The following is a 144,179-nucleotide window of genomic DNA, read 5'->3' on the forward strand; positions in this document are numbered from 1 at the left end:
CTTCGGAAGCAGATTATTGTCGTGTGACGTAAATATTGCTATTTTAAAAATTAGTTAGGAAATAATCCGCGTTTTGTTTGAAATTGTACATTTTATTTTAATCATTTTTCGATCCTTTTATATTGATTCCTCTAAAAGTAATTTAAATGTCTCAAGGTATACTTGAATGAATTAGGATTAATTGCCTACACACTTCAATTTACTAAAATTAAGTAATTAACACTGTAAATATATATTTGTTTGTATGTGCTGTTTATCATGAATTTTCAACAACATTAATATTATATTAAATACAGTTGCTATTTTTTAAATTTATATGTTGAACATGTAATATGGAGAGAGTTTTTATAGTCTATGCCTGATGCTTAATCCTGTTCAAATCGTAAAGAACATTATGTTTAAATTTAAATCAAAATCAAAGTGTTGTACACATAAGAGAAGTAACATTAAGAATATATGAAACGTAGAGGATCTATCTTACTAAATAATATTGTAAAAATTGGATTAAAACAGATACATTGATCTATAATGTTTCATAGCAATACAAAACAACAAATATAATTTTATTTTACCTACGCATACTCACACGTCCCGAAAGATCAAATATTTCTTAACAAAGATCATTTTCTAGCAGGAAGCCATAGTTCCGCTAGGAAGAAAGAAGTAAGCATATTAGCATTTAAAGATTCCTGCGATGTAAGATATGGAAATTTTTCAGTGATGTAACTTAATAATAATAAACATGTAACTTGAAAGGACTTCAAAATCTTGTGGAAAAGGGAAAAACATAAAAAAGTTATCCATTCTGCTCCTTTGCTGATTGGTCAATTTTTCTTAATGCAAAATCATTATAATCAGCATGCAGCTATACAATATCTCAATAACTCTATAATAAAGGTACTGACTAACGGAGAAGTGGATTCATAATAAGGCAATTTAAAAAAAACAACAGACACGATGACATTCTATATATTTATTCTGTACATTTTGGTGATAATTTTTAGTAGACAATCTTCGATTCTTTGCTTGGATAGACGTTCCCAGCGTGCAGCAGTAAAACAACAGTACCAAAACATGGTGCAAATGACGGATTCCGTGAAAAGACTTACTTCAGACTCATTGATTTGTTGCTTAAATGCATGTCTTGACTCCTATGAATGTGTTACATTTTTCCACAACAAGAAAACTAGAGATTGCGTATTGCATTCAAAAGATTTTACATATTTGCCACCTAAAACTACAGAAGAAGGCTGGAAGTTCTATGTGACCCGCGATGGTGAGGCATTTTTTATGTATTATGTAATGCACTAATTAGGCCAACCAAATAGTGTAGGCAAACAAATATGCAATCTAGATATTGTAGGAAACTTTGTTTACTATATTTGCTACTAAAATGTTAGCAACACAACTTCTGATTGAAAAAAAGTTTCACATGATCATGCTCATCAAATCATTTTTTAGTAAGAAAAACGGTTGCTTCAACTTAAATCTGTGAACTAGTAGTCTTCTTTTGCATATCAAGGCTATAGAAAACATCTTGACAACATTAAAACCATTTCTAATGTTTACATGAGATATGTTTTAGCATTTTAAATATTTTCATTTCAAAATTATTGCAACAAATAAATAGTGTTCATGTTGATTTTCATGGTAACCATTTTCATTGGCAGATTTAAATTGAACTTAAACTTTAGTCTGTATAATGTCATTATAATTCTCAAATTGTTTTAATCTTGTTCTTTTTCTAAATTTGCAGATTTTACCAATTTTTACAATTTTTTGCTAAAAAATTGCAATTTTGAAAGCCCCGTTTCCATCGCAACAGACCTATTATTTGTCATTAAGTTGAATTTCTCCTGTAAATAATAAATAAACGGTTATGTAAGATTAAATAAGTTATTAGTTAACTTTTTCATTGCATTTTTTAATGTAAAAACTGATAAAAATTTGAAAATTTTACTTTTTTGTTTCCATGGTTACCGCTCTTGTAAACAAGATCCCCAAGAATTTTATTCCATATATCGAAACTTGCCTCAAAGGAAAATATAATGCCATTTTCCAACTTGGATGCGTAAGTTTGCTACACATCCTTAAAAAACTGTCTAAATTGGGTATTTTATATACCTGTTGAAGTCTTCCATGTATCCAAGGATCAAATCAGGGTAACATAAAATATTTTATCTTTATAAATTCAATCATTATATCAATTTGTAATGATATTCATATAAATTATAGGTATTTTTTCCAAAATAATGCCATTTAAGTGGATATTAATGCCTTAAGTAGACCTATTTCATAGTTGAAAAAGAGCAAATTTGAAGGTAAAATTAGAATATCCTGTTACCATGGCAACCATGGTCAATAGCAACAACATCAATATATATTTTTTTCATTTATACATAAAAGTGTATTAACTGACAAAGTTTGAAGCTTTTCTGAGACTATGCGTGCCACGACCTATATGTGGCATGGTTGATATTTACAGAGAATCCATGTTTAATCTTGACCACATTTAATGAGAAAACAATTCATTAAAACTTACTAAAAACTTAATTGGTGCATTTCGATTCAATTGGTTTTAATTGTTTATATTATTTTTCGGAGTCATTAATATGTTTTTTTTTAGTTGCACTTTATTTTTACAGTAACTGGTAGATGTCCTTACCCGTACATATATAACAAACGCCTGGGTTTCTGTTACAGTATAGGTACAACTAGAACACACCCGTGATATCACGGGTCCGTGACTGAATTAAAGTATACAACTATGCGCAAGCCTTATTTTAGTATTAGTATTTTAATCTGATAAAGTCATGTCGATTATAAGATACACAGTTTTTCTCTGCTTTCAAGTCTTTCTGTTTGAACCCGTTGCCGGAACTGGAACTTATCCATGTTATCAGTTATTGGTAATATTAATTATTTTGAAATCAAAAGGTCCTGGAATGGAGTATTTTTTAATCAACAGCATTGTCCTATATATGTTATAAATAAAGTTGAATTCTTTGCTTTGCTGTTTTACGTCATGCCCACTAACAAATTGAAAACTGTACCTATACACCTTATTTTTAGTCCAGATTTTTAGTATTCGTATTGTTATCTTAGAAATTCTTACTGATTAAAATACTACAATAGGTAACAATTTGACAATTTAGAAGTGTCAACCCTGTCAGGTTATGACCCGTGTATATAGCATATTAGTCCTGAATACAACGTTTGGTGGTGCGCCTGTCAGATGCGGAACGTACAGATAAGGTAATAGGTAACAGGTGAATATACTATTGGTATCGGTAGCGGACTCGACCCGGAACTTCTTAATTATTGGCAATATTAATTACGTGGAAAACAAAAGGGCCTGGAGTGGTGTAATTTTTAATCTACACCTTTGTACTATATTAGTTATATATAAAGTTGAATTCTGTGATTCGTCGTTTTTACGTGATGACGGCTGACAAATTGGACCTCGTAATTTTAGTATTATAGATAGATAAAATCAATTTCAATGCCATAAGGACCATGTGTGATCAGTCAGGCGGACGACTTGCTGCTGTAGAGTCATTTGTAAAGGAACAATACTTACTTCACATACATGGTAAGATTGTCTCGTGCATTGATACGAAGATAATTTCCGTTTTAGTTTTTTGGCCATATCACTGTACCAAATATTTTAAACTTGAGCTATACCATTATTATTGACATATAAACAAGTTGTAAACAGACATTTACTGAACTAGTTATGTATATAGTGTATAAATTAATCTTGATTGTAATGTCATCTTAATGGCGATTTACCAAATTTCATCCCAAATTTTTAAACAACCTTTTCATCAACTGTTCTTTCTCCGTTACTTGCTTTAATATTTGTGAATATGATTATAAATTATTATTCAATAATTGTTATTCTCTCTTTTCTCTGTTATAAATAATCTAGGAAATGGATAATTGTTTTTAAACCATCTGATGCCTTTGTAGGTTTTCGCTATATCAGTTGTAAAATTCATTGAAAGTAGCACTATTGTAACATTTTCGTAGACTATTTTTGTTCATTTTCGTTTTTATTTCTCATATCTAAATTGTGTTGTGCTAACTTAAATCTATTGTTGATATAAAACTTCTGTTTTAGCTGATCGACTGTATACCCGGATACCAATTGATGGTTCCAGAACTGGAGTTAACACCTGGACGTTGGAGGATGGAAGTAACCTGACATATTTGAACTGGGGCAACGGCCGACCTAAGAATCACCTTTGCCTGGAAATACACACAGACAATAAACTAATTGACTGTCCATGTTCATTTACCCATCCTGGGACATTTGTTTGTGAGAAATAAGTAATCTTTTTTTAAAATATTTTGATGACACATCTGAAGTTGCTTTTTCATAAGACAAAATTTTGGAAAGACGATATGAACAAACATAACAAATCAACCAAAATAAACTAAGAAATTGGAGAGACGGATTTATATAAGTTTTCTTCCAAACTGGTTTTCCGAATCCCATATTTGAATTTCATGTAACATTGTAATTCTTTATTGTTGTAATTTTTTCAATAATAAAGCTGTTTAAACTAAACTTATTATAAGAATTGTATCATTGTGTAAGCGCTCTATCAAATTAAGTTGAATATGGCCCTTAATTCTAGTTCTAATTTAAAAGTAGACTTGAATTACCTTTATTTCTATGTTTTATTGTTTAAAGAATGACAAAATAAGAAATATGTCTTTTTATTACGTATTCAAATGATTGTTTTTCTCTGTCATGAATTTGATTATTTACAAAATAGTGTTTTTTTCCTTTGTTTGTGAGACCGGAAACATATAGTGCATGTTGCCAAAAAATTCCTTTAACGGGAAAGGAAATGTGGTATTATTTTCATATATACCAAAGGTCAAAATACAAACATAATAAGGCACCTTTGTGGCACCGTTAAAGTCCGCAATTCCTCTAAAGTCCACAACACCGCTAAAGTCCACAACTACGCTAAAGTCCACAAACTTTTCGCTAAAATCCACAAAATGTCCTCCGCTAAAGTCCACAAGAAAACGCCGTTAAAGTCCACAATAAGAAGTTCCGCTAAAGTCCACAATAAGAAGTTCCGCTAAAGTCCACAAAACAGCACCGTTAAAGTCCAAACATTTTTTTTAAATATAAAAAAAATCAATTCGCTTTTTGTTTTACTCTCGATAGTATAGATCTAATAAAAAGCATGGACTTTTGTTCTTGGATAGTATTTCTTATCAGTTTGAATTATATTTTTGATCAATGGAAAGATTACAGTATCTGATTTTGATCCCTAAAAATCGGATCTTTGTATTGCGATTTTCTATCAATCAAACAGACAACATTTCTTAAAAGTTATCTAACTATGGTGCGCTTTTTGTATTCTTTAGTAAACATTTGTACATCCACAAGAAACTCCATTATAGCGTTCTTTTTATTTATATGCTAGAGACACTGACATATCTTGGAGCCTTTATTTAACATTGAAATTTTCTTTGCAAACATATGCAACATAAAAAAGAAATCCATTCAGTGTCTGTGAGGCTCCACAACAGCCAAAATGGTCCGTAAATCTCAAAATAGACTTTAAATCATGATTTTCTAATTATGTTTGAAATCAACATAATGATACATAATTCCACACATTCATGCGTTTTGTAGTGCTAATCAAATTTACATCACTCATTGGTTGCATGTTTGTTTTGTTTTCTAAAAGGAAAATGTATTTGTTTCAAAATGCGTTGAAGATGAATTGAATAAATTATACGCAGATGCGGTTCTGTATTATGTATTTCCCATGATGAGTACAAGTATAAAAGATTTGATTTTAACAATGCTACATGTATATATGTTCCAAATAATATGAGTACGCGTACTGTCCAGACCGTATAAGTAAACTCGAACGTATGCTCGGCCCGTATGAGTATACTCTTTCGGTCTAGGTACGAGCTCGATCATACATGTGTATTTGGACCACATGGGTTTATTTGTCACGGCAAATTTATAAGTAGTTTAGAAATGAAATAAAAACTTTATATGAATACAAAAGTGACGCTACATTTTAACTCTTTATAAGTTAATCTCCTGTATTAAATATGAAATTTTTATTCAAATGCTTACTGAAATTGATACTTTGATTCATTATTGTTATATTGATTTTCAGTTGGTCAGTTATTTTTTTAATTAATTACTGGCTTCAAGTAAAAAATATGTTTGCAACTTGACATAGCCATATTGTGATGACACGACTCTTAACCAACATCAATTAATCAATTTAATATATTCATAAGTTGGCATTAATCAGTGTGGCTGTTCTTTTTAAATTCTGCTCTCATTCGTAATATTGTTGATCAAAGTTATTGTATTTGACTTCTTAAATTATTGGTTTCTGATTACTCTTTGGGTATTTTTCCGAGATCAGTTAAAAATATTTATATACATGTATACGTTGGCAATAACCCGCGTTGCTGTTCTTTTTCATATTTTGTTTTCATTCGTTACAATGCTATTCAAAGTTTATGTATTTGATTTCTAAACTGATTGGTTTCTGATTCGGTGCATTACATTTGCGCGCATTAACATTACATTTGGCGCAAAAATCATTACGTTTGCGCGCAGCTTTTGATTACAATTGCGCGCATTTTTTTGACAGGTAAACTGAAGTAAAATACAGGTATTAATACTTATTTTTTTATAACTTGTTCAATTATTTACAAGAATAAGTACTAATTCCGTTAGTCTTAGTCCCCTGCTCACCAACGATGAGGTGGAACTGGGATTTCGAGCAAGATAAGTCCGCTTTATTATGCACAAGCACTAAATTCTAGAAATATATACAGATGATAATTTTAAAATGTTAAAACATAACTAATCTTTAATAAAGGTACAAGTATTGATAAATTCATTACTTTACATGTCGGTACGTGCCGAAACACTATGTTTGTACATTGGTGTAACTTCACACAAACTATTTAAATTATTTACTAATTTTAAAAACGAACACTATAATTTGAAACACTTTTCATCCTAAAATATTCACAATGAAGTTACATGTATGCCTTAAGCTATACTACGGAGTTTATAATGATCACTTTATAATTGGTTTTAGAATTCAATATGAACAATATATAATTTGAATTTAGAAATATTTTCAAAATTAATAATTGATAGTCATATTTATTATGAAAATAAAAATAATATACTTGATTTAATCTTTATTTATATTTTTACCTGAGTTTACCTGTAAATAGTAAAAAGTACCAGGATTATAATTTTATACGCCAGACGCGCGTTTCGTCTACATAAGACTCATCAGTGACGCTCAGATCAAAATAGTTAAAAAGCCAAATAAATACAAAGTTGAAGAGCATTGAGGATCAAAAATTCCTAAAAGTTGTGCCAAATATGGCTAAGGTAATCTACTACTGTAAAATGAATGCGTGCAAATGTAACCGAAAGCTGCGCGCAAACGTAAAACATTTTAATCCCCATATGCGCGCAAACGTAGTGCGCCCTTCTGATTACTGTTCTGGTATTTTTCATAGGTTGTTTTAATGGTTTATCTTTTTGTTTAATAGTACACTGTGTTTTAACGGGAAATGAGGTTGGAAGCAGTCAGCTAGAATTCAAACAAATATCTTTGTCTTTCATTTTTTTTATTTTCTTTTTTTATGATAGCAATTATTCTTATAACCGCGTTACAACATAGATTAATCTAAGAATTATTCACTTAAGAGCGGAATTGCGATATTAATGTGTATACTTTGTTCTACTGATAACTCATTTGTAAATTATGTCTTGATAAAACACCATCTGCTACAAAAGAAACATACGTTTAGGACACTAAAAACTTCGAAAAAATGCGCTGGTAAAAACCAAATGCTTTGTCCTCATTTCTAACCCGTCACAGTTGTTGTTTGCATTTTTTTTTTACCTTAGTCTTTAGCTAGCTTTTTTAGCTTGTTTTGATATCAAGTTATTAGTAATTATATTTTTTAAGTATGCTTATTTTGCATTAGGAAAAGAAGAACAATCAGCGAACTGTACGGAATGAGTGACTTTTGTTTGTGTTTCACCTCATTTGATAGATTACTCAGCTCTTTTAATTTGTAATTCTTTATTCAGAAGGATTTCTTAAATGTCTTTAACTTTTACGATGCAATCTTTGATTGATAATGTACATACGTTTTACATTCTGACGGATCTGCTTTCCTGCTAGAAAATTATCTTTGTTTTAATTTTTGAGACATGTATACGTAGGTATGCGCAAGTTACAAATCTTATATATTTTTTTATTTTGTTTTGTTTTGATACATTAGATTACTGTATCTCCCATTAATTCGATGTTTACAATATTATAAGTAAGGCAGTTCATTTATTGCTTATTTATTCATAGCTGTTTTTGTTAAATCCTCACGGATTTGTGGGTCTTCGATGCACTTTAACTCCATACTCTACTGGTCCTGTCGCATTTCTTTTTAAATTCAATGATTAGTCTTTTGTTGACGAAACGCTTGTCTGGCGTACAAATAAACTCATCATAGATACCAAGTTTACTTTGTACTTAGTTTACTTTTATAAATTGTTATTTGGATGGAGAGTTGTCTCACTGGCACTCACATCACATCTTCCTACATCTATAATATAATATGTAAATCATAGACACAAAGCACTGAAATAAGAGTACTAACAATAGATATTTAAATGAAAGTTTATTAAAATGTTCATAAACATGATAAAATAGCCATTTTATTGCTGTATTTCTCTTCATTGATAATTTTTGAGTTTTGTGTATATGTAGGTCAGATATCTGGGTTTTCATGGTCATCATTCAACAGATCAATACTGAACAGAAAACTTGGAAGATGATATTTTTCTCAACAGTGCGACTTTTTTTATTAATTTGAAATGGAACGTTTTTTCCTACATTTAATAGAAAAAGTAAATTTCAACATAATGACTATAAACAAAAAGGAGTCATATCATCACGATAATAGATGCTCAAGAACTTGATCATGTAAATGCAACAAAGTAATTATCAATTGAAAGAAGGAACGAATGAAAAAATATTAGTATATTGTTGTCCAAATAAACCTGCTTTGTGTTCTCATTTGAATCGCTCCATCCAATAAAGATGTACCGAGGAGGATCTTTGAAGAACAGATTGAAAAATGTTTTGTCTAAGAATTGCGGGAATATTCTAGTGGATGAAATAATTTATTGACTTGACTCTTATATAGTGGACTGAATAATTGTACATACCAAGCAGCGAAAAAGAAAACTAAAACTTTAACACAAAAAGTGTTTAAATTATAAATTTGCAAATATACCGGTAAGCATAATATTATGTACACCACAAAGGTATATAATTCAAATTGTTTGCATATTCATGTATTGCAATGAAACTATAACAAAGAAAACCTTACTTCATGAGAAGAGTAAACTATTCAGTCAGAATATGAAATATTTTTTTCAGTTCTATTCTTCATTATAAAATAAACAAGACAAAGATTTCAAAACAATATTTTTTCATTTATTTAAACATGTCATCATTTTGTTTCAGTGAAAGAACTTTACTCTTTGACCTTAAATTTTATTATACATACCAAAATCAGAATTATAATCTTTATTGTCATATTAACAAATAAAAAACATGTTTGTGACAAAATGAAAAAAAAATTAATATATATATATATATATAATAAAATATAAAAAAACTTGTATACATTTAAAACTTTTTACTATCAAACAGCATTCATTGCGACATACACATACTGTATATTTATATCTATATATTTATAATTTGAATCCCATAGGATTTTATTTTGTCCCATGGGGATAATAATAATCCCATGGGATTTTTTTTGTCCCATGGGACAACAAATATCCCATGGGACTACAATTATCCCATGGGACCCAAAAAAATCCCATGGGATTTAACCAAAATCCCATGGGATAATGGTAAATCCCATGGAATTTTGCCCTGTCCCATGGGATATTGAAAATCCCATGTTTTTATAAATCAAATAGCAAAGTAAATTTAATAGTAACAGTAGAAAACTAATGAAATTATTGAATCCCATGTAATTCCGCACATTTTGGTTATATACATGACACTGTAGCTCTTATTTGAGGCGGCGGCGGATTTGCAAATGAGTGTTTTGCAAATTTAAAGTGTCCAGTGTTTATTAACATCTTGAACTTAGAAAAAAGTTAACGGACGACTAGCAATGAACGACGACAAGATGCAAAGAGATAACAAAATCTTACATCGCCTTAAACATGTTAAAGGCCAGATTGAATTGAATTTAAAGGTCGACTTTCCAATTTTCAACCTAGTTTTCATTTTATATAATAGCAAAGATTGACTTGTATTCTAAATATATGGAGCATTGCATCATGCACGAATTCTCTTACATTGTTCTATTGAAGGAACCACAAAAATTCAATCAGATATCAATTATTTCAACTTTGTTATTGATCAATTCAAACAAAAAAAGATTTAATTTGTCCACATAACGTATTTTTTATATGTGAACGTTCAATTTGCAGATAATGTATAAAAGCGGTCAAGTGTACATGAATTATGAAACACACAGTTCTAACTGTTAAAGGTCAGTATATTTTATATTATAAATAAGTTTACATTTCTGGATAAGGTATCTTATGCACATTTTAGCCTAGAACTATCCATTTTATAGCAGAATAAGAACAAGAGATGTTTCCATGTCTTGCGTTCATTGAATCTAGACTATTAAATGAGAAGACCTCATGATGTGTGTTGCCTCTCTTCCTTCCAGAAGAAATTAATCATTATGTCATACCTCTGTGTCCTACATGTACCATACATAGTCGCATTTGTTATCATCTTATGCTTATGCCGTTTTGATATCTTACAAGGAAAACGAAAACAAAGCAGTCCAGATATTGTTTCGTCATCGGACAGACTTTTAAGTCAAAGACAAGACTTATGTTTAGGACTGTTTAAAATTATACCATTAAATCAGAAGACCTCATTTTTTGTATCGCTTCTCTTCTTTCCAAAAGCAATTTATCATCATACCCCTGTGTCCTATAAGTACCTAGTTGCATTTGTTATCCTTGGTTATGCTTATTCCATTTGGGATATCTTGGGAGAAAAACGACAATTAAGGAGTCCGGATATTGTTTTCGTCATTGGACAGACTTTTAAGTCAATACAAGACTTCGGTTTAGGTCTGTTTCTCTATATCATATACCAGTGACCACCGTGGATAGTAAACTTGGAATTGATAGTAAATAGCAAAGACACTCTTTTTCAAAAAGGGGGAGAGCTAAAAAAAAATGGTCCCGTCCTCAAGTACCTATGACTGTTGATACCTTTCATAAAATTCTCCGTCATAATCCTTTACAAAACTCATTCCTACATGCAAAAGCTTACATATACTTTCAACCACGCTCTAAAGACCTGCGGGTTTGTTCTAGTTATAATTATACATACACAGTTAAAGGATGTTGAATATAATTTTGACAATATCAATACAAGAAAAATAGCCAAAACGAGAAAAAGCTGACAGAAAGAGGTAGCTTCTTTTTCAATTCAGTAATGAAATAGTTGTTTTTAACTATTAAGAAAAAAATCCAATACCTAATCAGTATGATATTTAAATAAAAAGACAGAATTAAACTACACTACAGTATATTAATTGTTTGTAATTATCTCTTTACGACATTTTCTTCGATATTCGACAAGCATATCTTCTTACTTATTTTTTTTAACTTTTAAAACTTAATGACCCTATCCTCTTTAATGTTCAAGGTCGAAAGTTTGATAAATAAACTCATCATAGATACCAGGACTAACTTTTGTATATACGCCAGACGCGTGTTTCGTCTACAAAAGACTCATCAGTGACGCTCGAATCCAAAAAAGTTTTAAAAAAAAACTAGAGGCTCTCAAGAGCCTGTATCGCTCACCTGATTCTACTTTGGTTTTTGAAATCATATAAAAAAATATAAAATTTGGCTAAAAGTGACAACACAACCTCATTTATAAGGAAAGGAACATGTTAAATTCATTCAAAAGTCCCCCACTGGCGGCCATCTTGGATGACGGATCGGCTACAAAGTAACAACACTTGGTCAGCACCTCATAAGGAACATTCATGCCATGTTTGGTTTTATTCCATTCAGTGGTTCTCTAAAAGAAGTCATTTGTATGCATTTCCCATAGGGTCCTATGTTAAACTAAGTCCCCTGCTGGCGGCCATCTTGGATCATGGATCGGCTACAAAGTAACAACACTTGGTCAGCACCTCATAAGGAACATTCATGCAATGTTTGGTTTTATTCCATTCAGTGGTTCTCTAAAAGAAGTCATTTGTATGCATTTCCCATAGGGTCCTATGTTAAACTAAGTCCCCCGCTGGCGGCAATCTTGGATAATGGATCGGCTACAAAGTAACAACACTTGGTCAGCAACACATTAGGAACATTCATGCCATGTTTGATTTCATTCCATTCAGTGGTTCTTTAAAAGAAGTCATTTGTATGCATTTCCAATAGGGTCCTATGTTAAACTAAGTCCCCCGCTGGCGGCCATCTTGAATGATGGATCAGCTACAAAGTAACAACACTTTGTCAGCACCACATAAGGAACATTCATGCTATGTTTGGTTTCATTCCATTTAGTGGTTTCTCTAGAAGAAGTCATTTGTATGCATTTCCCATAGGGTCCTATGTTTAACTAAGTCCCCCGCTGGCGGCCATCTTGGATGATGGATCGGCTACAAAGTAACAACACTTGGTCAGCATCCCATAAAGAACATTCATGCTATGTTTGGTTTTATTCCATTCAGTGGTTCTTTAAAAGAAGTCATTTGTATGCATTTCCCATAGGGTCCTATGTTAAACTAAGTCCCCAGCTGGCGGCCATCTTGGATGATGGATCAGCAACAAAGTAACAACACTTGGTCAGCACCTCATAAGGAACATTCATGCCATGTTTGGTTTCATTCCATTCAGTGGTTCTCTAAAAGAAGTCATTTGTATGCATTTCCCATAGGGTCCTATGTTAAACTAAGTCCCCCGCTGGCGGCCATCTTGGATGATGGATCGGCTACAAAGTAACAACACTTGGTCAGCACCCCATAAGGAACATTCATGCTATGTTTGGTTTTATTCCATTCAGTGGTTCTCTAAAAGAAGTCATTTGTATGCATTTCCCATAGGGGCCTATGTTAAACTAAGTCCCCTGCTGGCGGCCATCTTTGATGATGAATCGGCTACAAAGTAACAACACTTGGTCAGCACCACATAAGGAACATGCATGCCATGTTTGGTTTCATTCCATTCAGTGGTTCTCTAAAAGAAGTCATTTGTATGCATTTCCCATAGGGTCCTATGTTAAACTAAGTCCCCCGCTGGCGGCCATCTTGGATGATGGATCAACTACAAAGTAACAACACTTGGTCAGCACCCCATAAGGAACATTCATGCTATGTTTGGTTTTATTCCATTCAGTGGTTCTCTAAAAGAAGTCATTTGTATGCATTTCCCATAGGGGCCTATGTTAAACTAAGTCCCCTGCTGGCGGCCATCTTTGATGATGAATCGGCTACAAAGTAACAACACTTGGTCAGCACCACATAAGGAACATGCATGCCATGTTTGGTTTCATTCCATTTAGTGGTTCACTAGAAGAAGTCATTTGTATGCATTTCCAATAGGGTCCTATGTTAAACTAAGTCCCCGCTGGTGGCCATCTTGGATAATGGATCAGCTACAAAGTAACAACACTTGGTCAGCACCTCATAAGGAACATTCATGCTATGTTTGGTTTCATTCCATTTAGTGGTTCTCTAGAAGAAGTCATTTGTATGCATTTCCCATAGGGTCCTATGTTAAACTAAGTCCCCCGCTGGCGGCCATCTTGGATGATGGATCGGCTACAAAGTAACAACACTTGGTCAGCACCACATAAGGAACATTCATGCTATGTTTGGTTTTATTCCATTCAGTGGTTCTCTAAAAGAAGTCATTTGTATGCATTTCCCATAGGGTCCTATGTTAAACTAAGTCCCCGGCTGGCGGCCATCTTGGATGATGGATCGGCAACAAAGTAACAACACTTGGTCAGCACCTCATAAGGAACATTCATGCTATGTTTGGTTTCATTCCATTTAGTGGTTCTCTAGAAGAAGTCATTTGTATGCATTTCCCATAGGGTCCTATGTTAAACTAAGTCCCCCGCTGGCGGCCATCTTGGATGATGGATCGGCTACAAAGTAACAACACTTGGTCAGCACCACATAAGGAACATTCATGCTATGTTTGGTTTTATTCCATTCAGTGGTTCTCTAAAAGAAGTCATTTGTATGCATTTCCCATAGCGTCCTATGTTAAACTAAGTCCCCGGCTGGCGGCCATCTTGGATGATGGATCGGCAACAAAGTAACAACATTTGGTCAGCACCTCATAAGGAACATTCATGCTATGTTTGGTTTCATTCCATTCAATGGTTCTCTAAAAGAAGTCATTTGTATGCATTTCCCATAGCGTCCTATGTTAAACTAAGTCCCCGCTGGCGGCCATCTTGGATGATGGATCGGCTACAAAGTAACAACACTTGGTCAGCACCTCATAAGGAACATTCATGCCATGTTTGGTTCCATTCCATTCAGTGGTTCTCTAGAAGAAGTTCAAAATGTAAATTGTTAACGACGACGACGACGGACGACGCCGGACGACGACGACGACGGACGACGTACGCCAAGTGGTGAGAAAAGCTCACTTGGCCCTTCGGGCCAGGTGAGCTAAAGAGAAAAAAAAGGCCAAATAAGGTACGAAGTTGAAGAGCATGATGTTTTAAATGTAGACATAATTACCTTTTATTTGATATGCAACAACATCATCTTCTACAAAGTTTGATGAATGCACTTGCCAACAGATTTTGGGAGGCAGCAATTATTTTACATGTACACAATGTGACCATTCGTTTGATATGTGACAACCTTAACTTCTAAAACAACTTTTTTGTGGTAATCAATTACCTCACCCAACCCATTTTTTTTAGGGGGAGGGGGTATTATAGACTTACATGTGTTATGCAACAATCTGACCACCTTAGAAACGTTTATGTTTGCTCTGAATGACCCCACCTCCTCTTTTGTAATGGAAAAGGGTTTCAAAAATAGATTTTAAAATAGAGTTCATTTTTTGTGTCCTTTGGTCGTTCAATTTGTCAATATGTCACATTACACCATTTGGTAAAGTTCAAAAAATAATGCAATATTAATTTGATAAATAGAACTTATGAAACTTTTCAAATAGGCAATGTAAAATATGAAAATGTCAAACTGCTTATTTTTCTGTGTTTTTATCATTTTTTGGATATTTATTTAAACATATTACCAAGTTGTAACCCTGAATTCGGAAACTTATCGGTAGCTGGCTGTTGTTGATTGCTGAATATATGCTGCCTAACAAATTTTCAAACTGCAATATCTCTAAAACGACAACAGATATCGGAAATATATCTGCTAAATGTAAAATGATGATCGACAGAGAAAATACACGGACAAAAACAAACAGGTAGCTTATCAAGCACACAATGACTATTGAAATACATCTTGCAAAACCGAACTTCATAAACCGAAGTTGTAAAGACATGGGACTACCACCATTCTACTTATGACAACAAAAGTTCACACGGTCTAGGTTATAGAAACCCTTAAAACTTAAAGGTAATATTTCATCATGACCTTGATATTGACACCAAATTGAAAGTCTTTTTTTGCATTTAAAGAAGATATATATAAAAAAGGAGATAAAGTATGATTTTCAATGAGATAAGATACCAGATGACATAGAAATTAACAGCTATAGGTAATCGTACGGCCTTCAACAATGAAAAAACTCCAACTGAATAGAAGGCTTTTAACTGGCCGGATATGATAAGTTGTAAAACAATTCAAACATGCAACTCACCGACCCTATTCATATACAAAACGATAAACAAAAATCAAATGATGTACACAACAACACACGGTCATTTAACGTTATAGAAATCGACATGGAAATAACTTCATACTAGTACACGATTAAGACATAAAAATTTGCATAAGGTTTAACGACAAACTCACGTGATTAAGATCAACCGGGGGGTTTTTATGTTAAAAGAAAGTGCCCATATAGCAGTTATATCATAGAATTGTGCATATAAGAAAATCAATGTGCAGGTACCTATCATATGAAACCAGATGTTCAATTTATTTTGTAAACCAAAGGTCGAAAACAGCTCCATTATTTCAAACAGAAGCTCAAAAGTCCAAGGTAACAATATATTTGTTAGCTTAATGTAATGAATGTTGTCACAAGACCCTAGAAGTAGCCTATATATATACAACTCGTCTAAACATCAACCCAACAATGTTAGATCTGTAAATTTGCTTTCGCAAATTTTTGGTTCTTCCCTCGCCGGGATTCGAACCCATGCTACTGTGATATCGTGACACCAAATCGCCTGCACTGCAGCCGTCCCGCTAGAACACACGACCACCTGGGCTATATAAAGTCTATAAGAATCTACCAACCAGATATATAGGTGCACTTGACTTTAATCTGAATTACTAAGATAGTTAGTTTTCCTACCGATGGGCGATGGATCTCTCAAGGCACATCGGCCTCCTCCACCAAAAAAACATTGCTATAAAAAATACGATTTTTTTCTTTACGAGATGATTTCAGCTTCCAAATGTTGAAGATATATACTCCATTAGCAGGAATGATAAAACATTGAAATTGCACATTTCAATGTTTTATCATTCCTGCTAATGGTGTATATATCTTCAAACTTATATGATATTCTTCAGTTTGTATTTCCTATGATAATTTCCTAGGTAGAGTGTTGCTGCTAACAAGAAATATATCTACTCAGGAGTTCTAAATGGTGAAAATAAAATCCTCCCTTTGAACATTTTACGACGCATCTCTAGTTGGTTGAGTGTTATGAAATTACAGACTGTCGTAAACATAATATCGTGCCCTTGTCATTTTTCTAAATGTCATCTCCGACATAGGATTTATCACTGGGTCTGTGAGTATATGAGTAACACGATGGGTACGAAATATAGAACAAGATATGCTTACCCTTCCGATACACCTGATATATTGGTTGGGTAAGATTTGTAAGTCTTTGATTTTCTATTTTTTGTTTTTGTATACTACATTGTTTTTTTTTTTTTATACTAATTTATTTTGATGTTTTCCATTTTTTGCCATTACATTGTCAATATGTATGCGAAAATTGACTTTGAATATCATTTTGATTTACCTCTCTTCTAAAAAGTCTTTACGATGGAGAACATATAGCTTAAATGTCATGAATTTTTATCATTTTTGTTGTCAAAGTTGATTTATATTTGTAGGGTTATAATTTAGCAACTTTTAACAATAAAGAATAGTATACTGTCCTTTCAAATTTTGACCATAAAAATACAGAAAATAGACACACCTGACTTAGTCCAGGCCTCAACGCTAAAAGTCATAAAAATGACGTCACCATACGAAGTGGTGAAAAGGCACACATTTGAATTTCTGAAAGAGCACAAAAATTACGTCACATTGGAAAAACTATATCTCAAAAATAAGATAGAATTAGGATTGATTTAAGATTATAATAGAACTAAATACTGATATAACTATATTGCAGCAGAAGAAAAATATAGATTTTAATTTACGAATAGCTTTTTTTTAATCAAACATAATTATTATATTGCCTTTAAATAACTGTTGAACCTCAGTCAATCGAAGATACATACTGGATTATATTGTATACGGTTTTGCTGTTTAAAAAAGGAAATATTCATACCTTAGATCCTGTGCAAAAACAGTAACCACCACATCGTTTTCGGCAATAAGATCATCATTTATCCCACAAATGTTTCCAGTATTTAAATAAAGGCAACAGTAGTATACCGCTGTTCAAAACTCGTATATATTTGGACAAAAAACAAAATCGGGGTAACAAACCAAAACCGAGGGAAACGTATTAAATATAAGAGGAGAACAACAAAACAACATTAAAATGTAACACACACAGAAACAGACTAAGCATTAGACAAAATCCGTTGAGAATAATAAATATAACATCAAAACCAAATACATAAATTTGGGATAGAAAAGTACCGTGACACGTCTTATAGTAATATGAATTCACACTAAAATATAAGAGAAAACAAACGAAACAACGAAAACACAACGTAAAAATGTTACACACACAGAAACGAACTATGATATAACAATGGCCATTTTCTTGACTTGGTACAGGACATTTTTAAAGAGAAAAATGGTGGGTTGAACCTGGTTTTGTGGCATGCCAAACCTCGCACTTCAATGGCAACTAATGTTAAATATAACATTAAAATGACAACATAATATTACAGGACTACAATACAAATAAATAGGAGAACGTATTAGGCAAAGAAACACATGAATAATAGATAACAAAAATCATCAGGTTTAAAATTTAATATGCCATAAACGCGCCTCGTCAACACAAGACTTACCAGATATAAAAGTTCGAAAGTCAAAAAAACATATAAGATAAGAACATCATTATTATTTAGAAGAATTTATGCTATTGCAAACAGTAAATTTTATCAAATGAATATAAAAGATATACATGATAAAACTGAAGTCTTAACTAATTACAGAAAACAAAACCCGAATACATAATACAAAGACCAAAAAATACAGAACATAGACACAACCGACTTAGTCCAGGCCTCAACGCTAAAAGTCATAAAATGACGTCACATACGAAGTGGTGAAAAGGCACACAAATTACGTCACATTTGAATTTCTGAAAGAGCACAAAAATGACGTCACATTTGAAAAACTATATCTCAGAAATAAGATAGAATTAGGATTGATTTAAGATTATAATAATTAAACACAATGCACACTGCAATACTTATTAATAGCAATTAACTATATTATATAGACACATGCTTTTTTAAAACCCTGTATATATATCAATGAAGATAAACCTTTAGATTGTCTATATGTAAAATAAAGGCAACGGTAGTATACCGCTGTTCGAAATTCATAAATCGATTGAGAAAAAACAAATTCGGGTTCCAAACTAAAACCGAAACACATCAAATATTAGAGGAGTACTACGACACAACAGAAACACAACATTAAAAAGTAACACACGCATAAACGAACTATAATATAACATTGGCCATTTTACTGACTTGGTACAGGACATTTTAAGAAAAAAATGGTGTGTTGAACCTGGTGTTGTGGCAAGCCAAACCTTCAGTTTTTACGACAATGTTAAATATAACATTTAAATGACAAAATTACATGACAGGACTACAATACAAATAAATGGGAGAACATATAGGACAGAGAAACACACGAATAATAGCTAACAAAAGGTATCAGGTTTAAAATTTTAATACGCTAGACGCGCGTCTCGATCACACAAGACCAATTAGTGACGTTCTGATGAATTAAGTTCGAAAGACAAAACAAGTACAAAGTTGAAGAGCATTGAAGACCAAAATTCAAAAAAGTTGTGCCTAATACGGCTAGGGTTTTTTGCCTGGGATAAAAACATCCTTATTATTTAGAATAATTTATACTTCTGCAAACAGTTAATTTTTATAAAATAACTATATAATAGATACACATGATAAAACCGAAGTGGTGACTAACTACAGAATTAGTAACATTTTTCTATTGTAACTTATATATGACATACACTAGAAATCATTTGAAAAATTAATCCAAAATGTATACTTTATTTTTCTTATTATGAGTCGCTCTACTCAATAAATCTTGAATTTGATCCCTATCTTTTAACTTTATGCATAATTTATTATAATATCCTACCACATTTTTATCATATTAAAACATGTATAAATTTCACAATCTAAAAAGAATTTTTAAAAATCATTTAAAAAAAAATCCATATATATTTTACAGGTTTACTTGAGACTCCAATTATGACTATTGGTTACAGCAAAAATAAAACTTTTAACAACGGATTATTCAATTTCGCTCTCTTAATGTCACAAGTTGTTTTAATAAAAAATGTAGTAAAAAATAGTGACATGTCACAATGGAATAAAATCGCAGGTATAGTCGTCCTGGGTTTATCCATCTTGCTACAAATTGTTTCGGGAATATTGGCTGTTTTGGTTGTATTTCATGAACAAGAGGGACATAAACGTAAAAAGTATCTTGCGCAAACTCCTGAAAATGTTGAGGAAGGTCAAGTTCCTCAAAGTGATGAGGAAAGAAAAAATCAGGAACAAAAACAAAAGACGTTAAGAAAGAAAACAAGCAAATATAGTAAATATGCACTAGTACTTTCATTTCTTATAACATGTTTATGTATTTTCATCGATGTATTTGAGCTGTCAAATTAGGACTCTAGTATATACCAGTGGTACTGTCGGGTAATTCTGATCATGGACATGTCATTATAATGATGATGTCATATTAGGACTTTGAACTGCAAATGTAATTATTCGATTTAGTTTGCCAATGAAGCATTTTACAATTATCGTAAAATATAAAATTGTCAATGAGTATACACGAAATGTGTGCTCCATTCAAAGATTATTTTAACGATTTATTTGTTTTCAAGTTTTATTTAGAAAAAATACCGCCATAACTAGATGATACAATTAGTTATCTAATTACTAACACAATTCTATATTATTATTCTTGTAATTGTTATAAAATACACCAAATGACATAGTTACAAACCGGATCTTGAACAGTATCAAAATTTGAAGAAATTTACCTGTGACGTTACTTTTGTAGCGTTGATCAATTCGTATGAAAGACAGTTCGTGGTCCTGTTATGCTGTTTTGTGTACTGTCATATGAAATGTGCATGTTCGGTTATTTAAAGAAAAAATATGTCAACATTTAAAGTGAAACCAAAGTATATAACTTTTATTTTATAATATAAAATTAATATCATGACCAAAAAAAATCGAAATGCACGAGTTCGCTTTCTATTTATACCTATATTTCTACGTATATCGCTTTATAACCATCAAAAGTCTTCGTAAGTCAACTTGATAGTTAATTATATGGCGTCAAGACTAAAATACACATGAATCGAAGCTAGAAATTATTTTTTTTATAATTTAGATAAATGTTTTACATGGGCATTAATAAAATTTGAGATTTTGAGTCAAATTGGTGAACGTGAATTCGACAGCTTTTGTCCCTTACAATGACAACAATTAATGCATTATCAAATGGCAAGATAATTTCTACGGTAACCCTGCCATATTGTAAAATATATAAAGAAATAATAGTTCAATTCTCGTAATCAAATATTTTGAGGTTGTCTGCCAAATAAAGCCTTTGACAGCAGACATTATAAGATTAAAAACATTTTTTCTAGAGGTTACTGATGTGTAAACCGGGTATCTTACTCACAAACTTGACATAAAAGTCCTTAGTTTGTGAGTTAATCGCCCAAGTTTACACTTCAATAACCTCTAGAAAAAATGTGTTTAATCCTTATAATTCTTCAGTTAAACATACGCGACTATTTCTTCACATTATTTGTTTGATGGCTACCATATTTACCCTCCAAACACAATGTCATGTCGTAACTAAGGAGTACGCCGCTATCTTGACTTTCTAAAAACCATAAATGTCCGATAAATGCATAAGAATCTAAAATGAAACAGCACTTATACAAAACTTTGAATTTTTCGAAAAACTAAGGATTTTCTTGTCCCAGGAATAGATTACCTTACCCGTATTTGGCCCAACTTTGTGGAATTTTGGATCCTGTATGCTCTTCAACTTTGTATTGATTGGCTTTATAACTATTTTGATATGAGCGTCACTGCTGAGTCTTATGTAGACGAAACGCGCGTCTTGCGTACTAAATTATAATCCTGGTACTTTTGATAACTATTTACACCACTGGGTCGATGCCACTGCTGGTGGACGTTTCGTCACCGGGAGTATCAACAGCCCCATACCAAACTATATCAGTCCTATTCAGGACCGATAACTCTGTCGATAAATATTATAGGGTATACAATAGTGTTGAAATCAGAGCAATCGTATTATAGGTCTCTGTTGAAATGTAAACAATAAAATATTTTTTACAAATGTTAACTTTTATATCGATTCATTGAATGCCTGGATTTAGCTTAAAACATTGAATTAAAAAAAAATTTAATCATATGCAATGAAATCTCGTTGAATTTCCTATAAAATAAAAAAACATCCATTTGAATTAAAATTTGAATCCTAATATTTCTTTAAAATAATTATGGAAAAATAAAAATATTTGAAAATCTTTTAAGCAAAAAATTATTTTCTTAAAGACATTTAATAATATTCATATTTTCTTAAAGGTTATTATGATAGATACTTCTTCTGATTTGAAACGAGAAATTAAGAGAAAGTTTATTTGTACATTTATGAAAACTTTTGTATATCGCAATATTTAAAGTCTGGTAATACATGTACACACAGGATGTTTAATGTCACCTGGTTGCTTTTGGTTTGCACGTCTACCTGACACTATATTGTTATGTAACATTACAACCCAAGTCAGAGTTCACCTTTTCTGTAAAGGGATGAAATTTTAAAGGTATAGAATATTTATCAATATTAATTTTCGGGCATTGGTTTTTTTTCTCATGGGATGAAAACATTTTTTGTTCTAAAAGGGATGTATAAATACATTTCTAAAGAAAGATAAAATATACAGAAAAACACCTTTAAAAAAAGAAGAGAATAATTTAATTTTAATTTTATTGTAAACTATTTTCTGGTAACAGTATATCCTGGATATCTGTCAAATAAATGTTCCCGTGTCACACTTAAAATATTTTTTTTATCAAGAAATTTTGAAATCAATCATATCGAAATATCACCAAAGAAAAGAACAGAAACATCAGAGATTCTGCATGGAAATATAAATATAATCTAGGAAAGTCTTATTATACAAATCCTTGATTTGATGCAACATTTCCATATTTATGGGATAGTCATCATCCGCCATTTTGCAAAAATTCGGAAAAATTCCATTTTTTAAATCGATATTTGACCGACTTTGACATGCAATAAACTGTTTTAAGTAGTATTTGTCGCCAGATATATGTTTTAATATACTTAATCGATTTGCAAAGTTTGTTTTTAATGTACGGAACTTCTTTATTTGTTGTACAAGTAGACATGGGTATCGGTAATTTAGCATGGAGGCAACTGAGAAATGACGAGAAAAGAGCATGTTTTTACAAGTCTAAAATGACCGACTTTAATCAAAAATTGAACTGTTAGGACCAACATTGTTTGATAAAAATATGTTTTAATATCAAGGATTGATTTGCAAAACTTAAAAAACTGGTCAGGTTTATGAGAAATAAACTTTATTGAAGCATCTATGCATTTTATATGGGAAAATATAATACAAAATGGCGGCCAGAATACGTCACAAAAGTCACGTAATGTCTAACTTATTTGGATATGCAGTAGTCAGCACTTCGGTGTTGACATGAATATCAATTATGTGATCATTTTTAAGGATTTTCTTGTCCCAGGAATAGATAACCTTAGTCGTATTTGGCACAACTTTTTGGAATTTTGGATCCTCTATGCTCTTTAACTTTGTATTGTTTGGCTTTATAACTATTTTTATATGAGCGTCACTGCTGAGTCTTATGTAGACGAAACGCGCTTCTGGCGTACTAAATTATAATCCTGGTACTTTTGATAACTATTTACCTAAAAAACTTCATTTTAATTAGATATTATCCGTATTTGAAGCGTACAAGTAACGAAACAATCTTTCGTCTGAAAGTTTTCAATCGTATGACGTCGTGTTTCGTCATTACGCAAATTCGCCAAATCATTCGTGAAATTTCCCGGAATTGTATACGAATCTGAATTTCATACATTTTCAAAACTTTAATGCATTATTTCATTTCTGTTATATATGCATTACTTTTATAAATTTTTATTTGGATGGAGAGTTGTCTCATTGGCACTCACACCACATATTCCTATATTTATTAAAATAGAAACAAGTCTACTGATATGTTTTTTTGCTTTTAGTCTCAATTTGCTGACAATACCGGGATCCCTTTATGTATGTGTGTTACGAATTAACAGATCACTGAAGTTTTTGAAAGTAGTTTTGGAAACATGGTTTATCGAAGTGTAAATCAAGGGGGGGGGGGGGAATGTGATTGACCAATCCCATTCAAGTATTTATAGGTATGCAAACCATATAAGAATTATCATCATATATCGTCTCTTAATTTTTGAATCATTAATTTGGTTAAATGTAAATGGATCTGCCTTTTTTCAGAAACGCGGAAAATAAAACATACATATGAAAGATGAAACCTGGAATACCTTTATAACTAACAAACACATAAACGAATAACCAAAGTCATCGAAGGTAAACTTTTCCTGACGGGATTGGAACCTTAGTTCAAAAATAATACATCAATTTATCAACTGATTCAAGTTGACAAAATGATATGAATCATATCAGGTCAAACAATAATAAAAGTTATAATCTAGGTAAATTTATGGAGGGGTTTAAGACGAATTTAACTTATAAAGTGTTATATTCATTTACTACTTGTACTAGATCGATGCCAAAAGGAATTCCACAAAAATTACTGGCGTGATTTCATGTATGACATACTGATTTATCGGCTATTTTGTCAAAGTTTATATCACATTATCGTGTTATAAAGCCAAATATATAAAAGGAATAAGTTATTAAAGAAGAACATGTTTCGTTACAAAAAATAAAATACTTTAAATACTGAATGTTTTATACCATACTATATTCCGTATTTGTGTTTTATATATTCCTGATTTGTCATGCATTATTTGATGTGTACTATTAATTTCCTCCTGCATATCTGTATTGTGTCTGATGATATAATTAAATCATGGAAAATATTGAAACTCTTGTTAATTGCCGTCTGACAACCAGCATAAAACAACTATCATTTTCACTAATTTATGAAGTTAACAAAATGGAGATGATCTCTTATTTATTTCATTCTTATCTCAAAAGAAGCTGACATAATATCAGGGAAATTGGTCATATACTGTGAAATAGATCACAACAAAATGTCAAATAATTAGAATAAAGAAAACTTCGGAAAAAGTATTAGTTGTTATTGTTTTACTGATTACTCATTTACGTGTTAACTGTAACAGATATACAAACTCTTTTATAATTATTTATCAAAGGTACCAAAATTATAATTTAGTACGCCAGACGCACTTTTCGTCTACATAAGACTCATCAGTGACCTTGTACCTATCAATAACTTAGATAAAAACGAAAAAGTAAATGGTAGACAGAGTTCTGCAGCATTTCCGGATTAATCATTATGAATAAGAAAGTAACAAGATCACTTTTGTTGGGAATGGCGAAAATTCCGAAAAGCCAAACATATTTGTTTCACTGCTCTTGGACCTTTACTAAAAAATACAAAGACCCCCGAAAACGATAAACGTAACTTTATTAAAAGCAATGTACAATATTATTTTAGTGAAATTTAATAAAATAAAGATACAATACTTAATATCACTACTCTATAAGGTTGCGTTTCGACGAAGTTGAACTCGGCCTATAGTATGATGAATGAAATATGTCGTCTTTTTGTCTGCACGTCCGTATGTAGACATTTCGGTTTTTATATAGTATCTCTAGTCTTGATCCATCAACAATAACTTGTCTTATCTTCATTTGATAATGGCTAATCTGAAGATGCAAGTATTGTAAGATGTGTGTTCTTCCTGCCGTTGTAATTCGAGCTAGATAAATATGGAATCTACTAGACATAAAAATCGTGTGACAGGTATTGCATTAACATCAGGAAATGCTTACTATATCGTCGCACCTTTATTTTATGCGATTTCAGTAAGATTTGTCATCTGATTTGTTAAACCCAGAAAGCCGAGAGACATTCAAACTCATCTATCAAAAATAAAATGACAACGCCATGGCTAAAATAGAAAAAAGACAGACGGACACACAATAGTACACAAAACACAACTTGTAAAAATAAAGACTAAGCAACACGAACCCTACATTAAACAGGGGATAATCTCAGGTGCTTCGAAAGAGTAAGCAAATGTGGGACCGATCGAGTTGCTCAAGTTACTACATGTTACTTAATAATGGGAAGAACCACCAAGTGAATCTTCACATTTTTCCAGAACTTGACAAAATTACTCTTGTTAGTATTTTTGCGGTCTTAGATGTTTAGATTCCAGTGACGTCATCGTATGTGTAATTTGACCTTAGATGAATTTGGCTATTTGTTTTAGGTATTTTTGTAATTTTTCATGAATGTAGTCTAAGAACTTAAAACATTTAATATTAAATTGGACTTTTACCTATTGTGGTCCTTTATCCAAAAATCTTAATACATGGTTTGAGGCACTTGTCGCAGAAAAAAAATCCTATATATAGACTTAGGGGTCGACCATTTGATATTCTGGCGGAGGGGGCAGGAGGATTTGTTTTTGATCGGTTATTTATTTTTGTAATCTAAGAGGACAAATTATTCATTATCTGCACTAGTGAAGCAAGATTTTTCATTTTCATTAAAGCAAGGGACTGATTATTCATTTTCACAACTGTATTTATGATATTCGAAAAACATACAATTTTTAAATGATTTGTTTATTATAAACAACATATTTGTGTTTCCTTTAAATATTTATTTTGACATTATTATTTTTGCGTACCGACATTTTTTTTTGGCATGCCGAATGCTATAAATTTTTATTTTGATATTTTTTTTGCATGCTGAATTGATATGCACGCAGTTGCGTGTTGGCATACAGGGAGCTACGCGCCTGAATACAATTTAATTAAATATATTAAATAACTGGGAATCCTCCCCCTTTATAAGTAGAGACAATCCATAACCTCAGAATTATTAATCTTTAATTTATATAAATGAAAAGTAAGCTTCCATAAATGAAATTCAACAATGTTTCTTAAAATTGGTAAAAGTGGTATAGTCATACTCCAACATGTTGACCATAGATAGACAAACAATTCACTTGCATTCGATTCGCATTTGAACTATGTGTTTGTTAATGTAAACCGTTTCAAATGTGAATTAAACTAATTCAAATTAGTTAATGGCAATGCAATCCAATTCAAATTAGGTGTGAACTCAGTATGATTGTCAGGTAGTTTCAAACTGAAAGATACTTTTAAGGGAAGGGAAAGAAACGGATAAAACAAGTCAGAATCCTGGATCTCAATAGTACTTTCATAATGTCAAATAAAAACATGAATATGATAGTTACATACAATGCTACATGTATTTAATACGTATTAAATGACATTTATTTTAGTGATTGGTAATTAGGAAAAATCTGAAATTCAGGCGTAAATTGAGACAAACAATATCACTGATCGAATGCAGTTTTTAGTCAAGTGACCAGCAAACATGGAAATCTACCTTTTGAATGAAAGGAGAACTCTTACATTGAAAATGAATGATGTAAATCTAGATTCTTATAATAGCCGAAGGGAGCTCACATTCACAACAGTTAAAGCATTACTGAATTAGTGAACAAAGCATTTTTCTCATTAACTTGAAAATCCACCTATTATAATGGAAAAAACCCGAATTTTAAGACATAAATTATAAAATTCCTGATAAAAAGCGGTGCCGAGCATGCATGTAATATGCTTGAAACATATTCAAAGAATAAAGTTTTATAACTTCCTAATGTCATTTCCAAAATTTATCAAAACCTTAATCTTACTGTGGATTCCTATATTTTTCGTGGATGTCAATTCTCCTGGATTGTTGAAAACTTGCATATTCATCGATATTTGAAAATTTTTGGTTTTAACAATCCAGACAGACAAATAGCAATAAGGTGTTTAGGAAAACATGACCTAAAACCTCCTTCATATAAGACAAAAATACATGGGAACTCATACTGAATGGTCAAATGTGTTCAATATGAAAATTGCAGTTAAGATGGTAAAATCACAAATCAGCCGTTACTGTAAATGAGCAAATGTCCTTTCATTTGGTATGCAGGTTTCAAAAATAGAGGGAGAATAAGAGGGAAAGTTGAGTCATCTTTTTAGACTTCAGTTAAACTGAGACTACTATAATGTGTTGAAGTAGTCTCAGAGTTAAATAATGACTTATGAAGTTATGTAGACTTACCTTCTAATTTAAAAAACCCACAATACTCAGAACTATGTCTAATTCACTTTGACTACTGGTATGCAAACCTAAAAACAGAAAAATATATCATAAAATAGTGATTGAAAGATTCATAACACTTTGAAAGGATAATTCAGACACGTGTTACACAGGGAGCATGTTTGTTTACAAATAATAATGTCACGTGATCGCGCAGACCTCACATGTTGCATCGCCCTTACAATCCACTAATACATAACCCATTATCATGCAAACATGCAACGTGAATGTGATTGGTTATCAAATAATACAGAAATAATGCATGTACAGTTTATGAAGAAATTAGTTCATCAAATAGATCGATTTTCACTTTTGACACGAATAGGTCGGGTTGACATTTTTGTCATCGGGGATAAATGGGATAAAACTGACCGTCAAAAAGGTCTAGAGAAGCACATAAGTAGAACCTTAACATTAATAAGTAATACTTACCAAAATTTCTCTAATTAATAAACTATATAACTGAAATTTCACAAAGATAACGGTAAATAATTTTGATGGTGGTGGTGATGCTGGTTAAATTGGCGCGAAATAATATTCTTACTCCTATTGCTTTACGTAAAAAAATGTATAGAATTGAATTTGACTAAAGTTGAGCATAAAAAAAAATGTGAATATGCAAAAGCCTGGTAATATATTAATGATAAAGTGTGTATAAATTTCCGTAAACGAATTTACCCGTATACTTCACTAAGACTTACATTTGAGCGCAAGGAGATCTATTTGTGAATCGGTTTATATAACCCCGGTTGAACTCAGGGTCGTATAAACGGAATTTTTTGCGTTGCTTTTAAATCATTGAGGCCATTTATTTTTATTACGGGTTTCCACATCTTTAAATCGGAATTATAGAAAAAATGGAATGTTGTTAGCAGAATTAAAACAGAAATGATGAACACTGCAACATTTTCAGCAAAACATAAATAGGATGGAGGATCTGTGTATCATCACATTATTTGTAAAACTCTCCTTATTCCTGTGAAGCGTGTGCTTTACATCGAGGCTTTCTATGCTTATCATCGACGCCACAGTACTTTAACCAATCAGACAACGTTTATTTGGGGCATTCGACCTATTTTAACTCAGATTTTGGAATTTTTTAATCGAAATTATAGAAAAATGGAATGTTGTTTGTACATATAAAATAGAAAAAGATGAATACTATTAGCTAAAGCAAGTTTGGATGGGGTTCTGTGTATTTACATTGTTTGTACAACTCTCCATACTGATGCCATATTTTGGAATTTCCGTGACCTAAATGGTTCGCGAAAATTAATATTTTTATATATAGTATAGTAAAAAAAATCAATTCGCTTTTTGTTTTACTCTCGATAGTATAGATCTAATAAAAAGCATGGACTTTTGTTCTTGGAAAGTATTTCTTATCAGTTTGAATTATATTTTTGATCAATGAAAAGATTACAGTATCTGATTTTGATCCCTAAAAATCGGATCTTTGTATTGCGATTTTCTATCAATCAAACAGACAACATTTCTTAAAAGTTATCTAACTATGGTGCGCTTTTTGTATTCTTTAGTAAACATTTGTACATCCACAAGAAACTCCAATATAGCGTTCTTTTTATTTATATGCTAGAGACACTGACATATCTTGGAACCTTTATTTAACATTGAAATTTTCTTTGCAAACATCTGCAACATAAAAAAGAAATCCATTCAGTCTCTGTGAGGCTCCACAGCAGCCAAAATGGTCCGTAAATCTCAAAAATAAACTTTAAATCATGATTTTCTAATTATGTTTGAAATCAACATAATGATACAGAATTCCACACATTCATGCTTTTTGTAGTGCTAAGCAGATTTACATTTTACATCACTCATTGGTTGCATGTATGTTTTGTTTTCTAAAAGGAAAATGTATTTGTTTCAAAATGCGTTGAAGATGAATTGAATAAATTATACGCAGATGCGGTTCTGTATTATGTATTCCCCATGATGAGTACAAGTATAAAAGATTTGATTTTAACAATGCTACATGTATATATGTTCCAGATAATATGAGTACGCGTACTGTCCGGACCGTATAAGTAAACTCGAACGTATGCTCGGCCCGTATAAGTATACTCTTTCGGTCTAGGTACGAGCTCGATTAACATGTGTATTTAGACCACATGGGTTGTTTTGTCACGGCAAATTTATAAGTAGTTTAGAAATGAAATAAAAACTTTATATGAATACAAAAGTGACGCTACATTGTAACTCTATATAAGTTAATCTCCTGTATTAAATTTGAAATTTTTATTCAAATGCTTACTGAAATTAATACTTTGATTCATTATTGTTATATTAATTTTCAGTTGGTCAGTTATTTTTTTAATAAATTACTGGCTTCAAGTAAAAAAAAATGTTTTGCAACTTGACATAGCCATATTGTGATGACACGTCTCTTAACCAACATCAATTAGTCAATTGAATATATTCATAAGTTGGCATTAATCAGTGTGACTATTCTTTTTAAATTTTGCTTTCATTCGTAACAATGTTGATCAAAGTGGTTGTATTTGACTTCTTACATTATTGGTTTCTGATTACTCTTGGGGTATTTTTCCGAGATCAGTTAAAAAATATATATATAAACGTTGGCAATAATCCATGTTGCTGTTCTTTTTTATATTCTGTTTTCATTCGTTATAATGCTATTCAAAGTTTATGTATTTGACTTCTCAAATGATTGGTTTCTGATTACTGTTTTGGTATTTTTCATAGATTGTTTTAAATCTTTATCTTTTTGTTTAAAAGTACTCTGTGTTTAAACGGGAAATGAGGTTGGAAGCAGTCAGCTATAATTCAAACAAATATCTTTGTCTTTCATTTTTCTTTATTTTTATTTTTTATGATAGCAATTATTCTTATAACCGCGTTACAACGATTAAACTAACTTAACGATTTATTCACTTAAGAGAGGAATTGCGATAAAAATGTGTATACCCCTTCTTTCTACTGATAACACATTTGTATATTATGTCTTGATAAAACACCATCTGCTACAAAAGAAACATAAGTTTAGGACACAAAAAAATCTTCGAAAAAGTGCGGTGGTAAAAACCAAATGAATAACAGATTAATTGTTTGCGGATAGCTTTGAACTCATTTCTAACCCGTCACAGTTGTTGTTTGCATTTTGTTACCTTAGTCTTTAGCTAATTATTTTTTTGTGCTTGTTTTGATATCAAGTTATTAGTAATTATATTTTTCAAGTATGCTTATTATTCTAATTTTGCATTAGGAAAACCAGAAAAATCAGCGAACTGTACGGAATGAGTGACTTTTGTTTGTGTTTCCCCTTATTTGATAGAGTACTTAGCCCTTTTAAGTTGTAATTCTTTATTCGGAAGGATTTCTTTAATGTCGTTACCTTTTATGATGCAATCTTTGATTGCTAATGTACATACGTTTTACATTCTGACGGATCTGCTTTCCTGCTAGAAAAGTATCTTTGTTAAGAATTATTTTTATTTTTCGAGACAAACAAACAAACAAACAAACAAATAATTTATTAGAGTCTCACCTCTTTAAAACATTTGATATACAACACAATATAATATTAACAATTTATAAAAGAGCCACTCTAAAAAGAGTTATGAGAGACTGTAAAAACACAGATTAAAATACATTGATATTACATCTATTACATATATCAATTTATCTTAGCATAAAACACCATACTATTAAAAACAATTATACAAAAGAAAACAAACAACATTATAAACACTTATTACGAGTATAAAATACACTTTCTCTTAAAAAGTACTTCATGGCAGATTTTGGCTGTAAAATAACAAACTCTATCATTATGAAACATAAATAAAAACTTTTCTTCATTACTTAAATTACTAAAACTACTTTCTATATTACATACACTGTTAAAAAATATCGTTCGCAAATCTGCATATTCTGGGCATTCTAATAAAACATGTTTTTCATCTTCAATTATTTTCAAATCATTCTTTCTACAATTAAAACAGAACCTTTCATTTACATCTATACCTTCATATCTGCCAGTTTCAATATGCGCAGGTTACACATCCTATATATTTTTTTGTTTAAGTTTTGTTTTGATACATTGGATTACTGTATCTCCCATTAATTTGATGTTTACAATAAGATAAGTAAGGCAGTTCATTTATTGCTTATTTATTCATACATGTTTTTGGTTAATCCTTACGGATTTGTGGGTCTTCGATGCACTTTAACTCCATACTCTACTGGTCCTTTCGCATTTCTTTTTAAATTCATTGATTAGTCTTTTGTAGACGAAACGCTTGTCTGGCGTACAAATAAACTCATCATAGATACCAAGCTTACTGGGCACTTAGTTTACTTTTATAAATTGTTATTTGGATGGAGAGTTGTCTTATTGGTACTCACATCACATCTTTCTATATCTATTAATATCTTGAACTTAGAAAAAAGTTAACGGACAACTAGCAATGAACGACGATAGATGCCAAGAGATAACAAAATCTTACATCGCCTTTAATGCCATTTAAGCTAAATATAATAACACGTCAAGTTATTACATACATTATTGGATTTAACTGTTGATTTTCCAATTTTCAACCTAGTTTTCATTTTACATAATAGCAAAGGTTGACTTGTATTCTAAATATATGTAGCATTGCATCATGCACAAATGTGTTCTGATACATTGTGCTATTTAAGGAACCACAAAAATGCAATCAGAAATCAATTATTTCAACTTTTTTATTGATCAATTCAAACACAAAAGATTAAATTTTTCAAAACATATTTAACATTACGTAATTTATATATGTGCAGATAATGTATAAAAGCGGTCAAGTGTACATGAATTATGAAACAAATAGTTCTAACTGTTAAAGGTCGGTATATTTTTATATTATAACTGATTTTAAATTTTCATTTATTATCCTTGATTAATTTTGTCGTTGAGTTGGCTTGACTTCTCCTTTTATTTGTTGTGTTTATTTCGTACTAAATATATTGTAAATAAAAAAGGAACTCTGGTTATTTAGTAAAGCTAAAGTCATTTTATTTATAGATGCAGAGAAAGATTATTCGAAGAGAGATGTGTCAAAATTAATTATATAATTTAAAGCCAAAAATTGGTATTTTCAATCTCAAATTTATCAAATGTGTTCTGACATCAATTTAAATACCTGTCATATCGAAACAAAGAATATTGATTTCCAGTAAAGCTCATCATCATTCAATTCGGTTAAAAAAAACGCATAAAAAAGGACAAAATATTATATTAGACGTAATTGATTTTATTTTAGCACAACTTTGATTCAAATGAAGTTTTGACCTTTTGAAAAATTTACATTTATTATTTTAAAAAATACAAAAAAGTAGTATCTAGTTTTAGTTCGAGACACTGATTTAGAATTGCCATTGTACAAACGATAGTAACAAAATGTTTTTACCTCTTATATGTCCCTCAAACATTGACAACCTTTTTTTCTATTTCGCAAAAAACGATGCAGTTTGTTTAACGTTATTAATTGGTCCACTTTGTCGAAATTGTGAGTTAAATTATTTTTCAACAATGTAATAATTGAAAAGAGAAAAAAATAATACCAAATGAACATTCAAATTAAAAGATCGAAATAAACTGCATGTCAACGCCATAGCAAAAATAAAGACTAAGTGTATACAAAACACAAAACTAATGAAAGAGCAACCCACCGAAAGAATGGGATGATCTCTGGTACTCCGGAAGAGTAAGCAGATTCTGTTTAACATGAGACACCCGTTATGTTGCTCCTAAAAGTACAAACCCAATGATAAGTTTAATTTTGAAAGGTTACATTCTTGAATAAGGTATCTTATGCACACTTTAGCCTAGAACTATCCATTTTATAGCAGAATAAGAACACGAGATGTTTCCATGTCTTGAGTTCATTGAATCTAGACTATTTAAAAATGAAAAGACCTCATGTTGTGTGTTGCCTCTCTTCCTTCCTGAAGAAATTAATCATTATGTCATGCCCCTGTGTCCTATAGGTACCATCCATAGTCGCATTTGTTATCCCCTTATGCTTATGCCGTTTGTGATATCTTAGAAGGAAAACGAAAACAAAGCAGTCCGGATATTGTTTCGTCATCGGACAGACTTTTAAGTCAAAGACAAGACTTCTGTTTAGGACTGTTTAAAATCTATACCATTTAATCAGAAGACCTCATTTTTTGTGTCGCTTCTCTTCTTTCCACAAGAAATTAATCAGCATACCTCTGTGTCCTATAAGTACCTAGTTGCATTTGTTATCCTTGGTTATGCTTATTCCGTTTGGGATATCTTGGGAGAAAAACGATAATTATGGAGTCCGGTGAAAAAAATTGTCCCGTCCTCAAGTACCTACGACTGTTGATACCTTTCATAAAATTCTCCGTCATAATCCTTTACAAAACTCCTTCCTACGTGCAACAGCTTACATATACTTTCAACCACGCTCTAAAGGCCCGTGGGTTTGTTCTAGTTATAATTATACATACACAGTTAAAGGATGTTGAATATAATTTTCACAATATCAATACAAGAAAAATAGCTAAAACGAGAAAAAGCTGACAAAAAGAGATAGCTTCTTTTTTCAATTCAGTAATGAAATAGCTGTTTTTAACTATTAAGAAAACAATCCAATACCTAATTAGTATGCTATTTAAATAAAAAGTTTGACTTCAACTACACTATGGTATTAATTGTTTGTAATTATCTCTTTACGACTTTTTATTTGATATTCAACAAGCATATCTTATTACTTAATTTTACTTAATGACCCTATCCTCTATCCTCTTTAATGTTCAAGATCGAAAGTATGATGTTTGAAATGTAGACCTAATTACCTTTTATTTGATATGCAACAACATCATCTTCTACAAATTTTGATGAATGCACTTGCCAACAGATTTTGGGAGGCAGCAATAATTTACATGTACACAATATGACCTTTCTTATGATATGTGACAACCTTAGTTTCTAAAACAACTTTTTGTGGTAATCAATTACCTCACTCAACCCTCTCTTTTTTTGGGGGGGGGGGGGTATTATAGACTTACATGTGTTATGCAACAATCTGACTACCTTAGAAACGTTTATGTTTGCTCTTAATGACCCCACCTCCTCTTTTGTAATGGAAAAGGGTTTCAAAAATAAATTTTTAAATAGAGTTCATTCATTTGTGTCCTTCATTCGTTCAATTTTTCAATATGTCACATTACACCATTTGGTAAAGTCCAAAAGATAATGCAATATTAATTTGATAAATAGAACTTATGAAACTTTTAAAATAGCCAATGTAAAATATGAAAATGTCAAACTGCTTATTTTTCTGTGTTTTTATTATGTTTTTGGTATTTATTTAAACATATTACCAAATTGTACCACTGAATTCTGAAAATTATCGGTAGCTGGCTGTTGTTGATTGATGAATATATGCTGCCTAACAAAATTTCAAACTGCAATATCTCTAAAAAGACAACAGATTTCTCAAATATATCTGCTAAATGTAAAATGATGATCTGCAGAGAAACTACACGGTAAAAAACAAACTGGTAGCTTATCAAGCACACAATGACTATTGCAATACATCTTGCAAAACCGAACTTCATAAAAGGAAGTTGTAAAGACATGGGACTACCACCATTCTACTTATGACAACAAAAGTTCACATGGTCTAGGTTATAGAAACCCTTAAATCTTAAAGGTAACATTTCATCATGACCTTGATATTGACCCCATATTTAAAGTCTTTTTTTGCATTTAAAGAAGATATATGTAAAAAAGGAGATATGGTATGATTCCCAATGAGATAAGATACCAGATGACATAGAAATTAACAGCTATAGGTAATCGTACGGCCTTCAACAATGAGAAAAAAAACAACTGAATAGAAGGCTTTCAACTGGCCGGATATGCTAAGTTGTAAAACAATTCAAACGTGCAACTCACCGACCCTATTCATATACAAAACAACAAACAAAAATCAAATGAGGTACACAACAACACACGGTCATTTAACGTTATTTATATACCTATATGGAGTTATTTTCTTTCAGAACGTCAGGTCATTCTTTTTCAGAATCAACCCGGACGATACCATGTTTCAATGGTATATGCTCCAGGCATAAAATAATGACCTGTGTAAGGTCATTATTTTCCTTGATAATATAACATGCAATCTATGATTTACTTCAAAATTTTATTCGTCTAATAGTTTTTTGGTGCCGATTTGGATATTTATTTTCTAAAGTTCAACCGATGATAGATGTATAAGAAACCGTCATTGTAGACCCGCAATTTAATTTTAGAAACAAATAACGTGAAGTTTTGTTGATTTATCGCTATAATAATTATAAAGAAACATTATCATATAGGTCAGATGAATTTTAATGTAGACTTTCATAAAAAAAAATCCAGATTTAACATATTCGTGTGTAAGATTTTGAAAATCTTATTGAGTCAAACTGAATAGGTTGATTGCTTAACGTCCAGTGGCAAATATTGCATACATGTTCAGAACGATACACACTGAATAGGAAATCATACGGTGACCTACATGTATTTATATTCGTCTTCGTGTCAGTTCGTAACTTTTTAAAATATATGTATACCTTTAACTCTATCAAATGATCAACTAATAAAATAATCTTATATTCTATTGAATAACACGAAAGGGTCGGTGCAGAGGGTATATAATTTTATCCTGATTATCTTTTAATAAAATGTATTGCTGTTCGAAAGACAATCTTTCTGAATTTTTCATTCGATTCAAGTAAAATGGTTAAATAAATAACAACTTTTCCGCGATAGAAATAACATAACAAAACGAAAAAACAACACATACCCCTCCCCCTTTTCCATAAGCTTTGTGATACAATAAATAACTTACAATGTGTCTTGTATTTGTCATACACCGTTATCAGATGGTAATAATACATTTGTGTCTTACTTCATGCAGTTACAGTAACATTTTTATTGTGTATGGATAACAATTTTTAAAAGGTTTATATCTGAATTATTTAGTGAGTTTTATTTCACATTTTAAATGAGCCGCAGGACGTATTAAACATGAACGCATTAGAAAGAATATCCCACTTTAGTGTTGTCGGTAAAAAAGTATACTTAATTTTACAAATCTTTATAAAATTAATATTTTTTGACGGTATATAAGTCAGATAATGCATATTTTAAGGGTTTTCTTGTCGTAGAACATACCTCGGGGTGTCAGGATTGTTCAAAGAAAGACCTCCCTCCGGTCGGTCTTTCATTTGATCAATCCTGTCACCCCTCGGTGTGTTCTACGACAAGAAAAACCTTAAAATATGCATTATCTATAACAGAAATCGACATGGAAATAACTTCATACTAGTACACGACTAAGACATAAAAATTTGCATAAGGTTTAACGACAAACTCACGTGATTAAAATCAACCGGGCGGGATCTTTATTAAAAGGAAGTTCCCATATAGCAGTTATATCATAGAAATGTACATATAAGAAAATTTATATTTTTAAAATCAATGTGCAGGTGCCTATCATATGAAACCAGATTTTCAATTTATTTTGTAAACCAAAGGTCGAAAACAGCTCCATTATTTCAAACAAAAGCTCAAAAGTTCAAGGTAACAATATATTTGTTAGCTTAATGTAATGAATGATGTCACAAGACCCTAGAAGTAGCCTTATATCTTCATTATTAAATGAAGAGTATCGGTGACCAAGCGGTTTAAGTAGTTCGAACATCGCACGCGGCAGATGCACTTGACTTTAATCTGAATTACTAAGATAGTTAGTTTTTCTACCGATGGTCGGTGGATCTCTAAAGGCACATCGGCCTCCTCCACCAAAAAAACATTGCTATAAAAAATACGATTTTTTCTTTACGAGATGATTTCAGTTTCCAAATGTTGAACGTGCAATTTCAATGTTTTATCATTCCTGTTAATGGAGTATATATCTTCAAACTTATATTATATTCTTCAGTTTGTATTTCCTATTATAATTTCCTTGGTAGAGGGTTGCTGTAACCAGAAATATCTCCAATCAGGAGTTCTAAATGATGAAAATAAAATCCTCCCTTTGAACATTTTACGACGCCATCTCGAGTTGGTTGAGTGTTATGAAATTACAGAATGTCGTAAACATAATATCGTGCCCTTGTCATTTTTCTAAATGTCATCTCCGACATAGGATTTATCACTGGGTTTGTACTTATATGAGTAACACGATGGGTACGAAATATAGAACAAGATATGCTTACCTTTCCGAAACACCTGATATATTAGTTGGGTAAGTTTTCTATTCTTTGTTTTTATATACTAATTTTTTTTGTTTTTGTATACTAATTTGTTTTTGTTTTTGTATACTAATTTTTTTATATTTTTTTGTATATTAAATTTTTTTGTTTTTGTATACTAATTTTATTTGGATGTTTTCCATTTTCTGCCATTACATTGTCAATTTGTATGCGAAATTTGACTTTGAATATCATTTTGATTTACCTCTCTTCTAATAAGTCTTTACGATGGAGAACATATAGCTTAAATTTCATGAATTTTAATCATTTTAGTTTTCGAAGTTGCTTTATATGTGTAGGGTTATAATTTAGCAGCAACGAAAAAATACCTTTTAAAAATAAAGAATAACAATATACTGTCCTTTCACATTTCGAACATATGATACTATTGCAGCAGAAGAAAAACGTAGATTTTAATTTACGAATGGCTTTTTTATAATCAAACATAATTATTATATTGCCTTTAGATAACTGTTGAACCTCAGTCAATCGAAGATACATACTTGGTTATATTGTATACGATTTTGCTGTTTAAAAAAGGTAATATTCATACCTTAGATCCTGTGCAAAAGCAGGTAACCATCACATCGTTTTCGTCAATAAGATCATCAATTATCCCACAACTGTGTCCAGTATTTAAGTGACACATGCTCTTTTAAAACCCTTTATTTATATCAATGATGATAAACCTTTTGATTGTCTATATGTAAAATAAAGGCAACAGTAGTATACCGCTGTTCGAAATTCATAAATCGATTGAGAAAAACAAATTCGGGTTCCAAACTAAAACCGAAACACATCAAATATTAGAGGAGAACTACGACACAACAGGAACACAACATTAAAAAGTAACACACGCAGAAACGAACTATAATATAACATTGGCTATTTTACTGACTTGGTACAGGACATTTTAAGAAAACATGGTGTGTGGAGCCTGGTTTTGTGGCTTGCCAAACCTTCAGCTTTAATGACAATGTTAAATATAACATTAAAATAACAAAATTACATGACAGGTCTACAATACAAATAAATGGGAGAACATATAGGACAGAGAAACACACTAATAATAGCTAACAAAAGGTACCAGGTTTAAAACTTTAAATCGCCAGACGCGCGTCTCGCTCACACAAGACCAACTAATGACGTTCTGATGAAATAAGTTCGAAAGACAAAACAAGTACAAAGAGTTGAAGAGCATTGAAGACCAAAAGTTCCAAAAAGTTGTGCCTAATACGACTATGGTTTTCTGCCTGGGATAAGAACATCCTTATTATTTAGAATATTCATACTTTTGCAAACAGTTATTTTTTATGAAATAACTATATAATAAATACACATGATAAAACCGAAGTGGCTTACTACAGAATTAGTAACATTTTTCTATGGTAACTGATATATGACATACACTAGAAATCATTTGAAAAATTAATCCAAAATGTATACTTTATTTTTCTTATTATGTGTCACTCTACTCAATAAATCTTGAATTTGAACCCTATCTTTTAAATTTATGCATAAAATATTATAATAGCATACCACATTTTTTATCATATTAAAACATGTATAAATTTCACAATCTAAAAAGAATTTTTTTAAATCATTTAAAAAAAAAATCCTTATATTTTTTACAGGTTCACTGGAGACTTCAATTATGACTATTGGGTACAGCACAAATAAATCTATTAACAACGGATTATTCAATTTCGCTCTCTTAATGTCACAAGTTGTTTTAATAAAAAATGTAGTAAACAATAGTGACATGTCACAATGGAAAAAAATCGCAGGTATAGTCGTCCTGGGTTTATCTATCTTGCTACAAATTGTTTCGGGAATATTGGCTGTTTTGGTTGTATCTCATGAACAAGAAGGACATAAACGTAAAAAGTATCTTGCGCAAACTCCTGAAAATGTTGAGGAAGGTCAAGTTCTTCAAAGTGATGAGGACAGAAAAAATCAGGAACAAAAACAAAAGACGTTAAGAAAGAAAACAGGCAAATATAGTAAATATGCACTAGTACTTTCATTTCTTATAACATGTTTATGTATTTTCATCGATGCATTGGAGCTGTCAAATTAGGACTCTAGTATATAACAGTGGTACTGTTGGTTAATTCGGATCATGGCCATGTCATTATAATGATAATGTCTTATTAGGACTTTGAACTGAAAATGTAATTATTTGATTTAGTTTGCCAATGAAGCATTTTACAATTATCGTAAAAAGCAATATCAGTTTTTTTAACAATTAATATGTCCATAGATTACACCATAGGCGACGAAATGTATGTCCAAAGACGAATGAACAATAGAAAATTTTAATTCAAGATAACTTATTAGTTAGTCAGCGTTATATATTTTAAACGGTTCGTTTTTATGTAAGACGTGTACAAGATCAGGTTTTGGAAAAATCAAATAAACAAGTTCCCTATGTAGAAAAAAAACACGAATGGGGAATGAATAAAATATAAAGTTGTCAATGAGTTTACACTAAAGTCCACGAAATGTGTGCTCCATTCAAAGATTAATAACAAAAAATGGTTTAGTACAAGATAATTTAGCCAGCTAAAGTTCAATTCTAAGATTTTAGTTTAAAGAAACTATATGAAAACGATTTATTTGTTTTCAAGTTTTATTTAGAAAAAATACCGACATAACTAGATAATACAATTAGTTATCTTATTACTAACACAATTCTATATTATTAATCTTGTAATTGTTATAAAATACACAAAATGACATAGTTACAAACCGCATCTTGAACAGTATCAAAATTTGAAGAAATTTACCTGTGACGTCACTGTTGTAGCGTTGATCAATTCGTATAAAAGACAGTCCGTGGTCCTGTTATGCTGCTTTGTGTACTGTCATATGAAATGTGCATGTTCGGTTATTTAAAGGGAAAAAATGTCAACATTTAAAGTGAAACAAAAGTATATAATTTTTATTTTATTATATGAAATTAAAATCCTGACCTAGAAAAATCAAAATTCACGAGTTCGCTTTCTATTTATACCTATATTTCTACGTATATCGCTTATATAACCATCAGATGTCTTCGTAAGTCAACTTGATAGTTAATTATATGGCGTCAAGACTAAAATACACATGAAACGAAGCTACAAATTATATTTTTTATAATTCATATAAATGTTTTACATGGTTATTAATAAAATTTGAGATTTTGAGTCCAATTGGTGAACGTGAATTTGGACTTTTATTTAGTTTGTGAGTTCATCGCCCAGGTTTACACTTCAATAACCTCTAGAAAAAATGTGTTTAATCCTTGTAATTCTTCAGCCAAACATACGACTATTTATTTACATTATGTGTTTGATGGCTACTATGTTTACCATCAAAACACAATAGCATGTCGTACAGCCCGTAACAGAGTAGTGATCGAATTCTCGTTTCTTTACCGTCAGAATAAGTTACGTTATCGACAAACTTATTTCAGAAGTGACATAATTTAATTTTCTTCATCGACAAAATATTTCATGTCCAACGTGCAAGTTTTCATTGTTTAAGTCGAAGTTTTTTTAACACAGTAAAACATTTTTTATAATCAACCTCTGTCATTGGCATTTTAATTCTAACGGTAAAGGATCAAATACGGGATCTCCGAAATTTCTACCATTTGTTACGAGGAAATCATTTTTCAATCGAACATATGTCTTTGTTCATGACACATATTATGAAATACAAAGGAGTTGAAATGATCAAATACTTTCGAACTGACGGAAACAAAAATACATAATCTAGAATGTGTGTTCTGTCATAAACAATGGCTTCGTCGAGCGAATCGACGATGTTACATGTAACTGATCTTAGCTGTAGAAACAGTTGGTGCGACCTCGATAAAATCTTTATCAATTTAATATAAGCGATAAATATTCATGACTACAATGATAACAAGAAAAAGCTTTTAAACAAAAGCTAGCCGTCTCTTAGCTGATAAAAATGGAAAGTGTTCTCGCTTTGTAGATTAATTCATTCAGAATAGCCTTGCATATCAATCAACAAATTTTACCACATACGTGAGGTCACACGTTATGAAGTAGTGTATCGATTAATGTTGTGTGTGTTTACAAAACTCCACGAGATTCGGCTATTTATAGATAAAAGTTACCCGTGTACCAATATGCATAATTTATGACAAGGCAGAATCTAATTTATAAAATAGAGAGGACAAATCCGATACTCTACGGGATTGAAAGACATTTACTAGGTTTGGATTGTTCCAACCAATCAACGAACTTTAATTATTCACGTCTCAGTAATATCTTCCAATCAGGTGGTAAGAAGCCTTCAGCCCGCAGACTGTCCAACGTTCAATTCTTAATAACGTCTTCGAGAAGACGTTAATGAATTTATTGGAGTCACATCAACTGTTTCTACTGTTAACATGAACTCGTCGGTTAGTGCAATGAAGACACTTTTAAAGATTGAGATTGTTGGTTTATTCTTTACACCTTCGAAGTATTAAAATTATTTCGGTGTTTATTTAAAGTTAAATTTATTTTCAAATCTCTTCTGTTTAAAAATTGTCGATACTTCCGTTTAAGATTTCTGTGGTAAACTATCTATTCTATAGTTAGGACCATTTTATAATAAATATCCTTTTGTACAAGAATACTTTCTTTATAGAAGTATAGATCTGCTGGTTATAGATTTTTTTTTATAACTTTCATTATTGTGACGACGCGCTATGAAATTCAGATTAATTTATAAAATGAAGTTGTATATAAATTTTTGGTCATAAACACAAATCTTTTAAACAGTTCGACGAGTGCGTCAATGTTACAGTAGTCTGTTTACTGTAAGTTACTAAGCTTGGCCCGATTCATCTGTAATTTATGGAAACTAATTCACCACTTTCTGAGACATTCATTTTTATTTCACCATCAGACATGAAGCTACATTTGTAACTAAAGGAAAACTCTCAAATTAAAGAAATTTGACATGATATACTGAAACTTTCTTATAATCAATTAAACGACTGCTTTTCTTAGATATGTGATTTTTCATGGTCAAACTTTTTCATTGTTAACGGACATTTTGAGTTTTTTATTGTAAAAAAATGGTGTTTTTTTTAAAGAAATCAACAATTTCAAAATTTAGAACTTCATGAACATGTACAGGAAGCTGAATTATTGCACATCGATGTACTACTTAAAATTGTACTTCGATCTGTTGCGTCCTTAAAATGTGCTGACCGTCCTAAGATTTAATGTACGGAAATGTTTCGGTAAATTAAATTCAAATCCGAATTGAATGTTTATGACACACAAAAAGAGAAACCAGAATCTCTTGATGGCCAAACGTATGTACACGTTGGGGCGATTTAGAGCTCTTCAGAAGGAGTGAGATTCCACCCTTGTTGAAAGCCTTGTGGAGACCTCAAGATTTTTAAATTTCCTCCGTTTTTCTCATGGATGGAGTGTGGTCTCTCTGTAAATTACCCCATATCTTTTCATTTTCCTATTTACCGAAGGTTCCATGTGAAAATTTCCATTGGATCTTATCTGTCAAACTAAATGTAGAAAAACAGGTTCAAGAAAAGGCGAAATTTCTTTTTCAAACCCGAACTAGAAATCCATTTTTTTCTAGCACCTTACATTATCGTCAATGAGTTCAGGCATGTGAAAAATTATATAAGCATACACAAGAAAGAAACCCTGAACAGGCTTTCAGCAATATTTTTTACCTATTTAATATTAAGTAAATATTAACATGTACATGTATTTGATAAAGTACAGATATAACAAAGAAACTGCCCGGTATCCGACGTAAGAGTACACTTTTTACTGCACGCTTAGTCGGGTGCGTTCACTACGAGGACACTTGTACTCAACTACGCGTGAAGTATGAGTACAGAATCGTCCCATACAGTACATTTTCCATGTTATCCTAGTATATTATCCGACAGTTAAGAATAGAATCTGGTCAAATTTTGAAGTTTTTTTATTTTTGCCACGGACCATTTAATTTTCATGGAGGAAGGGAGGTAGTTTTTAGAATACAATATTCTGACCCTGATTTTGACTTAAAAAATCTGCTGCCTCAGTATTTTGTCATATGAAAAAAAAATTGTCCACAAAATTTTCCCGTTTAAACTGTACTAGAAAAAAGTTTGGCATGTGAAACGGACGAAGACATATTCTAACAGAAGTACAAATACCAGTCCTCCCTTTTGTGTATACATATGAGAAAACATTTCAAAATTATTGATTGAATTCAAATCCATCACACATACGGTACACATTGTAGTCCGAAAAAATAAAGGACTTCATTCCTATCAAACACCTGTTTAATTGTTTACCAGTATATTTCTTTTAGTTTTGGGTAAAATTGTAAAGGAAATAATACTATCAAGACGTCCTTCCATAAATTTTTTTTTTCTGTTCTGACTTTGAAGAAATGACTACTTTTCGCCCAATCGAAATGGTGCATGAACATATTTTGTTTCATATTATTAGAATTATTTTCAATATTATCGGTATTAAACTTGATTATCGACACATAAAAGTTTGTCAGCATTGTCAATCTTTTTAACGTTAAAGTACCAATACTTCTGTCACTACTCCATTAAGTTTGTCGAGCTAATTTTGACGGTATAGAAACATCAATTCGATCACTTCTCTGTTACGGGTTGTAACTAAGGAGTACGCCGCTATTTTGACTTTCTAAAAACCATAAATGTCCGATAAATGCAAAAGAATCTAAAATGAATTTCATACATTTTCAAAACTTTATTGCATTATTTCTTTTCTGTTATATATGCATTACTTTCATAAATTGTTATTTGGATGGAGAGTTGTCTCATTGGCACTCACACCACATCATCCTATATCTATTAAAATAGAAACAAGTCTACTGATATGTTTTTTGTTTTTCAATCTCAATTTGATGAAAATACCGGGATCCCTTTATGTATGTGTATTACGAATTAACAGATCACTTAAGTTTTTGAGAGTAGTTTCGGAAACATGGTTTATTGAAGTGTAAACCAAGGTGGGAAATATGATTGACCAATCCCGTTCAAGTATTTATAGATATGCAAACCATATAAGAATTATTATCATATATCGTCTCTTAATTTTTTAATCATTGATTTGGTTAAAGTAATAGCACACCATAGCTAATCCCATTATACTGTCATCATCTACTCGTTTCATTGTAGTTCAAGTTTGAGTTCTTTAGAATGCATAACTCATTCACAATGCTTTTAACAACAAATAAATATATCTGAAAACATCTTTACACTCAATCTATTATTTGAATAATGATTTGTTTGTTTGTTTTTTGTTGTATCTTTTCTTTGTATCCTTTGAATTAATCAACTTTGAAATGTATTCTCACGAACTAATTAACCTGTAATTATGTCATTATTATTATAGAATGAAGATTATTTAGTGTATTGCTACATGCAATTGATTGTAATTTTGCATTGGGAAAAGGGAACCTATTTGCAGAGTGTAAATGAGTGAATTAATCACGAAGTAGCATTTTATTTGTGCTGTCTAATTTTTTTATATTCTAAAAAAAATATCTTTTCAACTCAAGCTGTGTACAAATAGGAAGACGAGATAAGACACAACTGTGCACCTGTGTTACAAATGACGTATATGTGAGGAACTATAGGTGGTCGTTTGAGCCTCAAGAATCACAAAAACTCATACAGTATATTCACAAGCAACAGACCTTTCGTTCTTTATTGATGTTTATTCACAATCCAAAGGTAACATATGAAACTGATCAAGATCCCAATGCAAAATCCAGATAGTTACCACGTCCACGGAAAAAGTAGTAAATGTTCTATGACGATAAAGCGTGTTCTTTTATCTGCTGCAAATCTCATTTTCAATATCATTTGTTTAGCAGTTATGTTATGCCATATTCATTCATGGTACTGGGAGAACTAGTATAATATGAAGATTGTTGTACTTCTTTATTCTAAATTTTATCTTTCTTGATACATGTACCTAAAATTGGTTGTAAGTCCATCTTAAATGTTCATATAAAAATAAGAAAATATAATATCATTGTTAATGAGAGAACTCTTCACAAGAATCGAAATGACATAAACTTTAACAACTATAGATCAACGTACGGCCTTCAGCAATAAGTAAAACTCATACTGACAGTCAGCTATTATAGAAGGTCCCGAAGTGAAAAATGTAAAAGAATTCAAACGAGAAAAATAACGGCTAAATTTATGTATAAATAATAAGCGAAAAACAAATATTATATACAGAACAAACGAAAACCACTGAATTATAGGCTTCTTACTTGACACAGGCACATTCAGGGTGTAGCGGAGTTGAACTAGTTATATGTCGCCAAACTCTTCCCCTGATCTGGGACAGTGGTGCAACAGCACAACACAAGAACACACTATACAAGACAATAAACATAAAACAAATACAATAAACAGAAACAAACAACAACTACTACTCAATTACAGGCTCATATAAAATGTGGCGGGGCTACACGGAAACACGACACCCCCCCCCCCCCCACCCCCTCCGGGAAAGTCGGACAGAGTGGTAACAGTACAACATCATAACAAACTATATATGTGTTTATTTGCTCTTTGGAGCACGAATAATATAAAACAAAACAGATTTTGTGGTGGTATTTTTGTAAATGTTTACACTATATTCTTTCTTAAATTCTTTTCCATCAGATTATATGGTATCAAACTAAGTAAAAATATTATGATCTGTCAATGATGGTTCAAAAGGAAGCAGATATTAAAGTTCGTGTTAAAGAAGATATGTCAACTCCACATTGTAAAACAAAAAAAGACGACAAAAGACATTAATAAAAAAACACCTAAAGAGAGAGCAACACGAACACAACCGAATTAATACTACTTGTATATAAATATGTGTGTACTGATTGTGAAATCAATAAGTATTTACGAATTGAATTTGAACTTCCGTAACTGTAAGTTTAGTTAGACAAGTACGTTGTGCTTATTATCTTTTGTTCTTCTTTTTATCAACGTGTTGACGTAAATTATATTCATTCTATTAAGAAATTCCAAACTCCAAGGTGATTTCAAAAAGTGGAAGCCCATAGAAACCGGAAAACCAAACGTCATCAACCAACGGAACTGATGTAAAACAACCGAAATCTTGACTTCAGACTGGCAATTGTTATTTATCAATACAAACAAAATAATAAACAACCATGTCTCAAGTTATTCTTGAAGTTACTGAAAGCAACTTGCTGTACCCTTCTAAATTTAAAAAAAGTGTTCAATATATAGTTTTATCATGTATATCTTTTGTATAGTCATTTTATAAAATTTACTGTTTGCAAAAGTATAAATTATTCTAAATGATACATGTAAGGATGTTCTAGTACCTAACAGAAAACCCTGGCCGTTTTTTGCACAATTTTTTTGAACTTTTGGTCCTCGATGCTGTTCAACTTTGTACTTGTTTCGGCTTTCAAACTTTTGTATCTGGGCGTCATTAGTAAGTCTTGTGTTGACAAACTGCACTTCTGGCGTATTAAAATTTTAAACCTGTTGCCTTTTGTTAGCTATTATTCGTGTGTTGTTTCTTTGTCAATTGTGTTCTCCTATCTATTTATATTGTAGTCCTGTAATGTTGTGTTGTTATTTTAATGTTATATTTCACATGGCCATAAATGAGGGAGGTTTGACATGCCACAAAACCAGGTTTTCCTTTAAAAATGTCTTGTACCAAGTCAAGAATATGGCCATTGCTATATTATAGTTCGTTTCTGTGTGTGTTACATTTTAACGTCGTGTTTCCGTTGTGTCATTTGTTTTCTCTTATTTTTGAGTGTGAATTCACATTACAATAAGACGTGTCACGGTACTCATCTGGTGCAGTAAAGTTGATAACGTTTATGTCATGTACTCTATAATAAAACATGGGTTTTTTGGAAGGGAAAGCAGTCCTTACAGCAAAAGTCCCTCAGTAAGTATTGAAAAGAAATATATTCCAATAAATATTTTACCTCTAATGGAAAATAGAAATGAGAAACACATATTCAATTTTGTCCCTGTTTTTGGTACAGTATAATAGATTTTACATTTGCATTTCTACTTTTATCTAAACATTCAATTGTGTAATACACGTTTATATTTGTTACTTCCTACTGATATAACTATGTGGTTCATAAGGTTGTTAAAAGGCTTGACATATATATACATATGCATTGATATATATTAAGGATGTTCGCTTGTGACTGTAATGTTTTGGAATTTTTGTTAGATTTGAGGAATTTGTAAAAGTTTTATAAAATCTTATTTATTTTTTAATAGTTTTTGAGAACTTTAACTTGTCAATGATAAAGCTATGAAAATTCAAGAGAGAATTATTTTTTTCGCCAAAATTTCAATTGGTTATATCTCGAAAACAAGCACATTGACCTCAATATATTTTTTTTGCTTTTTTATTCCTTAATTAATCCCCTATTAATATATACCAGTTTTATGAAAATCCATTTATTTTGAAACTGAAAAGCGAACTTCCTGAAGCTAAATAATAATAAATTTTCTAGGTTTCAAACAAAGTTACTGCCTAAGTTAATTAAGGTTATGTTTAATCAGTAATATTACATGTATAGGCGTGATCTTTGGCATCAGCTGTGGTTATCTTTCTTTTATTGTCAACCACACATAACATAACTGTGTTAAATATATATAGACAATTTGCAATCAAATTAATTAAGAAAACAAATAAAATAGTTCAAAAAATCAAATAGCTGCTTTTTCTAGATAATTTAACATAAAGTCATCCTTAAATTTAAATGAAGTATTCAGAACATAATATTCGGTCTACGTCTTTTTTTATGATGCCATATTTTTACAGTTACACAATTGTAAAGACTTATTTTTACAAATATACTTACATGTACCAATACAAATATATATATTACATTGTAACACAATTACTACATGCGACCAAAAGTAACTTTTGACTAATACTCTAAGTTAATATTCTATGATAGTAGTCTTGGTTAAGGACCATACATATGATCAATTCTCTAAATTTGATATTCTATGATAGTAGTCTTGGTTAAGGACCATACATATGATCAATTCTCTAAATTGGATATTCTATGATAGTAGTCTTGGTTAAGGACCATACATATGATCAATTCTCTAAATTGGATATTCTATGATAGTAGTGTTTGTTAATGACCATACATATTATCATTCCTCTAAATTTGATATTCTTTGGATATTCTTTGATAGTAATGTTAGTTAAGTACCATACATATGATCATTCGTATTATATGGTTGTTGTTGGTATATCTGTATATCTGTATCTAACCCCGGAGGACCATCCATATAAATCCTATTCGTGAACCAGTATCGTAGAGCTTTAAAAATAGAAATTAATTCAGTAATTGTTTCAAATAAAATTGAGAATGGAAATGGGGAATGTGTCAAAGAGACAACAACCCGACCAAATGAAAAACAACAGCAGAGGGTCACCAACAGGTCTTCAATGTAGCGAGAAATTCCCGCACCCGGAGGCGTCCTTCAGCTGGCCCCTAAACAAATATATACTAGTCCAGTGATAATGAAAGCCATACTAATTTCCAAATTGTACACAAAAAACTAAAATTAAAATAATACAAGACTAACAAAGGCCAGAGGCTCCTGACTTGGGACAGGCGCAAAAATATATAGTTTACCATTTACAGCAAATAATTGGGATTTGAAAATACATATGTTTATTGGATAAAGCGTACTTACAATATAAGAAGAGATGAAAATTAACCCAAAGTTAATCAAAATTCACTACGCCTTGACTGGACTCTATCATTTACAAATGTTAAAGTTGACACAAGTGTTAAAACATAAAGCAGTGTACATGGTGTATGCATGATAAGAGAATGACACGATTTCGAGTAGTAAAATAAAAAAAAAACCGGCAACAAATTTTTCAAGAGTTGATTCATTTTAAATCCGTCCTTCTGCCACTTAAGTATTGCAAGATCATAAAGAACTATTACTTTGAATTCATTCTTAAGCATGTCATTCGTTAGTGTTGCTTTAATTATTTTTCGAATTAGGGGTCCTCAATGCTCTTCAACTTTGTACTTAATAACTATTTTGATCTGAGCGTCACTCATGAGTTTTATGCAGACGAAACTCGCGAAATTATAATTCTGGTACCTTTGATAACTATTTTCATCTGAAATGCACTGACATTTGGACCTTTCTTGTTTGTTGTCGATGCTTACTTAAAAAGTTTGCTCCAATTTTTTTGGGATTTGGGCGTTCCAGATAGTAAAAATCAATAAAATCGCCTGGAACCAAATTTTTGAAATGATCATTCAGTCATAATTTGCTGAAGACCATATGACCTATATTTGTTAATTATGAAAGGGCAATTAATAACTAATCTGCAGTCTGATGAAATGCACTTTTCATTCGTGACCCTTTAAATGACAGTGTTACTATACTCACGTCAGTATTTACGTTTTGTCAATCTATCAAAACAAATAATAAAATTAACTTAATTAATAACATACTAAATAATATAATACCTATTAACAAGTAAATAATTAAATTTGATTGATCATTAATATCCGCAGAATCAATGATAACAAGGTCATTTTTTTCTAGGAACATGGATAGGTATTGTTAATGAAAGGTAAATAATTGAAAAAAAATATCGGTTAATGATAATCACTCGTCATGTAGAAAACATTGCACGAGATAAGAAAAGGAATCAAAGACGATCGTTTATGCGTAGTTCATAAAATACTGAAAGAAATTACCTTATTCTTTAAGTAAGGAAAAAATTTAAGAAGTAAAAACAACGGTCTAAATTTGGGATGACATTGCTACTGTAGAATTGATCTTTACACATGCAATAATATAAAATTAATTCTTCGATCGTGAAAGGGACATACGGGTTTAACGGTTTCCCATCAGCATGAAATATGGTATCTTCCTTTGAACGTGCTTGTGGTTGTTTCTATGTAGTGCTTCCAAGAACATTGAACAATTGCAATCGTGCCTTTGGGGATAGGTGTCTAATTGTCAATCTTACTAAACCTCTAGATAAATGATTAAATCAATATATTTCTATGGGTAAAGTTCAATAATGTAAATTATAATACTCTGATGCCTTAAATAGGTTTTGTGGGTACAATGACCTTTTCAATTCAAGGGAGAAGAATCCAATTGCCCACAAAACGCGTAAACGTCACTAAGAATCATTGTATACTAGTATATACACATGGAAAAAAGTATTGCAACACCTTGATTTTTTAAAACTTGATAAATCAGCCTCTTATTTTGGATGTAATATGATAAAATATTTGTAAAATAATATTGAAACGTAGTTAGTGATAACATTGGAATTAAAACGAACATAAAAAAAAAATGTTTTATCTAACCAAATTTTTTTATAACAAAATTAAGTGTTTTTTGTACAAAAAAAAATAATTTTACAACTTTTACTGTAGTCAAACTTTACAAACAAACATACAATCGAATTAAAAAAACATCAAATTCAGTCTTTCAATGCCGTCCTTTTTCAACGTTTCATTTTTCCATGTAGAAAACGTCGTAATTCGACGTTACGTTTGGTGACACCAGTATCGTGCGTAACGTCTTCCAGTATCGTAGAGCTTTAAACATAGAAATTAATTCAGTAATTGTTTCAAATATATAGTTTACCATTTACAGCAAATAATTGGGATTTAAAAATACATATATTTATTGGATAAAGCGTACTTACAATATAAGAAAAGATGAAAATTAACCTAAAGTTAATCAAAATTCACTACGCCTTGACTGGACTCTATCATTTACAAATGTTAAAGTTGACACAAGTGTTAAAACATAAAGCAGTGTACATGGTGTATGCATGATAAGAGAATGACACGATTTCGAGTAGTAAAATAAAAAAAAAAACCGGCAACAAATTTTTCAAGAGTTGATTCATTTTAAATCCGTCCTTCTGGCACTTAAGTATTGCAAGATCATAAAGAACTATTACTTTGAATTCATTCTTAAGCATGTCATTCGTTAGTGTTGCTTTAATTATTTTTCGAATTAGGGGTCCTCAATGCTCTTCAACTTTGTACTTAATAACTATTTTGATCTGAGCGTCACTCATGAGTTTTATGCAGACGAAACTCGCGAAATTATAATTCTGGTACCTTTGATAACTATTTTCATCTGAAATGCACTGACATTTGGACCTTTCTTGTTTGTTGTCGATGCTTACTTAAAAAGTTTGCTCCAAATTTTTGGGATTTGGGCGTTCCAGATAGTAAAAATCAATAAAATCGCCTGGAACCAAATTTTTGAAATGATCATTCAGTCATAATTTGCTGAAGACCATATGACCTATATTTGTTAATTATGAAAGGGCAATTAATAACTAATCTGCAGTCTGATGAAATGCACTTTTCATTCGTGACCCTTTAAATGACAGTGTTACTATACTCACGTCAGTATTTACGTTTTGTCAATCTATCAAAACAAATAATAAAATTAACTTAATTAATAACATACTAAATAATACAATACCTATTAACAAGTAAATAATTAAATTTGATTGATCATTAATATCCGCAGAATCAATGATAACAAGGTCATTTTTTTCTAGGAACATGGATAGGTATTGTTAATGAAAGGTAAATAATTGAAAAAAAATATCGGTTAATGATAATCACTCGTCATGTAGAAAACATTGCACGAGATAAGAAAAGGAATCAAAGACGATCGTTTATGCGTAGTTCATAAAATACTGAAAGAAATTACCTTATTCTTTAAGTAAGGAAAGTTCATAAAATACTGAAAGAAATTACCTTATTCTTTAAGTAAGGAAAAAATTTAAGAAGTAAAAACAACGGTCTAAATTTGGGATGACATTGCTACTGTAGAATTGATCTTTACACATGCAATAATATAAAATTAATTCTCCGATCGTGAAAGGGACATACGGGTTTAACGGTTTCCGATCAGCATGAAATATGGTATCTTCCTTTGAACGTGCTTGTGGTTGTTTCTATGTGGTGCTTCCAAGAACATTGAACAATTGCAATCGTGCCTTTGGGGATAGGTGTCTAATTGGCAATCTTACTAAACCTCTAGATAAATGATTAAATCAATATATTTCTATGGGTAAAGTTCAATAATGTAAATTATAATACTCTGATGCCTCAAATAGGTTTTGTGGGTACAATGACCTTGTCAATTCAAGGGAGAAGAATCCAATTGCCCACAAAACGCGTAAACGTCACTAAGAATCATTGTATACTAGTATATACACATGGAAAAAAGTATTGCAACACCTTGATTTTTTAAAACTTGATAAATCAGCCTCTTATTTTGGATGTAATATGATAAAATATTTGTAAAATAATATTGAAACGTAGTTAGTGATAACATTGGAATTAAAACGAACATAAAAAAAAAATGTTTTATCTAACCAAATTTTTTATAACAAAATTAAGTGTTTTTTGTACAAAAAAAGATATTTTTACAACTTTTACTGTAGTCAAACTTTACAATGTCAGACATTTCAAAATTAATCTTTACATTATTGTTCACATCATGGTTGATCGTTAATGGCCAAAGAATTAGTACTTTGTGCGCAGCCTCCATTCAAACGGATAACCGCATCTTAACGTCTTCTGATTCCTGCCATAAGTCGACTAATTTGTTGCTGAGGTAGCAGCAACCATTTCTGACGAGGGTTATTGTTTATTTCATGACGTGTTTGAACTTGGATGTTCTTTCGTGCACTTTACGCCAAATAGTGTCCCATTTATTCTCGATATATGGTTCAAATTCGGGCTACGATCGGGCCAAGGAAGATAAACCGAATTCCATTGGAACAATCGATCTTCCTCGACTATGCTAATTTCCAAGTTTGGCTAGCTCTGCACTATATTGGATACGGGCAACTGTTTGTCTGTTCTTATGCAAAGTTCCCCGATATGGTCTTATCGCACGATAGTCAGTAGCGATGAGCCGATCTCGAACAGTTCTTGTTTAAAGGCTCCTGCATGGTCATCACTCTCTTTTTAGGATTGTATTGTTTGCAATGGGTTTTCTTCTGACCAACCTTCATTATGCTTGATTATCCCAAGCAGATGTTATAGGGAGTCTTGTTGATCTCAGAAGGTCTTTAACATCGTTTGTTGCCTGATTTGTATTCTCAAAACGACTTATAGTGGAATGGTGATGACCAACAATACGTGCAATTGTCACAGCGACATACCTGCTTCTCTCCTGCTGGTTATCTGCCATCTTGCTGCAGTTATGAGTTGTGGATGACCAATTACAAGGTGTCAATCACATAACTTTATAAACTTGGTTCTTTAAAGTGTTGAAAAAATGAGGATACAAACATCTGTTTTATTGTTTACGATTACAATAGCTGCATGTGCAGATGAGAACTTATCGAGTCGATATTTATTGATTAAACTCAGGTGACATTTAAATAATGTTTAACTAGTTCTATTTCTTCAAATTATATCATAAAAAAATAAAGAGTTTTTTTTAATTTGAATTTCAATATGGTGTTGCAATACTTTTTTCAATGTGTATATATACATATAAAACAAGTCTGGAAATAAAATTGATATGAATAAAGTGAATTAAGTAAGTGTACAAGTATGGTAATATACTAACCTCCGTAAGTAGATCCATATATAGGAGCACCTGTAATAGAAATCATCGACTGTAAACTACATGTTTATATCGAAAAAGACCATAAACGCGATATTTTTTTTTACATTTGTGTCTAAGGGCAAAGTAAGCGGACATGGTCGTAACTACTTGAATTAACTCGAATTTTCACTTTCTTAACATTAAATCAACCGCTTTCGGGCAATCTTTAAAAAAAATGTATTTAGAAGGTTTAATTTAACTTAAAATTTCTCAATGCATGGAAGTCATTCATGGCTTTAAATATTCAACCTGTTATTTAGGTAAGAAGTACTATATTGAGATTGCGGAGCATATCAGTAACATGCCGTAAATATGGAACGCGAAGACTGTCTTGTTATGACTATTTTCATTATATGATGTGCATTTACATTAATATGATGTGCAATTGTCATTATATGATGCACAAACATCTTATATGATGTGCAAACATCCTTATATGATGTACAAACATCCTTATATGATGTGCATATATACTTATATGATGTGCGTATATACTTATATGATGTGCATATATACTTATATGATGTGCTTATATACTTATATGATGTGCAAATATACTTATATGATGTGAAAACATTCTTATATGATGTGCAAATGTACTTATATTATGTGCGAAGATCCTTATATGATGTGCAAATATACTTATATTATGTGCAAATATACGTATATGATGTGTACATATCCTTATATGATGTGCAGTTACCATTATATTATGTGCAAATATCTTTATATGATGTGGTTGTGTCATTATATTATGTGCTTTAAATCTTATATCATGTGGTTTGGTTTACTTCGTTATATGATGTCGAAACGTCATTATATGATGTGCTTTCATCGTCCTTATGGTCAATGAACGTGATTACGATTACAATGATTAGTGTCTACCTCATAACTGATTCCGATCTGCTTCTGTAAACTATAAACCCGGCTCAAATATGTGTCCATCGCTAGCGAGAGTGCAATTAATAGGAAAAATGAGACGATGCAATTTAACAAAATCAACGTTTCAAACATTTCGGAGGGAGATAAAGATCAATTAATACAGGAGCTAATTGGAGAAATTTGCGGCTGTGGCGAAAATATGATAAAACAAATTTTGAGGCTCTTTATAGGTTGCTATGTGGGTTAAGCAAAGGCTACGTGTTGCAGGTCGTACTTTGACCTATGAGTGTTTACTCTTACAAATTATGACTTGGATGGAGAGTTTTCTCATTGGCTCTCATACCACATCTTCTTATTTCTATTCATTGCAAAATACATCATCGAACTCACAGTCAGTTTTAAAAATATTTCACAACAACAGCTATAAAATTATCTACTCATGCATAATATGGCGAGATGGTTTGTTTTATAAAATGTTATTGAAAAATATAAATGGTAAGATGCATAATGTAGTGCTACTCCTCCAAAACCATACAAAGTCGGAAATATTTGTGATATGACGTATACATGTAGTGTTTTGTACTTCCTTAATATGTCTTTGAAACAATATTTTTTCCACAGAAAAAGCCAAAATATCCAAATTCGGAGACTGCATGCTTAATCCACGTAATGCCCGCGAAATGCAAAATGGTCAAGTTTGGTAATGTTCACATATATGTATATACAGATTGTTTATTTTCAACTTATTCAAATGGAGATTTTTTTAATTGCTAATAAAATTCTGAAACTTGAGTATGTCAACAGATTTGGAGTGACGTCAACAGTTTCTGAGATACAGAGGGGTTGATTCCTGTTGAAGTGTTTTGGATTTTATTTGTTCATCCGATTAGATCGTATTTTTTTCAGTTGTAAACTCATTTTGATCCTTTTTGGTAATGTCAAAGGATTTAATACGGTTATTTAGTTAAAAGGGAAACAAAAACCCGCTGAAAATCACACTTTGCCACACTTTTTCAATTAATGGGTATTTGATATTTTTATTATCCAACAAAGATGAATGGGGTGATGCCCGTCTTTTGCATTATGTTCCTGGTTTTCGTCTTTTTAAAACCTTACTGTGTCCACACTCTTTGTTGCAACACATGCCCAATTGTTTCGCGATTTCGCTGGCATCTTCTAGAAGTTGTAATTCGGAACACTTTGCTTGCTTTGTGACAATGATGTTCGACAAGGAGAAAACTTATCACCTTTTCTATTTTCTTTACTTTTGATTGACTAAAAAAAATTCTTAGCGAGTAAAAATATTACAGGACAACAGAACTTTACCAGAAGAACTGGAAAGAGAATTAGAAAAATATCTTAATTTGTTTAATATATTGTGTCGAGTACTCGAAAACCAATATAAACATATGCGTTTGTCCTCCTGGCTAAAGACTTTTGAAAACTTTCTCTCTTGTTTTGTATATATTGTAAAGTTATTATTGTTATCTCTGTACTGATGTCATACATTGACTTGATGAGAATAAAGATATAGATTTAGAGTCCATAATTATACCGGTATGGATGATTGCTTGATTAATAGTTAACGCCACTTTCATGCTATTTCGTGGCGGTGAGTTTATATTGGTGGAGGAGGCCAAAGAAACCACCCGACCTTCGTTTTGAAAACTGACAATTCTGGTCAATTAAGATAGGAGTCGAGCGAGCGTCCATCTCTTTCATCCGAAATGGTTTAAAGGAGATATGGAATGAACTTCAACTCGGTGTATTTCATTTGCTTTCAGCTTTTTATTATGTTTTTGTGCATATATTTCACAACTTAAATATAGATGGTTATGGATGTACATGTATGCTTGATGTGCAGCGGCAAATTGATATGCATATTCGTACAAGAACATGTTAAAGCTATTTTCCTAATGTATGTAGTTAAAAGGTTTGGTTGGCTTGCTTGCTTTGTTTGTATAAATGTTTGTTATAAAATCTCTTTCAAGAAATTTGGAATCAAACATTTACCAAAAATGTCCCCCCCCTCCCTCACCAAAAAATGAGTGGCTTCCCACAAAACCTTTTATATTGCGGTTTACTGCATGTAGTGGTGCTTTCGTGGTAGCATGTTCGCATAGAGTGGGAGAGGTCATGGGTAAAATCCAAAGACTTGGTTTCTTTTTATAAATGAACAAAGCTTCTTCAGGACTGGCTTTCAAGTACTCGACACAATATATTAAACAAATTAAGATATCTTTCTAGTTCTCTTTCCAGATCTTCTGGTATAGTTCTGTTTAGTCCTGTAATATTTTTACTCGCTAAAATATTTTTTGGTCAATTAAAAGTAAAGAAAATAGAAAAGGTGATAAGTTTTCTCCTTGTCGAACACCATTGTCACAAGCAAGCAAAGTATTCCGAATTATCATTCCTAGAAGATGCCAGCGAAATTGCGGAACAATTGGGCATGTGTTGAAACAAAGAGAGTGGACACAGTTATAAGGTTGACACAATAAGGATTTAAAGAGACGAAAACCAGGAACATAATGCAAAGACGGGCATCACCCAATTCATCTTTGTTGGGTTATAGTAAGACACCTATTTGCTGGAAAAAATAAACACCTAATTGCAGGATAAAATGAGTTCAATGAGATGTTTTACAATACTGGAAGCCTTTATGATAAGACGGAGAGCTTAGTCGATTCTCAAATTGAGGGTTGTGCGAATCGTCTGCATAGGTCAAAGGGGAATTTTGAAAATGTTTACAGAACTGAAAAGAAAACCTGTTGCGACTAATATTTAAAACCTTTCCATCATTATTTAAAGCAAATTTGTAATATAAATACCTTGATGGATTACATATAAATATTCTGATGGAGAGCTTAGTTGATTCTGAAACTGAGGGATGCAACAGTTAACGGAAAAATTCGAAAAGTTGACCTACTTGGTCAAATGAATATTTCTTTTCTTAATATTGTTGTTAAATAAAGAGATTTTTTTCTTCAAAAACATGGGGAGTTGTTAAAAAAGATCTGGCAGAGCAAGTTATACAGTATCTCTTGAATATAAAGTTGAGATAACAACCAATTAAATCAACGTCAACATTCCGATTATACTATCGTCAAAGTAGGGCAATTTATCGAAAGGAAGGTAGCTGATGAATCATTTTGAACTTTGAAATCTGTGTCATTGGTAATTTTGACAGTCAACAAAAAATTTCTTATCTAACATGAAATACAATGCCCTGTAACTAAATATTTTCCGCATCAAATTACTTATTTTCTCATTTTTCTATTCTAATGTTTGAACGCCTGTAATGATATTTTGTTGTGGCTCTGTACCTATACATCCCGTCATTGTGTTATTGTTCTATGATAATTTTTGTATTCTTGTCTGTCGTGATTGCTAATGTGTTTTGTCTATAAGCCTTTTTGTGCTTCTTTTTTAATTGTTTATTTTCATAGTGATTAAGATTATGGCACAATGTTGACAGCTGTACCCCTTTTTGGACGTTTTTGGCTATTGGGTCAGTTTGTTAAGCATGTTAAGTTCACACATCGTTGTCAATGTAAGGAAATTTGATGCAATTGTCATACAAATGAGAGGTTTAGCTAGCTATAAAACCATGTTTAATCCACAAGCTTCTACTTAAGAAAATGCCTGTAACAAGTCAGGAATATGACAGTTGTTATCCATTCGTTTGGTGTGTTTTTGCTTTTAATTTTGCCATTTTATTACAGACGTTCCGTTTTGAATTTTCCTCGGAGTTCAGTATTTTGGTGATTTTACTTTAATATGTATAATCATAATTTAAGTTCAAATCAAATTTGGAAATCGAAACAATAAAATATAGACTCTCTAAACTTCTGTTTTAGGGTTCACAGAAATCTATAAAAGTCAACACGTTTTTTTAAGGGGAATTATCTCCGAATTGAGATTGTTTATAATCCATATTTTTGTCGCTATATTAGTTGCAATATCTTTTAACTTTTTTGGATTCGAGCATCACTGATGAGTCTTTTGTAGACGAAACGCGCGTCGGCGTATATACTAAATTTAGTCCTGGTATCTATGATAAGTTTAATGAATTGATATCATTGGCTTACAAATCTCTATCTAAAATGTGTTCATTATATTTTCTTGTTGGGACCAGGGACATGTTTTCAAACGATGTGTAAAACATTATACATGCTGTGTTTATGCACTTATGCTGTGAAATTTAAACTGTCAACTCGTGTACTCTAGTAATGTGAAGTCTCGTGTACTCTAGTAATGTGAAGTCTCGTGTACTCTAGTAATGTGACGTAAGGCGATTAAGAAAATTATTCCGTTATTGCATTTTTGACTACAAAGTTCAGCTAGTACCATTATCATCATCATGAGTGATCATTGACAAACTTCAACACAATATGTTTAGTTCAATTTGACAGTTCTAATACATCAATGAAAATACATAAACACGTTATGATAAAAGAAAGAACAAGCGAAAATGTATTATATCTGCAGGTTTTCCTTCTTAAAATCTGTAGTTGTTCGTCGTCTCCGATATTAGATGCATTTTGACCTTCCTCAACTTTTCCGGGATTTTCCTGTAAAAATTTCTTTCGTTTATGACTGTCTTGTTCATTTACTACCAACAAAGTGGCCAATACTCCAGAAATAATTTGCAACAAAACAGATAAACCAATAATGCTTAAACCTGCGATTTGATTCCACTGTGTAATGCCATAGCTTTTCACTGTATTTTTTGCCAACACAACTTGGGACATCAGGAGAGCGAAATTGAATAATCCGTTGTTAATACTCTTATTCTTGCTGTACCCAATAGTCATGGTTCGTGACGAATGTAAACCTGTTGAAAACATAAGATTATATCAATTGAAGAACAAAGTAACATGAACATGGGAGTATTACCGTTCGTATTTTAGGATTTTAGGAAAAGTTCATGATAAGGCTTAATTTTAAAGGAACTTACAGTTGATATCGACATAAGAAAAAGGACATGTCATTGGTAGGAACAGTTTTATTGTCGAAATGTTATAGCGACAGCAATAAAAACAAAACTTGATCTTTGTTTCATGTGGATAATAACTTTGCTTGTTTAAGATATCACTTCAAAGAAAATGTAAGTCGTCATATGAATATCAATAATACTTAGAAAATAAGGTACACACTATTGAGCGAGCAACACTGATCAATGAAATGTATGTGATCATCTCATTTTGAAAGTTTTGTCAAAGTATAAGCAACACAAAAATGGCATAAACTTTGTGGTGAAAAAAAATCAAAGAAAAGCTGGGGTCACACATTCACGATTTTTACTGCCGTCCTTGACAGGACCATTCCCGATTAAAATTTGTCAAAAGTCTGATCAAGATCCTGTGAATCGTGGATGGAAATTCGATTTGTATCTTTCGCCAGGTAAAATTCTACCGAGTCTGTCACGACTGCGTCCCGATTCTACCGAATGTAATCCGACAGAGATCAGATAGTGACAAGACAGTGAACCGACGCTGACGGAAGTTATCCGTTCGAAAACTATCGGCATAATCGGGATGATCAGGTACTGTCGGAACGTAATCCTATCACGGTCCGCTCTATCGCATTGCAAACGGCTTTGTCTGGTCTCAGTCGTATTGTATTCTGTTATTGTCGGGACTTCTCCAGATCATTCCCGTTCCACAGGCAACCGTCCCGAATACATACAACATTGTTAGGAATTCGACCCGATACAGCAGAATATGTCACGACATAGGCACGATTGTAATCCGACTAGACAAAACCGGCTGAGTTTCCCCCGAATGTTACGGGACGCACCTAACTGTCGGGGTGCTTTGCCGAACTATTCGGACCCTTCCCGACCAGTAGGAATCTGTTACGAACTAAAACGACTGCGTTCAGACAATAATAGGACATTCCAGATAATTGAGGATACTAATCCGACTTTTTCACTTTTCGTGTCGTATCGCTGTCTGATCTCAAACGGGAGCAATAATCGGCAATGTGTGAACCCCGCATTACAGAAACTTAATACTAAGTTTACATTGTAACTACATATACTATTTAACTATTGTATCATAAGAAAATACCGATAACTTTCGAAATGAAATAATGAATAAAAAACTGAAAACAAGTAATCATAACATATTTAAATTAGGATTAAACAATAAAATATTACATTTTGTTTTGGTGTAAGCTAATTAGTTTAGTTTCTTTAACGAGAACAGTCCACAAAACGGTTTAAAATTTCTGTTATATAAAACAAACATTAATTTTATCCCGATAGGAATAAATTTAATATAACACATAGAAGATATAGTATGATTGTCAATGAGAAAACACTTCACCCGAGATACACATTTCTACTTAAAATACAATGAAAATATTTTAAAACTTGTAAATATAGTTTGAAAATTTAGTGTCAATTTTTGACGAAGCGATAGCGTTTCATTAACATTGATACAATTTTCTTTTACCAACAGAAAGGGAACGTGATTGGATTTGAAATATTACATCAAAAAGCACGAACAATCCCCTCCACATTTTCATTTTGATTTGGTTAATTTAAATAATGACTGTATTAAAAGTATTAAATTAATACAAATTATTATCGAAATCTAGATTACCTTGGTTTTATCCTTTTCGATTGGTAGTCTAGAAATTTACGCTGATCGTGTAGTGAAATAAAGTACGCAAACGACTTGTAAGGTAAAATTACGAATACTTACCGAAACTAACTGTCTTCAAAGAACTATTATATTTCCCTGAATATCCTAAATATCTGATAAACCGGAAGTTAACTACAACTGTTTATTATGTTTTTGTTTGTTTTAGTCACAAATCATAATAGTTGGTTTATAAGACATTGAATAAGATTTATTGTCAATAGTCCAAAAGTCAAACCTTTTTTTTTAATCTTTTCAAGAAAAGTCTGTGAAAAATAAAGAAGGAACAATATAGTATATAGACGGTTTCTCTCATCTTGCACTTAAATGCTTAACTTTAATTATCTCAGAGTATGAAAACAATCTTGTTTGAGACATGTAATCCCACGGTATATTAGATCAGTAGAAAAGTTAAAACAGTAAAACATATTTCACCTAGGAAAAGTATATTGTACGCGCAGAAAACAAAAGTGCAAGTAGCTTATTTTGAAATAATTAAACTTCCCTAATGATTTTTATGTATGGTGAGTTTAATATCGTCAGAATTTCAAAACAATAAAAATGCACCTTTTATATACAACGTTTATAGAGGGCTAGATGGTCTGTTTATGTCCGGTGTAAAATACAACATAAACATCACCAGGAGAAGAAGATTTTAATCATTTATGAATATCAGTAATACTTTGTAATAGATCAGCATATTGATTTTAATTGTAAGTCAACAAGTTGACAATTCGCAGGAAATCATTTTACCCTGCCCGTACACAACGTTTTGATTTTGAGCCGACCATCATGTGTTCTTAATCTTACAAGGCGCGTGAAGTTCCAATATTTAGGTCATTGTTTTGACCCATCTGGGAATAGTATACACTCAAAGCGAACACGTACGACGAGACGACTGATGCATGCAGTAGTGTGTCTATGAAATAATACATTTGTTTATTGAGTTAAACCGTTCTAATTGATCTTTTAGAGTATGTCTTTCTATGTTGTGATGTTACATTATGTTTCAAATAAGGGTGAAGGTTTGGTACCATTGAAACGTTTAAACCCGCTGCAATTGTTTGCACCTGTCCTTGGTCAGGAACATGATGTTCAGTATTTGTCATTTGTTGATGTTGTTCATAGGTGTTTCTCGTTTCTCGTTTTTTAGCTCACCTGGTCCGAAGGGCCATGCGAGCTTTTCTCATCACTTGGAGTCCGTCGTCCGTCGTCTGTCGTCCGTCGGCGGAGTAAACTTTTCACATTTTAAACTTCTTCTAGAGAACCACTGAATGGAATGAAAACAAATATGGCATGAATGTTCCTTATGAGGTGCTGACCAAGTGCTGACAAAGTGTTACTTTGTAGCCGATCCATCATCCAAGATGGCCGCTAGCGGGGGACTTAGTTTAACATAGGACCCTATGGGAAATGCATACAAATGCATGACTTCTTTTAGAAAATCACTGAATGGAATGACATCCAACATAGTTTGAATGTTCCTTATGGGGTGCTGACAAAGTGTTGTTACTTTGTAGTATAGCCGATCTATCACCCAAGATGGCCGCCAGCGGGGGACTTGGTAAAAACATAGGACCCTATGGGAAATGCATACACATGACTCCTTTAGAGAACCACTGAATGGAATGAAACCAAACATAACATGAATGTTCCTTATAAGGTGTTACTTTGTAGACGATTCATCATCCAAGATGGCCGCCAGCGGGGGACTTAGTTTAACATAAGACCCAATGGGGAATACATATAAAAGTCTTCTTTTAGAGAACCACTGAATGGAATGAAATCAAAAATAGCATGAATGTTTCTTATGCTGACCAAGTGTTGTTACTTTGTCGCCGATCCAACATCCAAGATGGCCGCCAGTGGGGTGACTTGGTTTAACATCGGACCCTACGGGAAATGCATACAAATGACTTCTTTTATAGAGAACCACTGAATGGAATGAAACCAAACATAGCATGATTGTTCCTTATGAGATTCTGACCAAGTGCTGTTACTTTGTAGCCGATTCTTCATCCAGGATGGCCGCCAACGAGGGGCTTAGTTTAACATATGGGAAATGCATACATAATTCTTCTCCTAGAGAACCACTGAATTGAATGAAACAAAACATAGCATGAATGCTCCTTTCCTTATCAGGTGCTGGCCAAGTGTTGTTAATTTGTAATCTTTTTTTTATATGATTTCAAAAACCCAAGTAGAGTCAAGTGAGCGATACAGGCTCTTGAGAGCCTCTAGCTTATATATTAGACCGTTTGTTTACCGGTCCGAAAGGTTTACACTAGTAATTGTTGGGGCCTGTATTGCTTGCTGGTCGATTTGAGCCTAGGCTCCGTGATGAAGATTGTACCTTGACTTATAATGGTTTACTTTTATAAATTGTAACTTGGTTGGAGAGTTGTCTTATTGGCACTCATACTACATCTTCGTATTATTTATGAAGTGATGTATAAACTAAATAATCTCATCACTTCACGTCTTTAGTAAACATGACCTTATGCAATAGTACGGGATGTATTTAACTTCCGTATTTGAAATCAATACTTCGAGAAATTATTTGACACCATTTATTCATTTAGAAACTCTCAAATTTCGTTCAAGAAAAGGTAACTATTGCGTATTTTTATAAGCAGTGTCTGTGAGATTGAAATCAATATTCAATTTTAACATTTCAGAGAAGTACATATTTTATCTTTCCTCATCAATCGTTTTACTTTAAAAGTCCATTGCATAACTCTATTTTTTTGACTATCCAATTGCGTCTAGTTTGTTTTTTATTCATTCCCCAAAGAAAAAAGGAGGAAAATCTTCCTTTTGTTCATTTAATGACTTAGATCAGCGGGAAAAAACCATTTGAAACCTAGCTTCAATTTTCGGTATCATCCTTGCATTTTTCTAAACATTGATCTTTCCTATATTCAGTGATATTATTTTGATACAGTATCCATTTATAACTAATCAATGACCAAATGTAAATTATGAAATTGTTTGTGCAATAAGTTGCTTTTATGCTTTAAAGTACACAAAAAAGGAATGATAACTGCACGGGAAGACATGTTATCACATTCAGCAAACAAAAGCATTCCTCAGATGACGAGCCGAACAGTCTGCCTTTATACCCAAGTGTGTTAATTTGACCTGCCGCTGTAAGCCATACTCTTGTCGATCACAACACTACACCATTGATGTGGTTCTTCAGATTTTGGAAAAATAACTTAAAATTATCTAATATATACCGTCCAGCATATGAAGACCTCACAAGCAATTCCAACCACTAATTATTCTGTAGCATTTCTTTGTTTTCGTCAGTGATAGCAAAGCGCTGATTATAGTAAACAAAAAATGTCAATGTTAGTTACATGCTAGATATTATAGTATTAAGACAACCCAAACAATACAATATATAGTTCTAATATGTATAGCAACATTGAAATTGTTTAAGGAAGGCTGCCTATTAATCAGTATATTCACAGACTTGCTATTAGTTTTTTTGCTTTTCTGCTGCTCTACCCATATATGTTTCAGTTTCATTTATATTTTTTGGAGTTTTGTCATTTTTGAGTGTCGTTTTTTTTAGCTGACGAAAATATCTGTGTATTGCAGCCGTTTTTATTTTATAAGTTATTTCCCAGTAATACTGTCTGTTATCTTTTCCAATTGTTCATTTACTCTTAGAATGAAATTCAAAACAGTGTGGCTGTGGCCATTGATTGACACATTAAATTCATCCATTGACTGGGACAATTTACGTGAACGTTTGTCTGTAACGACCACTGTTCACAACGTACCTAAAATAGACATTTAAACTGTGGGATCACCAAAGGTTTCTTAACGCCTTTAATTATAAAATAATTCGAAAAAATAATCAGGAATAACCTTTATGTTTTGATTTATATAATTGATATAAATCAAAACATCGTGTTATTTCTGATTAATTTTTTTGAATTACTTTATTGAGGTGTTGAGAATCTTTGGTGACCCCATAGTTTAAGTGTCTTTAAAAAGTACACAATGAGTAATGGTCGCTACATACAAACGTTCACCTAAATTGTCCCAGTCAATGGATGAATTTAATGTGTCAATCAATGGCCACAGCCACACTGTTTTGAATTTCATTATAACATCTCGACAGAGTATCATCAAAAATGTCAAGAATAGTAGTAACGTTAAAAAAGTTGAATTTAGTACGTGATTGTATCTCTGCAGACAGTCGTTGTTTAAATGGTAATAGAAAAGACTTAATTGGTTTCTCTTGTTGTATGCATCTGTTGTTTTTGTCTCACATAAAAATGTTCAAGCGGAGATCTTGGTGACATGCCAAAAGTAGTTAAAATAAAGAACTCCGAGTAAAATTTAAAACGAAAAGTTTGTTATGAAATGGCAAAATCAAACTCTCAAATACATCAAACGAATGGATATCATCTGTCATTTTCCTGACTTGGTTAAGATGTTTTACAGCTAGCTAAACCTTTTATAACAGTCGAATTATATTCTATGATATTGACAACGACGTGTGAACAACACAAGATAAAAATTGGGGAACTGCTGTCTACATTGTATTATAATCGAAATCAATTTTCTTATAATGTTTTTATTGTTTTTTTTTTATTGTTTTCTGAAAATTTTTATTTTTTCAAATACAAATTTGTTCTTGTAAACCACATTATAGCATATGCACATTCTTAATTTCTGATACTTTCCATATAACCTTTACAGTATTTTGTCAGTGTTATTGAACATATAAGGCATTGTCTCAATGTTTTCTACAATATCATAAATGAAACGATTCCTATATGTATGTGTTGCTATCATTTATATGCATTTATAATGAGAGACATAACTCTAAAACCATTGGAATGTCTTTGTTTAATTGAATGCAAACGAATACGTCGTCTCATGTTTATGCATGATCTTGTAAATGATTCACGTAATAAATAGATTACGAAAACAAAACAGTATATATCATATCATAAAGGATCGTTGATACACAAAACAGTGAAAAAAACTGCAATAAAAATTAATAAAAAAATGTTTTATCGCAGATTTGTGTCTCTACTGTGCTAGATCAAGGAATTTATATAGACTATAAAACAAAAACTTAATAGATAAAAGAGGGACGAAAGATACCAAGGGGACAGTCAAACTCATAAATCTAAAACAAACTGACAACGCCATGGCTAAAAATGAAAAGGACAAACAAACAAGAGCACACACGACACAACATAGAAAACTAAAGAAAAAACAACACGAACCCCACCAAAAAACTAGGGATGATCTCAGGTGCTCCGGAAGGGTAAGCTGATCCTGCTCCACATGTGGCACCCGTCGTGTTGCTTATGTGATAACAAATCTGGTAAATAGTCTTATTCGGTAGGTCACATTCATGAAAGGGAAGGAGATTGTTGTTACGACGTAAGGAACATATCCGATATCATTTGTGAAACGGTTATTCCATAACGGTCAACCAACTCGTGATGGCGTCCTTAAAATTCACGAAGGGATGATTTCAACTTCACCATTTAGAACTCTTGGTTTAATAGTTTCCTTTTGAGCAGCAACCTTCTATCAAGAAAATCGTGATAGGAAATGAAAGCAAGGGAATATCGTATCAGTTGGGAGATATATACCCCGTATGCAGGTGTTGCTGGAATGTTGCTACTTAGAAATGGAAAGTTCACAATTGGAAAGCTGAAATACTGCTGTGCACCTTTACAATAACAAATAGTCTTTGTTCAAACTATGTTAATGTTTAAAATAAACATTGACGGCAATTTAAATCTACAGAAACCAACCACATATTACTATGGAATCACAGTTATCTCGCATTTCTCACTAAACTTGTGTATAAATAAAGTCTATGGTATGAAAGCTGAATTAAATTTGATATTTAAAGTTTGTGAAAGACAATTAGATTACATTGAAATTAAAACAAAACCTATCAGAGAAGGTCAAATCAAATACGGAGTTAAAAAGCATTAGACATACATGAAATACACACGTTGTGCCAAATAAGGCTAACGCTATCTATGATGCTATTTTTTCATTTACTAGATTATATCTTGAACAATACGTAAAGTTGTGAAATATAATCATTTCTATTTTTGGATAATTGTTGTATGTATTATTGTGTGCGCGTGTGTAGAGGGAGAGCGTGTTTCCATGACTCGGAATATCAGATTTTGTTTATCAGTATTATAGATATGTTATTGATACAATTTTAATTGTGGTAATTCAGATTTTTTAAGTTCATGTTACATTCCCAACAGACAGCTTTGGTGTTTAAAAAAACTGCGAAAACAGACATTAAAGGTGTGAGTTCCGGATCCATAGTTTTGCTTTGCCCGAAATTAATACAATTTCGATTTGACAACGAGTTCTTTTTAACAAGACGTTGAAATGTTAAGTTATTTTTTCTATAGGAATAAATGAAAATGTGTTGTTTACGTTTACATGTGGCTTTTTTGTTTGCTACGTTTGTTTATATTTTGTCTAGTTGGGGTTCTTGTCCAATTGATGACTGTTGCTAGTGAAGTAGGTTAACAAAAAATCAGACAGTTTTGATATATATGCATTTATCTTTATGGATTCGTTAAACTATATATTCATTATTTTTTAATAATAATATCATCATCATAATCATCGTTATTAAGGGTAAAAAAATGAATATATTGGAAACTTGCCTGAATTGAGGTCCGAGTACACAGTTATTTCGTAGTGCATTTCCTTTAGACAATAAATGGAAATAAAAAAAAATCCCACCTGCGCTTTCTCCATAATATTTTTACAGTGTGTTGTACTACTTTTGGAACAAATTATATCAAAATTATAGAAAACTTCATCAGCTCTAACTCAAAATATGGACAATTTTATGTGAAGGGGGGCTTGAAATCTTTTGACAGCTTCCGAAATGCTAATTTTTGACCTTTTTCAACTGGACCAAATCACTACTTTACATTATAATTCATGAATAAAATTTCTTTACAGTGTAATTTTATCCCCCTTCTTGCTACTTGAGGCATAAAACATAAATAAATAAATTTGGAAGGGGTATAAAAAAAAATTGACAAGTAACAGACTGTCCACAGTAGGGACTATATTCGTGGACAACGAAAATCAAGGGACGATAACTGTGTACTCGGACCTAATATATTCAGACAAATAAACCCATGATAGATATATTGTACCAGGATTGAAATTTTATATTTACGCCAGTCGTGTACAAAAGACCCATGAGTACCGATCGACTAAAAAAATGTAAAAAATAAGGCCAAATGAAATATAAAGTTGAAGAGCATTGACGAATCATTACGTTGACACTCTATGGATTCTAGCTCTTGTGTAGAGCTAATCAAACATTAAATTTGATTATGTATAACAACTATACTATAATAACGGATTTCTATCAGTATCTGTCACATTATTTCATTATTTGACAAACAGCTGATCAGGTTTCTATTTGGATGATCAAAGATATTATATTCTACTAAAATAGGTACCTTTAGATAAACTAAATTACGAGCCTAATCAGACTGGAGAGTTGATTGTGTCATACAATATTAATAATGTTTCTCCTTAATTGTTTGTTGGTTAACCAAATGTAATAGTGTCATTTGCACCGCTGTTTTAAGATAGGTTCATTTTTGGGGTTATATTATATGATATGTTATCATTTTTATCTGTATTCATACTTATTCTCAGAAAATCTTTTCGTGATATAGACAAGTATATGTACTTTTTCAATATATTGTTTGCAGTTTTTGTGTAGATCGTAAGGTTCATGAACATATAAGCAAACTTTAAAAATACAAATTTGCATTCACAAAGACTAAATTTAAAAATAGACATACATTTGTTCGCATTTCCAAGAAAAACAGACGAGCAGAAATTTTTAAGTTTAAAATGGTGTGCAGAGTTCATTTTATTATCAGAAGTATGCAACTTACAATCTGGATCTCCTTGCTGCCTCAGTATGTATAACACAAAAGTGTTCAAGTTAAAAGCACATCGAATGAAAATGTTTTATAGAAATGCTCCTGGAGTCCCTTTTACTTTACCTAAATCCGTTAAAATTGATTTTTAGGCAATTACTTTTGAATTTTTAAATTACTTTCATTGGTATTGATTTAATAACTCTTTTATTTTACCATTCCCATTTTATATAATTTTATTGTTTATCAGTGAATTGAATAGTATAGTTTTCTATGCAATATTTTAAAAATCTGTTTGTTTTAGGATTTTCTAATATGGGCTTTCATATGCCAAATAAACCAGGATTAAATTTTGTTTTTACGCCAGACGCGCGTTTCGTCTACAAAAAGACTCGCCAGTGACGCTCGAATCCCAAAAGTTTAAACGGACAAATAAAGTATGACGTTGAAGAGCATTGAGGACCAAAATTCCTAAAAGTTTTGCCAAATAAAGCTAAGGTAATCTATTCCCGAGGTAGAAAAGCCTTAGTATTTTAAAAATTCGAAGTTTTGTTAACAGTTAATTTATAATTATAAAAATACGAATGATAACTCAAGTCAACACAGACGTGCTGACTACTGGGCTGGTGATACCCTCAGGGAAATAAAACGTTGCAGAAAAAAAGTAGGTCACATTCATGAAAAGGAAGGGGATCGTAGTTACGACGTTAGAAACATATCCGATATCATCTGTGAAACGGTTATTCCATAACGGTCAACCAACTCGTGATGGCGTCCGTAAAATTTACGAAGGGATGATTTCAACTTCACCAATTGGAAATGTTGGATTAATAGCTTCCTTGTGGGCAGCAACCCTCTATCAAGAAAATCATGATAGGAAATACAAGCACGGGACTATCGTATCAATTGGGAGATATATACCCCGAATGCAGGTGCTGCTGGGATATTGCTACTCAGACATGGGAAGTTCGCAATTGGAAAGCTGAAATCATCTCTTTTGTGAAAAACACGTCCTCCGAACGTAACAAATATGTTGTCAATAAGAAATCAAGCATCTTGATAATGTCAGTTTCAGAGAATGATCGTTTGAATCAGAGTGATCCTTTACAAAGTAGGATGTATCCCTCCCTTAGACAAGATACTTGTATCTACGTTGGCCATTTTTTTTAAGAAACAAAGAAATACCAACTCTTTCAATTTGTCTTTTAGTTTGGAATGTGGAATACTTGTGTAAAGTGTAGAACAGTCAAATGTTTAATACTTTTGCAAGATGAAAGAGAGTTAGATTGTATATACTCTAAAAGAGCTTTGGAATTTTTTAGTATCCACATCTGAATTTCGCCACCTCTAAGAATAGGTAGTTTCACAATAACTTTGAAGCCCGGCTTTGATTGCTGATAAAATAGATGTTAATAATTTAGAAAAAGGTTTCGTTGAGCACTTGGAAGACCCAGCAATATGCCGTTGTTTGTAAGGACACTAATGTCATTTCCTTTCTCAATTTTAGGTATCCAATACAGTGATGGAAGATCCAGTTCCTCATCTTTGGTTGAAATTCCAAAGGAACATAGAACAGACCTATGATTAAGGGTCAAATACGGAACAAAATTACGTAATTATAAATGTGAATGATTTGCAATTATATTATGCTTATATTGTATTTTTTTCTATTTGTAATTGACTAGCAATTAGTTGGATTATATTATAATTTATAAATGTATGTTTTACAGACAAATTAACAAGTACTAACAAAATTTACTATATACTACTAACGATTAACGAGGCCGGGATAAGGTACCGGTATTTGATGTATCCACTAACCAATGTGAAAAACTATCAATAAAACATGATTTACCTTTTAAAAAAAAAAAGACCTATGATTGTCCAGGAAATCCTCTTTGGAAAAAAAAATTGTGCAGTTCTGACATTCATTTTGTTTTAAATAATTTAAAATATCACGAAATATTTTTTCTATACAGTAATGAACACCTTCACATCCATTGACAATTATAATGTGGCATTGCACAATCTCAGACTGTTTATGACATTAAATTGGTTGGATGTGAATTGATTCATAGTTAAGTCTTGTAGAAATTGAGTTTAAACAAGCTTTCAGTAAATGCAAGTTCTCTTAATTCTGTATCATGTGTGTGTGTGTGTGTGTGTTTTGTTAGGTGTTTTTTGTATGCTTCGTGTCGAACTGTTGTCCGAAGCACTTTCAAACTGATTGGAAAAGCTGCCGCATAATGAAAGAATCAACCAAGAAAAACATTCGTCAGAGGAAGATCAAACACAAGAACACGGTATGCACTAGGAAATGAATATGGCGATAAAAAATTAGTTCCAAAAATCTACGTCATTTGATCTATGATTATCAGTTGTCTTAAATTTAATCATACCACATATTTAGTTTTATACTGTTCGACTGTTGCGTATGGATTCCACTAGCCATAAGAGAGATTCTAATTAAATTACCTATATATAGTTTGTGCATAAATCACTGTATATGCATAAAATGAAATGTGTTATATACTTTTGTTAAAAATTACCAGAAAGCATTGCTGTTGTTGTATACAAGCTGCAGGAATTATCAAAATGCTAGTTTATCAATATTTAAAAACAAGTGTAGAGCTCATAATTGCTCCACATTATTTATGCCCTCAGACTGACTAGATTTATATTATGAACTTTGAAATAAGACTGCATGTTGTAGATTGATATAGAGATGAAGCATAAACGGGGACAAAAAGTTATGTCGTATTAAGATAAACATCACCACGAGTTTGTTCTGTCGCTGTCTTTCACAAATACATAATGGTTCCTGGATATTATTGATTTCATACCACCTCTATAGCCAAAAACACAGATTTTCACCTATCGTTTCTACCGTTTTACATTACATTTTGCAAACTATTATCATATTAGCTATGCTGTCTTGTTGGACATTAAACAAACAATCAACAACTGAAACAGTCACCCTTTTTATAGCTTTAATTTTTTTTTTCGAAATGAGTTTTTATACTTTTTTTGTCCTGAGAACAAATTACACCCTTTAAAATAGATTTAAGGTTGATGTCTTAGAATTCTTGATGACAATTACCATCCATTCAAAATTGAATGTACAATGTATGTTACCTTAAATAAATTTCATGAGAAAAGTAATTGCAAATGTTCATTCATAGTTATAATCTAGAACGTCGATTCAATGGCTTCCTTATACATGACTACATTAATAAAAGGTTGTAAGCAAACACAATTAGTTCCATTTTTTCCCATTAGTTTTCAGAAGTTAATTAGATTGTGTAGGTTACATATATTCCGTGTTCTAATTAATTTTATGTAAAGGTCAAAGACGAGGTATACTGAAATCAATATTAAACATTTTACCAACCTAGCTACTTGTTTGGGCTGAAGTAATCACAACATTTCAATTATTGTTGAATAACAATTAACCTTCATCCCCAAACCAATATTTATTAACAGGTAATTATGTAGAGTATAAAATATAATAACAACACGTTAAATCATTTATGCGTTCGACGCGATTTTCCGAATTTACCTTCATCAGGAAAGCTGAAAGCCAAATATTTGAAAGCTGATGATGTATAAGAACCAAAAATATTTGAAGAGCTATATAACAAAAAATACCTAAAATTCATTCAAATCCATCTAAGGATAACTTTGCCTGAGGGAGTTGAAAACTAGGTTTTTTTTACAATTTTGAAATTAATAAACAACAATACTTTAGTACTGACTTAGAATACATGATACCCTCGGGTAATTGGTAAGTGGTAATGAATTATGGATGCGCTGGTATTCATCAATGAGACAGCAACCACGTGACATAAATAACCAAAAGACATCATGACGTCTATATACGATATTGAACATCAGGGGTTTATGTTATATGTCAATCTTGATCGACCGAATTCTAAGAATTAATGGATAAAAAGGAGAGAAAGACACAAAGGGGAAATAAATAAACTAGCACTAAAAGAAATAACAACAAACAACGCAATTATCAACGGAAGAATGAGATAAACGTGTTAATCAAAACAACTTACAAATTACAGAAAATGTGAAAGATAAACTCACCTTTAATTTCAATGACCTCAGGTGCGTAAGCATAGTGACATTTATTGATAAGGGGCTACCATAGAGTGATTCATGACAAGCGTAATATGGCCATGTGATGTCAAAATGCGAGCGAATTTGTATGTATGACATGTAAAACATTGTCCTGGCGTCTGTGAAACATATTGCTATTTGGGGAACTTTTAATAGACAGTTTGTAAGAACTAACCCTATATCAAGCAGATTTTCATAGGAAAGGGAAGCCCTGGATTATATGCGGTCATGCTGCAAAGTTTATTGGTTATGGAACGTTAATATATTGAGCAAATTGAAATGACTTCTTTTGTCGAAAACCTGCTCGAATTGGCAATTAATATGTTTCTAGATTTTAGCCTCCGATTCAAGTTCAGTGTAAATAAACTCATCATAGTTACCAGGACTAAATTTAGTATATACGTCAGACGCGCGTTTCTTCTACAAAAGACTCATCAGTGACGCTCGAATCCAAAAAAAGTTAAAAAAAGGCCAAATAAAGTACGAAGTTGAAGAGCATTGAGAACCAAAATTCCTAAAAGTTTTGCCAAATACAGCTAAGGTAATATATGCCTGAGGTAGAAAAGCCTTGGTATGTCAAAATATTCAAAAAATTGTTAACAGTAATTTTATAAATATAACCATATCAATGACAATTCATGTCAACACAAAAGGTGCTGACTACTGGGCTTGTGATACCCTCGGGGAAATAAATCTCAACCAGCAGTGGCATCGACCCAGTGGTTGTAAATAAACTCATCATAGATACCAGGACTAAATTTAGTACATACGCCAGACGCCCGTTTAATGGATTGTTTTTATTGATTTGTTCATATTGTTCAATTTACTGTTTTAAACGTTGAATTCTTCGAATCATTAGGTGTTACTGAAAAATAAATTGCATCAGTTTTATTTGTGTAAAACTTTCGGTGTTTTGTATTTTAATGCTCTTCATGTGATGTTTTCATCAAACTGTAATAATTCAAGTCCCAGTTTAATATGAGTCGAATGAAGACCAAACACTTGAATGTATCAATACGAAAGAATAAGTCTGGGTTTTTTAATTAGCGTTAAGGTCATATTAAATCTTTCTTTTTTTTCAGAAATATACTGATTCCCTCAACGAATACGCCAATTTAAAAATGATATAAAAATGCTGGCCTTTGTATTATATGGTTCTGATGTGTTACCAAATACACGAAGACCTTCTCAACGACAACATACTGTCAGATGTATTGATGATATTCCGTCTTTTAATAACCCTCATTTCACTACTCATATATCTCATATATTCCAGTGAGCTCCAGATTGAAGATGCTATCGAAAGTAGAAGATCTGCGTCATATATTGGTCTATATCTCGATATTGACACGGATGTGTGATTTCAAGTATGACTACGTGATGATTTCAAATTTCCAATTGTCAACTTCTCATTTCTTAGCAATTGTATACGTACCCACTACTCCTTTGTAGTGTGGTTACATATTATTTGATACATTATGTTCGTGCATGTTCGATTCAAAGGATTGCATGAACAGATGTTTGCTTATAATACGTTTCTCCAATAGATCTATGACGAAAATCACTGAATTGATTTTAGATACATTTTTTTGGGCTGCTTTGTAATTTACCTGGTTGTGTCCTGATTCCGATATTGACATTATGTGTTAACTTGCATTGCGAGTACGCTTATCATGTCGAAGCATCCGGTCTCGCTCTCTTTGGAGTCCTCGCAATTCTCTTTGTTTTTGTTGCCTTGATTTGTCTCCTTTTAGTCAATTGCGAAGTTTGATTATCGGTACAGTAAATTAGTATGGCGTTCATTATCACTGAACTAATATATATTTGTTTAGGGGCCAGTTGAAGGACGCCTCGGGATGGGGATAAGATAAGATAAGATAAGAAATTTTATTTCAAGTCGGGTTACATTAAATACAAACATAAGCTCTGTAGAGCTTTTTGCCGACAAATTTGGGAATTTCTCGCTACATTGAAGACCTGTTGGTGACCTTCTGCTGTTGTTTTTTCTATGGTCGGGTTGTTGTCTCTTTGGCACATTCCCCATTTCCATTCTCAATTTTATGTCCTAATTTGTGTCTAACAACGTATTTTAATTAAAGCGATCCCAATTCAATATTCTAGAACACTTATACTAGCAGTTAATTAAAAATCAGTGCTTGAAGGCTAACAGGATTTCTTAAGATCATTTAATATAACTGTAAATGACAGTAAATAAAAAAACCTCAATCTTGAAAAACAATTAGGCTCACATCTTCATGATATCATCATTAATCTTATATTTTACCTATGTTACTCGGATTAAAAAGAATGGATTTCGTGATTGATAAGCTATTTTGTACATTTGAATGACTTTTTCCGGGAACCAGTTCTTTCTTGTTTGCGATTAAAGGTACGTTGATTTTTTTCAGTACAAGACATCCTTTAGTGTTACTTTGACATGCAATGATTGTCACTTTATTTGAACCTAAAACAAAGTAGCTGCGTTTGCTTAAAAATGAGGAATTTAACATAGAAAGCAATGGGACCATGAATTAGTGATGAACTTCCTACAATCTTACAGGTTACTTTATAGGTTCTTCGTATGAAGTTTTGTCAAACTTTTCTTTTTAATGCATTATGTAACAGTCATTCATAATCAAGTTCAAAACCTCTTGTGACAACAAAAAGAAGAAAAAATGTGCCGATGCCGTGTATAATAGAGAAATAGCAAATATGCTGATGCCGTGCATAATAGAGAACTAGCCATTTTGTAATGAAATAGAATTTACAAGATAATTAATGAGTTCCTTTAATATTCTCCTGTGTATTTATGGGTGTGTTATAACAGTAGAAAGATTCATTATAAATAAGTTGATTATTTTTCTCTAAATATATCTGGCATTTCTGACAAAAATTTGCACGAAATACATTTAGATCCTTGATACTGCTTTCTTATATCGATACATATTCATATGGAATCTAAAACTTTCAAAACATTTGCATGCATGTACATATCTCCTACCGCATCTTTTAACGTTAATTTTTGTATCTTTTATCTTTTACGCTTTGAGTTTAACATAATATGATCTATTAGAACTGACACATTTTGAAACATATAAAACGATTGATATAGTTTGCACATTTTTAAATATCGACAATGTCATATCTCTGAGGATCTCCTTTAAAAATGTGCCAACAAAGATAAAAATAAAGAGTTGTGTAGTTTTGTTTAACAAATCATAATATATTGTGTCATTTGTCTCAATCCCTTCGTAAATTTTACGGACGCCATCACGAGTTGGTTGACCGTTATGGAATAACCGTTTCACAAATGATATCGGATATGTTCCTTACGTCGTACCTACAATCCCCTTCCCTTTCATGAATGTGACCTACCGAATTAGACTATTTACCGGATTCGTAATCACATAAGCAACACGTCGGGTGCCACATGTGGAGCAGGATCTGCTTACCCTTCCGGAGCACCTGAGATCACCCCTAGTTTTTGGTGGGGTTCGTGTTGTTTATTCTTTAGTTTTCTTTGTTGTGTCATGTGTACTATTGATTTTCTGTTTGTCTTTTTCATTTTTAGCCATGGCGTTGTCAGTTTGTTTTAGATATATGAGTTTGACTGTCCCTTTGGTATCTTTCGTCCCTCTTTTGTCTCAAATTGATCGAATGCTGAGACAACTTATTTCTGAAAAAAGGGCAAAGTCTTATGCATTACAAATGTGGCGAAGCTGATGACTGTGCAATATCTATAATAATAAATTGTTATATATTGTGTCACATACTGATTGAACATTATACAGTGACATAATAAAAATATACATTAAAACAATCAGAACCCAGCAATAAGATTGGCTTATGAGACACATATCTGGCAATCAGTAGGTATTTCCATAATATACACAGAGATTAATTACTATATATGTAAATATTAAAAAAAAACCACACATATGTAGTGATGTTATAACAATTAATCATTATTATGCATATTTTGGTAGATAAATGAGTTTTGAGACAGAAATCCCTCCTCCCCTTATTTTTTTTTACAAAAAGAAAAACGACAAAAAGAACTTTGGCAGTCAACAATGACATTCACAGATAGTTAAACTTGATCAACACAAATCTCACAAAATAACCAGCGTGGACTACACTTGAGTTTTATAAGGATGCTTTGGTGCATACGGTAAATCTTAACCATCAGCTTTGCGCGTGACCAAATTTTAACTTAAAGTGCATTTGTAGATCATGATTAGAAACAGTGAAAAATGTACATGTTCTATTTAGGAAACTTATTATTTAGTGGTTGGTTGTTATCTGCAATATTTGTTTTTCGTTCATTTTTTTTAGTGTAAAACCAAATATTTCTTTACATTTTTGTGCTGTGGTCTCTATGTAATAGAAAACCATACCACATCTTCTTATTTTCATACTAAACAGAGATAGTAAAACCGTAAAATCTAATTATTGCCTGATGAAGTTTCATCTATAGGTAAAATACAATTACATTGTATATGAAATTTAGAGAAAAAGTGTACCAATAATGGCATACTGATTTTCAATCATTAGCTACTTAGCGGATCGAATGAAAACATTAGGAAACTTCCATGAGGCTGAAATAAAAGTCGACTATCCTTGTTTTCCTGAGCTATAACACCAAAGGGAAATTTATAAACCATTAAAATTATAAACGTGTTTGCTTTTAGCATGTCGTTATCTTGTTATTTATCAAATTCTCTAATTAAGTTATTGAAGTTCCAATCTCATCTGATGACAAATATAAAAAAATGAAGAAAAAAAGAAAATGTCTGATTCTGCGTTAATACCCTTAATTATATTAAAAGAGGGACGAAAGATACCAAAGGGACAGTCAAACTCATAAATCTAAAACAAACTGACAACGCCATGGCCAAAAATAAAAAAGACAAACAGAAAAACAATAGTACACACGACACAACATAGAAAACTAAAGAATAAACAACACGAACCCCACCAAAAACTAGGAGTGATCTCAGGTGCTCCGGAAGGGTAAGCAGATCCTGCTCCACATGTGGCACCCGTCGAGTTGCTTAAGTGATTACAAATCCGGTAAATAGTCTAATTCGGTAGGTCATATTCATGAAAGGGAAGGGGATTGTAGTTACGACGTAAGGAACATATCCGATATCATTTGTGAAACGGTTATTCCATAACGGTCAACCAACTCGTGATGGCGTCCGTAAAATTTACGAAGGGATGATTTCAACTTTACCATTTGGAACTCTTGGTTTAATAGCTTCCTTGTGAGCAGCAAACCTCTATCAAGAAAATCATGATAGGAAATGCAAGCACGGGAATATCGTATCAATTGGGAGATATATACCCCGTATGCAGGTGCTGCTGGAATGTTGCTACTTAGAAATGGAAAGTTCACAATTGGAAAGCTGAAATCATCTCTTTTGTCGTAAAGTTTTGTTTTCAACCGACCCTCATTGTCAATTTCTAGAAGTAAGTCAAGATATGAAGCCGACTTAACTGTATCTGTAGTATCCTTTATCTCTAGTTCGATTGGATAGATGCGTTCCACATAGTCACCAAATTATGAATTGTTTAGTGAAAGAACATCATCTATATAGCGGAAAGTAGAGTTAAAGGATATTGCTAACTTCTTATCTTTCTTCCTAAGAAGTTCCTGCATGAAGTCAGCCTCATAATAATAAAGAAACAAGTCGGCGAGTAGAGGGGCACAGTTTGTTCCCATTGGAATGCCGACAGTCTGTTGAAAAACACGTCCTCCGAACGTAACAAATATGTTGTCAATCAAGAAATCAAGCATCTTGATAATATCAGTTTCAGAGAATTTTTTGTTTGAATCAGAGTGATTCTTTACAAAGTAGGATTTATCCCTCCCTAAGACAAGATACTTGTATCTACGTTGGCCATTCTTTTTTATGAAGCAAAGTAATATCAACTCTTTCAATTTGTCTTTTAGTTTGGAATGTGGAATACTTGTGTACAGGGTAGAAAAGTCAAATGTTTTAATACTGTTACAAGATGAAAGAGAGTTAGATTGTATGTACTCTAAAAGATCTTTTGAATTTTTAAGTATCCACATCTGATTCACGCCACCTCTAGAATAGGCAGTTTCACAATAACTTTGAAGCCCGTCTTTGATTGCTGATAAAATAGATGTTAATAATTTAGAAAGAGGTTTCGTGGAGCACTCGGAAGACCCAGCAATATACCGTTGTTTGTAAGGACACTTATGTAGTTTAGGTATCCAATACAGTGATGGAAGATCCAGTTCTTCATCTTTGGTTGAAATTCCAAAGGAACATAGAACAGACCTATGATTATCCAGGATTTCCTCTTTGGTAAGTGTCGTGAGGGTATATGTTGAGTTACCAAGTGAATTGTCAATACCTAATTCGTTTATCAAGCAGTTGATGTAGTGACTTTTACACACAAAAACGATGTTATTTGGGGCTTTATCTGCAGGGACAACAACATATTTGTCATGGAGGTCGGATAGGTGTTTTGCAACATTTGGGTCTTTAAAGATTGACGTAGCATGGGCATTGATGGACCCATTCAGTTTCTTAATTCTGATTTGTATCAACGACCTCACTGCCTTAATCCATTCGGAAAGAGTGTCTACGTCTTCCTTCTCGCGCTTAGCCCATTGCCTGGCATAATCCTCGACTGAATCCATCAAAATTTTAAAGTTGTATTTCCAATTGATGGATTTAGGCTCACGATATTTGGGACCTTTCGATAACACATTTCGTAGAGAAGTGTTATTAACAATGTTAAGGTCACCGGTAATAACGTGGCCAGCAGGATTATATGTGAATTTGGAACTAGCACAAGTGCAATCAGGAGGTTTAGACTTGAAGTCGTCAATATCGAGATCCTGCAAAACGCGTTTGTAATTGAAAATTTTAGTTGCAATAGGTTTGGTATAGGTATAAGAAATTATTGGTACAGACTGGTCTTTGAAATAAGGAGGTATTTTCGATTGCACTAATTTATGATGAAGGATATTGCCTAGGTTGACGCCATCGAGACCTTTGTTGGCAAAGGAAAGATTAAGAAAAGATCTTTTCTCTTTTTCATCTTTTCCAATGCGAACTGGCTTGAAAAGTCTGTGACTTGCAATATCCGAAATTATAGCTTCAAGTTTGTATTGGTTTGAATGAGGGTTTGTAACAGTGGATTCCAAACATAAATTGAACAGAGAATGAAGTTTCGAAAGGGGTAATGAATAAAGTTTCGTGCGAATGTGATGAATACCTAACGGCTTTTGTATGAATGGCAGCAAGTCATTAATAGAGACATCATGCAGAGAAGGTGATGTATAATGACGATGACCATGACTGCGTCTACGTCGAGGAGTCGAGTTGAAAATATTCATCACATTCACCGAGTTACACGAAGGACTAGATAGAATACCTATACCATCAATTTTGTCATTGCAGCCATAAGGTGTTGCAGTTCCCAATTGTCTAATCCAGTAGTCTTCTTTTTGTCTACGGAGAGTCGTTGAAATATTAGGATTGTTAGAGCTATGGTATATCTTTTCGATAATGCGAACTGTCATAGAAACGATGGAATGATCGGGCTGATTGAAATGCTGTAATATATTTGTAATATTAAGTAATGCATCACAAAAGCATGTTCAAAACATATTTTTGAAATAATAAACTTTTTGTAGAATATTCCCTCGTAATAAAACCCCAGTAGGTTTCCTTACTAACATTAAACATTCATGATTTTTTGTCATTATCCCGCTATAAAAGTGTCTTATGTGTGTTAGATGTCTTTTACATTAATCGAATGAATCCTGTGATTTTACTTACCATACGCATTTTTTTCTGAAGCACACACTTATGTTACACACGTATCAAAGATGTACTTGCCAGGTGAAATTGGAAAAATAAATATTGATACTACTAGTCAGAAAGGCATTGATTTAGGAACGATATTAGCTAACACATATATGTAATGACGCTCCTTTTGGAGATATTTTTTAAGATGGTGGGAAACAGCTGGTCAACACGTACTTTTATGTTAACTATTTTACCTTATGTATTATAAAAGATACCGACCATTGTATTATTTGTATACACCATACTACAAAAGCTCGTTTTGTGATATTATCAAAAACTAAATGGAAAAAAATATGGGTTGGGGGGAATTTCTGTCTCAAAACTCATTTATCTACCAAAATATGCATAATAATGAATAATTAGATATAACATCACTACATATGTGGTTTTATTTTTTAAATATTTACAAACATAGTAATTAATCTCTGGGTATATTATGGAAATACCTACTGGTTGCCACTCGTAAATTTCCTTTTTAAAGTGCAGTCTTCACAAATCATCATAATGACAATGGTAAATGAACGATCCGTGACATGGGTATATACATTGTAACCTTAAGGCACAGCACATTAAAATAATTGAGCAGTCCAAACTACGCTCAGATCACTCATTTACACATTCTTATATACTTTCCAGTAGATGTTTGGTAAACGTATGTTGGATAGGAACCAATCACTGACTAAGAGGAATACAAAAAGATACCCAGTCAAAGTTAACTCTAGTGCTTGGAAACGGCTGTTTTCTTTTTTAATAAGCTAGCAAGACCGAAAAAAAACCGAAATTTTACGTAGATTCTTTTGTGGACCTCTATTCGTAATATATATTCTTGTCTGATGTTAATTGCAATTTACGTGGATTTTTGTGTCTGTATTATTGATTTATTTCGGTTTTAAACAAATTTGTTTTTATTATAACGTTGCTATAGTTTACCTTATTAAGACTTATTCTAAGACAGGTAATTAATTATAATATAAATATAATATGATATGATTATTTTTAATCTTAACGTGGAATTATGTAAAATAAGGAACTTACAATGGAATCTATGATTTATGGGTGAAACATAGTGACTTATGGTTTATTTTGATACATAATGAACTTTGTTTTTGTAAAACCTGTGTCTAGGCATCGTATGGTAATGAAATAAGGTCAATTCAGTCTATGATTGAAATCAGTTATCAACCTTCCTTTTTTTCGGCGACTGTTTTTTAAATTGTTGCCACACATGACGTCAATTGTGTTTAGAACGTATAATAAGAAAAAAGAACTTTAATTAAAAGCTTAAACGTTTATCAAATTATAAAAAAACAAACTATAAAAAACGAACACAGAGGAAAAATAAATATCCTTGAGTCTACTTCTATGATAATTTTCTAAATTTTTGTCACCCATGCCGACTGTAAGTCGAGCGAAAATCAAAGAAACATTATACGCAAAACACATTTTTAATATTTATGCGTTCTAAAATAGCATTATCCTGTTTAATCCAAGAAAATACACTGACAGAAGAAAACCGAATGGTTTTCAATCAAATATACTTTGTTTATTGAGTTATTTTGATCACCTGAGAGAATATCAGATTGATTATAGCTACTAATCTCTAGTTTATTATGTTATGTGGAGGTTAATGTCTCTGATGATTCTGATTGGCTAAAAACAAATATCATGCTGATATCTACAGAAGTACTTACTATTTTAATTACCAATTGTCACATAGGGTTTTCCGGAACAACCGACACTTGATCGTTACACTGTTCTACAAATAATAGCAAAGTTTCATGTTGAACCGAGTTTTCTTGGACACCATCTAACAATGAGGGTAAGTCTTTATTTAGATCAATTAAAATCCTAGTATATTTGAGATAAAATTATAAATTGCCTAACACTGTTATTTTAACACACTATTTAGTATGTAAATATTAGAATATTTACAATGCAATAAAAAATAAAACGCAATATATCGCAAAACAAGCTAGCTTCCGTGACCAAGCGTGCATCTATAGATCCAGGTGAAATCGGATTTAAAAAAGAAACTTTTGCAGCTCATTTTACATGTTGAACATACATTTAGCTGCCTTGTAAAGAATTCTAAATTCGGATTAAGGTCAAAATTACTTACAATATTGGTGGTTGAAGTTTGGAACGTTCATTGGCCAATATTACAGGATAAATTATATATGCACATTGAAACACATGCATTTATTGATAGATCAACATTTTTGCCATCTAAAAAGAAGAAAAAAAAACTTTCATTCTGAAAAATCTATATTTTCAGTACCATCAATGTAATCACTCCTATTTAGTAGATACACCCAAGCTGGTGGTTGTCCCCAAAATGTGTCACCAGCACAGTTGCAGAACTCGGGAGCTGGCATGACAACACGTATATTGTTTCCTTAAAATTTGTTGTTTTTGAAAATCATTTCATATTAACGAATGCGTTTCCCTTATCGATAACTCTCATTCTTGCCTAATTTTTGGTCCTTTGTGGTTTTATCAGCTTTTGAAAGTTTTTATTAAATTTTGTATTTCAATATTCAAGTATTATATATATGTCCTCGAGCATCGCTGAAGATACACAAATTGTCAAAATGTATATATGTTGCAGTAACATTGGTTATAGTTAATTCCATGGAAATTTGCCTTGTCCCATTGGATATTGGAAATCCCATGTTTTTTCTATATCAAATTGCAAAGTATATTCAATAATAACAGCTGGAAAGTAATGAATTTATTGAATCCCATGTAATTCTGAACATTGTGGTTATAAACAGGACACGGGTGCTCTAAGGAGAGGCGTTGGCGGAATTGCAAATGAGTGTTTTGCAAATTAAAGTGTCCAGTGTTATAAGTTCAAACGATTCTCGTATCTTCTAAGGTTAAAGATTTATCAAGTGCCTTTTCATTGAATGCTTGCCTTTACATATACTATTATGCATCATACACTTATTATGTTAATCATATGATCCTGTATTGATACATGTTTAGGGTGTTTTTACAGTGTTAGGTTGTATCAAATTTTGTTCATGGGAATACATTTTATGCAATAATGGATAGAAACAATGTACCAAACATAACACTAGGAAAGACGCTTATATTATTGTTTTTAGCTTAAGTTTGTAGTTTATGTTTACACTTACGTACGGCGGAAAGGTTCAAGCTTTATACATTATTTTATAACTTTTGTCAGATGTATTTCCTTTCATTACGATGCGCAGTATGTAAATATAACAAATGGTATTATGATGAAGTTGAAACTGCTTACACAAAGCGTTCTAAATTCAAAATTTTATTCTGTAATATTATGTTAGTAGCTTTTCGTTGCTTAATACTTTTGTTTAGACTTCATAAAACATCTTTTCAATGGACAGAATATTCATTTGAAGTAAGCTTTTATAGACAATAGAGAACCACAAGTCCAATGAAACTGAATAACTACGGTCAATAGAAAACAATACGAGGAAACAACAAACAACAGTAACACAACACTACAGATAACACAGATAATGAATCCCTTGATTGAGTAACATGACACCCCAACTCACTCAGGTGCTCCGAAGGTGTAATCAGTTCCTTTTCCATTTGCATAAACGGAACATCGGATTCCAACCATAAGTGACTGCGTATTTATCTATCCCACAAAACAGACTTCCAACTAACGCCTGGCCTGGCCAGGTATTTTTCTCTGTCGATTGGAAAAAGTCAACTAAAGGGTGACTTGATGTCTTTGTCCGGGAAACTTATTGTGGGATAACTAAAGGTTCACCCAGTAACGAAGCAGGATTAAAAAGTCTTTAAATTTTTCCTTCTACTTTACCTTAAACTGGACGTGAAATGCCATAGATATATGAGATGTGGTTAGAGTGCCAATGAGACAACTCTCCATCCAAGTCATAATTTGTAAAAGTGATCATTTAGGTAAAAGTACGGCCTTCAACATGATGCCCTGGCGGCTCAGTGCGAACAGCAAGGTATAAAGGGCCCCACAAATGAAAAGTCGTGGCTGCTAATAGCGAATTATGATTTCACTATTTCACTTTCATTAATGATTGAACAAAAAAAATCCATCATTTAAAGTTTTGATTTATCTCGTATAGCTAGTGCTCCTTAAAATCAGGAAACGGTCTATTCTATTTTTATACAATGTATATATAAAAAGATAATCGAGAAACACTTATTAACCTCATCAACAAACGACACCTACTGAACATGTACTCACGGCCGACACTCGGCTAACCGAGAGATTGGTCGGTTAATCTATATTGAGTATGTGGCTATATCGGCGGTGGGTCTGTTAATCGGGTTGGCTAAAGTCTGTTAATCAGGTGTTATCGAGGAAATCATTGGAAATTCTGCATGTTCCATTGTATAACTTTTTAAATATATGTTTATCATAAAAATTATTCATGTCTAACAAAACAATTCAATGTACTGAATCCAGTGGTGTAATTATTATTTTTTTAGCTTCGATGTACGATCTATAAAATGAAAAGGCGTGTTACTCATCAATAAATTTATACACATTTTACACACACAAAATGTACACAAAAAGACACGTTGGTTGAATTTACTTGCATGCGATATTTTGAACATCGAACAAAGACAGGCATTATGTTTGTCAACCAAATTGATATCATTGTGTGAAAAATCTACATAAAAATCTGTATTTTGGTGACATAAATCAATCTTTATTTAAAACCTGGTCTGTTAATGGGTCGGATGTATAAAACCCGGTCTGTTAATTGGTCTGTTAAGAGTTATGAATGGCAATAAAAGAATAATTTTATTGCTGTGTGGGGTGTTATCGGATCAAATGGGTAGGCTCAAGACGAGTGGCTAAAATATATGGAAACAACACATGACCAATGAAACATAATATATACGGAAACACTGACATGAAAAATGAATTTAGGCCATGAATATTGAAAACTGATATAAAATAGTGTAATATTAAAGTATTATTATACATCATGTTAAAATGCCATATTTTGATTGCCTAATACGAAGGTGTTAATTTACTCTATCACATGGCTGAGCGGGTGACAATTTTTTGGAATGTCACCCTCGCGGCTAGACCAATCAAAAATCGGCAGTTTAAACGACAATGAATTGAATCTACATCAAGTTACTTTATAGACAATGCTTAAAGTTCTAATTTACTATAAAACGAAGCGTGGAATGACTCAAACTTATTTCTTTTACAATTGATGGAAAAACGTATTTCACTTGTTAATATTTTTACTTTAAAACTTATAAATCATTGTGTGTTATGCTTATTGTTGATATTAAACGCATTCGTTCACCATCGATGGGTTTCAACTGGTGATGTACATTTCATCATGTTCATTGTGATGTATATTTCTCAGCCAGATATGAGGCCTTTTGAAAGGGGTATTTACCCAAAATTTAAATAAAATAAATAACAATAACAAAATAACAACAATTGAAAATATTTTTTTTCTTGATAGCAGAGCTTTTTTCTCGTTTCGGGCCTAATCCTTGTATCGTTTATGTGTCAAGTCAATGCACTACTATTGTCTATTTACTTCACTTCTGATGATTTTTCAAATACCCGTTACGCTGTCAAGTACGTGACTACATAGAAAATACTTTATAATAAAACTCATCTGTTAAAGAAAATGATGATAGGACATTCATTATAATAAATCAAATATCACATAGCTCAGAGGGTGATAGAGCAGATCGGTATCCCTCGATCGCCGCGGTTGACAATGTTTTCTCGGGACCCGATCTGCTCTATCACCCTCTCAGCTATGTGTTATTTATATCATATCACATATTTGTTACGGATACGGATAAATGTTTAAGATTTACCTGTTATGTTTCATTAAATTGTTATAATTGAACTTTTTCCCCCTCTTTTCTGCAACACTTAAATATGTGATAAATAGCTTAAAGATTATAACATGTTTTTCCATATTTGCCCTATTATCATCGTTCGACCCATATCGGCCCTCGGCTAAAGCCTCGAGGCCGATATGGAGTCTCGGGATGATACCAGGGCTAATATAGAAAAGGGCATGTTTATATAATCTATACATATTGATTTCATCCAAGAATGGTCGAATATATCATGTGGATTCTGTTTAGGTTGTCACGAATGACACTAATTTGTATCTAAATTGGTATTAACCAGTTTTAAAATCAGAGATAAACGTCGTAATGTAACTAAACATCAGTAAGTAAAATATATTGGGATGCTAGAATGTATAAAGAATAAAGAAATAATAATGAGTAAGATAAAATAAAATGTAGAGAAAAGTTACAGACAATTTAAAGATATGAGAACGACAACACGTTATATGTACCCTGTGTTGTATTAGATAGACACTTTCGGACGGATTTGAGAACGTGCTATTTTGAACAGACACAAAAATTAAGGCTGAAGAAAACGTTAATAATAGATTCATGCATATTCCAGCAGGCAATCCATATCCATATATTGAAGTGACACACCCCTTAATAAAATGCAAAGGAAGTCAAAATAAAAATGTTCTTACTAGAAGGATACTGTTGCAGCGTATTGTCATTTTTTTTTACTCAAGAGCAACTCATTCTTAACTTTTTCAAAGGGAAAATATAAAGGTAGCACAACTATTGTCGTGGCTAAATAACTCTTAACTGACACAATTTCAATTGTCCAACCCATTAACAGACTTTATTCCCATAATGTATACTAAAACGTGGTATTACTCACGTTATATTACAATTATGAAATATTTACTAATTTCAATTTATATTTTAGAACCAAAGTACGATTTTGTGTCCTTTAAATGATATCTAAAATTGTTTTTTTCGCCTTTCATTACAAAAATTGCTATGCGTATAAGCATAAATACTACATACTTGCGCGACGCCTTTTGGTTTTACTGAAAACTGCGCAGACTATAAAATGTTTTTACAGTTGGAAAATGTTCTATGATATATATCATTTTGTCAGACACTTTTCTTTTTTTGATTTGATTCTTATAATGTACCTAAAATCTGTATATTAAATAGATTTTAATATTAAAATTGTGCGTTTTACTCTTAACAGACGTATTTCCAACCCGATTAACAGACCAACCGCCGATATAGCCGCATACTCAATATAGATTAACCGACCTATCTCTCGGTTAGCCGAGTGTCGGCCGTGGTACTGTAACTGTATTAATTTCCAAATTTGTTCTTAGATAAAGGTTATACATCGTAAACTCAATTAAAAGTTTCAAACTATTTATGAAATTGAAATTGTTTAATGCTTTTGACAACAAAAATTCTCGCGAAACGTTTTGTCCGACGATTCATAAATAATGTGAAATTGATATTAAACTTTTCACGTTAGTATTGTCAAATGATTTTACAAAAACAATACATCAAAAAAAGAAAATTAGATTTGTTTTTTATTGGTTTAAATCAGTGAACATGTTGAAAACTCATCTAAAGGTATGAAATAAAGAAAACGAAAGGTGACAAAAAGAACCCATCAGCAAAACTTTCCATAGAAAAGTCTTCAAAATCAACTATTAAATAATTTTATTTTTTTTACATTTATATCAAATTAAGTATTATGTCGAAGCAATTTTCATTTTCATCTTTAAGGTGTTATAAGATACGACAAGGACATAGTAAATGTCTTTTTTATTCATGACAAAGAGAGGACAAAGATAAAAAAAAAAAAAAGAAAAAAGGATTATTCAAACACATTAGTCGAAATGTCAAGACAACCACCGTGAAAAAATTATCAAAACCAAAAAAATAATTATATACAAAACATCAAATTGGAAACCAAAGACAGCTTTATATATAAAATATAATGATACTTTTCCTTCTTGTTGTTTTATTATTGTGATTTTATCATGACTGAATGTATCACCAATGAGAGCAAATCAAATGTATAACTAAAGAGAGGCAGAAGATAAGTATTCAATAAACAATCATAAGTAAATACAAACGAATATATCATGGCAAAAACAAAATAGAAAAAGACGGAAAAACAAACAAAGATCAAGAGCACTGAAAAAGTCATAACAACAGGAAAACCACCAAAAATCGGGATTTATCTCAGGTACTCTGTCCTTGTCTACATGTGGCTACCATCGTTTTACTCATTGCAAGTAAACATTTTGGGAAAGGTCCAGTTCAATGATGTCACAAACGTGATAAAGACGACATATGGAAGCAAAAACAAATTGAACATGTCCCAAAATTTTATGGACGCCATTCCTAGGTTTTGGACCGTTTTGGAATATCTATTTCACAGATGACGACGGATATGTACAAATTGTACTATCATTACGTACCCTTTTCCTCAAATGTGACTTACCGAATTAGACTTTTCACTAAGTTTGTACTTACATGCGCGACACGACTGTTGACACATGTTTAAGCAGGATATGCTAACCCTTCTGGAGTACCTGATGTCACCCTTTGTAGGCATCGTATTGCTTGGTTTAAATTTTCTATGTTGTGTTTTGTATACTGTTGTTTCCATGGTGTTGGCCTCAGTTTATTTTGAAAGCACTAGCTTGAATATCCCTTTGGTATCTTTCTTCTATATTTTTTTTTTTTGGTTTGTATAATACGGGATATATATATATATTATTAAATGTACTCCATATGTAGGCGCTGTTGGAATGTTGCTTTATTTAAGTGGGGAAGAATACGGTTCGATATAAAATAAATATTTAGGTAAGGACAGTGTAAAAAAACATCTTGGAAAGATCAGAATCGATCTATAGAATAAGACATCTTAAGAAAGGCATTAAATATTCCAAGTCCGAAATGAGTTATTAATCAAATTAGCTGACTGCTTTATACACAAACTAATCCCATATATCTTAATTTGAAGAGTGTTTCACGGATGTCAATTTTTCAAATGATCTTTTATTCTTACGACATTGACAGAAGAACCAGTCGTGGAATAGACTTGTAACATGTTTTATCTACCTGGTTATAGATGAAACGAGACATTTGTTCAATTTGCATGGTGTGTTTTTAGAGATTCAGTAAATTAGTTCGGTCAACAGTGTAAAAGAGCTCTTTAATTAGATTAAAATCGTATCAATCGAACATTTAATGTTTTAAAATTGGGTCTATGTATTACATGCCATCCATTTAATTAAAGCATGGTAGTAGTACCATTCAGAAGATAGTTGACTATAGGGCAGGTAATTTTCGAACTGTTGTGGTATTCTGTGATAATTAAGGTGACAAAACACGTTCCCTTTGCTTTTATGATGATTTAGCATATAATTTTCATAATATTTATATTAGTTAAGCGATTTGAAGTAAATGTCTATGATACAACAAATAGAAAGAAAAAAACAAAGAGAAGAACCTCAACAAACAATTTTAAAAACAAAACCAAAAATGTGTATTTATCAAACACATACACTAAAAGGTCCTTAATTTCAAATGAGAGCCAAATCTCTAAATTACTCAGAGTATAGATAACCAAACATGCAACAAGAACACTAATAATTTAAAACAAAGAACAACAATCGATGACATTCATAACTGGTATGCTAATTACAAATCAATATAACTCAGTTGTCGAATATGGTATTTAAACTGTTAAAATGTCCATGAGAAAACAACTAAATACTAAAATTAGGCAACAAAAAAACTATATAGAATGCATCAAACTTAGTGAAACTAAACTACCATGTGATCAAAACTCAATATCCAAATACTATAATTGCTACTTTAAGCAGATGATGTACCAGCTGTGTTCGAGCGATGTTTAACGTTTGACAAGTACAAAAACTATATCAACATACACTACCAAATATACTAGAATTGACATAACTACCAAATTCGTTTTACAATACTGACATAAAAGAACTTTCTGTTGATTCCTTGACCACATGTAAATAACCTTTACTCCCAGGTAACAGTTTTATTTGTGATATGGTTAGTAATGTATGTGCCAATTCTGAAAGTTAACTCCTGCGTTAGTAGGTGATGTTTTTATTCTTAAAGTGAACTCCTGCGGTAGTAGGTGATGTTTTTATTCTGAAAGTGTATTCCTGCGGTAGTAGGTGACATATATCCTAAACACTCGACACTTAACCTTCAATATATAATTATCAAATACCAAAAGTCATAATCAAAGAATATGGGGAAAATATGACATCAAAAAGCTCATTAGATTTTACTACAACTGTGAGATTCTAATTTTCTTTGAGATTTTATATTCTAAATGAATGAACACAAAATTAAATTAGTTTTTAATCAACTTGAATCAATCTCTGAAAAGGATAGTGTCCCAAGGTTCTACAAAAATATGTTCCCAATTGATTTTGCTGTACACAGCTACTTTTGCATACTAGGTACTATTTCTGTACTAAAAAAATGCAGTAATTGAAATTTACTTTTAGTATTTAGTACTATTTCTTTACTTTAAAACTATTGTAATATTTAGGTACTTGTATTTTACAGTACTTGATTTGTACTAAATATTTTGGTACAGAAATAATACAATATTCCATGTTTGAAAATCATAACTTTAAGAGATTTGAAATAGAAAAACTTTCGAGGAAAATTCAAAACGTAAAGTCTTTAATCAAATGGCAAAATCAAAAATCAAAAACACAGCAAAAGATTGGATAACAATTGGCGTATTCCTGACTTGTAACAGGCATGTCCTTGGGGAATTGAACCTGGTTTAATAGCTAGCTAAACCTCTCACTTGTATGATAGTCGCATCAAATTCCAATATATTGACATCAATGTGTAAACAAAACAAACAGACATAATAGGTAAAACAAATATGTTATAACTGTCTGTTGATGTTATATATATCATCAAGCAGACAATACCGAAAATCATAGATTACCTTAGCTGTATTTGGCAAAACCTTTTTGTATTTATCATCAATGTTCATCAACTTCGTACTTTTCTTTTTTTTTTCATTTTTTTTTATATTCGAGCGTTTTTACAGATTCTTTTAAAGGTGTATGTTCACCTGGTGTAAACATATTAAGCCTGATGTTCAAGATGAGTTTATGAATATATAACAATATTCGCCAATACATTAATATGCAATACCCTCAAAGTGTTTTACTTTATAGTCCTAAGGATTTTAATGTATATTAAAATTGAGAATGGAAAAGAGGAATGCGTCTAAGAGACAACAACCCGACCAAAGAGCAGCAAACAGCTGAAGGCCACCAATGGGTCTTCAACAAAGCGAGAAAATCGGCCCCCGAAGGTTGGCTTCAGCTGCCATCTAAACGAAAAGTGTACTAATTCAAAAATTCGACCTAAACTGCAAAACATATAAATGAACTGAAATTAAATAAACATACAAGACTAGCAAAGACCAGAGGCTCCTGACTTACGACAGGCGCATCTTTTAATTGGTCCTGCTCGAGAACATCTTATCCAGTGGTTGTTGTTGATTGCTGTCTGTAATATTTGATTTTCGTTCATTACTGTTGCTTTATTCAGACCATATAGTTATGTCTGTTGAATTGTTCCTCATTTCTGTTACAGATCAACTATCGGTGAAGGGGTTTTAATTTTTTGAAGGCCATAAGGTGACCTGCATTTTTTCTTTTCTTTGTCATTGTTTTTTTTATGCAACATATTAAGTTTTCTGATTGACATTCATACCACATCTTATTATTTTTTTTTATTATACATAACGTATAAAAGAAGTTTGTTGTCTGCTCTTTTGTTGGGTTGTTGCCTCTTTGACATGTTTCAAATTTGTATTCTCGTCAGTTAATTATATTGCCTATTCGTTCTTCTTTCTTTTCTTTTTTGTATTCGTTTTAGTTTGGAAGAGCAACTTTGGTGCAGTGATTTTTCTTTGATAATTTTTATCTTAATCAAACTCATAAACTGACAACCCATTATAAATTCTTTTTACACATGCATCGTTTATCATTCCATACACATGCATTTAAAATTTGTCAGTTATTACAATTACCGCTTAAGTCATTTTTAATTACCTTATAAATTCACAAATGGACGTTCAGAAATTAAGGCTGTCAAATAGGAAGGAAACCTTATATAAGGGACTGTCAAAATTAATTGACAACATTAAATAACAGAGATCAAATTGCCTAAAATAACCGAAAGCTTCTACGTTTCCGGAAAAAGAATAATCAGATTAAGTGGGAATGGTTTCGTGTAGCCATAATTGGTTCTAAGACAGCTCCCAGATCATGTGACTGTCTAATTTGTCTTATGTTGTGTTTGAAGACATTAATGTAATGTTCAGATTTGTTACTCAATCTTTGGTTTAATAATATTTCATATGTCTTCTCCATGTTCGCTCAAATTGACATAAAATCCATAGTGTTGAGTTATTTTCCGGATTAATGTAAGAATCTGTGGAAGAAGGTAAGTCCCTTGAGACTTGTTGGTAAAATGTTTTGATTCAGGCTTGATATTGTTTATCGACATTGTAACTGAAATTTACACATAGTTCAAATGTTTGATTGGTGTTTTTTTTTAGAAAAGAGTTATATATATATATATAAGACAAATCTACTTCCTAGTCGAAAGAATATTAATTACGTAAAGTTATCGCAGGCTTTGGGATTTCCGGTGGAAAACGAAATATCTACATTCGCATTGAATTACATTTATTTACAAATTTCATAAAAGGGCGTCAGTAATGTATCCTTTCTCTTTCAAGAACAAAAATGATATATTTTGCTTTTCCAGAGGAAGAAGGTGGTTAACAACACTATCTATTTGTGGTATGAATGATTAGAAAACAGAAATATATTTTTTTCCGCCCGAAAACAAAACTCTTGCTTTAATAGGAAGCAACCATTTGCCTGTGTGCGATGAACAGATACACAACCACGTCATTCGGATTGAGTCAATTAATTCGGACACCTAGTATTAAGAATGTTCAACGCTATCTACACGTTCAAGAACCATTGCAACAATTCTTTCGGCGATTAGTACATGGCCTTATTAAGGTAACATTTTTGACCCTTCCAACTTTTATCTATTTTACCAATGGCAGTCAAAACACCCTCTTTTGATCTATGTCGACCCATTATACAGTACTTACTTATTTGAAGTATTTTTTGATTTGTTCTCGTCCTGAGGAAATATTTAATATTTATAATAAAAAAAAAAAACACTAAGTAGGCTTTTGAAGAAAGGTGTCTCATTGGCAATCATACCAATATAAAGTAATAAAGTTGTAAAGGTATTTTCTCGTTTAGCGATTACCAAATATTTCCTAATGCTGCTTGTTACTTTTTGTTTGTATTCAAAGCTTATTGTTTGAATTGGGTTTTCCGTCTTTATCCGGGTTTTCTGACGGAAATCCGGTAACTGATTCACGATAGTACAAAAATACGACAGGTTGGCGAGCAGGTACTTTGCATTTCGAATATTTATTATGTTGTTACTGGTAACAACATGAGGGTCAATGTAAATTTTGATAATTATTACTCCACAATGGAGTAAGAAGCCTTGATTGTGGGAAATGAACATTTGAGGTAACTATTAGCTAAAAAAATATATGAATTGTTCAAACAATGCTTTTCAAATTTCAATATTTTGTTACTAACGACAAAACAGTCCACTCGTCAAATCAAATGTCTGCGATTTTGGCTTTTTGGCTTTCCGGTGTTGGGATCTTTGTTTGATAGGAAAGGGGCATTTTATGTTGTTTCTAAAAATTGAAATAAGCAATAAGTTTAGGACAATTCCAAAAATGCTTTTTTTTTTACATTTTGACTATTTTCACGTTGTCATTCGGGAGTTACAATGATCTATCGTTGCGTATAGAGGACATGCACGTATACATGTCTAAAACACAGGATTACGTTTTGATATTCTCTTGTGTAATTTGTTTGAATATGAATTTAATTATTCTCTTAGAGATACATGACAACCACACCTGAATCAACTAGATATTTTCAAATCTTTTAAAAATTTTGCATTGATTATTTTCAAACTAACAATTATAGATATAAAATTGTTTGTGATATTGATAAATTTCTCAAAATGAAAACTGCACTTCTTTATTAATTTAAGGAAAATGCTTTTACTGATACTTTTTTATTTAACGATTTTTTCATGTAAATGGAATAAGGAAAAGAGTGTAATTTCTTCACGTGAAGCTCCACATCAATGACTGTCTTTCGTGATATCTTAAAAAAAACGAATCTCTAATTTGTTACCTGTTAAATGTATTCACCTTCGTCAAATTGTCTACACAACTCGTGACGATTTCGAGCATGACAAACATGGCATGGCTTAAACTGTAGTAATCTTTTGTTCACTTTTGACAAAGATTAGAAACTCTTTCATGCCAAAACTGTGAAGACAAATCGCATGAGTTGCCATGTTAACGAAAACAACATTAAACTTTAAAGAAGGATTTATTTCTTTATGAATCATTTAAGAATTCCTAATCTAAAACCTTGTCATATACGCATTACATTTCCCAGAAGAGAAAGTTACAAAATATTTGCTATATTATAAAAGAAGGAATTAAATCAAATCTTCATGATGTCAAAACAAGTATGAATTTCTAGATCGATTATTTATTGAAATTAGTTCAAACATCAAGGTTGGCTTTTTTCTTCCATTATGTAATCTTGTATCAAAGTTTCCAGGAAGGAATGTTAAGATAAAATAGGTAAACAAATATATTAATGTATCAGTACTTGTCTCAAGTGTATTGTTTTGCCTCGTATGTATATTTTTTAGAAGACGAAGGTCATTCATTTTATTCCAGCTATAAAAGGTCTTACCTATTTAAGACATATTCTGCCGATCTTACAAGCACATGCAGCAAAAACTTGTCTACATGCAGTCATAACAATAAATCTCCCAGCTTAAACATAGTACATGAACGAGACAACTATTTACCAAAGCTCAATTTAGGACGATTATATGAAAGGACTCCGTCGTTGTGACTTACACTGCTTGTGCCAAAAAGTCTAAACATATAAAAACAGTTTTAAAATTACAACGATTTAAAATATTAATGAAGTTTGGGCAACACGTATTCATCTAATAAAATCTGTTCTACGTGTACGCCCTATGTCTTTTTTATTATTGATTTGAAGTGTTGCCTGGAAATGATATTGTATTGTATTCTATTTGTGATACTTTACAGGGTGTTTTTGACGAACTAAGACGACCATTAAACAGGCAATGTACACAGGACCTCGATCACTTAGTATGCCAGTTAACCACACCTGCACTAAAACTAACCCGACAATCTGAATCCTTAGATATTCCACGTGATCCCCCAGAACGAGATTTAACACCATCACCAACTGCATTATCTATAGATATGAAAGACAAATGTTTAATTTCACCTGCGAAAGATAAAAAATCGGCAAAAAAGAATTGGAAAAGAAGAATATTAGAACGGAACAAAAATCAGGGAAAAAATGGTTCAGTACGGTTTGAAGATTCAATTGACCTATCTTTCGACCAATTGCAAACGCCGGAAATGACGGAATTTTCATTTGAAAGCACGTCATCCAGATCGCCATCAAGTTTAAGAAATTCTCAGGTATCGTTTATCTGCGAATCTTCACTAGACGCTTCTGACATTGATTCTTCTTCAGAAACTAGGATGTCCAGTGTACAAAAGATTGACGACGCTTCAGACCATGATGAGCAGTCAGATGTATTCTTATCAGCAAAGAAAGATAAAGAGTCTAAAAGGCAAAAACTAAAACGAATAATCACCCGACCTTTACGACGGAGTCAGAGTGCATGCTGTGAAAATGAAATTCCATCCCATGCATTATTTTTAGATACCAAAAACAGCAAATCAAAAGACACGGTAGGTGTATTCCCGTTTCTTAAACAATAATTTAAACATCGATTTAAGTCCCAAAAATAACCTTTTTTTTAATTAAAAATCAGGATTTTTTTTTATTTTTGAGGAACAGTGTCTTCAAGTTTTGATCATCCAAATTATTATATTAGAAAAACAAAGTATAATTTTAACAGCTGTAATCAGGCTTCTTTTATATTGTATTGAAATTAGTACCATATTTGAACATACTCGAACTCTTACAACTATCAAACATTTGATTTGTTTTTATTGTAGATGGAAAATCGTGCTTTGGACTTATTTCTTTATCAGAAGCTTTTTGGTAACCATGATGACGATGAAAAAGCAAGACGGTTTCACAAGACCTGTTCAGCCGAGTCAGCATTATCAGAAAACTATCAAGCAAAATCCAAATCTAGTAATTTGTAAGTTGTAAAATGAGTTTCATTTCTATCGTGACAACACGGTTCCAATCAAGATATTGACTACCTACAATCTATATTCTTTAAAAAAAAAAAGATACAATATCCGTACGCTGGTTTCCATTTACTGGCTTACTTTGCGAAATAATTCTGATTGAAGCAATTATTGCCACTAATACATGTGATGTTAAATTTTCATAGTCCTTACGTCGCAAAGATTGGTTGAACAAGATTATACGGTGCACAAAACATCCCAACTTTATGAAAATGCAAATTATGACTCAAGGAGTCAGTGGTGCATACAGATTTACACATAGATGTGAGCTGTCATATAGTTTTCAAAGAAGTAACAACTAATCTATATATTGCTACATATAGCAAGAAAATCATGTTTATGTTATGTATTCTAATTTGATAATATGATTATTATTATTACAGGGCAAAGAATATGAAGAAGAAATTTCAATTTCTGCGAAGACAAAACACTGATTCTGTTGTGGATCACGAGAGCTCCTTTCCCTTCTGTAACACAACGACTTATGACCAAGCATTGCAGTGGAGTAAATCGTTAGAAGATCTTCTACGGGACAAAAGTAAGACAAACACATAACTTAAGTATAATAAGCGATCAAAGGTACCAGGATTATAATTTAGTACGCCAGACGCGCGTTTCGTCTAAATAAGACTCATCAGTGACGCTCAGATCAAAATAGTTATAAAGCCAAACAAGTACAAAGTTGAAGAGCATTGAGGACCCAAAATTCCAAAAAGTTGTGCCAAATACGACTAAGGTAACAGTGAATCTATTCCCTTACGACCTTCAGGTCTTTAATGATATTTTCCTAATATACACCTTATTTTGAAACTATTCTAAATAGAAACTAAATACAACATAATAAAAGAAAAAGAAAACAGGAGAGTAAAGATACCAAAGGATTAATCAAACACGTCGAAAACGGACTGACAACGCAGTGACAAAAAACGAAAAAATGAGCCATAGACAAACAACATTATTCTAATCACAATATAGAAAAATTAAGACGGAGTAACACTAAAGCAACCAAAAACGTGGAATTATCACATCTATAAAGAGCAAAGTTAAAATAGATTATTGCACAGTTGTTTGTGCCTACATTATTGTTTCATTTACGTTGTGCTTATTCGAAATTAAATAATTGACAATTTAGAGTTTTTTGTGTCATATGTAAAACCAAGTTTTTGGTTTACATTTATTAAGTGTACAATTTGAAAAGAATATTACACAGCTGTTTGTGTGTCTTAATAATGTTTCATTATTTACGTTGTGCTAAGTTTTCTATATTGTTATCTTTTATTTTCGTGTTTTCACATACAATCTCCAATATTTTACTCAAATGTTTTTATAACGAACAAGTATTTTTCATTCTGTTAATATTTGATCTTTTAAACTCTTTCAGATGGTGTTGAGTTGTTTCTATTGTTTCTTCGGTCCGAGTTCAGCGAGGAGAATTTAGAGTTTTGGATTTCCTGCGAAGAATTTCGAACATGTAATGAATCTAGTATGCCAGTAATGGCTCAAAAGATTTATCAGGAATTTGTTGTCTCGAAGGCACCAAAAGAGGTAAATGAAAATAACACTTTATAAATGTGTTGCTTCCGAATTGGTTTTCTAGATTATGTAGGTATTACCAAACGGAACCAAAAAAGAATAGCAAAATTTTTCTAAAGTGAAAAAGACTAAATCTATTTTTGTTAAGGATTGATTTCCATCTGCCGCAAGGAATTGGAACATTAGTTTGTTTTATGGTTTCTTAATAAACCAAATGGGAATGTTAAAATATTTGTAATAACTCTTGTCGAATGTCATGTCAGTGGCGAATGACTGACAACTGAACTGATGATACCCTTCTGGAACTAAAAGACCATTTGTATCGGTATCAACCCAGTTGATTATGACATCAACATTGTATGATACAAATGTATTTGTTTCTGTGTCAGGAACGCACTAACCTAAACCTTTGAAAGCCAAGTATGTGAAGAACCTTGAAATATAGGTATCTTTATGACCAAATGGGAACACACATTAATCTAAAAATACATCTAATGTCAACTTTACCTAAAGTAAAATTATAATACTTTGAAAATTGTATACGTCCAAAGCGCTTTCCTGAATTTACCACTATCATAAAAATTATTCCTATAATGTTATTGCAAATGGTGACAGTTGGAAAGACACACAAATTTTTAACTGAACTTGATCACAGATTTCAATCTTTAGATTTAGTGCAATTTAGTATGGAAAATACTAATTTCTTTTTTCGGCACTGAGTGACATTTTGAAAAGGGGGATATATATATGTTATATGTATAAGTAAGCAAAATAGATTTAAGGGTCTTTATGTTTTATGTTCGAATGTTTTTTTTATTGAAATATGCCAACCACTATAAATTTACTATATATTGTTCTTTTTGATTCTGCTATAATCAAAATAAGACCATGTTTTATCTTGAATGATATCGATAAGATTTGGCATAACGTGAAGATACTGTAAACCAACTAATTTTTGCGAGCGATTTATTTTCGCGACTTTCACGAGTAAAAAAATATCGCGAAGTTAAATCGTCGCGAATATGTAAAACTTGGATCTTTCCATATTTAACAACATCAAGTTAATTAGAAAACCGCGAAATTAAATTGCCGCGAAATGGACTCGAAAGGGCTAAACGCGAAATAAAGTATCCGCGAAAATAAGTTGGTTTACAGTATTGATAATTCGTTAATTTTTCTGCTCAAATTGTAATTATGTAGGTAAATTTAGACGCTGACACCAGGACAGAAACCATTGAAAATTTAGAAAATCTTTCCCGAGATACATTTGATGCTCCACAACATAAGATTCAAGCTCTTATGGCAAAAGACTCATATCCCCGATTTTTGGAGTCCGATCTTTACCAGTATCTGATGGAAAATGTTTCCAAAGCTTGATGTTCAACAATAGGCAACAAAAACCTCTTCCAGTGTTCCAGTGAGGGAAATATATGTTGTTGTTAAAACATCCATTTTTTCTCGTTTTTGTCAGGATTTCCTTCTTAGAAATAATTATTTTGTGATAAATAATGAAAATAACATCTACAATATGTCTAAAGTAAGTAATTGTATATGATTATTTAATTAGCTTACTCTAATTGAATTTGAAAAATTGACAATGTAACGATATATTGAAAGACTAATTATGAGTCAGCTGAAAAATATACAAATTTCGTCCGACCGAAACACTTTATTTACCTTCATCGGAAACTTTCAATCCTAAATATCTGAAAGTCAGATTTGCGTAAAGTTAGGACTTTATAAAAAGTTGTCTCAGCAATTCCCTATATGGACGCCGCAACTAGTATGATTTGTCTTTTCCTAACGATTCATCTAATATTAAATCTATCGATAGTTATGCATTTTCCAATGTATTAATCATGTATATTTGAAGTTAAACGATCAGCTTTCAAATAACTTTTGGAAGTTTGAGTGGTTGAAATGATAAATCATTAGTAATTGAATTATGCGAACACTTACTACTTACGTCCTGACTGATTGCATTTTGTTTTATCAGAGTTGCCTTCCTTTTACCGGTAACAGTAAGAAAATTATCTGGTATCATTGGTACCACTTATATAATGTTAAAGTCATATGAAACGAGTGAGTGGTGAAACAAAATGTTTCTCCAATTCTTTTACCAATCCATGTATATATCATAAATTTAGTCCTCTGTGCACGATTTTCTCATTTTTTAAGCAACTATAACGTATAATCGTCATTTTTTTCTCTCTGTCTGTTATGATTAAATAAATATGGCTGCTCATTAAATGCCCTGTTTTGAAGCCGAAGTTTACCGATTGTCACCTTATAGTTAACAAATAACAAAAAGCATGGGTATTGAGCACCTGTTTAACATGTACAACCAGATAATTGTTTATTTTAATGACAGATCCATGCGTATTGCGACCACCGGATTTTTACGAGGAGGGTTACGCTCAGGTCACTATGCATACGGAAAATATGTCGGCGAATTGCTTCCTAGAAGGAAGCAATTAAAAATAAGTAAACTTTTTTTAAATGTGGACAAATTAAAGAATTTTCCTCAGAAAAAAGTATATGTACATAAGTTGTATAATGAAAACTATCCATTTAGTAATAAAAAACATATGCATATTTTCTTTTAATTTGAGGTTTCTTATGACTTTAATCATCAAGGTTTTGTGTAAATAAAAGCGAATATAGTTTATCAAGCTGTAAATCGCAAAGAGACAAACGAGGTATAACACACAAGCACTGGGGGAGTCGCATGTACTCCAGAAGGAAGAAGTCCGGAGTATCAACCGTAATCCTGTTTTTATTAATTGAATATAGCTTATCGCTTATAAAAATAATACACAATACAAAGTGAAATACATGTTTTTTTATTCGTTGGTATATTTGTCTTTGTAAAATTACGTCACATTATTTTCTTTTTTCAGGTTTTATATTATTCATATCATCAGTACTAGGCTCTACATAATAGCTAGCGAATTGGTAAAGTTAAACTGGATGATTAACGGAAATTGACTTTATTTGCTATGCTCGTGTCTCATACTTTATAGGGAACCTACCATTAATAAAATTCAAAGATTTTATTTTGGGAGCCTACAGACACAATATAGTATATATTACCGGGCTAAAAACTAAATAGACGTTACCGCTATTTGGGAAGCTACGACACTTGGCCTCAAAGTCTGCGACACGATGACTAATGACATTCTAAACAATCACTTTCCATGGTGGTTGCAGACATTTGATATTATGACGCCACAATTGTACAGAAACCTTTGTGATGTTCAGTAATGGTAGAAATATAGCGATGAGATGTATCAAAGGTGCATTTTATGATTGGTTTCTTTTATATACTTTTTTCTGCACTCATTGCTCTATTAATTTTAAGGTTTTTCGTATCGTATACGAGATAAAACTCCTACAATTTGCATTATACATTACTTTTAGTCAAAATTTGAAGCGGTTTGTCGTTGGATTCATGGTATAGGATGTTTCATTACTACAGAATGTTTTTTCCACATCTTTTTGGTCACAATGATACGAATTTTAACTTGTTATTTTTTTTTCCTTTACTTCTTAAAATCTACACTGTTAATATGTATTTATTGAGCACCGCCGAATACATAAAATGGAAAACAACACGTTTAATAATTTATTGCGTCCAACTTTGCTTGATAGAGTTGAAACCTTAGTTTTATAATTATTTCAAAATTTATAAACGGACAATCTTTGGTAAAGTTTGTTGAATTATGTCAGTACTGAAGCACTGACTACTGAGCTGATGATACCATCGTGGACTGATAGTCCACCAGCAGAGGTATCGACCCAGTGATGTATAAAATGGAAAACAACACGTTTAATAATTTATTGCATCCAGCGCGCTTTTCTGGATTTACCTTCATCAGGAACGCTCACAGCCAAACATTTGAAATCCGAAGATGGGTAAGTACCGAAAATCGTTGAGGAGCTATATGTCAAATGACCTAAAATAACCAAATTCATCAAAAGCCAACTTTACCCGAGGGAGTAGTATTTTTCATTGCTCGATTTCCTAGTAAAATACCACTCGCAACCACCGTTTATAATTGTGCTAAAGAAGTATCGTGTAAACTTGATAACATATGTAAATATGAACTTTATGGTGCTTAAAACTTAGTTTGTATGAGGTTGACAGTTGTATTGACGTATTACTTTTTTTATATTAACCCTCCGATAACTGTTGTAAAATATATTTGACTCTTTTGCTGTGTATTTTTTCGCTTTTAAAAATTGTTATGCAAAGTGCAACTGACAATCTTGACAGTGTTAAATATACCAAATAAAAAGTAAAATAACAAATATATCAACCTTCAAGGAAAATTCAAACGGAAAGTTCGTTATCGAAGGTCAAAATCAACAGCTCAAACACATCAAACGAATGTTAAACAACTAAAATATTTTGGTACAGGCATTTCCTTATGTATAAAAAAGACAGTTAACAGCCAAACTGTGAGATTAAATTTTATAAACCACTGGCTCACTACCACTGCCTCGTTTAATTTTTGATGTTATTAACATTCCAGTAGTCTCTGCATCTTAAATGACATTTTTTTTCTTCAAATTTATCATATTTAGGAAAAAGGTAGTTGTTATAGAAGTAAAGATAATTATAATAAAATTAAAAATTAATCGATGTAGATGAATCCCCTTTCTACCTCTATTTGTTCTGTATTTTAAAACCATTTCACAAAGGAATCAAAAGTGAAGACAAACAAATAATCAAAAGTCTATTCAACATAAACATAAAACACTACGGAATTGGCAACACACAATCATAAAAAAGATATTTTATACGGGTAGACTTTATAAAGACAACAGTAGTATACCGGTGTTAAAAATCGTTCCTTGTCCGCTTTCGGTACCCACCATCGTGTTGTTCGTCATAAGTGACTGTGTTTAGCTGCATTTGGCGATATCACATTTGCAAAAACAATGACAGGATTATTACTACATAAGTGGTACATATATGTTGACATCTAGCAGATAATCCATTACCGTCGTTAAATCGTCATGATCTCCGTTAATAAATCTTTCGAAAAACATATTTTACAGTTAAAGACAGTTTGTTTTTAAAGATTTCCTTAATCTTGAAACTTAGGATTATTGTATCAAGTTGGAGTTATTTAATAAATATACAAGTGCAGTTAGGATCTTGCTAAATAGGAATGGAAAGTTCATAATGATACACACGAAACAATCTTTTTGTTGTAAAGTTAAGTTATCGTCCGATCCTTATATTATTGTCAATGTCTAGCTGCCAGTAAAGCTATGAAATAGATAAAATGCATCGGCAATATGTTATCCTGGTATCTATGATGATTTTATTTATATTTAAAATTATATTCATAAATTCGTTTGATTATTGTATTTATATGAACAGTACAGTGGTGCAGTTTATCTTTACACACATCTATTGTATTGATTAAAATGTATCACTGAATATATAATTAGCCGTAGTCAGTCTTCACTATAAACTTGAAATTATTATATGTTTATAAATGTTGTGTGACTTTTTTAACATAATATATGATATTTTTATATTGTTCTTAGTATTTTACCCAATTATGCACATTCCATTATTACGTTGCAACTTTATTCAAACTCTATGTACAATAAAAGTAAATTAGTTTTGTTGATTCTGTTGAAAAAAAGATTACCTACATCTCTGGCCTTAAATACATGTGATTCCTTGGTTTAAAAAAAACAATATCAATATTAGACAGAAACAGTATTGGGATAGGAGGTAAAAGAACAGTACTGTAATTATAATGTAAACACTGGTATATCCATCAAATAAAACACGGATACATAAGTAACATAAATACTATGGAGAATGTTTGCATTCAGCCTGACAGGGATAGAAGTATTAATAAAATTGATACAGTACTAGTCACAATGAGTCACTTCTTTCACGAAAAGCGACACAGTTTCATCAAAACATGGAAATAATTTTTATTTGTCACTAACGAAATAATATACTTAAACATTATTTTTAAAATTTAACCGCAATGACATTTCAACACTCAACTCCTTTTCTTATACAGAAATCTTATATTTCTTTTTTCGAGTTTGACCAAATATGTAATGCTAAATTAAAGAACGTCTTTTCAAAATGAGCAAATGAATAGAGTTCTATGGCGAGCGAATAAACTATTGGTACTGAAATTTATTGTAACATATAAAATATCGATATAGAAGAAGACATAACCTAGAATAGTAAATAGTTTGGCATAATTAGCTTTTATATTAGACCTGATTTGTTGTAAATCATGGCCATAATCATAGCTTTTTGTGTTAGTACATGTAAACAAAACAATAAAACTCACGCATAATATCAATGATAAATTTTATTATCTATCAAGGGACACCTAAATCTATCAACTCGTTGTACTATATACGGAAAACGGAAGAAAAAAGTAATGAACCAGACCTGATTTCTGTAAATATCATTGATGATAAATATTTGCTCTGAAGAGGAAAAAAACAACGTTTTTGATGAAGGGAAGGCCTAAATGTTCAGATCATATATTGGCGTACGTCCTATGAATTCGTACTATGCATACTTTTCGAAAATTGACAAGAACGTATTTGCAATCTATATGCAAAAACGAGACCAGAAAAGCATGTAGATGTAGAAATACACGGAAAACCAAAGTAATAATAATCAAAACTATAAAAAAAAAATACACAAAAAGTTCAAAGATACTGAACTTCGGGGAAAATTCAAAACAGAAAGTCCCTAATCAAATGGCAAAATCAAAATCTCAAACACATCACCCGAATGGATAGCAACTGTAACAAATGCGAGATAAACAGTATCAAAGGACAGTAAATTGTGTTTGAAATTGACAAGAAAGTATTTGTGAGGAATTTGAACATAGATGTTAAGTACCTTTCCTGTTGGTGGACTGTTTGATAATCACTGAGAGTATTACTAGTCCAGGAGCCAGTACATTGGTGCTGGTATGAGAATACCGTTTACATGTCTTTGCTATTAAATATTGAGTTTTTGAAATCAAGAAGAAAAATATCTCCCTCATGCAACGCACTGTTTCCTTGTCCCAGCTTTGGCAATAGTTTTGTCCTCTTTGGTTTTTAAAAGGTTTTGGATTTTCATTTGAAATTACTAAAAAGTCATTTATTGTTGAATGCGATTCTTTTGCAGTAAGATTTCTACCGTATATCATATAAAGAAATATACACATATTACAATCATACAAAATTAATATTACATTATAAAGTGCACTATACGCACTTATAAATCAAAGTTTACAGAGCTATAAAATATTAAAAAAACACCTTTGTATAGAGTCGATAAATATTGCAGTCTAGCTATTCAATACTATCATAAAAGTTCTGAATAGAGGATATTTACACACTGCTAATTTCAAAAATATGTGGAATCTGTCAAACTGTTCAGAACAATTTAAAGACATCCATAATAAGACAAAATAGTCGTTTCTGGTAGACTAAATGACAAATATGAGGTCAACAAATCTATAGATATTTTTTTGTCTCATTTTGTTGTAACAACATTTGTGTATTTAAACCGTAGGATTGAATGATGGTTTAACTTTAAAATTAAATGTATTTTTTTATTGGCACATCTTCAAAATATGAATACGTCTTATGATTAACCTTTAAAAAATGTACTCCTCATTAACACTATATAAATGCCTCAACACTTTTTTAATGATATCAAACTAAAACGTCCAATCGAAACATAATATGTGGGTGTCATTGATGCAACATTTATCATCATTTTCCTGTATTTAATTAGTTATTACACGCTTTGATCATATTATCTAAAAGGTGAAATGTACATAAGTCTAATATAACACTCAGGAACATTAAATAAAACTAATTAGTACGTATAATTATCAATATACTGGTATCGCATTCTTTTCGTAATTATAAAAATATATCACTTTGATTTGCATGATTTCCCACGAGTTTTTTTTGTACCATAACTATATGACAATATACTAATATGAAACATTATTTTGTATTTCCCGTTTCTCAATCACATACATAGTTGAAACATATGAATACCAATTATTATTAAACTATGTTTTGTTGACGTTTCCCTGAAATTAATGCTTTTGTATTACATGTAATAAATTCAAAGCAATTGTCATTTGATAGATATAATGGCTATAGTATATTTTGTAATGAATGTTCATTTCAATATATATTAACAAACGAGAGTCCATTATAGCTTTACATCTACGAACTACGAGCCAATATAATACCATTATTGAATTGATATAATAAATCAATCTGTTATACCAAAAAATATTGTTGTGGTTATTACTTTTCTGGGAGCATTTCTTATGTTTTTGAATGAAATAGATATTGACGAAAACAAAACTTTTTGTTGTACTTTTTCGTAATAATTGTATTAACAACTACGGTATATACTATATTCACGTTAGACTTTGAGAGAATTTATTATCATAACATTGAGAAATAACTAATCCTTTAATGTCATTTGATTTTTTTTCTACACAGCAGAAGTAATTTCCTTCATCAGTTGAATATCTGCATTAGAAATCTATAGTTTCAATATAAAATAACAAGAAACTGTTTGACATGACATTTAAAAGCTACATTAAACTGTTGTTTTAACTTTGAAATTGCTCCCCTGTGAAACAGCTTTATGAGTAAAATGCCTTTATAGTACAGACTTAACCCACATTTTTCTTCTATAGTATACACATTTTGTGTAGGATCATCACATTTAAACAAAGATTAGGTCCTAAATGCCCTTTAAAACTTCGTACTTTATTTGGCCTTTTTAACAGTTTGATTCGAGCTTCACTGATGAGTCTTTTGTAGAAGAATCATCGCAAATCTAGCGTACACAGAACTTATGTGCTCCATAAAACGACAAGGAAGTACTGCACTCAATGTGGGTAACTCTTGTGTTAATGAAAGCACATAAAAGCTCTTCAGCATTAAAAAATCATCGGCTTTGTATTCTAATGAAGTCATATCGAACGACACTGACTACACTTAACCATCTGTCAAGATATAATTGGTGAAACTAGATATATACACCAACAATAAAGAGGACGAGGATTAAATTTTATTGTCATTTAGACAATTCTGCATGACAAGTGCCCCAATTTATACTTCCTTGATTGTGTTTTGATTTTTATTTGTTTTATAACTATGTTTTGTCGTGTTATTTGGTTACTTTGTCTTCGACTTGTTTCTAACCTTTCCTTATCAATTAGTTTTGCCTGGAATATTAGATTGATATAAGATAAGAAGTTGTGATATGATTGCCAATGAGATAACTCTCCACCAGAAACCAATCGACAAAGAAGTTAACAAATATATTTCACTGAACGGCCTTCAACAATGGGCTCAATCCTGTCCTCAAAGCCAACTAGCATCAATTGATTTAACCGTTCCCTATGTTGTGATTGGGAGTCAGTTCGTTAATTCTTCTTTTTTGTGTGCGCAACTGTTCTTAACTCGCCAAACAGGATTGAGTGAAAACTTCACAAAACTTGCTCACGTGAGGAAATGATTGTTTCATGTATTTCATTTCTTCACATCTATGTACAAAAGTTATTCTGGGTATCAATGATTAGTTCGTTTAATCTTCAGTTGCATATACTGTTTATATGCGTGTTTGACATGTCCAACGTCTTGGCAAGTGTCATTTGGATTTGTATGCAATTGCTTGTACTCCTTAGACTAAAGATACACATGAAAATACGATGATCATAATAATTTTCACCTCGATATGAAAATTTCAACTGACTGAACCTTAAACGACTCTTAACATAATGACTCAGTATATTTCAGCTTCAATTTTCACGTTTTGGAAGTAAATGTTTCAAAAACAATTTGAAAATGATTACCAATTACAACTTTTTCTTTCTTTCTATTGTTTCTGTTTTGGTTTTATCGATTATATAAGCGACAAAATACATTTTGTCTGTTTTATGATCGGGTTGTTGTCTCTTTGACACATTCCCTATTTTCATTCTCAATTTTATTTGGAAAGAAACAGTTTAATGGTGGAATAACCTCATCATACTATAAGAACCTAGGTAGTATAAAAGATTTTGTAAATGTTTACGGATATTTTAATAGTTAACAGATTTGTACTTATTGTACTTGCCTTCCATTTCTGCATTTTGAATACGTGTCTTGAGAGTAAGAACTTCAGGTCTAAGGAAAACATATTATTTTGACTTTGATAAAATGGCAGTGTTCACTGAGTATCTGGTAATACATGTAATTAAAATCGGCTAGACACAACGACCAATCAGGATTAGTTATATTCTTTTCCTGAATGCCATCTGCACAAAATGGCTGCGTCAATAATGGTTTATTGTAACCTACAAAAGCATGCGAGGGTCATACATATTAAGCTCAAAATGAATTAGATAACACAGTTATCAAAGATAAAATATCGGTCATTATCCCATTATCTAGCTATGATATGTGAAGAACATTGAATAAACAGAGTATCTATTTTAAGACTTATGATGGGTTCCACTGATTTACGAATGCTCGTTACCCGCTAATGGCGACGAAAATGTCAATTATATATGTCTGTAGCGCAGGTTTGTGATAGCTTAATGATGCTGTAAATCTCTTGTAAAAACGATTGAATTCAGCGAGTCTATACAACTAGGACAAAAAGTCATTTGCAAAGGAAAAGGTCACCCTGACAGCTGAGCCATTTTGATGCAATATACGGGGCATTCACATGGTCTTTATTATAGAATAACCCATTGAATTAAGCCTGAAAGGTATAAGGCTATGATGTCTTTAACAATAGTTCAAATTCGTTTCCACAGAACCAGGAATGTTCTTTTATTGATACCCCAAAGGGTGACTGGGGAATAGAAATATGGTCACTTGGTCTTCTTCCGACCGGCAGTAAAACGCTTGCCGAAGTGGGGCGTCCGTTTGGCCGTGCGGGATGTATCAAGTTCGCAGTCACGTCCGGTCAGATTGGGGATGTTAAATCTGATGCCTTGTGTAAGGAGAGTGCCACGCTCTTTGCACGTTAAGAACCCTTGCAACAACTCTTTGAGGGGTCCGTAGGTGGCCTGTTGCAAGGCAAAATTTCTGTCCCTATCCAATATACCCTCATTTTCCAGTGGCAGTCCAAATTTCCCCGACCATCATCCAAGATGTCCTCTATTATTTCAAGACCTACCTATAGTATTTATTGTGAACTTGTTCTCGTCCTGAAGATGCATGAAATATATGCCACTGGACGTTAAGCAAACCAACAATCAATCAATCTTTTATTGATAAGTAATCTACTTTAAGGCAACTTTCCCATCATCACGTTTCCATTAACCCGTGACTTTACAGTTTCTGTTTTACGAAGGCTTTGGAAATAGATATTCTCCTGATGAAACATGAACTATTCAGAAATATCTTCTACATCAATTGGAAGGACATACTGTTTGTTTATCCTGAAATTAGGCAATAACTGTACACATAACAGTTACAGGAAAAAAACATGTTTGCTTAAGTTGTACAATCTTCAATTGCTGAACACCCCATTCTGAATACCTTTTCTTCTCATATATATAAAAAAAAACAATAATAATAAGGGAGTACATGTGGTCTTATATCTTAATAAAGGTTGAAGACGAGTAGTTCTTTCAGTTTTATGATTCTTAGTAACGATTGAGATAGAAACTTTATCTTAATATTATAATGAATAATTGCTAATTTGATACAAGCTATTGAAATACTAGAACATACATCTAAATGGTTGTTTACACTTAATTGTAACCTTGAACATTCAGCTGAAATCGTGAAGCAGTCAAACGTGCATAATTAACACATTTTACTACCTAATGTTGTTGTACGGACTCTTATTTAAGGTGAATAATACAATGAAGGCCAGACAAAACATATTTGACACCACAAAACCACTGTGAAGAGAGTTGCGCTTCAATTGTTACTCGTTTATTAGTTACATATGTTACAATACAAAAGGATTGTAGGTTTTGATTTTTGGATTTAATTAACCCTTTTCACTATTGCATCAAAGATCACGAAAACATTGAAATTGCTTAAATCGTCATGGGTATTCCCAGTGTACATTTCTAACCAATTCGAATTTGTTTATACAATGTTTTTTACAATGATAAAATGATATCATGACCGAAAACCTTTCAACCAACTTCTCTTCAAAATGTGCCACATAGGTACTATAAATACTGAATAATTACCAATTAGTAGCGAAATATTACAGAGATTTCAGCAATGATCGATGAAATGTATAGATAAAGTTTAATGTATCCATTAATATAACAATAATATTTTTCGTATACTTAAATTTGTTTTACTCCTTTTGTCAACTTTTGCGAACATTTTATTATCAGACGTTTGTTAATATGACATTTCAATCTATTTGTTCTTGTGAATATTCTTCTAGTTATACATGTATGAAATTTGAAATAAATAATATCTATATAATTGTGATACCAACAAGATGCCAAAAAGATACATAGGAAATATAAGAGAGAGGCGAATGATACAAAAGGGTTATTCAAACTTATTCAAGGTCGAAAATAAACTGACAACGCTATGCCTAAAAAAAGGAAAAATACCGACAGACAGGCAAAAACAAACGAAAAACAATATATAAAAACTAAAGGTGTAATACCACCAAATCATTGTACGTCACACCCGGTTGTATACGAAAGTAGGTCTAAAAAAATATTCCCTTGCATTTGACAGTTGTAGGTAATTAATGAAGTAAAAACATTTCTGTGTCATAAACATATGTCTTAGGTATTTCAAAACACCATTATTTTTTATTTGGGATTTCTATAGAAAATTTTGTAATCTTGAGGTTACATGATGACTTAACCTTGTATACAGATAAAATAAGGGGAGACATTTGATTGGTTAACTTCCAATGATGGTTATTTTCTTATATGCAATAACATGTTATGTGAATATTTTTCTATAGTACTGGACAGGATAAAACTTTACTCATGCCAAGTATTTCTTTACTTGAAACAAAGATAAATTCTGCACATTTTTTTGAAAAGTGCAAATTTAACAAAGACTAATAGGGGAAAATCAATGGTGGTATTACACCTAAAGACTTAACAACACGAACCCCGTCAAATTTGAGGAGATTTCAGGTGCTCCGGAAGGATAAATAGATCCTGCTTAATATGTTGCATCTGTCGTATTGCTCATGTCAGTACAAACCCGGTTTTCAGTCTAATTCGGTAGGTCACATTAAAGGAAAAAGGGACAGGATTGTAGTTTTAAGCATTTCAGCTATCATCTGTGAAATGGATATTCCATAATGGTCAAGCAACTCCTGATGGCGTCCATACAAATTACGAATGAATGACTTCAACTTAATCACTTCAAACTCTTAGTTTGTATAGCTTCCTTGTGAGCAGCAGTCCTCTATCAAGGAAATCATGATAAGATTCAAGACCTGCAACATCGTATTTACTAGGAAATTTATAATCGTATGCAGGCGCTGCTGGGTGTTGCAACATAGAGATGAATATTTAACAATTGCGAAGCTAAAATCATCTCTTTTGTCGTTAAGTATTTTTCTCAACTGACCCTTATTATCAATTTCTAGATGTTAGTCAAGAAATTAGACAGACTTGGTCTGTTGTATCCTTTACCTCAAGTTCGATGGGATAGATGTGTTCAACATATTCACCAATTATTTTGTTAGAAAACATCATCTATATAACGATAAGTAAAGTTAAAAGATATTGATTACCTTTTTTCCTTAAAAGTTTGTATGTGAAGTCAACGCCATATGAATAGAAAGACAAGTAGGCAAGAAATGGGGCACAGTTAGTTTCCATTGCCCTGCTGATTGTTTGTTAAAAAACACGTTCTCCAAACAAAAAAAATATGTTGTCAAACAAGAAGCCAAACATCTTGATAATGTCAGTTTCGGAGAATGTTTTTGTTTGAATAAGAGAGATTTTTTACAAAGAATAATTTATTCCTTCCTAAGACAAGGTACTTGTGTGAAAAAAGGAACAATTTGCCTTTAGTTTAGAATGGGGAATACTTGTTTAATTGAAGAAAGTCGAATGTTTAAATACTGTTGTAAGATAAAAGACTCTTAGATTGTATGTACTCTAAAAGATCTTTGGATTTTCTCAGTAACTATCCACATCTGTTGTACACCACCTCTATAAAAGGTAGTTTTATATCAACTTTGTAGTCGATTGCCGATAACATATATGTTAATAATTTGTTAAGAGGTTTCGCAAAGCACTTGGAAAACCCGACATTATAACGTTGTTTGTAAGGACAATTATGTAGTTTACAAACAGAGACAACAGAATTAGTTCCTCATCTTTGGTTCAAATTTCAAAAGGAACATGATTTCCTCTTTGGTAAGTCATTTACACACAACAACGATGTTGTTTTGGGCTTTACTTGTGGGGATAACAACATTTTTGCCATTGAAGTAGAACAAGTGTTTGCAATGTTTGAAACTTGAAATATTGATGTAGCTTGAGTTTTCAGAGGCTAGTTCATTTTTTAAAAATTCTGATATGTATCAACGACCTCCCAGCCGTTATCCATTCTAAAGAGTATTTTCTTCTTTCTCGCGTTTAATCCACTGCTTGGCATAATCCTGGACTAATCTTTCTATATTTAAAGGTGTTTTTAAAATTATTGTTTTAAGGCTGACTATGTTTCGTGCCTGTAACAACACATTTCGAAGAGAAGTATTATTGTCAATGTTTAGGTCACCAGTAATGAAGTTATCAGCCGGATTATATATCAATGAGGAAATATCAGAGGTGGCATCGGTAGGTTTTAATTTGAGGTTGTCCAAATAGATTCTGTAGTACGTGTTTGTTATTATCTACGTAGAAAGTTCACGTGACCATTTGATCCTGTTTTGTGCTACGCTTAATATCCAAAAGCACACATCAGGGCCTGCCGTCATACTGTTAAGCAGACGAATTACAATTACAATTACAAGGCACAATAACATAACGCTGTAAAGAATTTAAACCTTAAAGAAGCATTGTGAAAGTCAGATCAAATACAATCGTCGTTGCAAATCAAACGTCTGGGTTTCCTTATTGTCAAATACCTGAAGTATCATTTTGTATCTGATCAAGTTTTTCAAATTTTTAGTTATTATAAAAAGAAGATGTGGTATGATTGCCAATGAGACAGCTCTCCACAAGAGACAAAAATGACACAGAAATTAACAACTATAGGTCACCGTACGGCCTTCAACAATGAGCAAAGCCCATACCGCATAGTCAGCTATAAAAGGCCCCGAAATGATAATGTAAAACAATTCAAACGAGAAACGGTCTTATTGACTTGTTTTACTGAGTGTATCAATAACCCTTGTTTTATGTTTATGAGCTTTTTATTATGCCCTTTAATAATAAAAAAAATCCATTATTTACAATACCAAAAGCAATAAACACTTTCAGTTGGAGTAAAGCAGATACAGATGATAATGAGGGTGAGAATAAGGTCATTTATTTGTCTATTCTTAAATTTTCTTGATCATTATCTTTATTAGGTCTTTCCACTTTTCTGTGGAAAGACCTATTGTTTTTCTTCTGATTATTAGGTCTTTCCACTTTTCTGTGGAAAGACCTATTGTTTTTCTTCTGATTATTAGGTCTTTCCACTTTTCTGTGGAAAGACCTATTGTTTTTCTTCTGATTATTTTTTTTTCTTCCGCCTAATTTTGTTCTTGCGATAAACATTTGTTTCGCAATATGTCGCTTAGATATTTTGTATATGATATCGAACAGTTTATGCGCTTTTGAAATTTACCCTGCGTAAACGAATACTTTTCTTTGTAGGAGTTATCTCCCCAAACACTGTTTTCCTTGTTATGGCATCTCCTTCGCAACCGTTAAAGATTATGACAAATTTATTTTACAAAATTGTTCGTTACATCCTCAGTAATTTTTGGCGTATTTGGATCGAAGCGATTCGAAGAAATTTTATAGGAGTTATTTATCTTTTCGGAATAAATTTGTCGGTATGTTTTTTTAACTCATAAACCGTTAACCGTATAACCCTGGAATGTTTTTATTTGAGTCCCCTGATTCCTAACTTAGAAAATTAGGTCAAGGTCAAAGGTCAAGGTCATATTTTAGATTTTCATATGTCTTTGATTTCCCTATAACTCTTGAACGGTTATAGATACAAAAAAATTAAGCAGTGAAAAATGCTTGGTACTTCAAGGGGCAACTTTTTTTACATTATGACTATATTGATTTTACCATCATGTAAGGGACATAACTCCCATCGATGGTTTTTAAAAGGCCATTTTTAGGCAAAACTCTTAAACAAAAGGTCCTTGACCCATAGGGTCTTTTGCAATGACCTTGTGGAGCAATGACCTTGACGAAGGTTACAAGGTCAAAGGTCAAGGTCATCAAATTATGTGGTTTTGGCACTATTTAAACAGTTTTATGTGTGTTTGAATTTCAACCAACCAACCAACATACCAACCAACCAACCAACCAACCAACCAATCAATCAATCAATCAATCAATCATGATCATGATCAATCAACCAATCATGATCATGATCAATCAACCAATAATGATCATGATCAATCAATCAATCATGTTTCCGTCTCATGTGTTTCTTATAGGGTTCAACCAACCAACCAACCAACCAATCAACCAATCAATCAATCAATCAATCAATCATGATCATGATCAACCAATCATGTTTCCGTCTCATGTGTTTAATACAGGGTCCAAGATCTTCTTTGTGTCTTTTTCCGTGTTTCAATTGACCCTATCCAATGTGTTTAACCAACCAACCAACCAACCAACCAACCAACTAATCAATCAATCAATCAATCAATCAATCAATCAATCAATCAATCAATCAATCATGATCATGATCAATCAATCATGTTTCCGTCTCATGTGTTTAATATAGGGTCCAAGATCTTCTTTGTTTCTTTTTCCGTGTTTCAATTGACCCTATCCAACGTTTTTAACCAACCAACCAACCAACCAACCAACTAATCAATTAATCAATCAATCAATCAACCAATCAATCAATCATGTTTCCGTCTCATGTGTTTAATATAGGGTCCAAGATCTTCTTTGTTTCTTTTTCCGTGTTTCAATTGACCCTATCCAACGTGTTTAACCAACCAACCAACCAACTAATCAATTAATCAATCAATCAACTAATCAATCAATCATGATCATGATCAATCAATCATGTTTCCGTCTCATGTGTTTAATATAGGGTCCAAGATCTTCTTTGTTTCTTTTTCCGTGTTTCAATTGACCCTATCCAACGTGTTTAACCAACCAACCAATCAACCAACCAACCAACCAACTAACCAACTTATCAATCAATCAATCAATCAATCAATCAATCAATCTGTATGACTGTTTAATCATGACAGTTTATTGAAGGAACAAACTCTCAATTATTCAAGAAAAATTGAAATTTAATATTGTTCTTACGTCACTTCTGAAAAAAAAATCCACATGTTCTCTGAAACTACAAGTACAATCGACCTCAAAATTTGCAGTCAGCAGGGCATACATGTACTAAACGTTTATAAAAAAACTTGGTGCAGATATCTCTCAAAGCTTTCCCTAGAGAAAAAAAATGGAAATGCCGTAAAAATAGCTTGCTAGGTCCGTAAATCTCAGTAAAAACCTACAATAAAATGTCCGCTCCGAGTTTGAAATACTAATCTGTGTTACAAACAGGTGCTGAAAAATGTACATTATCAGAAAATAATCAATAAATGTGTTTTAAAGTTACACCGGATCAATTAAATCCAAAACATGCACTACTTGTGAACTGTCATCAAAATGTCAATTTCCTACAATGACAAAAGAAATTACATTGTGTACATTCCATCTCTATAGATGTTGTCTGTTTAACGTCCCCACCTAAAAAGAAATAAAAAGACTATCTTTTCGTTATTATAAACCCGTGTCACGTGATGTGGCGCGCGCGCTGTACCTAAAATAAAAGAAAAACTTTCCAAACTAAACATGAAACTTCTCCGGTAACAATAATATAGACCCCATACAGAAACAAACAAACAAACAAACAAACAAACACCCCCCAATTCAATTAATTTTACAGGGGGAAAGACCCCCTACAATTGCTTTAAAAAAGCAATTGATTTATATTTTTTTTTTTTTCTTCCGCCTAATTTTGTTCTTGCGATAAACATTTGTTTCGCAATATGTCGCTTAGATATTTTGTATATGATATCGAACAGTTTATGCGCTTTTGAAATTTACCCTGCGTAAACAAATACTTTTCTTTGTAGGAGTTATCTCCCCAAACACTGTTTTCCTTGTCAGCGCATCTCCTTCGCAACCGTAAAAGATTATGACAAATTTATTTTACAAAATTGCTCGTTATATCGTTCGCATGATTTGTCCTATTTTGACCGAAGCGATATGATCGCTCCATATGAGAGTTATTTCCCCTTATGCATCTGATATAAGTGATATGAATTTCTATCTTATGAACCATAAGTGATAGAGACCTAGGATCTTTTGATTTGAGGTCCTTGGTCCCAAAAAATAAAAATTAGGTCAAGGTCAAAGGTCAAGGTCATATTTTAATATTTGAATTTGGCTTATTTTCACTTATATCCAAAGACTGTATAAGATATCAACAAATTATTTTTACTAAATTGTTAGTTGTGACATGTCGTAAGATGTAAATTTTGATTGCAAGCGTACGTTGAATGTGAAAGGGAGTTTTCTCCCCTCTTGTATTAAAAAATACGCGTTTGGTGATATAACTCATTAACTAAATATAATTAAGACCTATGGTCTTTTGATTTGAGGTCCTTGGTTTATGACCTTGAAATTGATCTCAAGGTCATAGCTTAATTTGACGTTCTATATTTTGACCTTTGCTTTTATTCTATATGTATACATGATAAAGATATACAACTTTTAGAAAAAGGTATCAAGCCATTTAACCTTGAAAAAAAAACAACCGGAAGTGACCTTTTGTAAACCGGAAGTAGCTATTTTTTGTACTTTATTAATATAAAAGTATATAGAACCAGATATTTTTGGAATCGGTTTCAAGTAAATATTTAAATATAATCGGAAGTAACATTTTTCAAACCGGAAGTAACAAATTATCTCCCTTATTTAAAAAAAAATGTATGGAAACAATATATTTTTGGAATCAGCTTACTAGGAGCTATCATTTGACAATTGAAATGACATTTTAAACTTAGTTTCACAACTTTTCATATCAAAAAGGATGGAAAGACCTTCAATTGTTCTCTGAATTTTTTTTTTTTTTCTTCCGCCTAATTTTGTTCTTGCGATAAACATTTGTTTTGCAATATGTCGCTTAGATATTTGGTATATGATATCGAACAATTGATGCGCTTTTGAAATTTACCCTGCGTAACCGAAAACTTTTCTTTTTAGGAGTAATCTCCCCAAACACTGTTTTCCTTGTTAGCGCAACTCCTTCGCAAACGTAAAATATTATGACAAATTTATTTTACAAAATTGCTCGTTATATCCTTTGCATGATTTGTCCTATTTTGACCGAAGTGATATGAATGCTCCATACGAGAGTTATTTCCCCTTATTCATTTGATATAAGTGAATTGCATTTCTAACTGGTAAACCATAATTGATAGAGACCTAGGATCTTTTGATTTGAGGTCCTTGGTCCAAAAAAATGAAAATTAGGTCAAGGTCAAAGGTCAAGGTCATATTCTAATTTTTGAATATGGCTCATTTCCACTCATTTCCAAAAAACGTTTAAGATATCGACAAATTATTTTTTCTAAATCGTTTGTTGTGACATGTCGTAACACGTAAATTTTGATTGCAAGGGTACGTTGAATGTGAAAGGGAGTTTTCTCCCCTTTGCTATTTAAAAATACGCGTATGGTGATATAACTTATTAACTAAACATAATTAAGACCTATGGTCTTTTGATTTGAGGTCCTTGGTTAATGACCTTGAAATTGATCACAAGGTCATAGCTTAATTTGACGTTCTAGATTTTGACCTTTGCTTTTACCCCATCTGTATACATAATACAGTCATGAGACTTTTTGACAAACGGTATCAAACCATTTAAACTTAAAAAAACAACCGGAAGTGACCTTGTGTAAACCGGAAGTAGCTATTTATTGTACTTTATTACATAAAAGTATAAAAAACAAGATATTTTTGGAATCAGTGTCAAGTAAATAGTCAAATATTATCGGAAATAGAGTTTTTCAAACCGGAAGTAAGAAATTATCTCCCTTATCTAAAAAAATATTGTTTAGAAACCATATATTTTTGGAATCAGCGTACAATAAGCTATCATTTGACGATTGAAATGACATTTTAAACCTATTTTTACACCTTTCATATTAAAATACATTGTTTTGGTGGAAAGACCTTCAATTGTTCTCTGAACAATTGGTTTTTAATTTTTTTTTTTTTTCTTCCGCCTAATTTTGTTCTTGCGATAAACATTTGTTTCGCAATATGTCGCTTTGATATTTGGTATATGATATCGAACAGTTTATGCACTTTTGAAATTTACCCTGCGTAAACGAATACTTTTCTTTGTAGGAGTTATCTCCCCAAACACTGTTTTCCTTGTTAGCGCATCTCCTTCGCAACCGTAAAAGATTATGACAAATTTATTTTACAAAATTGCTCGTTATATCCTTCGCATGATTTGTCCTATTTTGACCGAAGCGATATGACCGCTCCATATGAGAGTTATTTCCCCTTATGCATCTGATATAAGTGATATGAATTTCTATCTTATAAATCATAAGTGATAGAGACCTAGGATCTTTTGATTTGAGGTCCTTGGTCCCAAAAAATGAAAATTAGGTCAAGGTCAAAGGTCAAGGTCATATTCTAATATTTGAATTTGGCTTATTTTCACTTATATCCAAAGACTGTATAAGATATCAACAAATTATTTTTACTAAATTGTTAGTTGCGACATGTCGTAAGATGTAAATTTTGATTGCAAGCGTACGTTGAATGTAAAAGGGAGTTTTCTCCCCTCTTGTATTTAAAAATACGCGTTTGATGATATAACTCATTAACTAAATATAATAAAGACCTATGGTCTTTTGATTTGAGGTCCTTGGTTTATGACCTTGAAACTGATCTCAAGGTCATAGCTTAATTTGACGTTCTAGATTTTGACCTTTGCTTTTATTCTATATGTATACATGATAAAGATATACAACTTTTAGAAAAAGACATCAAACCATTTAACCTTGTAAAAAACAACCGGAAGTGACCTTTTGTAAACCGGAAATAGCTATTTTTTTGTACTTTTTAATATAAAAGTATATAGAACCAGATATTTTTGGAATCAGTGTCAAGTAAATATTCAAATATAATCGGAAGTAACATTTTTCAAACCGGAAGTAACAAATTATCTCACTTATTTAAAAAAAAATGTATGGAAACAATATATTTTTGGAATCAGCTTACTAGGAGCTATCATTTGACGATTGAAATGACATTTTAAACTTAGTTTCACAACTTTTCATATCAAAATACATTGTTTTGATGGAAAGACCTTCAATTGTTCTCTGAACAATTGGTTTTTAATTCTTTCTTCTTTTCGCCCGTTATTCTATATGCAATATATTTCAGCACCCTATCATTCTATATCTATAGCTTTTACCTAAATTTTCCCATCATTGAACTGCTTTAATATTATTCTGAACTTTTTGCACTTTATTCTGTATAATGTTAACCCAATCTAGATCTTCGATAATAGTTATATCTCAAAAAAAGATTCATCGATAAATTAATTAACCAACTATTTTTTCAAAACGTTCATCTGTTGTTTGAATTCAATAAAGCCAGTCCACTGTTGGTTATTTGCAAACAAATATTGGCTTTGAAGTGTTTTAAGGTAATTCAACTTTCCTCAAGCAAAACTGACCTCAGATGGATTTATCGATTCTTATTAAATCTCCTATGATCATATAAGTTAATGTATCATTTATATATCTTTGGCTTTCAACTTTTTGGATTTTTGGATTAACGAATTAATAATGAAGAATGGTCCACTAAGGTGCTCCCAACATACGAAATTCCCAACATACGAAATATATAAAGAGTTATTTTAACTAATGCTTAGCAGAAAGGTTTCTCAAGTTGTTATTATGTAACGGAAAAGATTGAGCAGATTGTCGGACTAGTGATTTTATGGAACAAAATATGTTCAGTGTCCTGGTCGACAATTTTTATCAAATGAAAGTTACCACACAAGATAACATACGTTAAACAAATAGTAGGACTAATCAGATCGCGTTTTATAGATAACTCCTCTTTTGAAAACAAAAATGTAAAAACTGTCTGAAACAATTAATTATTGTCTTTGTATAATGAAATAATAACGAAATATTCGATTGGTTTGTCTATCGAATGTGTCATTATTTGACGTTATGTTTCCTGGAATATAACACGTCTTGCACTATTCTACACCCTTCATTTTAATTAGATATCTACCGACCGAATTATCCCATTTAATTATTTTGAACGATAAATCAATCTGTATTTTCCTTTGCTTCGTGACGCAGCCGTAGATGTTAAAGATTCATCTTTAGGTTTATCTTAAAGCGTCAAAAATGAGAGTCCGCTAAGGTCAGAAAACATATTTTTTTTAACATATACCTAGTAAAAGTTAAATAATGTGAAAATTATTTGATTGCTACAGAAGGTATAAGTTGTATGGTTTAATCTTACGTAAGAAATATCATTATATGATATCTAAAATTGCAAATGGCAATATTTGAAATGCATATGTTAATAGATTTGCCTACTTAGTTTCGCATTGATTTATTATTGATTTATTTATAAAAAATATCAAAGTAGAGCATTTCAAAATCCTGTATATGATGAAAACAACAGAGTTTGTATTCCCGAGAAATGTTCACACCTAAACTAGATTAACTAATACATAAGGATCTATAATGGTAATAAACAAATTTTTCCCTATCAACATTTTTGTTTCAAAGCCAAATAAAGTTAATTTGTGAAACGTCGCTGTTGATAATTATTTGATGACGTCAGGACACAGTGTAAATTATAGTATTTATTACGGAATAATGATCCAGTAGTTAATAATCCTTGATTTACTATTTTCATACCAGAAATCGTAGTGATGAAGTTAAATGAACGAAGTGATATTAAATACATGGTCACGTGAACCGCAAATTAAAACATACGATTTAGTCACGTGAAATAATGTTGTCGCAGTTTTTAAAGCTGTGATCAGCATGTGGTATTTCAATCTAGAATTAGCTTTCATTAACTTATTTGTCTCGTGTGCAAACTTCCATGTAATATTGAATTGATTGGCAGTTTTCAGAATGTTCTTCGGTTGTAATCAATGTTTAAATTCAAAGTTTTTACCCTTATACTTCAAAACAAGTATATAATCTCTAACGGAGTCACGTATATGACGTATATAGATATATTTTTAACCCTTAATGAATGTGAATATATTAATTTAAAACAATTTGGTCAGTTAAATCCTTTTATCAATGGAATCAATATGTGTTAACCTTTCTTTTGTATGATATAAGATAAATCTTTAATTAAAACCCCGTTTTTCTCTAAAATTAAACAAAAAGACAACTTGACACATACATCTTAAAATTGATCAACACGAAACCCATAGATATAGGCAAACTTAGGTATATAAGTAGAGTATTTAGCTTCGTCATTATAATGTGTTATATAAGTAATGGCGCTTTTCCCTCCAGATCTTATCATTAAGACTTATCGACACGTTTGATAATGAATTATGTTTACGTTAACGTTTTTATACCTATTTTGTCTTTTAATAACAAAAATGTAACATATAAACTTTCATTATGTCAATTTAAAGAGAAAGTTGCATGCTGACATATCATATTTTTAAACTTAGGTTTGTTATTAGAATACAAACGACATAAAAAAAAAAGCATTTACACCTAAGGCGTCAGTCATATTTCAATGATGATACAACAGAATCAGTTAAGAATAACTATGACAGTTTATTTTAATTCGAAGACATGTTACCAATATCAGATAAGGCATGCTACGTTTTTGTAAGTAGAAAGAACCTCATTATTGGATAACTTAATAAGATATATAAAGAAATTTGATGAAAAAATGTGTTTGATTGTCTATTCAAGACCGTTACCATCTAAGGTGATTGTCTTGATTAAATGTTTATATTTAGTTGGGAGTTTTTTAAGATGAGGATCGGGTAGGCAGGACCATTTGAAGTGACCAGTGTTCATTGTTGACCATTATTATGTTGACACTTTGGTGTTTTTAATGTCATTATGTTATTATCTTACTAACCTAAATGCCGTAAATTTAAAAAAAAAAAAAAAAGGTAAAATTTCAAAACTCATCACTTGAAAACGAACTGACAATGTCATGGCAGAAAAACCAAATGAACGAAAAACTATCAAAAATAAAACGTAAAAGAACGCGCTACAAGAACTTCATCAAAAAACTAGGTGTGATCTCAGGTGCTCTGAAAGTAAACTCTATTTCTTTGTAATAATATATCAAAAAGCTACTTTTAGTTAGACTTTGAACTTCTTCTGCTTTGTAATTAAAACGACGTACGATTTTTCTTTTATATAAGTATGATGTAGGTTTAGCTTTGTTGAACGAGCAATCTGATGTTGTTTTTTCTCTTTGATCAAAATGTTCGCCATTTTATGAGCATGATAACGTCTACAATCGTGATGTCGACTATAGAGATAAATCCAAATAAGAATAGATTGCGCTTTCTTTCAGATTTAGGCAGATTGTTGTTGCTTCGATTGTCTTACCTGACTTTTTTCTGTGTTGTTTTTCTTTTTTCTTTTTTGTCTGTTTTTTTTTTTTGTAGTTTTAATCGATGTTTGAATTAAAAGATGAAAATTCTTCTTTACCAAAGGATATGACAGAATCTATTAGTTTAAACTAGATTTATTTGAAAGGCAAACTAGATTATTGACCAAAAGTAGTAATTGCACCCCTGTCTGTCACAAACAATAATACATATACTATAGAACAGTGTTAACGTTTTGTGCGCAAATTTAAAAAGGAACATATTTTGTGTAAAAACGATCTTTTTAGTATACATTACAGTCATCCATCAAAAACACATAAAAGAATTTCCTAAGTCCTCTCAGGCCAAATTTATTGGAATGACATAGTGTGTAGTTTTTAAGGAAGTATATTCTGCAACTAGTTGTGTTTCTTTTCTTTATATGTATAGTAACACAGCTATATTGTGTGTAACGTCAATTTCATCATGGGAGACCTTTTCCACAAGCAGGGTTTCAAAAAGAGATATAAATAAGTTTTGAAATGTGTGTTACCAAATAGTTGCAAACATTGTTAGATCAATGTAAAAAAAAATTACAAAACAGTTTATATTTTCTGACAATTACCTTATAATGTATATCTATTACATTTATTTAAGTTGACCTCTTAAGTCTTGATAGTATGGAAAATCGTCCGACTTAGCAAAATATTACCCCGAGGGTATCACCAGCCCAGTGGTCAACACTTCGGTGTTGACATGAATATCAATAATGTGGTCATTTTTATAAATTTCCTGTTTACAAAACTATGAATATTTGGAAAAACCAAGGATTTTCTTATCCCAGGCATAGATTACCTTGGCATTATTTGGCACAACTTTTTAGAATTTTCAATCATAATGCTCTTCAACTGTGTACTTGTTTGGCTTTATAAATATTTTGATATGAGCGTCACTCATAAGTCTTATGTAGACGAAACGCGCGTCTGGCGTACTAAATTATAATCCTGGTACCTTTGATAACTATAAGCGAAATATCCATTTAAACGGTAATTGAAAAATGTTAAAGAAAATACTTTTTCGTCTAAAAAATGAAAATAACGATGTGATATGGAAAATATTTCATGTACAGCTGAATCACGAAATCTTATGTCATTAGCTTAGTACTAGAGAAATGCATCTTGTCTAGTTGACTGCATATTGTTTATGATACATTTGTTTTTTATGTTGATAATGAATTTACACATCACATATTGCCCCCGTTACGACTTTTAAGCTTTTTGTATATTTGGAATTTCTCAATTGCATAGACAAATCAAAGCGACCTTTCTTCTAAATAATCCAATGTTGGATAAAGCTAAAGAGTGGGAAAAACTACGTTGATTTACAAGATAAATTCAGATTACAACAATATTTTTTTCTCATGTTACTTCATATCTTTCTTAAATATATAATTAGATTTAGCTATGTAGTTTTCAAAGAATGTTGTTTTCTATAGCGACCTTTTTTTCTTTTCTTGTATTTTGTGTCTTTTTCTCAATAGGTTTGTATCGATGATTAAGACTAATATGCCCGTTACAAGAAGCTTTGTTAGTTTTATAAAGCAGTAAATGAACCGAAAGAAAAACCATATCAATGATGAATTCTTGTCGACGCAAAGTACAGTCTACTGTGTTGGCGATAACCTACAGAACGACATATCAATCAAAAGAGGCATTGATCCATTTGTTGTAAAATTTCATTCATGAAAACCAGAAAATGATGCTAAAATATCAGAAAACTATAGTACTTGCTAAAACTGATCGTAAAACATTTTTTTTGGAAAAATAAACTTAGATGTTATTTAATATTCACGACAGATAGGCACCTTGTCTAGTATACTTTAAATTGTTCATAGTGTACCTGTATTTGTTTGTATAAATATAGATAAACCTAAACACTTTACCTATTTTACTCCTGACAACTTGTGTGCTTTCTTTAATGTTTGACCTTAATTTAATTCTGCTGGTATAGCAAATTGACCTTTCTTGTAAATAATTGAAATGTTGGTCACTGCCAAAGTGTGAGAAATGTCTGAGTTATAATTGACAAGATGGAATAGATCACAAAACTACTTATTTCTCTCGGCGTTGTACCGTTAACTAATTGACGAATATTAATATTTAGTTATATAGGTCTCTAAAGATTTTTTTCATGAAGACATCTTTATTTTCTGCTTTTCAAGTTATTCCTCATATGGTTTTTATCGAGGTTTTAGAGAGAAGGGATCGGTGGTCAAATGCTCTGTTAGCCCTGCAAAGATGTAAAAACATTATGCTTAGAATGATTGACGGCCCGTAAAATACTTAAAAATCTTTTGTATGTAAGGAAATTTATTAAATTTGGTTTTAAAAGAAAAAAAAACATCTTTTTATGCACTTGAATTTTTACTTGATAACATTTTTGTTCGCTTTGGAGATTCCGTATATCGTCAAGTTATTGGAATTCCAATGGGGACTAACTGTGCACCACTTATTGCGGACCTGTTTTTGTATTGTTATGAGTTACAATTTATATGACTAAAATTAGCAAAGACCCATCAAAACAACATTTGATACAAAAATTTAACAATACTTTTAGATATTTGGATGATATATTGGCTCTAAATAATGACGACTTCAGTATGTATACTAAAGAAATTTATCCTGTAGAACTTACTTTAAATAAAGCTAATGATAACAATGACCACTGCCCTTTCCTCGATCTTGATATATATATCATAAACGGGAAGCTTAATACAAAAATTTATGATAAAAGAGATGATTTTTCATTTCCTATTGTTAATTATCCATTTTTAGATGGTGACGTTCCCTTGTCACCATCTTATGGTGTTTATATATCTCAACTTGTACGATTCGCTCGTGTATGTAACAATGTATTAGATTTTAGCGAGAGAAATTTATGTATTACTGAAAAATTATTACACCAGGGTTTTCGATATCACAAACTGGTCAAAACATTTACTAAATTTTATCACCGGTATAAGGAAATAATTCGTAAATATAACTCAACATGCAGACATCTTATACGTTCAGGTATTTCACATCCAAAATTTTATGGAAATATTCTTTATAAAGCACAAAAATGTCAGTATTCTCCTCAGAAACTAACAAAACCTTTAAATAGACTTATTAAAAGGGGATATAGTTACGATACTGTTGTCAGGTCATTAAAGATTGCATATTTTGGCTTTAACATTGATTCACTGATAGGGTCTTTGCATCGGAACTAAACACATTTATTTCTAAAAAAACAGTTGTTGGCATGACACGGGTTATGTTCTTCTCATATATTTTATGATAGTATGATACTAAACCCCTAACGGGAGGGATTGTACCTGATATTCATATGATGAAGACATAATCTTTCAATCAGTTTAATTGAGGTCTGGAGCTGGCATGTCAGTTAACTGCTAGTAGTCCGTTGTTATTTATGTATTATTGTCATTTTATTTATTTTCTTTTGTTACATCTTTTGACATCAGACTCGGACTTCTCTTGAACTGAATTTTAATGTGCGTATTGTTATTCTTTTACTTTTCTACATTGGCTAGAGGTATAGGGGGAGGGTTGAGATCTCATAAACATGTTTAACCCCGCCGCAATTTTGCGCCTGTCCCAAGTCAGGAGCCTCTGGCCTTTGTTAGTCTTGTATGATTTTAATTTTTAGTTTCTTGTGTATAATTCGGAGTTTAGTATGACGTCCATTATCACTGTACTATTATGCATATTTTAGGGGCCAGCTGAAGGACACCTACGGGTGCGGGAATTCTCGCTACATTGAAGACCCATTGGTTGCCTTCGGCTGTTGTTTGCTCTATGGTCGGGTGGTTGTCGCTTTGACATATTCACCATTTCCTTTCTCAATTTTATCTTAATTTTTTTATGTGGTTCGAAAGAAGCCCTTTGCATAAGCTTGCACAAAGCTAACATGGTCGGTTTTTAACTGATGCAATTTAAGTGTTGTCATATGAGCAAAATAAGCAGTTTGTAAGATATAACGGAATTACTGGAAAACGAATACCTATTTTTTAAAGCATAAGAAAAGAGTACTCGTGAAGCTCTATCTACAATGAAGAAAACATATAAGAGCATAACCAAAGACGGATAAGTCAAATTTTGTAGTTTTTGTAAAAGTTACATTGATCAATTTATATTTATCTAAATGTATAACGTCTAAATCATAAACGCTTTGACACACTTCTTACTGAGTGTTAAAGTGATTGTAAAAATTGAAATAAACTATAATGTAAATGATGCTAGAAGATTGACAACAGTTTTAACAACAGAAAACCGTAGCCGTGTTGATCACAACTTTTTGAAACTTTTGGTCCCCAGTGCTCTTCAGCTTTATATTTGTTTTGGCTTTCGAACATTTTTCATCTGAGCGTCACTAGTTAGACGAAACGAACGTCTGGTGTATTAAATTAAACCTGGTACCTTTTGTTAGCTATTACTCGTGTGTTTCTCTGTCCTATATGTTCTCCCATTTATTTGTATTCTAACCCTCTCATGTAATGTTGGCATTCTAATGTTATATTTAACAATTTAACATAAAAACGGTCGGTTTTGCATGGCACAACACCAGATTCAAACATTTCCTTTCTACAAATGTCCTGTTCCAAGTCAGGAAAATGGCAATTGTTATATTATACTAGTAGTTCGTTTCTGTGTGTGTTACATTTTAATGTTGTGTTTCTGTTGTGTCGTAGTTCTCCTCTTTTAATTGAGGCGTGTCCTTCAGTTTTAGTTTTTAACCCGGATTTGGTTGTTTTTTTCTCAATCGATTTATGAATTTCGAACTGTTGTCCTTATTTATGCATAAGCTTTTAGTTTTACACACCTGTTCAACTTAAATATACTTGTATATTCATTACATAACAATGTCTTGACTTGTAGACTATCAATCGTTCACAATGTATTTGGTTGTATTAATACAGATGTACTCTGTCACTTTTTGTTACTCCCGTAACAACTGGTGTGCTTTCGTTTTTGTTTGACATTTTATGTTATTGTGCTGACAGAGCAAACGAACCTTTTCCGTTAATAATTTATATGTTGGACATAGCCTTAGCGTGGGAATGTCTACATTGATAAACGAGATAAAGTCAGATGACAAGTACACTTGTTTTTCTCAGTGTTGTAACCTTATCTAACTTTCTTAATTAAGAAATAATTACATTCGTTTTTCTTTTATGTAGGCGTTTTATGATCTTTCTTCTTCCTTGATATTTTTTATAGACATTTTAGTTAGAAGATCACTTTACTTCCTTTTCAAAAAAAGTCCTATTTATCTTTAATTTGACGGATTAATTAATTGATGTTTAACGTCCAGTGACAATAATAGCTTGCATATCAAGGATGCTTAGATTTGAAAATGATGTGAAAATAAACCCTGCTATGAACTAGGCTGACAAGCCGAATTTAATGATTAAAATGCTGGGTCACACGGTAACCGTCCATTGGAAGACATGTCCCGGACACATTTTACTCAGAATAGGAGTCCAATCCAAAAAGAAGCAAATATGTTAATTGTTAAATTAGAGGAATTGGTGTTTATTGACCAGTTGAAATATTGCTATAACATGCAGACAAGTACTATACAATTGGTAAAACATGTAGTAAATTGTGTTTGAACCTTGCTTTGTACTGGAATGAGAAACCCAATCGGAAATTGTGCTTGTTTTAACACATGTTAACAATCATGTCACAGTGATCTTTCTGCTCAATCAATTCAATCTTGACAATGATATTGTTCGGTAAGAGTTTCCAACTCGTCCGCTTTCAAAAATATGTTCTGATTATAGAAATAATCAGATATGATAGGCAGTCAGACAACGGCCGATGATTTTAACAACCATACGGTGCTTCAGCTTAAAAAAATACCAAACGTTTTATAGTAAAGAACCCATAAATATTTAAGCTCCTGGAATTATATTCTTTGTAGTATTATGTCAACATGCTAGCCTTTTGTTCAACTTTCATGATAGACTTCTCTCGAAATATCGACACTTGTTTTTCTTTATAATTAATATTGATTTAATCATGATGATCGAGCGATCTGAAGGTTCATTTTACTAATTGAAACGTTAGCTGTAATGATTATAAACAGATAGAGGCGTGGGACATTGCGACAATCCTGACGTCGATGAACAAGATTAGACCAAAGGATGATAATAGATGATACTCTGCATAAAGTTGTTCTGTTTGACAAATATTTTTATTTTATTTTTTGTTTATATTGTGTAAGATCTACTTCACAATATAGCAGTTGTTTTTCCATTGTTCAGTTGACTGATACCGTTTGCTTTTGTCAGTTTTTACGGGCCACCCCTTCTGAATTAGCATATAAGATCAGCTATACTTTTTCACATAGAGCTTAATTCTTTAGCCTTAATGTTACAATCTTACAATATAAGGAACGAATACCAATTATCAAGGACTTAGTGTAAAGTGGAATAGAATCGAAGCCACCTCCTCCCATATTCGAGCCGAGAACGCGTATACGACACCTGTCATCGGGGCGGTTGAAATTATATATTAGGAAATCAAAAATGGTAATTGTGACCCTTATTTTTTTTAAACGGAAATGGAAATATATAAATAGCAATTGTACCATTTTTCTCTCACCAAAAAGTAAATATATCGGAAAGCATTATTCAATGGCACAATGTATCATCAAAACAATATAAATTATGTTTAACCGAAATGTCTGAATTGAATGTCTTTAACCTTCATTTATATTTATGATCTAAACATTTGGAAGATTACCAATTATAGTTCATTCATAAGAACTCATATATCTCATCAATCGTTTTTAATTTTTTTAATTTCCCAAATTGAGAACTTCAAACAATCAATTCGATGACGTCTGAATAAAGTATTTGCGCTGTTATGATGGTCAATGTTTGATTAATATACCGCTAGTCTGTTTAAAAAGAAAACTTTTTCTTTCAGCAAGAATTTTTTATCTCACCAATCGTTGTTGAATATTTTACTCTCCCGATTTTCAAACTTACATCCTTTCTATAGTTTTGGCTTCGATTCACGACTTTTCTCTTCATGATACATGTACACGTAAACCTGTAGTCTCTTTTGACCTATTCATTCAAGAAACTGGCATTTTATTATGGTATTGATTGTGAACAGTTTAGAGAGCAAACAGGTTAATTTTACTCTCTCAAATGCTTTTCCAATAGAAAGTATTGGGTTGTCAAAAAATGATTTAATATGTGTTTGTCTATTAAAAAAGCTTGGAGTGTGGATATTCCTTGTCATTGTGTTTGTACCTTTCCATTGGACGGAGAAAAATGTCCAAAGGGTCAAACCGGTTTACAGTTAATCTGAATTTTCTTATGGATCCGGAAAATCATCGACTAGGTTAGCATATAAACTAGTTTTAACATGCAATCATAACCATGAAGAAACTGGACAATTTACGCACACTTTTCTTCCTTCTGTACTGTTGTTTTATTAAAAGGAATTGTTAAAAATAAACGTTCTTTTCGTCATCAACCTTGATTAAATGTAAACAGGATCATCCACCTATTTCCCTTTTTCATTTATGAGATTATTTGATTAAAATGAATGAAATATTAGACAAACATGTTTTAAAGTGTATGGTTATTGATTATTCCTTTTTCATACTCACGCGTGCAAGGATCTGCATTTCAAATATTTTGTTTATTTATTGATATGATTCATCGAACTAACATTGATTTACTGTGTATTGTTATTTATCAGAAGCCATATACTTCTTGACTTTTGGGGGTGAAAATGATAACCAGTTAACCTAATAAACAATGTCTATAAAAATTATGTACTCTAAAAAAAATTACATTTCAAAAGATTTATCAATAAGAAGTGGCTATACTTAAATATATACAATATACTGTAAACCAACTTATTTTCGCGGATACTTTATTTCGCGTTTATCTCCAGCTAGTCTACTTCACGGCGATTTAATTTCGCGATTTTCTAATTAACTTGATGTAGTTTAATAAGGAAAGATCCAAGTTATACATATTCGCGACGATTTAATTTCGCGTTATTTTTCTACTCGCGAAAGTCGCGAAAATTAATCGCTCGCGAAATTAAGTTGGTTTACAGTATAACGGTCGCAAAATGTTAATTATCAAATGTTTTGCAAGCAATATATTCTTCAAACAGCCCAGCTGCTAAATAGATACTTCATTTGTGTATGATATCAATTTAACGCAATAGAAATGCCTAAATAAAAATAACTTCAATGTAGCCGTTATCATTTAAAATGGGTCTATAATTGAATAAAACTGTCCTCTTTTGCTCTGACAGAAAGTTATATGGTCACCATTTGAGTTGGTTGATCAATATTCACTCTTTACGTCAGACATGATTTTACAAAAACAATAGAATTGTGGGACAATAGGAGGGGTTCCATTTGCGGAAAGAACATATTTCATTCTTTATAGCATCTGATATAATACTCATACATTATTGCTCAAATGTCATTAAATTCTGTCTCATTTTATTTAAATACATCTTGTTAGTCTTTTCTACAGACAAATGACCGAATTTAAAGTTTTATTGGTATCAACTTCCTTATGTGTAAAAACCTACTCCCTTTTAATACATTCGTTTAAAATGGTTGTCTGTATTTTTACAGACATGAATTTGACAAATCCACTCCTAAAAGCACGATAATTCTTATGTGTTTTAACTGAAAGAACTTTTCCATTTTATTAAGATTTTAAACCTAAGAAATGTTAACAATAAAGTTTAATGGTTACTTTGCAATTTTTTGTTGTGTAGGTGTAGAAAACTACTTCCTACTTGCAGATATTATTAAATTGTGTCATAAATCTTACTTGATGAACAGTAAAACAAAAGAAGCCAAGGTATTTGATGAATGGAATTCAATAATACACCCACGTCATTTAAGTTGATACACTTTTATACATAGTAGTTCAAAAAATACAACGACAATGGAAGGCCATATGAATCCTTCGAAGGTAACTCTTCCTATCGTAACTCTTAAAGGTTATCAAGAGGAATCAATTTGACATTACATATCCTTCTGTGGCAAAAACTAATTTGTTGATATTGGCATGAATATGTGAAAACGTGATATTGGTATTTATCTTACCTCCTATACATTTCTGGGAATGTGATTGGTTAAAAGCGTCCGCGTGAAGACTGTATATTTGATAGGTTAGTAAGGATGTGGGGTTTATTTCATACACGGTTAGTTGTGGGGTTACGTCCCTTTATATTCCATATTAGCTAGTAGAGAGGCGGGGCTTATTTCATACCTTTATAAAAAAAAAACGGAACTGAAAAAAAATGTTCAAGGTTTCAACAGACGAAGAAATTGATGATTAAGATTGAAATAAATTCATTAAACACATTTAAACCTTACAAGTTGTTATCATTGGCTATTGTTCTTGTAGGATCAATGGAAGTACTTTCTTTATGCTAACAGTATTGAAGACTGGCTTGCTCATTTTGATAGATCACAAGTCTAAATTTTGCACGTTAAGATAGTCGGTAAGATACATTCGTTACATAGTGTGCTAGTGACGTAATACGGTATATATGGGGTCAGTAAATTCCATATGGGGATTCGAGCTTCGCTCTCACCCCATATGGAATTTACTGACCCCACATATACCGTATTAGGTCACTAGCACGCTATGTAACTAATAATGTCTCCATTGAAATACCTATCCAATATCGTACAAAGAACTAGGATACCAGAGATAGTCGCACTGTCTCTGATAATGATTTCAGACTTATTATAAAAAAATTATTCAAATGTAAAGAGGTCATTTAAGTTAACTTCAATAAACCAAAAGAAAAATCAATGTAAAGTAGATCATTATCGTTTCAAACATAATCTCTACCGAAGATTTCCAGCTCAAATTGAATGTTATGCAAAGGGCAAATGAGTATGTCACATGTAACCATAGACATGACGTAATTTGGCCTATTAAACGTATTTAGATTTCGAGCGTAAATGATGAGTCTTTCGTAGACGAAACGCGCGTTTTGGCACAAATACAAAATTTCAATCCTGGTATCTATGAGGAATTCATTTCCTGAAGATTGATTTGTGAAGATTTTTCGTGATGATTGAGTCTGTCATGGCCTTGTCTTCGAGACGATATTTAGATGAACATGTTTGACACATGCACCCAACATTTCAATACGAACAATATTATTTTATCGATTATAAGCTGCGCGATGACTGAAGTTCAGGCGATAGGTTTCCTAGTTGATGCCGCTTAACACGGGAAAAATCGTCTATTAGCGTACAGGAAGACTCCAATTTAATAGCTAGCTACACATTAATGAACATTTTGGTAAATTAAAAAAGTGTTTTAACAATAAAGCTAAAGTACACTTGTTTAATAGTACAACTTAGCCATTCAAGCATAATTTGATTTAATTCATATTTTTATTAATTGTTTCTCTATTGCTTTAGTGTTAATATGACCTTTCGTTTTAAGATATTTTACAAAATATTTGCATCGGTTCTTCTCTACATTCAACTGTCAACGTAAATTTGTACAATTGACGTTATGGAAAATTACATATTCACTTTGTTAAAACTGCTAAAACAGGAAATTCCTACTTCAATTAACATTTTAAATATCATCAAAATGCACAATATTCTATATAAAAAATGCGACTTTGATAAACATATATATGCATTGTCCACATTATTTCGATAGATCGATAGTTTAAGTGCTATTATTATTTTGTCAAGCAATTTGTCATATATCTTGAAGACCTAACCCTTTTCCGTGGTTGTAATTCGCTCAAATGCGTTTATACCTCTCTCTACATTTAAAATGTTCCATTAGGGAAAAAAGTACATGTAAATGTTATTGCTTACAAAAAGTATCTTAACAAAATACGGAATCCGATGAAAATTTAAACGGAAAGTCCATAAACAAATGGCAAAATCAAAAGCCCAAACACATCAAACGAATGGATAACAACAGTCTTATTGCTGACTTGGTACAGACAGTATTTTATGTAAAAAAGGTAGACTAACGTTAAAAGAATTGTATGTATAATTCAGAATAAATTCATTTAATTCTTCTCAATTAGGCCCATTATATAAATAAACTATTAAATAGATACCAGGACTACATTTTGTATATACGCCAGACTTGCATTTCGTCTACATTACATATCCTTCTGTGGAAACAACTAATTTGTTGATATTTGCATGAATATGTAAAAACTTGATATTGGTATTTATCTTACCTCCTATACATTTCTAGGAATGTGATTGGTTAAAAGCGTCCGCGTGAAGACCGTGTATATTTGATAGGTTAGTAGGGAGGCGGGGCTTATTTCATACACGGTAAGTAGTGGTGTTACGTCCCTTTTAAAAAACAAAACGGGACTGAGAAAAAATGTTCAATGTTTCAACAGACGAAGAAATTGATGATTAAGATTGAAATAAATTCATTAAACACATTTAAACCTTACAAGTTGTTATCATTGGCTATTGTTCTTGTAGGATCAATGGAAGTAGTTTCTTAATGCTAACAGTATTGAAGACAGGCTTGCTCATTTTGATAGATCACAAGTCTAAATTTTACACGTTAAGATAGTCGGTAAGATAAATTTGTTACATAGTGTGCTAGTGACGTAATACGGTATATATGGGGTCAGTAAATTCCATATGGGGATTCGAGCTTCGCTCTCACCCCATATAGAATTTACTGACCCCATATATACCGTATTAGGTCACTAGCACGCTATGTAACTGATAATGTCTCCATTGAAATACCTATCCAATATCGTACAAAGAACTAGGATACCAGAGATAGTCGCACTGGCTCTGATAATGATTTCAGACTTATAAAAAAAATACTAGTATTCAAATATAAAGAGGTCAGTTAAGTTAACCTCAATACACCAAAGAAAAATCAATGTAAAGTAGATCATTATCGTTTCAAACATAGTCTCTACCGATGATTTCCAGCTCGAATTGAATGTTATGCAAAGGGCAAATGAGTGTCACATGTTACCATAGACATTAAGTCATTTGGCCTCTTTAACGTTTTTAGATTTCGAGCGTAAATGATGAGTCTTTCGTAGACGAAACGCGCGTTTGGCACACATACAAAATTTCAATCCTGGTATCTATGAGGAATTCATTTCGTGAAGATTGATTAGTGAAGATTTTTCGTGATGATTGAATCTGTCATGGCCTTGTCTTCGAGACGATATTTAGATGAACATGTTTGACACATGCACATTTCAATACGAACAATATTATTTTATCGATTATAAGCTGCGCGATGACTGAAGTTCAGGCGATAGGTTTCCTAGTTGATGCCGCTTAATACGGGATAAAATCGTCTATTAGCGTACAGGAAGACTCCAATTTAATAGCTAGCTACACATTAATGAACATATAAGTTGTTACTGTCAAATTATCATTTCTTTACGTCATTCTTAGAATTTTTGAACCCCTATTCATCTGTTCCTTTGTTCAGTCTCAGTAATGTTTTATGTTATATAAGACAATATTAATAGAAATATTTTGTTCACAAACATAAAATGTATTACCTTAATTAGACTATGTTTGTAAATCAGCTTCATAAAACCGATTCTGATCTAGTCTAGACAATGACAAAACACGTGGATGGTTTCTGTTCCATTGACCTTAATGTCAATGATATGGTCTAATTTTTGTTGAATAATTGACGTCAAAGACGATGTTCTATTATACAATACAAGTCTTTTTCAGATCATTTTGAAAATGTGTTTGTATTTATGAAGTGAACCTTTAAACCCAGTAAATATGTTATTTAGAAGACTCACTAAAACACTCACTCTTTTTTCAAATCTACATATTTTTATATATTAGAGCACAGATACAAAAGAAGATCGTAAACCTACAAGTTAAGTATTTTACCATGAATTGAAATTGCATATTTTAAAGCTATTTTTACCTTTTTCCAAGAGACTTTTCACAGAAGAAAAATCAAATACAATTTTTTTGTCATGTTAAAAAGTATAATAAAATGGGAAGTTTTAAAATATCCACTTCACGTGTCAAAGATTAATGTAACCATTACAATTGGTAGTAAAAGTATTTTCAAATAAGTAAATACCTTTCATTAAAACATTCCATAAAAGATAGAAACTGAATAGGTTAGTTTTCTTTAATTAAATTAAACATCTTCAAGATACCCACAGGATGATATTCAAAATTTTTAAGAGAAACGGACATATCCATTCTGGTGTAACAAAAGTAGAAAAAGGCAAAAAGACATCTGAAAACCACTACCTGGAAAACACCACTCTGCCCATATAGTTGATCAACATTGACTGATCAAGACTGGTTAAAAGTATATTCAAGGCATCATAAACAAAATAAAATATGTGCATGTCGTGAGACAGGACGAAGCAAATAATCACAATCAACACTCAAAAGGTGAAAGCAAAATTTGAAAATAACACTTGATAAATGTATGCGTCGGAAGCGGTTTTACCTTTTTTTTCTTCATGATAAAATAAAATTCATGAACACTCAAAACACAAACAATAAAAGCCAATGAAATATATAGAGCTAAATGACCAACAGGGACCCCCCCCCCCCCCCCAAAAAAAAAAATTATTAAAAATAGTCAAATCAATCTCAATAATGAAGGAGTTGAATAAGTAAAATAAGTAAAAACTTTGTTAGTTTATCGAAATTATTCAGCCAAATTAAAAAGAAAAAACCAGAAGACATACTTTTAATTATGTTTGCTTTCTTCACAAGATTACCATAAAACCCTGCTTTTATTTAAGTTCGAAAAATTATAGTTAGAAACCCTGCTTTTGGTGTCCTTTTATACGCGGTAGTTATGGAATAATCACAAAAAGTGTGTTTTTTTGTCCCAAATTTGTGTTTTCAGACATCTAATATAATCTTTATTCCAAGTTCAGAAAAAAATATTTAGTAACCGTTTCTTTTTCTCATTAGATGTATCTAGTTCAACTAAACAATGACTTTAATTTTGATGTCTTTGATTATGCCTTTGAAAAATTGGAAAACATAAACCGTTAAAGAACATGACATTTATAAAATCAGTAATGAAGCAGCAAATCTTCTGATAGAATATCGAAATTTGCTCGAAAGGGGTTTCCCTATAACCTGACGCTATACATGCACGTCAAACCAACAAATGGCATTGATATGTCCACTACCAAACCTCAACTCTAAATTGTTCCAAGTTTGGACATGTTGGAAATCAATTGAATAGAGATCGCCAAAAAATGTATGAACATTACATTTCTTCTGTCATACGATTAAGTTGAGTAGAGTTTTAAGCAGAATGCAACTACATGCATGTAGTTTTATTAGAATTTGAATTCTGTCGGAATTTTTTCAAAATACTTTCAAGTATTGAAATGCGGTGTGCCAAAAGCAATGATTTAAAATGAGTAAAGCTTGACAAGCTATAATTATTTTGATAATAAATAATATGTTAAGAGGTTGCAAGTAACAAACAAATCCTGAAAAATCTGGAATATCTCCGTTACAGTTAAATTTCATTCTGGTTTTCTTGTCTTTCATTTTTGCTAATGTGCTTTGTCTATATGTCTTTTGTATTTCTTTTAATCACCGCCTTCATTTATCAGAATTGATTTCGTTCAAAGTAATCAGTACGATATTTTACGTTTGAAGTTAGATTCATAACAAACCTGACATAGTTTTATAATATAGTTAATTGCTACCTCAGTTTTATATTAATAAGAATTAAAATGTGCTTTGTTATTAAATGCAATATCAGTATTTAGTTCTAATATATAATCTTAAATTAATCCTAATTCTAATGACGTCATTTTTTCGTCATTTTTCATTTTTTGATGCTCTGTTTTACTAATTCTAATGACGTCATTTTTTCGTCATTTTTCAGTTTCAAATAGGACGTCACTTGGCGTAGAGGTTTAAACGTATTCGGATGTGTCTACTTTTGTGTTTCAAATGTCTGGTTATGTAAATGTATTTCAGTTGTTTCCTGTAATTAGTTAATACTTCAGCTTTATCATGTACATCTTTTGAATATTCATTTTATTAAATTTACTGTTTGCAAAAGTATAAATTACTCTAAATTATAGGGATTTTCTGGTAACTTAACGGAAAACCCTTGCCGTTTTTGGCACAACCTTTTTGATCTTTTGGTCCTCGATGCTGTTCGACTTTGTACTCGTTTTGGCTTTCAAACTTTTGTATCTGTGCGTCACACATAGGTCTTGTGTGGACAAAATACACTTCTGGCGTATTAAAATTTTGAACTTGTTGCCTTTTGTTGACTGTTGTTCGTGTGATTCTTTGTCAATTGTGTTCTCCAATTTATTTATATTGTAGTCCTGTGTTGTCATTTTGATGTTATATTTCACATGGCCATAAAAGTGCGAGGTTTGGCATGCCACAAAACCAGGTTCAACCCACCATTTTTTCCTTTAAAAATGCCCTGTACCAAGTCAGGAATATGGTCATTGTTATATTATAGTTCGTTTCTGTGTGTATTACATTATAACGTTGTGTCGTTTGTTTTCTCTTATTTTTGAGTGTAAATTCACATTGCGATAAGACGTGTCACGGTACTTGTCTATCCCAAATTCATGTATTTGGTTTTGATGTTATATATATATGTTATATTTGTTATTCTCGTGGGATTTTGTCTATATGTGTTACATTTTAGTGTTATGTCGTTGTTCTCCTCTTATATTTAATGCGTTTCCCTCGGTTTTAGTTTGTTATCCCGATTTTGTTTTTTGTCCATGGATTTATGAGTTTTGAACAGCGGTATACTACTGTTGCCTTTATTTGATACAAATGACGTGGCCCTGTATTTATACATCCCGTTATTGCGCTACTTTAAACATTTTCGTATTTTTGTCTTTAATTTTTTCTTATATGCTTTGTCTATATTGCCTTTTTATGTTTCTTTGATACATGTATGACGTGGTTCTATACTTATACATCCCGTCATTGTACTACTGAACTATGGCAAATTTATGGGGTCTTGTCTTAATAATTTGCTAATATGCTTGGTCTATATGCGTTTTTGTCCTTCTTTGTTACATGCTTGTTTGTTTCTATAGCGATTAAGATTATAACACAATGTTGACTGCTGTACCCCGATTATTTATTTTTTAACATTTTACCTATTTTGTCTGCTTGTTTTGTTCACACATCGTTGTCAATATAATGGAATTAGATGCGACTGTCTATCAAGTGAGAGGTAGGTTAGATAGCTTTAAAACCAGCATTTTCTACATAAGAAAATGTCTGTACAAAGTCAGGAATATGACATAAAACATAGCTTTTCATATGATATCTTTTCATAGCAAATTGATAACAAAAAGTCGATGTCCAAACAGTTAACATAAAAAGTTCTTTTAGTACAGGTCAGCAACTGACACGTCAGAAAATGCAGCGGTACGACTTCCATAGAAATTATGAACAATGTATATAATGCCATAAAACATAGCTTTTCATATGATAGGATATCTTTTCATAGCAAATTGATAACAAAAAGTCGATGTCCAAACAGTTAACATAAAAAGTTCTTTTAGTACAGGTCAGCAACTGACAAGTCAGAAAATGCAGCGGTACGACTTCCATAGAAATTATGAACAATGTATATAAGGACGTGAGCAGGTTTAATAAATGACATTGAAAAAGCAATCAATAATCTTCATTGAAAAGACATTGACATAATAAATGACGCTTTTGTTCTTTCAGTTTTACAATATTACAAAGCTTATTATATAATTGGACATTTCTCTGTCAAATATCTTTAATTAGTTGAAAATAATAAGGTATCAATTATAATTAGTTATAAATGAGGCAGGTTTTTTTGTTATATTTTTATAACTAATAGTAGAGCGTGTTATACGATATTTGGTATGTACATAAGTCTGCATCGTTTCAAAAGTATAGCATATATCTATTCATTTCTTCTTAGCTGCAGTGTAATCATAAATCATATCAATATTATGCTCCCATATAGACTTATTCATCTCCTTATTAATTTCTATTGTTACTTATTCAGCATATCATGATGTTATACATTATCTTTTATTGTTTTTACTACCATATTAAATCTTTTCCCGAAATACTAAAAGGTGACATCAGATATATTTGACGTCCACTATCAATACGACTGGAAACGTCTATAGGTTGCACTTTGTAAATACAGCTGTTTCACAAAAAGAGGGACGAACGATACCAAAGGGACAGTCAAACTCATAAATCTAAAACAAACTGACAACGCCATGGCTAAAAATGAAAAAGACAAACAGAAAAACAATAGTACACATGACACAACATAGAAAACTAAAGAATAAACAACACGAACCCCACCAAAAACTAGGGGTGATCTCAGGTGCTCCGGAAGGGTAATTAGATCCTGCTCCACATGTGGCACCCGTCGTGTTGCTTATGTGATTACAAATCCGGTAAATAGTCTAATTCGGTAGGTCACATTCATGAAAGGGAAGGGGATTGTAGTTACGACGTAAGGAACATATCCGATATCATTTGTGAAACGGTTATTCCATAACGGTCAACCAACTCGTGATGGCGTCCGTAAAATTTACGAAGGGATGATTTCAACTTCACCATTTGAAACTCTTGGTTTAATAGCTTCCTTGTGAGCAGTAACCCTCTATCAAGAAAATCATGATAGGAAACGCAAGCACGGGAATATCGTATCAATTGGGAGACATATACTCCGTATGCAGGTGCTGCTGGAATGTTGCTACTTAGAAATGGAAAGTTCACAATTGGAAAGCTGAAATCATCTCTTTTGTCGGGTGATATATACAGGCAACAGTAGTATACCACTGTTCAAAACTCGTAAATCTATGGACAAAAAACAAAATCGGGGTAACAATCTAAAACTGAGGGAAACGCATTAAATATAAGAGGAGAACAACGACACAACATTAAAATGTAACACACACAGCAACGGACTAAGCATTAGACAAAATCCGATGGGAATAACAAATATAACATCAAAACCAAATACATGAATTTGGGATAGAAAAGTACCGTGACACGTCTTATAGTAATGTGAATTCACACTCAGATATAGGAGAAAACAAACGACACAACGGAAACACAACATAAAAATGTTACACACACAGAAACGAACTATGATATAGCAATGGCCATTTTCCTGACTTGATACAGGACATTTTTAAAGAAAAAAATGATGGGTTTGTACGATATTTTACGAAATTTCATATTCAAAGTGAAAGTTTTAGCCCTAACGGAAGTTCCTATGGGAAATTACATTGTCTATAGTTACAGAAGTGCAATCTTTAGGTCCAAACTAGCAAAATTAACAAGATGCCCAATGTCTGGTGTTTTATACCAAAAGGAATCGTTTCCAACATGACAAACATACGGATTACACAATGAACATCTCCCAAATGACTCAAGCTATCATTCTTCTCATAAAAATGAATTTAATGACATCTAATACTAGACGAAAGAAACTTCAATAAGGAAAACAAGACGAGAGTGTGAATGGAGTTTCCGTAATACCAAAAACCAACTTCATTTCATTTTTCGTTATTAAAATATGCAGATATGGTAAGATTGCCAACGAAATAACTTTCCACCAAAGTACAAATAAAGTAGATATTAGCAAATATAGACACCCTGGAGGCTTTCAACAATGAGAAAAACCCATATCGTGTAGTTGGCTATGAAAGACCCCGACATGAAAAAATATGAAACAATTCAATAGAGAAAACTAACGGCCTAATTCATAACAAAGGAATTTACCAAAAAACAAATATGACAGATGTCAACCAACAACAACCACTG

At 31.8% G+C, this 144,179-nt stretch overlaps 1 protein-coding gene across 1 annotated transcript; it reads left to right on the plus strand.

The window, feature by feature from the left end:
- The first annotated feature begins 3,441 nt into the window (after positions 1–3,441).
- On the plus strand, positions 3,442–102,013 carry LOC139510836 (uncharacterized). Its single transcript, XM_071297373.1, has 7 exons — positions 3,442–3,465; positions 4,124–4,198; positions 97,797–98,477; positions 98,748–98,896; positions 99,332–99,486; positions 100,330–100,493; positions 101,682–102,013. Exons 1-7 carry the CDS (start codon positions 3,442–3,444, stop codon positions 101,856–101,858), a joined length of 1,425 nt encoding a protein of 474 aa, XP_071153474.1. The 3' UTR covers positions 101,859–102,013.
- Positions 102,014–144,179: the final 42,166 nt, after the last annotated feature.

This window comes from Mytilus edulis, chromosome 2 (assembly GCF_963676685.1).
Source record: "Mytilus edulis chromosome 2, xbMytEdul2.2, whole genome shotgun sequence".
Taxonomy (NCBI): domain Eukaryota; kingdom Metazoa; phylum Mollusca; class Bivalvia; order Mytilida; family Mytilidae; genus Mytilus; species Mytilus edulis.

What these genes read in the sequence shown, in the direction of transcription:
- LOC139510836 (XM_071297373.1), top strand. Translation starts at nt 3,442, where the DNA reads ATGACGGCTGACAAATTGGACCTC. An exon ending in CGGCTGACAAATTGGACCTC is followed by an intron (nt 3,466 to 4,123) that starts GTAATTTTAGTA and finishes CTTCTGTTTTAG; the next exon opens with CTGATCGACTGTATACCCGG. An exon ending in AGATCTTCTACGGGACAAAA is followed by an intron (nt 99,487 to 100,329) that starts GTAAGACAAACA and finishes AAACTCTTTCAG; the next exon opens with ATGGTGTTGAGTTGTTTCTA.